This window comes from Tasmannia lanceolata, unplaced genomic scaffold, assembly GCF_043159265.1.
Source record: "Tasmannia lanceolata isolate RefF3 unplaced genomic scaffold, GAP_Taslan_0.1 ptg000008l, whole genome shotgun sequence".
NCBI lineage: Eukaryota > Viridiplantae > Streptophyta > Magnoliopsida > Canellales > Winteraceae > Tasmannia > Tasmannia lanceolata.
In genome coordinates this window covers 39,688,100-39,832,278 of record NW_027518685.1, presented here as the reverse complement: position 1 = coordinate 39,832,278, position 144,179 = coordinate 39,688,100, and the positions used below count along the sequence as shown (strand labels likewise).

General features: G+C 42.3%; 2 protein-coding genes across 5 annotated transcripts; both read left to right on the top strand.

Annotated features, from left to right (window-relative positions):
* The first annotated feature begins 8,940 nt into the window (after positions 1-8,940).
* On the top strand, positions 8,941-13,446 carry LOC143885322 (glucan endo-1,3-beta-glucosidase 11-like). Of its 2 annotated transcripts, XM_077389437.1 has the most exons (4): positions 8,941-9,260; positions 9,338-10,458; positions 12,670-12,798; positions 13,242-13,446. In XM_077389437.1, the coding sequence occupies exons 1-3, from the start codon at positions 9,209-9,211 to the stop codon at positions 12,748-12,750; spliced, it is 1,254 nt and encodes a 417-aa protein (XP_077245552.1). In that variant the 5' UTR covers positions 8,941-9,208; the 3' UTR covers positions 12,751-12,798; positions 13,242-13,446. The 2 variants fall into 2 exon arrangements, with proteins under 2 accessions (XP_077245552.1, XP_077245551.1); XM_077389436.1 differs by lacking the exon at positions 13,242-13,446 and having other exon boundaries at positions 8,942-9,260; positions 12,670-13,023.
* Positions 13,447-42,903: 29,457 nt separating this feature from the next.
* LOC143885321 (uncharacterized) lies at positions 42,904-105,309 on the top strand. Of its 3 annotated transcripts, XM_077389434.1 has the most exons (3): positions 42,904-44,035; positions 87,372-87,505; positions 102,933-105,309. In XM_077389434.1, the coding sequence occupies exon 3, from the start codon at positions 103,681-103,683 to the stop codon at positions 104,719-104,721; it is 1,041 nt and encodes a 346-aa protein (XP_077245549.1). In that variant the 5' UTR covers positions 42,904-44,035; positions 87,372-87,505; positions 102,933-103,680; the 3' UTR covers positions 104,722-105,309. The 3 variants fall into 3 exon arrangements, with proteins under 3 accessions (XP_077245549.1, XP_077245550.1, XP_077245548.1); XM_077389435.1 differs by lacking the exon at positions 87,372-87,505 and having other exon boundaries at positions 102,947-105,309; XM_077389433.1 differs by lacking the exon at positions 87,372-87,505.
* The last annotated feature ends 38,870 nt before the right edge of the window (positions 105,310-144,179 follow it).

Below are 144,179 nucleotides of genomic sequence, written 5' to 3'. Positions count from 1 at the left end.
ACATCTAATTTTTGGAGGAGTATACAAAAGCATTGGGGGACAAAGTTGAACTTCAGCACTGCCTTTCATCCTCAAACTGATGGTCAATCCGAACGGACAATTCAGACACTGGAGGATATGCTTAGAGCTTGCATAATAGACTTCCAAGGTAATTGGGACCAATACTTACCATTGGTTGAATTTTCTTATAATAACAGTTATCACTCTCGTATAGAGAGTGCACCCTATGAAGCTCTCTATGGTAAGAGGTGTAGAACACCGACGTGTTGGGATGAGGTCGGAGAAAGAAAACTTCTAGGCCCAGAGTTAGTATAAGAAACTACTGACAAAGTACGTATGATCCAACAACATATGAGGACGGCTCAAAGCAGACAGAAGAGCTACGCCGATCATCGACGTCGAGACCTAGAGTTTGCAGTGGGTGACCGTGTATTCTTAAAAGTATCACCTTGGAAGGGTGTGATAAGGTTCGGAAAGAAAGGGAAGCTCAGTCCCAGATATATTGGACCATACGAAATACTTGAACGAATTGGACCAATAGCATACCGTGTAGCTTTGCCACCAGCCTTGTCACATGTTCACAATGTGTTTCACGTCTCACTTTTAAGGTAATACTTGGCGGACCCATCACATGTACTGCAAACAGAACCAATGCAGTTGGAACAAGATTTGTCTTATGAAGAGCAACCAGTAGAAATCCTTGACCGAAAGGAACAAATTCTTTGGACAAAAAGAATATCACTGGTGAAGATTCTGTGGAGGAGCCAAGCCACCGAGGAAGTAACATGGGAACCGGAGGAGGAGATGAAACAAAAGTATCCTCATCTATTTACTTCTTAAGGTACGTAAAATTTCGAGGACGAAATTTTTTTTTAAGGGGGGTAGAATGTGATAACCGGTAAAATATATATATATATATATATATATATATATATACAAATAAATAAAAATGGCCTCATAGGTGGGTAATCATCGGCCATTACTCATTTTTCTCCGACTTAATTGGGCATGAGGACATCTGGCATAATGGGGAGTACGCGATTCGAACCCAACGCTGAGCGAGGATTGAACGGCTTCCTACCACTAAACCACCGCCCCAGATGTCAACTAAAAATGAGTAGATACTTACACATATTAAAAATTACCAATAGTCACTATTCATAATTACTATTCACAATAGTCACTATGCAAGATTACTATGCAGAAATACTATGTAAGATTACTATGCAGAAATACTATGTAAGATTACTATGCAGAAATACTATGCAAGTTCACTATTGAGATAAACTATTCAAAATTACTATTCACAGTAGGACCCACCGAGTACTATTCACAAGCGGGTCCCACCAACAGTGGGTCCCACATCAGCGGGCCCCACACAAGCGGGTCCTACCACCAGTGGGACCCACAACAAGCAGGACCCACAAATAGCGGGACCCAATTCCAGCGGGACCCATCACTAGTGGGAACCACTACTAGAAGGACACACCGCAACCACTTTCATTAACTCATTGGTTAAGCGGGTCACTCCACAACCACTATCATTAATGAGTAATTGCGCTTCACCGACGAAAATAATAATTAAATACTATTAATCATCCTGTTACTATTCAAGCAGCCTTTACTATTCATTTATTTATACCTTTACTATTCCTATATTTTTGTGAAAGCATTTAAAAGAGTAGTTGTGAATTTAAGACTGTAGTTGAAAAAAATACCTATAAATAGAGGAAGAGAAGAAGAAAAAATAAAAAAAAAAGAGAGAGAGAGAGAAAAGAGAACGAGAGAGAAGAAAGAGTAACAGAGAGAGGGAAAAAGAGAGATAGGAGAAGGAAAAGGAAATCCACTTCATCACTACTAAGGTAAGTCTTTCATATAGATAGTTAAAGTTAAAGTATTTATTATAGCTAATATGGTTGGTTCTACCACCTATGTAAATATTAGGATAAAGCATGCATAAGAGGCGATAACTCGCTATAGATTGTGCAAGTTTTATCATCTTATTTGAACGGTGAAATGCTAGCATAGTAACCGTAAAGTAAACTTTAATCAAAGAAAGGCGAACTGCTGAGCATAGTAGCCCATCTTATTTGAACGGTGAAATGCTAGCATAGTAACCGTAAAGTAAACTTTAATCAAAGAAAGGCGAACTGCTGAGCATAGTAGCCAAGAAATAAACTAAATTAAGGAATGGTGAACTGCTGAGCATAGTAACCTGTGGGGTCCACATGAATAGTAACATGTGGGGTCCATATGAATAGTGCATGTTGGGCCCCATGATCTTAAAAATTTAATAGAAAGAACACTGAACACATGGAACATTATTTTGGACATAGATGGACATTACCTGGACAGAAAGGACACTGCCTTAAAACATGAATTTGATAAAATTAGAATATATTTACAGGTTATCCACTCCAAGGTGTAAGCTCAAACAAACCTGTGACCGAAAAACTATATGTAAGGGTTTTCTTCCATTGATTCTCTTTTGCTATATGTAAGAGTTTTCTCCATTGATTCTCTTTTGATATACTGGATGTATTTCATATTCTTTGATTCTCTTTATACGCAATTGCTATAAGAGTTTCTATCCTTCTAAGATCCACAACTTATGAGAATCCAAGGGGGATCCTTTCTTTCAGACCCCATTCCTTTGAGATAAATGATTTTACTGATAAAGCTATAATTCTATTTTGTATCCTCGAAACTTGTTTCCGTGAGATATGTTTATGTTTAGAGTTTATCTTGTGATACCCTAATTCTGAATATGGACTGAGTTATGATATGATGACGGGTGGACGCATTATCGTCCTCCATGTGCACGTGGGTAAAGACGACTCTAGAGAGTGTAAATCTAGAGGATTATGAGCCGAGGTATGGCTATCAATGGGCTGAGATATGGCTATGAATGAAAGCATCTATGCTTAATGAAGTCTATATATATAATTCTATATATAATTCTTGATATCAAGTTCTGTAAGTTTTCTCTATACATTTGGAAAGTATGTTGTGCTTATTCTTTCTTCCCATGTTTATAATGTGAGATGTCCTATCTGCAAAATGTCATGTTCTTATGAGCTTGACAATTCTACATCACTTGTTGTTTATACCCTACTGGGCTATTTGAGCTCACCCCTTTTTCCTTGTTTTATTGTTCCAACCCCCAGGTGAAGTATAGATGAAAGATGAGGAATGCTAGAGTTGAATCCAGAACTGTTCTAAAGGACAAATATGTTTTAAATATGTATCAACTATGTCTTGAATTAAGATGTAATAAGTTAGACCTAATTTCTGTAAACCCTCTAAACGTAATTGTTGTATTTGAGATCTTGGGAATAATGAAAGTTTTTGAGAAAGATGATGTAATATTCTTCTACGCACCGAGTTGGTATTTCTAAAAATTCGGGGCGTTACAACGAGAATGGAAGGTATGGGGAGTTACCACCACATGCACCATTCCAGACCGATAATCGGTCTTCAATTGCAAAAGTTAACTCTTTTGAATATCTTTTAAATTGCTCATTTAACTCTATATTAATGTGCGAACTACATGACATGCATCCTAAGATCTAATTTCAATGTATTCCCTATGTGTATCTTGATTTTCTTAATTTGTTCGAATTCAATCTATGTGAATATTCTCCTAAAATGCTAATTTGAGGGAAATCCTATATATTTTAATTAATAATTTATAAAAAAAACTAATATACAAAACCCCACCATTTGTGTGTGGGGCCGACTCGGGCTTCGTATGCCACTCAAGTATCCAAGTTGCCTACGTATCACAGCCTCACTGGAATCAGAGTTGATCGTAGTTCGGTTTACCTAAACTAAGCTACTTATGCCTAACTCATCTAGAACACCGATCTAGACTAGAAGGACTGTTTCAACAATTTAAGAGAGATTATTTAGTTCAAGTTGAGTAGATTTTATTATCCTAGAACTCCATCTAAGATGTTATATGGTCCTATCTAAGTGCAAGACATCCCTTAGACTAATGCAGGTGAACCTACATCCTAGGTAACTAGGCTTGTTCTATGGAAAAAATGGGTAATTAGTGTAACTAGATCTATTACTCAATTGCTAATAATAGCAATCAGTTGTGATGAGGCTGAACTCCCTAACTCTAGGACACCCTAAAACCTAGGACACAACGCGAGGTAAGTATTCCTAATTAGTTCTAAAGGTCCTTACGAAAAGATACCGTTATCCAACGGTTCCAAAAGCATTGATCAAATGATCTTAATTTATTAAGTAAATAATTTTTAATTTTTCAAGGATTTTTGATTCCTAACATCTAAGGAATACCAAAGGCTCTATGGTTAGCAAATTTCAGCCGTGAGTTGCATCCATGGAAGGGCATCGTGATCTCAATCCTTGTATAATTTAACACATAAATTATAGTATATTATTGCCTGGCATGATTCTCAGGATTTTCGTGGATAGTGGACCTCGGAGCAAACAACATACTATAATTTACATACTCAAATTATACAGGAACGATCGCAATTAGTATACGATTATGAATGCGATCTCAGCAGTTAAACCGTCACAACATAGTTAATTTACAAAGAGAATCTATAACCTCTAGGGTTTCTGTTTCAAATAATTTTAAGGTTAAATATATGATGAAAAATTAGGATTTTCTGAAAGTTTTCACTGACTTTTTGTGTTGATTTGCTATTAAGTTGTGATTTATTAACATTAAGACCATATTGCTAAGATTACACAGTAACCCTGAGCAATCGAACTCCAAATTCATTGTAACTTTTTCAGTAATAAGATATGAATGATTTTAGACTACTGGAAGAGTTTTATGAATTTGGAATAAATTTTACTATCAATTTCCAAAATTTAGGTCAGATTGCAAATTAACAAATCAACTCATAGCATACGAATCTCAAATCAAGTAAATCTATTACAGTATAGATAGAATCATGGTATTAGACTACTGTAAAAATTTCAAAGGTGTTTATCAAGATTTGATGCCAATTAAAATTCACACACAATTCGGATAAAATCAATGAATCAATTAAAATGTAGATTAAATGATATCCTAAAATCATGTACAAATTCTAGTAGATATAAAATACGTTATATGATTTACTGTCAAAATTTCAAGACCTAATAATTAATGCTCCTCCATAAAATTGATTTTTGAATAAAAACAGAATTTCGTTTCCTAGGAATTAAAACCCGTTTTTGTAAAAGAAAATTGTGAAATCATGTTAAACCTTTGTAAAATCTTTTAAAAAATTTTCACTAACCTTCTAATGGCCTAAACTACTGGTTTGTAGGAAAAAGATTCGAAATTTCATTAATTTAATATAAAAAAGAATTACGACACGTAAAACGAAGAAGCGAATAGAAAACAGATTAAAAAAACTTTTTTTCTAAAAAACAATTTCTTGAGAAATTTAATTTATTATTGAACATTAATTCTGGAGAGTTTCATCAATTTTTAAAACATTTTGATATTTATTAAAAATGGCCGAAATTTATAATAATTTAAAACCGGATTAAAAAAATTCAAACAAATTCAAAAAAATTTGGATGGCCTGGAAATCAAAAAATTAGTTTGAAAACAAGAGTTCACAAATTTTGGACATGGTTTGATATACTTTTGGCTTCGTTCGTCAAAAAATAACCCCTTTCGGGGTTATTTTTTAAAAAATAGAATGAAAATTAAAACGGCGAAACCGCGATTGGAAATTAAGTTTCCAGTAGTATTTTATTTTATAGAAATCCCAAAAAATATCAGTTCTTAAATAAACCCACGTTTTCAAACACTTGCTTTGATAATCCGATTTAAATCCATATTGAATAAAAACGAAAGAAAATCATTATTAAATGGAGAAAAATTAATTTTTTGGTGAAATATTAGATTTTGAAAACTTATAATCTATATTATAAGATACTGGAATTTTAAAAAAAAATTCATTGATTTGATCTATCAAAAGTAAAACCCTAGCATGGTTTTCTACTTTTGATATTACAAAGATAAAGATCCTACCGTTGATTGCGCTCCTTGTCTCTAGGGTGCGTAGATCCGAGGTATACGCTTTGTCGCACCCTTTTATATGATGAAGAAGACCCAAAGAACACCCCAAAGATCCTTGATGTGTGATTTGTTGAAGAAGAAAAGAGAATTCAAGAATCCCTTTTGTGAAGAACCTTTGAGAGAAATGAACACACTTTAAGAGAGAAGAGGTTTTCTTTCTTCTTTTTTTTTTTTTTAACAAATATGATGTCACCATTTTGACATCATCAAGGTTGGGTGCTCAACTCATGTGGGTCAGCCATGTGAGGCTCCCACCATGGTGGTTGACCCATATGGGTGAACCCACATGAGCTCCATCTTTGCGAGCTTTAGCCCAATGGGCCATTTCACACGGGTTTCGGGTTTTTCCGTAAAAATTCAATAAAATCTTTCTAAATTCAACATTCTATATATGGACCCAACCCATTTATGGTACATCCCTCACACATGATCGGACCATCTTTTTTGGAAAACAACTTTCCGGACCAAAATGCCCCTATTTGACTGTTAGACATCCAAATGCGACCAAAATATCCTCAGATTGGTTCACTCCTAAAGAAAAAAATTAAAAATTGAAAGTCTCTGTGGTCAAACTTCAAAAATAAAAACTTTTAAAATTGGGTCCTTTCGGTGAGCAATATTAAACAGGATCATTTGGTATCCGCTGAAAATACCCAAAATGCCCTCAACACTTATAATTTCCAAATTAAGCGAAACCCCTGAGAAATTCTAAATTTAGCAGGTTTTCCAAAATTCAGGAAATTATTCATAATCTCTCAGACATATTTCGGGGATCAAAAGAATTACACAGGAAAAGACCAAATTACCCTGAGATGCTAGAATTTGGCGAGACTTGGGAAAACCCTGAGAAATTTCAAAGACAGCAGATTTTCGAAAATTTATTAACGGACTCAAGATTTCTTAGACACAACTTAGAGACCAAATATGATATGTTGGAAATGTCTAAAATACCCCCGAAGTGCAAGACTAAGAGAAAATCTTAAAAGATCTAAATTTAGCAGGTTCCCAAATCTTACGAAATTACTCCTAATCCATCAGCCGTACCCTCGAGATGGTTTTGGATATATGAGAAATGATTGAAATATCCATAAGATGGTGAAAATGTAGAGCCCCATGAGTTTATAAAAATAGCAGCTTTTTCAAAATTTGTAAAATCACTCAAGATTTCTCAAATATAACTCGGGGGTCAAACGAGACACATCGGGAATGACCAAAATACCCCTGTAGTGTAAAAATGGGCAAAAATGAGAGAAACCCCAAAAATTCTAAAAATAACAGGTTTTTTTTCAGTGTGTTGGAAAGTTGAATTTTCATCTTCTAGATACCATTAGAGCACCCTAGAAACCTTTAGGATCGCGAATCAATTTCAGATTTCCTTCAACGAGGCAAAATCTACCCTAAAATGCACAGATGCTTAATCCTAGGTGGAATACGGACTCGAAACTTGACAAACTACCAAATCTCTTACTTTTTAAAGTATAGCAAAATGGGGGTGTCTACAATCTTCTCCCTGAATCATAGGGAATCATATCTCTATAATCTTATCCTCCATCCAACTCACCCCATGTGGGCTATATCAAAGGCTTAATTGCCATCTTCAAGATCGAGGGTCTACGCACTCAAGCAAGTGCAATTCGAAATCAATTCTCCTTCTCCTACTTTGGTCTGGTAACATGTCTTGGCCCTCCCCATCATTCATCGTCCATTGTCTGTGATTGCCTATTTCTGACTTGAGTGTCGAAGTGGCCGTCCGGAACCACAACTCCAGGCACGCTGACGCTTTTTTTATGAGCGCAGGATTACAGGTTCTGCCAGGCTAGTACATGCAGTCAGATTTTTGGTGTCATCAGTACCCATTATTTACACCGGCATACTCCTGAATTCCGTCGGCGTACACTCTATTTTCGCTTACACCCTATTTCCGCCGGCGCACCCCTTGATATTCCGGCGGCGTTCTCGATATTCCGACGGCGTACTCGAAACGTTTGGAACACAAGTTTGAACTCAGAAAATCCGACAGCGTACTCGATATTCCGGTGGCGTACTCTAAAATCCGGCCGCGTACTTGATATCTTTGAACTATGGGTGTTTTTTGAATCTGGCGACGTACTTGATATTCCGGCGGCGTACTCAAGAATCCGGTGGCGTTCTAAGCCAAAAGAGACGTGGGAAATAATAAAATGTTCAATAACGTCGCCGTCATAAGCCAAAAGAGACGTGAGCCGTTATTATCCAAAATATACGCATGCGCTCTCTTATGACGTGATTTGCCATGAAAAGCGGGCAACTTTAACGCTTTTTGATGATATTTTTACTCACCCTGCATTGACGTTCTCATCCTTTAAAATTTTTAAACATAATGATTGACGTTCTCATCCATCCGGAAGGGCAACATGCGAAGACTCTGATCATGTCAGAAGGGTACTGGGGTCTTTTTTTCCACAGATTTTTGAAGAATCATCCGAGTTTGATGCTTGTTTTAAAATGTACCCATCCAACTATTACCCGCATTCCGTACTTATCTCAAGCTGCGGCGAAAACTTTTACCATGTGGTTCCCACTTTTATCTTTTCATTTCTGCCATTACTTTTTCTAAAAGCCCGCACTACAACTGAGCTACCCAGTCCTTATCGAGAGCTCACCAAGGTCAGGATTCAAAAGAGTGCAAAAAAGACGATCGAGAAAAAAACTATTTTGGGTTTGCTTTGGTAGCCATGTGAGACCAGCAAATTGAGCCAGATGATTGGAACACGTGTCTAACATCCAGAAGTGTTCAGATATGTCCATTTTAGATGGCGAAAATTTTGCCTGAAAAGTGGTATGGTAGGCATGGATAACCTCAGTGTAATGAGTGCTCTGGCGAAGGTGGGCCCGTTGTTGGGTCCCACTCAGATAAGACACCAACATGCGCTTTAAATTTCTACACCAGGAGTCGTCTTTTTTCTGATTTTATGGTTTCTGCTCTTTCTCGTAAATTTTAACGGCAGTTGACGGAATTATCTTCAAACGCGATCTGGACACTGCACATTGTGGCATATGCAACGGCGTTAACTTGACTAGACTGACGACATTTTTCTCTGAGCTTCGTTCTCCCTCTTTCTCACTTTGGACTGATTAATTTCTTGCTCCAGGGAGAAAGAGTAAGAAATGGCATTCCACACCAGCTACATCGCTTATATAGTCTTTCTTCTTTCTACAGGTACTAATCTTTCCTTCTTTTCTATTCTTTTTGTCGGTTCTCTTTCTCAGTACTAATTAATGAGCTTTTCCGGCCAGGTTCCCTAATTCCGGCATCCACTTCCCCCTTCGGAATCAACTACGGCCAAATCGCCGACAATCTTCCGTCACCGGCAAATGTAGTTCCGATCCTAAAATCCATCGGTGTCAGCAAAGTAAAACTCTACGATGCGGATTCTCGCGTTCTCCGAGCATTCGCCAACACCGGAGTCGAATTCATCGTCGGACTCCCCAACGAATGCCTCTCAAAAATGCAAGATACATCAAAAGCCGAAACCTGGGTAAAAGAAAATATCCAGGCCTACTTACCTGCGACCAAAATCACTTGCATTACCGTTGGTAACGAGATCCTTACCGGAAATGACACAACCCTAATCAACAACCTCCTCCCTGCAATGCAGAATGTTCATTCTGCTCTTACAATCCTAGGGTTAGACAAGCAGGTAAGCATCACAACAGCCCATTCAATGGCGATTTTAGAGACCTCGTACCCGCCCTCTAAGGGAGCTTTCCGGCGAGATCTAACGAAATACATTTCGCCGATCTTGTGTTTCCATTCAAAGACTGGATCCTCTTTTCTCATAAATGCATATCCCTATTTTGCTTACAAGGCCAATCCAAAACAGATCTCGCTTGATTTCGTACTCTTTGAATCTGATCAAGGGATTTTGGATCCTGCCACGAATCTCCGTTACGAAAACATGTTGTTCGCGCAAATCGACGCTATTTACACTGCGATTGCAGCTCAGGGGTATGAGAAAATTCCGGTACAGATCTCAGAGACAGGATGGCCGTCCAAAGGAGATGAAGATGAGGTGGGAGCAACGGCTGAGAATGCTCGGAAGTATAATGGGAATTTGATGAAGCTTGTTTCTCAGAAAAAGGGAACGCCTTTGAAGCCTAGCTGTAATTTGGATCTTTATGTATTTGCTCTTTTTAATGAGAATCTTAAGCCTGGGCCGAGTTCGGAGAGGAACTATGGGCTTTTTAAGCCGGACGGAACACCGGCGTATCAGCTTGGCTTCGTTACCGTTAATGGCAACAGCAGTAGTAACAGTAACGGCGGAGCGGGAGGTAACGGAAATGGTAACGGCGTTGCACTTATTCCGTCGCCAGGGGACAGTTCGACAACCGGTTTTCTTTCTATATCGTCTGCAACGGTAATTATGTTGGAATTTTTGTGCTGATATTGGCACTACATATTTTAACAATTGCACTAAGTCCTCTTGTCTGCTGTTATTTAAACCGCTCTCAGAGGTTACTACAGTTCCCTAAAAACTTTTAGAAGCTAATTAAAGCAAAAAAAAGGCATGCTAAGGTTGTGCAATTATTAAAATATAGTAGTGCCAATATCATTAGGCGCTGATATTCACCCCCCTTTAGGCTATTTCCCCTTGACGGCTGGCTAACGTTAAACGTTAGGATTTAACGCATATGTCACTTTCCCACCATTTGACCGGTTGCTCCCCTGCCCTCTCTCTCTCTCCACACACACACAAGAGGAACAGTTGGTGGGCCCAAAAGCCGTTTGTGGAATGGTGGGCCCATCTTTGAACAATGTAGGCCCCGCCCATACCACACCATACAATAATCCAAACCGTCCCATAAACGTAAATATGTTGCCTCCCAAAATATCATTTCCATAGGCTGATCCCAGCCCTCCAATCTAAATAGAAACTACATCTTATGCAATCTCTATAGATTGTAGGGTTGTGATCATCCTATGGAAATGATTTTTGGGGCACAACCTATTTACATTATGGCTCATCAAATGAATGGTTTGGATCATTCTATAGAGTTGGTCGTAAAGTAACATTAAGGCCCGTCCACAACATAGGACGATCCAAGCCGTCCATGGTTTGGATAATCCTATGGAGTTGGTCGTACAGTAACATTAAGTCCCAATCGTAGGCTCCACCGATATTTTTTCAAATTGAAGCGTACCATCCACAACATAGGATGTTCCAAGCCGTCCATGGTTTGGATCATCCTATGGTGTGGTTCGTACAGTAACATTAAGGCCCAATTCAGGCCCTACCCATATTTTTGAAAATGAAGTGTACCGTCCAGACGATAGGATGATCCGAGCCGTCCATTTGATGGGCCATAACGTAAATGGGTTGTGCCCCAGAAGGGTTGGCCCCATCAAATGAATGGTTTGGATCATCCTGTGGTCGTACAGTAACATTAAGGCCCGTCCACAACATAGGATGATCCAAGCCGTCTATGGTTTGGATAATCCTATGTAGTTGGTCGTACACTAACATTAAGGCCCAATCGTAGGCCCCACCGATATTTTTCAAATTGAAGCGTACCGTCCACAACATAGGATGATCCAAGCCGTCCATGGTTTGGATAATCCTATGTAGTTGGTCGTACACTAACATTAAGGCCCAATCGTAGGCCCCACCGATATTTTTCAAATTGAAGCATACCGTCCACAACATAGGATGATCCAAGCCGTCCATGGTTTGGATAATCCTATGTAGTTGGTCGTACACTAACATTAAGGCCCAATCGTAGGCCCCACCGATATTTTTCAAATTGAAGCGTACCGTCCACAACATAGGATGATCCAAGCCGTCCATGGTTTGGATCATCCTATGGTGTGGTTCGTACCAATTTAGGCCCCACCCATATTTTTGAAAATGAAGTATACCATCCAGACCATAGGATGATCCGAGCCGTCCATTTGATGGGCCACAATGTAAATAGGTTGTGCCCCAAAAATCATTTCCATAGGATGATCACAACCCTACAATCTATAGAGGTTGCATAAGATGTAGTTTCTATTTAGATTGGAGGGCTATGATCAGCCTATGAAAATAATATTTTGGGACGTAACATATGTACGTTTATAGCCCATCAAATGGACGGTTTGGATTATCCTATGGTATGGTATGGGCGGGGCCTATGTTGTTCAAAGATGAGCCCACCATTCCACCAACGGTTTCTGTTAGGCTCACCAACAGTTCCTGTTGTGTGTGTGTGGGGAGAGAGAGACCGGTCAAACGGTGGGAAAACGTTAGCCAGCCGTCGCGCGGGGTGCAATATCAACGCCCTACCATTATACTTTCTTTTATATTTTTGAATTAATGAAACTCACCAACAAATCTGAAGATGAGTGTAAAAACTAAAAAGGGCGATGATTTTTTCGCTTCTCCCGTGTAAAAACTTTTTTTCAACAAAGTCTGACAGATTGTCAGGCTAGAATTGCGGGCAATAGCTGTAATCCACTGCATATAAAGCAAAAGCGCATTGGAAAAATCTAAACTGGGCCATGGGACGAGGTATATTAACTTTTTAACCTCTGTGGTGGTCCCTTTTGTTTTAAATCTTTTGGTGTTTTTTTCTGTTGGTTTTGGTTGCAGGAGAAATTGCAATTTAGTGTTCTTGTGGTTTACATACAAGGACTGATTTTCGCGTGTCTGAGTTCGTTTTTACTATGGTAGGAGCCTCACAGACGCTCCATTCCATGGAAAAAGAAATCATGTGGAAAGGTAAAACCGTCAAAGTGACAACGAGATATTTTGTCTGTTTATGGAAATGGGTGAAAATGCCAAAACCAAATCGGTGGTATTACTCACTTTGTTTTAAACTTTTTAATTAACTTCACACGTTTTTTAATTGCTATCAGCATCCGAATAGAAAAGTGTGAATTGTGAAACATAGTGACTTGTCCCTTTATCAAAATATGGTTATGCGGATATCAGTCCGTTGCTCTATACTTTTTCTTTTCTTTGGCCCATCAAATTGCGGAATGCATGATTTGAATTTATTTTTTGAGGTATGATTTGAATTTATGAAGACTTTCATCATTAGTTTGGGCAGTAATACTGTTGTTGTTGCTGCTGTAATAATTGCTCTTATTTGTTCTAGTGGGATGTTTTCTTTCTTTTTGTAGTCATCAAAAAAATGTGTTCTTTCTTTTTTTATTCTTCAGGGGTTCGACGAGGAGACTGTCGTGCAGATAGATTAGTGAAAGAGACCTCATTTTAGATGCTGTAATCAGGTGACTTGGTAGTATTAATAGTCTTTTTATTAGTTCTGTTTCCATTGATGTCCCTTGGAGATTATATTCTTACTGGGAACTTGGAGTATTAATCAAATCAACCACCCCAGAGTGGCTCTATTTTTTTTGGTTCCAATTTTGCGGTCGCATAAACTTTCCTTTAAATGAATTCAAACAAAGTTAAAAATAATTAAAAAGAGACTTCCAAGCACTCTCAAAGAGGAAATAAACACATGCTGCTGCTAGGATCCGACTACGTGATCGGATGGGTCCCTCTCGATCTAACTGTTGCATAAGGGTGGTCGGCTCATTTTGGTGTCTTGCACTCACAGAATGTGGTAAAAAATGCCCGGAGTCTGAACTCAGGGGAAACCTCGATCTCAAGTTAGACGAGATAACAGATGAGAGCTGAACAAGAGAGGAAGAGCTCAGACTCGAGTGGTCGGCTTCGCATACATGGGCAGTTGCATTACCTTCGGATCAGAGTGGGGGTTGGGTTTCCCTTTAATAGGTGGAGGTTCCATGTCTCATAGGAGTCGACGATGGGATGACGATGGTATGGGTACGGTCGTCCAGGAATTGCAGGTCAACGGTATAATGGACAACAAGACATCATACGGTCCTCGAGGATTACGAGTCAGCAGTTTGGTGGGTGACATGACGTCGTACTCTGCTAGCACGGGGAAGAGGGATTTCTATTTGCCTTAAACCACTATGAGGACGAGACTCATAGCACAGACGATCCTTAACTCATAGCACAGATGAACCGTACCCGTGAAGGCAGAAGCAGTAACTATTGTTAGGGGTGTAAATGGATATTCGGAAATTCTATTACCGTCCGCATTCGAATCCGTTTAAAACGAATATTATCCGAATCCGTTTCAAGCGGATATTATCCGAATCCGTTTATGAGATATCCAGCTCTTAGAGGATGCGAATCTGGTAAATGGTATATCCGATCCGTTTAACATCCGAATCCGAGAAGTAAATCCTTTTTATTTATTATTAATAATATCATTAATATTTATTGTTAGTAATGACACACTATCTTTTGTTTCTATAAGAAAAGTGAATATTCTTTTTAGAAAAATAAAAATAAAAACAAAAATAGCCCAAACCCATTCCATCATATACAAAAAAAAAGGAAAAACCCAAAGACCACTACCAACACTATCATCCATCCCCATCGCCTCCCTCTCTCTCTCTCTGCCTTTGTTTTAAAAGGAAGAAGATGATCTCATATATTTTAGGGTTTGAGAGTTAATTTTGTGAAGAGAATGTAGAGGTCTAGTTTTAGGGTTTGGAAAATTCATTCGAGTAAGTAGGAGAAAAAAGATAAAGTGCTGCAATAAAATGTTCGAATTTACCGGATAAACGGATACGGATAATATCCGAATTCGAACAATATCCGACGGATACCAATTCGGTAATAGATATTAAATATCCGTCGAATCCGAATCCGAATCCGAATTCGGATAGTGTATACTGTAATCGAATTCGGATATAGCCGTATCCGCTCCGAATTCGATCCGTTTACACCCCTAACTATTGTTAACATAACGGAGTCTCAAAAGCCCATTTATTGCACTGGTCTAAAAAACCCATGGTCTTTGCAACCTAGTATCAATGCCACGCAACGAGGCTCGACCACCATTACCGGCCAACACGAGCAGTCATCAGTTGTGCCATATGACCCTGCGCCCATGGTCTGCGGCTGATGAGCTGTGGTGGGCCGCCTTGAAGCGTAATTGTTGGATTTTTTAAAGTTGAGAAAAAAAATCAAATTGTTGTTTTCCTTTTAACTTTAAAAGTACAGAGAAGATTCAAAATTCAATTTTCCCTCTTGTTTTCTATAGCTAGTTGATGGCGTCTTAATCTGGGTCTGCGATCGCGCGGTCGGTAGAGGGCCTCCGCGGGGTCTACAATCACAAACAAAGGGGGTCAGAGGTCCGGGGTGGGTCCCGGACGACCACTTCGATACCAAAGTCAGATCCTTCGACCAGTCAATATAAAGAACAGCGAGAGAGGGAAGGGAGTTTCGATCAGGGTTACCAGGGGCAGCACGCGGGCTCTTTTCTGGGTGTGTGAGTGAGTGGGTCGGAGGGGACTAGCAGGGAGAGTAGGATTGGGGTCCTAACCTCCTCTGTTGTTGCCTCACCTCTTTTTCCGGTGTCCGGAGTGGAGAATGGGTAAAGTCCTCTTTTCCGTCAAAAAGGTCCTCCGTCGTTCTTCCTTTTCCTCCCTTTTAAAGGGAGGCGCGCGGCCCCTCTCATCATTATGGAGAGAAAACCTTCTTTCACAGGATTGGGCTGTCCTCTTGCTTTGCCGGCGCGCATGGCTTTGGCGGCCATTTCCTTCCATAATTTGTGATGATGAGACCTGAGCGGCGAGAGTGCGACACGTGTCACGAATGTGTGGTCTTTGCCGTTTTCCAACGCCATTCTTCATGATGGTTGGGCTCTGCTCGTGCATGGATGACACGTGGCGATATCTGGGAGCGTAGCCGTATTTGTGCCCCATCATAACTCCCCCTTACTCCTTTGGTCCATTGAATGGGCCAAGGGAGTAACGTTTTGTTCGAGCGAAGTCATGATGAGGATATTTACGAGGGCTCCGGGGTACGAGGAGACGTGCCGTTTTATCCGGCGGCTGTCCCAGGGAAGCGACAGCGTCGTTAGGGAGGTTGCGTTGTCTCGAGGCACCAGGATTTCTTTCCCGAGAGAGAAGGGAATTATCCTGATGCCTTTTTATTGTGGCTCTTCGTCGTTCTTCTTCTCTCCTTCTCAGTAGGGGTTATTTTCGTATCTTCTTTAGCAACATGTCTGGTTCTTCTTCACGATTTAGGGGCAAGGCCCATTTCCTCCAGGAGTCGTCGAGTGACCCCGACTTGTCCTCCGATCCGGGGGAGGATCTCGTGGGTCGTCAGAAGAAGGCTAGGAGGGGCCCAGGTCCTTCCTCGGGCTTCCCCCCCTTCGCCTTTCCTCCTTGCCCAGGGAGGACAGATTGTCTCGGTCTCGCGTCGCCAGGGAGTGGTCGTTTTTCTCTCGAGTCTATCATCAGGGAACGGAACTGCGCGGCCGTGTTTCGAAGATGGGCAAGGAGATCGAGGACTTGAAGCGGGAGAACGAGGTTTTACAGAAAAAGGTTCACCTTCTCAACGAGCAGCTGTTGGAATATGAGGTGGATCCCCTGCTGGAGACCTCTTGGGAGGAGGAGGGGAACCCTTCGGGAGAGGAGTCGTTCTCCGATTAAGCTTTATGTTTCCTTGTTTCTCTGTGTGCCTATCCCTTTCTTTGTCGGGGATTTCTGAGGCCTGCGTGCCCTGTGTCACGTGGCCATTTCGTCCAGCGCTGTTCGCATGGCCTATGGCCCGTGACTTGGTCTATCAATGTAATATGTAAGACTCATGCCTATGTACATGTTGTAGTGAGGACGTGGTTGGTATTAAAATTCATCTCGTCTCGTCTCGTTGCGTCTTGGAAATGCGTTGTTTATAGCACCTTTGGTCGCCACTGGTGGTTAAGGGGGTTGGTAGCTAAAGCTCTTTACCCTGAGATCTTGGTTGGCCATCGAGTGGTGCATTGCTAGTGCATATCCTAGCAGGGACTCCATTCTAGTCAACGGGTGATCGGGGACCTTTAGGAGTTGTAGACCTTTTGGCATGATCCTATTGTAACTTGTTTTTGAATCATCAATAAAGCTTAACATTTGCCTACTCGCGTGCCCTATTGCTTTGTGTGTGTTTGGAAACTTAGCACTCCATTTGTGTTTGTTTTGTAGGTTTGATTCTCATAACCTTGCTAGGCTTACTTGCTTGTTGTGAGGCAACGCAAGTGCCGCGCGGACCTCAATCCCAAACCAAAGGTCCGTGACAGTTGGTATCAGAGCCGAAGTTCCTACCTACATTCAGAAATGGCGAAGAAGAATGCTACCCAAACACTTCCTCCGGAGTCAAGTCAGGTCCATGATGATCAAGACCCAATACCGGTGCGAAGTACAAGAGAATGGATTGCTGGTGTTGAGGAAAGGGTGACAGCGGTAGAGCAACAACAGTTCAATCTTGCCGAATTGACAGAAGGCCTTGGTGTGGAGACCAAGGGCATGATAGAAGAGGTGGAAGAGCGAGTCCATGCTTTTGCTGAGTTATTGAATCAGGCCGCGATGGAGGATCTTCGAAAGCAAGTTGAGACCCTCACTGGCCAGGTGAATTTACTCATGAGGACCGTCGGTAATGGCATAGGTGGTCACGGAGATGGACAGGGTAGCAGGGTACGAGTGCCTGAACCACGATGCTACGCCGGTGCCCGTGATGCTAAGGAGTTACAAAACTTCTTGTTGATATAGAACAATTTTTCCGTGCCACACATCTTGATGAGGAGGCCAAAGTCACTACGGCCAGCATGTATCTCAGTGATGATGCCAAATTGTGGTGGCGAACCCGTTATGAAGAGATTGAAGCGGGACGATGTATTATTGACAGTTGGGAAGACATGAAGCGAGAACTTAAGGCACAATTCATGCCTGAGAATGTGGAGTTCATTGCTCGAAAGAACCTACGGCGCCTTCAACAAACCGGGTTGATTCGAGAATATGTGAAGAAATTTTCGACTCTCATGCTTGATATAAAGAGCATGTCAGAGGAGGACAAGCTATTTCAATTTATGGAGGGACTAAAGCCTTGGTCTCAGACAGAGCTCCGAAGAAGAGGAGTTCAGAACCTTGCCACGGCAATGATCGAGGCAGAAAAGTTATTTGATCATGTGGGGGATGACGCAACAAACAAAAAGAAAGACTTCAACAACAAGCCATCTAGCAGCTTCAACAGGCCTCCCAGCAACATGAATACCTCTAGTCGGTCTTTTAGTAGCACAAGAGGAAGAATCCAGGGTTCAGGGGGCGATAGGAGAACCTATCACAGAGAGGGGTCCAGACAATACAATGAGGCACCAACTTCTGCGTCACAGGGGCCGTGCTTCATATGCACCGGTCCACATTATACTCGGTTTTGCCCGAAAAAGGGGACTGTCAATGCTTTGCTTGGTTCAACTTCCTCACCCCACGCTCGGAGCGAGGAGGAAGAAGATGAGGAGGAACCAAAGATGACAGCTCTAAGCCTGTGCAGTGCTATCAAGGGACAAGGTGCCAAGAAAATTCTTTCTAAAGGAGTCCCATCCAAAGGCTTGATGTACATTGAAGCATGCATCAATGGAAAGATGACTCGGGCTATGATCGATACAGGTGCTACACACAACTTTGTCTCGGAACAAGAGGCAAAACGTTTGGCATTGAAGCTCGAAAAAGATGACTGGAAAATGAAGGCAGTAAACTCAGAGGCCCGCCCCGTCACTGGAAAAGCAAGGAGTGTAGCAATCAAGATTGGGGCATGGTCTGGAACAACCAATCTCATGGCAGTACACTTAGATGATTTTCATATCATCTTGGGGATAGAATTCTTGAACCAGGCCAAAGCAGTCCCAATGCCCTACTTAAACTCCTTATGTATGTTTGGAGAAAAAGCACCTTGTATGATTCCTGCCACTAGACAAGAGAGGAAAGACGTCGAACACTTAACGGCCCTTCAGCTGAAGAAGGGTTTAAAGAAAGGGGAACCCACCTTTGTGGCAACCTTAAAAATGGGAGAGGCATTGGTGGGGGAGATCCTCATTCCCCCGAGCATCAAAGATGTTATAGAAGAATTTAAAGATGTCATGGCTGAGAAACTACCCAAGAAGCTGCCGCCAAGGAGGGCAGTGGACCATAAAATTGAGTTAGAGCCTAGCAGCATACCCCCAGCCCGTGCCCCCTACAGAATGGCCCCTCAAGAGTTAACAGAGCTTAGGAGACAACTCAATGAGCTACTAGAAGCAGGATTTCTTAGGCCTTCAAAGGCCCCCTTTGGTGCCCCAGTTCTATTCCAAAAGAAGCATGATGGGAGTCTACAATTGCGTATTGACTACAGGGCCCTTAACAAGCTGACTGTGAAGAATAAGTATCCTATCCCCCTAATTGCTGACTTGTTTGACCAACTGGGAGGAGCCAGATACTTCTCCAAGCTGGATTTGCGATCCGGCTATTACCAAGTGCGAATTGCAGAAGGAGATGAGGCCAAGACAACCTGTGTAACAAGGTATGGTGCCTTTGAATTCTTGGTGATGCCATTTGGCCTTACTAATGCCCCTGCAACCTTTTGTACTTTGATGAATGGTTTGTTTCATGAGTTTCTAGATAAGTTTGTAGTGGTCTACCTTGATGACATTGTAGTATATAGCAACACTCTCGAAGAACACGGCGATCATTTAAAGAAGGTCCTTGGGGTACTCAGAAACAACCAACTCTATGTGAAGCTAGAGAAGTGCTCTTTTGCTCAGGAGCGTATTATGTTCTTGGGTCACGAAGTGGGTGGAGGAGAAATTCGCATGGACAATGAGAAGGTCCGTGCCATCCAAGAGTGGCAAATTCCAACCAAGGTGGGAGAACTCTGGTCATTCGTCGGGCTTGTTAACTACTATCGGCGGTTCATATCAGGATACTCAAATCGAGCGGCTCCTTTGACAGACTTGTTGAAGAAAGATCGCCCGTGGTCATGGTCCGAAAAATGTAATACTGCCTTTCAGAATCTCAAGGATGTTGTTATGGTGGAGCCAGTGCTACAGCTGCCAAACCATTCGTTGGCATTTGAAGTTCAGACTAATGCCTCAGACTATGCTATTGGCGGTGTGCTTATGCAAGAAGGGCACCCGATCGCTTATGAGAGCCGCAAACTCAATGACACTGAACGAAAGTACACCGTGCAAGAAAAAGAGCTGACCGCAATAGTACACTGCTTACGAGTTTGGAGACATTACCTTCTTGGCTCCAGGTTTGTTGTCAAGACCGATAACGTAGCCACAAGTTATTTCCAAACCCAGAGGAAGTTGTCACCAAAACAAGCTCAGTGGCAAGATTTCCTTGCAGAATTTGACATGGTTCTAGAATACAAGCCGGGCCGATCAAACCATATAGCCGATGCACTTAGTCGAAAGGCTGAGTTGGCCACCTTGAAATTGGATGAACATGCCTCCATGTGTCAAATAAAGAGCAACCTACAAGACCGTATTCGTGACGGGCTTGAGAAAGATCCATTTGCCCAAACTATCATGCAGCTTGTGAAGGCGGGGAAATCACGGCGTTTTTGGGCCCAAAACGGTCTCCTACTGACCAAGCGGAGTCGAATATACATTCCGCGATCAGGTGACCTAAGGAAGGAACTTTTGAGAGAGTGCCATGATACTCTGTGGGCAGGGCACCCTGGGATTCATCATACTCTCGCCCTAGTTGAACGTAATTACTACTGGCCCCGAATGAGCGATGATGTGGAAGAGTATGTTCGGACGTGCCTCACTTGTCAGTAAGATAAAGTAGAAAGGGACAAGCCCTTGGGACTCTTAGACCCGTTGCCAGTGCCGAAGGGACCTTGGGAGAGTATCTCCCTAGACTTTATTGTGAGCTTACCCAAAGTTGGGGAGTTTGGCTCTATCATAGTGGTCGTGGACAGGTTTTCAAAGTATGCAACCTTCATACCAGCGCCATTATATTGCAGTGCAGAGGAGGCAGCTACACTATTCTTCCGCCATGTTGTGAAGTATTGGGGCGTTCCTCAGAATATTGTAAGTGACAGGGACCCAAGATTCACAGGCCGCCTGTGGACCGAAGTGTTTAAGTTGTTGGGCACAAAGTTAAACTTCTCCTCGAGCCTACACCCCCAAGCCGACGGACAGACAGAAAGGGTCAATGCCCTACTTGAAGAATACTTGAGGCACTTTGTCAGCGCCAACCAACGAAATTGGGTTCACCTGCTCGATATAGCGCAGTTTTGCTACAACTTACAGAAGAGCTCTGCATCTAATCAGAGCCCCTTCGAGCTAGCGATTGGCCGGCAACCTTCCACCCCCCATTCCATCGCTGCTGGTTATATCGGCAATAGCCCCCCTGCTTATCATATGACAAAAGAGTGGCACACAAATGTAGACATCGCCAGAGCGTATTTGGAGAAAGCTTCAAGGAGGATGAAGAAGTGGGCGGATCAGGATAGAAGACCAGATGACTTCAAAGTTGGTGACTTGGTGTTAGTCAAATTGAACTCTAGCCAGCTCAAGTTTACCCGCAAAGTGCATAAAGGCTTGGTTCGAAAGTATGAAGGACCCCTTCCCATCCTTGAACGTGTTGGTAACGTCTCCTTCCGGGTCCAACTCCCTTCATGGCTCAGAATCCATCCTGTCTTTCATGCAAGTTGTTTGAAGCCCTATCGAGCAGATAAGGAAGACAGCACCAGAAACACATCAGTTCGAGAGGAACCGCACGCAACTTCCTTCACACCTGAAGTTGAGGGTATCATGGCTGAACGCAGCAAGCCGCGAGGAACTTCTCGAAGATCGACACTAGAATACCTCATCAAGTGGAAAGGCCTACCAGACTCAGAAGCTAGCTGGGAACCAAGGGAAAAGCTCCACCTCACTGAAGATGAAATACGTACCTACACGGACGCAATGTCGACGAGGGCGTCGACATGATTGGGTGGGGGAGTGTCACGTGGCCATTTCGTCCAGCGCTGTTCGCATGGCCTATGGCCCGTGACTTGGTTTATCAATGTAATATGTAAGACTCATGCCTATGTACATATTGTAGTGAGGACGTGGTTGGTATTAAAATCCATCTCGTTTCGTCTCGTTGGGTCTTGGAAATGCGTTGTTTATAGCACCTTTGGTCGCCACTGGTGGTTAAGGGGGTTGGTAGCTAAAGCTCTTTACCCTGAGATCTTGGTTGGCCATCGAGTGGTGCATTGCTAGTGCATATCCTAGCAGGGACTCCATTCTAGTCAACGGGTGATCGGGGACCCTTAGGAGTTGTAGACCTTTTGGCATGATCCTATTGTAACTTGTTTTTGAATCATCAATAAAGCTTAACATTTGCCTACTCGCGTGCCCTATTGCTTTGTGTGTGTTTGGAAACTTAGCACTCCATTTGTGTTTGTTTTGTAGGTTTGATTCTCATAACCTTGCTAGGCTTACTTGCTTGTTGTGAGGCAACGCAAGTGCCGCACGGACCTCAATCCCAAACCAAAGGTCCGTGACACCCGTGCTGTGTTTTCTTGTTTTTCCTTTCTTTTTGTAGGCCTGTGGGCCGGGAGGATGTGAATGGATGATCTTTACGAATTGGTGCCGTGCCCTTTTATGCTTTTAATCTTGTTTGCCCATTGTGCTTGCGTACCGTGGCCTTCGCATCCGGGCTCCGGGCCTCGTCCTTTTCTCCCCTTTTTTTTGTGTAGGTCTGCGCTCCGGGCCCCGAACCTTCATGGGGTCGGGATAGCGGTGCTTGTCGACTTCGTACGGTCTTGCCGTTTCCCCTCGCCTTTCTTTATGGAGTTTAAGCTTTATATAGGTGTGGGGGGCGACACGCGGCGTGTTCTGGGAATAGCGCCGCCTTTATATCTCTTCATGATACTACTTTTAGTTGATTGATTGGCCTCGGGGAGCGGGCTTGCTTGCCTGACCAGAGAACATTGTGTCTAAGGCATTTATGGGAGCTTTGGGGTTCGAGAGGACGTGTTGTCTCGTCCGGCGGTTCCTTCCCTAGGAGTTGCCATTTCAGCGGCGCCGCTTGATCATTCAATAGGAAACGAGCACGCGGATGGCTACCGCTTCGTTTTCCTACCCCAGGGTTCCCCCTATGGTTTTATAAGGGGTGAGCTCTCCTGCCGAGTGTCTTTGTCCTCCGTTTTTTTTGCTTTCTTCCGGCCTTTCTTCGCCAGATATGTCATCGTCTTTCCAGGGTCTATCCATCAGTGGTGGGGGGAGAGTCGCTACCGAGGGGAGTCCTCCCAGCAGTCCCGAGGGTAATCCCGACGGATTGGGGCCCTTGCAGACGTTTCCTGAGAGGAACCCGCCTCCAGGGTTTTCCCCGCGTTTCCCCTTCTTCCGTTTCACGAGGGGGAGTCCCATGAAGCTTTTGTCCATCGCCACCGGTCTTTTTTCTCCCATGTCTATCGTAGGGAGATGGCGGTTTGCAGTCGGATGATTGACATGGAGCGGGAGATTGTGGCCTTGCGGGCGGAGAACGAGCTGTTGAGGAATCGGGTGCGCTGGTTAAATGACCAGGCCCGATTCGCTGAGAATCGTCGCTGGGGGAGCTCTTCGGAGGGGGAGCAGAGTGATAGGGAGCTCTCTGATGCGGAGAACTCTTTTAGCGACCAATCGCTCTGAGTAGGAGGTGGCGGGAGTAGTAGGGTTTCGGAGGGAATTTCTTCCTTTTTTTTTGTTAGGGGCCTTGGGAGTTCAGGCCTGCGTGCCTTTTGTCTTTATTCCCCCCCTCTCTTGTAGCCCGTGGGTCAGAAGGAAGTAGTTTATGAATGGCTCTCTTTATTTTTGTTTCCTTTGTCCGTTTGTTACAATCTTATATCTTATGTTTGCCTTCTTCTTGCGTGTTTTTATCATCGAACGTGGTTTTTTCCATCTTGTGGAGATGTATGCCGGACCATTGTGACGGGATCCGAGCCCTTTCCTTATGAACGTGGTTTTTTCCATCTTGTGGAGATGTATGCCGGACCCTTGTGACGGGTTCCGAGCCCTTTCCTTATGAACGTGGTTTTTTCCATCTTGTGGAGATGTATGCCGGACCCTTGTGACGGGTTCCGAGCCATTTCCTTATGAACGTGGTTTTTTCCATCTTGTGGAGATGTATGCCGGACCCTTGTGACGGGTTCCGAGCCCTTTCCTTATGAACGTGGTTTTTTCCATCTTGTGGAGATGTATGCCGGACCCTTGTGACGGGTTCCGAGCCCTTTCCTTATGAACGTGATGAGGGTCTATGGATAGCTTGCTGGGGAAGTTACTTCGTGGGTAGGGGTAGAGACGTCCTTTTCGTATGGCGCTTCGACTTATGGCGGTTCCCTTGGGTTTCCCAATCGGCGCCACGTGTTCGTGTCCCATCGGATTTAGAAAGGGCGGGAGTTGAAACGACGCGTGTCTTAACCCTAGCCCTTTTAAAGCCTTTTTGGGGATTTCATTCTTTACTTTATTGCTTCGTCTTCCTCGGGTGAACGGGTTTTCCTCCGCGGCGGTTTTTTCACTCGTTGCTTATTTACCAAACTTCTTCCGGTGAGTTCCGTATCTTTTATTTCATCCGCGATTTGATATTTTACGATGTCTGTTGCGACTGTGCCTCAGAGCCCTTCTTCTGAGTCGGTGGAGGTGGTGGAGAGGGCTCTGCCAAGAAAAAGGAGGCGGTTATCTTTAGAGGGTGGGGGCGTCGCCTCTGAGGATGTACAGCAGCCCACGGAGTTGAGAGATAGCTCCGGGGCCTCTGGGTCATCGGTGGGGGCCGCTCCCTCGGAATCTCTGGCTCGAGTTTTTTCTGCTCGTGAGGCGGAGGTCGGGGATAGTCGGTCTGGTGCCGTTATTTGCCCCGGTCGGGTGGCGTGTTTCAGGAACACTTTGGGAGAAGGGGCGGCGGAAAAAATCAGGAGGGAGTTCCACATTCCCGATGATTATGGGATTAGGGTTCCTTCCTTTGTAGAGAGTGTTTGTGGGGGTATCACTGAGGAAGAGGTGGCTTTCTACGTGGAGGCTTTTCGGGCGGGGGTTAGGTTCCCGCTCTTGGGTATTATAGTAGAGGCCCTTGAGTTTTACCGGGTGGCTCCCTCCCAACTGGCGCCCAATAGTTGGCGTACTCTCTTGGCCTTTGTGGCTAAGGCGGGCCTTCACAGGGTTCAACCTACCCTTCCGCTACTCCGGGCCTGTGTTGCCCTTAGCCCGTTGGTGAAGGGGGAGGACAGCTGGCTATATCTGACCCAGCGTCCTCGGGTGAAAATGGCGGCGAATTTGCCTTCCTCCATCAAAGGGTGGAAGGAGGAGTATGTGTTCATCACCCCTCCGTTGGACGCTGGCTGGGGCTTTCCTCGCTCCTGGAGGTGCTCCGTTGAGTGGCGAAGGAAGTCCCTCCCCGACGGGTCTGACTATAACAAGTTTGACTTGGGGAAGCTCGCCTCCGGGGAGGCTATCGATGTTTCCGAGTTCAAATGGGAGAGGAGCCTGAAGAGGCTTGGCTTGCTGGGAGCTGTGGAGAAGAGGGCCCGTTGTACGGGCGAGGGAATGGGGGAGAGTTTCGCCAGTCCTCGTGGTGAGCCCCTCCCCTCTTTCTCTCTCTCTCTGCTTCGCCATTTTTTTTTTTCGTTCTGAGCAGTTGTTGTTTTCCCGTTTTTTTTTTTTGGCAGGAGGTATGTCTTCTTCTGGTGACGCCGGGAAGGGAAAAGGGGTAGCGGTGGTGACGAAGGGTCTGGCGAGTCAGAAGAAGATCCCTTCTGATTTCATGGCCGAGGCCAGGTTGGGCCGGTCACAGGCAAAACTCGCGGCATCCATGCCTTCTAGCCCCCCTGTTCGAGCGGTCAGAGAAAAGGGGGCGGCTAGGCTTTTTCCTTCGGAGTCGGAGCCGTCCGCCAAGAGGGCGGCCTCTTTTGGCGCTCGACAGGGGGATGTCGTTCGTGTGGAGCGTCCTCCTGTCTTTGCGGAGGACGTGCCAAGTCAAATGGAGGGGGCGGTCATGACCAAACTTCTTCTGGAACGAGTGGTGCTTCCTCCGAGAGCTTTCAGGCGCGAGGGGAGCTGTTTAAGCCTGACTGGAAGATCGGTGTCGAGGATAGCGTTCTTGCGAATCCCCGGGTTGGGGTGGAGCTGGGGGTGACGACCGCCCTTCCTGGCGACGAGGCTGAGTTGGAAGGCTATGATCGCAGGACCCTTGGGGCTCAGTATTTTCAATCAACATCTTGCGTAAGTACTGGGCGGCCGGTTTTCTGTTTGTACGTTTCTCTTTTTGTTATTTGGAGAACGTACGTTGGAAGTTTTCTGATAGGTTGCTTTTGCAGTCCCAGAGCTATGCCAGGAGGATGGTGCAGTGCCTGCTCGAGGATGAGGCTGAGATAAGTGCATTTGCGGAGCGAAACCGGCGGCTAAGTGAGGACTTGGACAGGGCCCGGGCGGAGAGAGCGACCTTTGATGATACTGTCGCTCAACTTCGGGAAGACCTCTGGAAAACCATGGAGGGGAGAAGTCGTGCGTCGGACAAATTGGCGGTGGCCCGGCGAACGCACGCCCGGGAGCTGGCGAAGGCGCGGGAGGAGTGGCCCGGCTCAGAGGAGTTCCTTAAGGCTGCGGCTGCGTTCAGCGTGGATGTTGAGATCGATGCTTTTGCTGAATGCCGGCGGCGTGTCCACGAGGTTGATCCTTCCTTTCCCTTGGACAAACTGATGCACGAGGCTGAGGCCGATCCTCCGTCGGTACCAGCAGAAGCACCAGAGTTGGTCGATGAGGAGGTGGCTGCTCTGGTGGATCCTGTAGTTACCGAGACCTCTGAGGGGGCTTAGTGATGCTAGGATGTCTTTTGGATCTTATATTTTACCTTTTCTTGTGGGTCTGTAATAACTTTTGAATTCTCCTTCTTCTTCTCTTCTTTCCTGTTTTCTTCTATTTTCTTTATATACACGGTGCGCTCCGGGTTATTCGAGCCTTTTGAATTTTAATCTGATCGTCGAAAATGTTCCTGGTGCACCCCGTGGGGTGTCTTTTTTTGCGGAAGGACTATCTTCCCCTCGAGTGATCAGTTCGGGGTTAATGAGTCCCGCCTGCCCTTTTAGGGGGAGGTCTTTTCTTCATGGGGAGTGTTTTAGGGTATTCTCGGGGGGATCGGCCCCGATGCTACCTCTGTCTCGCTCCCTGGCTTCTTTCGGGTCCCTCGTTTATCATGGGCTAGAAAGTGGAGATACGTATGCCTTAAGTAGAAACGCTATTCCATTGATTCGTTTAAGGAGAAAAAAGATACATCTTTGCCTTTAAAGACACAAAAAGAAACAAACAAACATTCGTCATGCTTTTAAAGAAAAATGCGGAGCTTACCCTGTTCCTTTACTGGTAAAATTTTCGGAGGTTGTCCATGCTCCAACTTCGAGGGACTGAGGTCCCGTCGAGACGTTCTAGCTGGTAGGCCCCGGGGCGGAGTGCTCGAACGACTCTGTATGGTCCTTCCCATTTAGGTGTGAGTTTTCTGGTGTTGCGGGGATCGGATACCGCCGTACGCCGTAGTACGAGGTCTCCGGGTCTTACCGAGCGTTTTCTTACCCGGGCGTTGTAGTACCGCGCCACCTTTTGCTGGTAGGAGGCGGTTCGGAGAAGGGCTTGCTCTCTTTTTTCGAGCACGAGATCGAGGGTGTTCCGGACGAGCTCGGAATTTCCCTGTTCGTCATAATTCGCGGTGCGGAAGCTGGGGAGGCCAATTTCCAACGGAATGACCGCTTTGGCCCCGAAGGTTAAACTAAAAGGGGATTCTCCAGTCGCGGTCCACGGCGTTGTTCGATAGGCCCAGAGGACGCTAGGTAGCGCTTCTACCCAGTCTTTCCCACCTTCTCCTAATCGCTTCTTGAGGCTCTGAAGCAAGATCCTGTTAGTTACCTCTACCTGTCCATTGGCCTGCGGGTGTGCTACGGAGGCGAAACGGTGTTCGATGCTTAGGTTATCGCAGAATTTGCCAAATTCAGCGCTTGTGAACTGGGGACCGTTGTCCGTTACAAGTGTCTTTGGAATGCCGAAGCGGCAAACCACGTCGTGGTAGAAGAACTTCTCTGTTGCTTTCGAAGTGGGTTTTGCCACGGCTTTGACCTCGACCCATTTGGTGAAGTAGTCGATGGCGACGTACAACATGGTATGCCCCCCGAGGGCTTTCGGGAAGGGTTCGAGTAGATCCATGCCCCACATGGCGAAAGGCAGGGGTCCTGCTATCGCGGTGTATGGTGTGGCCGGTTGGTGGGGGGTGGTTGCGTATCTTTGGCATGGGCTGCATTTTTTTACGAACTCCTTGGCGTCCCTGAGGATCGTAGGCCAGAAGTAGCCGTGCCTTACGATTTTTTGAGCCAGGGTCCTTCCGCCCCCGTGGTCTCCGCAGATCCCTTCATGTACTTCTCGCAGGGCGTAGTCTGATTCGGAGGGCACCAGGCATCGGAGGTACGGCCATGTGTATGACCGTTTGTAGAGCCTGGGTCCGTGGACCACGTAGTGGGCGGCTCTTGCCGTTAGGCGCCGGGCTTCCAGCTTATCTGCGGGTAGTATACCATCTTTCAGGTATCGTATGATGGGGCCATCCAGTTTGGTCTAGGTGGGATTTCCAAGACTTGCACCTTGTCGATGCTGGGGTGGGGCAGTATTTCTGTGATCACGGTACCGAAGTCATGGGTTTCTTCGGCGGTCATCCTTGATAATGCATCTGCTCGGTTGTTCATGTCCCGTGGTACTTGGAGGATCTCTACCTCTCCCATTCCCTGCAGCTTTTCTTTTACCTTCTGGAGGTATCTCTTCATTCTGGGGCCCTTGGCTTCGTATACGCCGTTCACTTGGTTGACGACGAGCTGGGAGTCGCTATGGACTTTTAACTTTCCTACGTCGAGCTCCGCGGCTAGACTTAGTCCTGCCAGCAAGGCTTCGTATTCAGCCTCGTTGTTGGAGGCTTTGAAATTTAACCTGAGGGCGTATTCCAGTGTGAATCCTTTTGGGCCATGGAGGACCACCCCCGTCCCGTGCCCTTTTTGGCTTGCTGAGCCGTCAACGTGCAGGGTCCAATGAATCTCGTCGCTTTGTTCCGCCATGTTTTTGCTAGCCGTCTGTTTGGTGGGGCCGTCGCCGTTTTCCGTTGTCGCTGGTTCCTCGGCCAGGGTCGTGGATTCCACTATAAAGTCGGCGAGGGCCTGGGATTTAATGGCTGGTCTCGGGCGGACTTGTATGTCGAACTCTCCCAACTTGACGGCCCAACTGACCATCCTACCCGAGGTCTCCGGTTTCTGGAGAATTTTCCTCAGGGCTTGGTCGGTGAGAAGCACAATGGGGTGGGCCTGGAAGTAGGGGCGAAGCTTTCGAGCGGCGCTGACGACTGCGAGGGCGAATTTCTCTATGTTTAGGTACCGGATTTCTGCACCGTGGAGAGTCTTGCTCACGTAGTACACCGGGTGCTCCTTTTTGTCGCTTTGTTTGGCCAACACCGCACTCACTGCCGTGGGGCTGACGGCCAGGTATAAATATAGCTCTTCCCCCGTCTCGGGTTTGGCGAGTACGGGCGGTGTCTGAAGGTATTGCTTCAAAGAGTTGAAGGCTTCTTGGCAGGCCGGGGTCCATTCGAACTCCCGTATTTTTTTTAATTGCTTGAAGAAGGGTTGGCATTTTTCTGCCGATTTGGGCATGAATCGGCCGAGGGCCGTGATTCGGCCTGCGAGCCTCTGCACTTCTACCGCTGTTGTTGGGGGTTCCATGTCTAGGATGGCTTGGATCTTTTCGGGGTTGGCCTCGATCCCTCTCTGGCTGACCATGAACCCCAAGAATTTTCTGGAAGTTACCCCGAAGGCGCATTTTGCGGGGTTGAGCTTCATTCAGGCTCGTCGTAGGGTGCTGAAAGTTTCCTGAAGGTCGGAGATGTGTTTGGAGGCTTCGAGACTTTTTACCAGCATATCGTCGACATACACCTCTACGTTTCTTCCGATTTGCGCTTGGAACAGCTTATTGACGAGCCGCTGGTAGGTGGCGCCCACGTTTTTTAAACCGAAGGGCATAACAGTATAGCAGTAGACGCCCTGATCGGTGATAAACGCCGTTTTCGGGATGTCAGGCTCGTGCATTTTGACCTGATTGTAGCCTGAGAACGCATCCAAGAAGGTGAGACGTTCGTGTCCGGATGTGGCGTCGATGAGTTGGTCTATGCGCGGCAGGGGGTAGGGGTCCTTTGGGCAGGCCCTGTTTAGGTCTGTGAAGCTATACAGGCCCGCCAACCTCCGCTAGCTTTCTTGACTATGACGACGTTTGATAGCCACTCGGGGTACCGGATTTCTCTGATGAACCCGGCTTGTAGTAGTTTTTCCACTTCGGCCTTTATGTGAGTTTGACGCTTTATCGCGAAGTTCCTTTTTTTTCTGCCGGATGGGTTTAAGGGCTGGGTTCACATTTAACTTGTGAACGGCCAGTTCCTTGGGTATCCCGGGCATGTCCTTAGCGGACCATGCGAATATGTCTTTGTTTGTTATGAGGAAGTTGATCATTTGGTCTCGCAGGGGGCCTTTTAGCAGGGAGCTGATCCGGACTTGTCTCTCCGGCTGATCTATGGCTAGGGGGATGGAGTCTAGCTCCTCGGTGGGCTCTCCTCTGATTGTGCGGGCCCGCTGCCGGGGATCCTCACTACTGATCGTGAAATTTTCGGCCGGGGCATTGGTTCCTCTCAGGCTTGCGGTGTAGCACTGGCGTGCTATCATTTGTTGTCCCAGGACCTCTCCTACCCCGGTCGGAGTGGGAAATTTCATCTTGAGGTGGGGGGTGGAGACTACTGCTCCCAAATCTCTTAGAGCAGGGCGTCCAATGATGGCGCTGTAAGTGAATGGTATATCTACGACCAGGAAGTGGTCAGGATGGTTTTTTGGAGGGGGTACGTCCCGAAGGTTACGGGTAACTCGATCTTTCCGCCGACCCGTACGGACGCACCGGAGAACCCGTAGATAGAGTATTCCGCGGGTCCCAGCCTTTCTTTGCCCAGTTTCATTTCTTCGAAAGTCTCGAGGTGTAGCACGTTGACGGAGCTTCCTGTGTCCACCAGGATTTTTCCTATATCGAAGTTGGCGACGACCAGTCTGATGACCAGTGCGTCGTCGTGCGGGACTTGTAGCCCGTCGAGGTCTTCGTTGGAAAAAGTGATGATCTGGTTTTGTAGGGGTGGATCCGTTCGGGCCTTTTTGGAAGGCATATCCATGGAGAATATTCGTTCCGCGTATGCCCGCCGACCGGCGGTTGTCGGCCCTCCCGCTGCTGGCCCGCCCGTGATGATATTGATTTTCCCGATAATGGTGGGCGGCTGTTCGCGGACTCCTGAGATATTGATTTAGGTGTCCTTCTTCGGCCAACTTTTCCAGTTGGAGGCGGAGGTGGAAGCAATGGTCAGTTTCGTGGCCGTGGTCCCCGTGGAATTCGTAGAATTTTCGAGCGGACCTCTTCTTTGGGTCTGTGGCCATTCTCTTGGGGGGGGGGGGTCAGGAGACCCTGATCCCTGATGGCCAGTAGAACGTGGGAGAGGGGGAACTTTAGCGGGGCGGTTCCCAGTCTCTCGAAGACGGGGATGGGATTTCTGCCCGCCTGCCTCTCGTCGGTACGTGGCCTTAGGGCCCTTCGGCCATCGTTTTTCCTTTCATCGGGGCCGGGCTGATTCTGTTCTCGAGCGCAGGCTTCTTCTGCTTGTACGAACTTATCGGCCTTGGATTCAAGTTCCTGTAGGTCCCGTGGTGGCTTGAGGGTGAGGAGCAGCTTGAGATTCGGATCGGTGGTGGCATGCTTTAGTGTGGCGACCGCTATTTGGACGTCCATGTTAGAAAGTTGGGCTAATTCGGCGTTGAATTTCAACATTAAGTCTCTCAGGGTCTCGTTTCTTCCTTCCCGGAGGGCTAAGAGGGCATCTGCTGGATCATGGTGGAGGCGGTTGTTGGCGAACCTTGTGCTGAACTTCCTCCCAAATTCGTGGAAGGATGCGATGGAGTCAGGCTCCAATCTCATGTACCAGTCATTGGTGGTTTTTCTTAGTAGGGACACGAAGGCTCTGCACATGAATCCGTCTGACGCGCCTCGGAGCGTCATTACCCTTTTGACGGTTTGGAGGAACTCGAGGGGGTCTGTACTTCCATCGTACAGACCGAAGCGGGAGAGGTCTATGCCTGCTTCTGCTGGGGTTTTTAAGACCTCCGAGGTGAATGGGGATGCCGTCTCCCTTTCCCATTCATCGAGGATGCCGTGGGCGTAGGGTTTTTTCATTTCTAGTTTTACCTCCCAGATCTGTCTTTGTAGGTCAGCTATCGGGTTCACGCCGGGCGGTTGTGCTGAGGTTGCCACTTCTTCCGCCCGAGCCAGGGGCGGTTCCTGGAGGCGGGTAGCTTGGACAGGGGGAGCGCGGCTGTTTGTAGCCTGCCTCCCGCTGTCTCGTTGGTATCCCCTAGTTGAGGGGGGCAGAGGGCTATTTGCTGACAGGGACGGCGTCCGGCGAGTCGGTGCTCGCTTTCGCCGGGGATGGTGTTCCCCTGGTTGTTCCTCGTTGCCTTCGTCATAGGCCTCTGTCTGGTCCTGCGCTATCGGGGGCCTCTCCGAGGCCGGAGGAGGCAAGTGTTGGAGTAGTTCTCGGCGAAGTTCGTTGAACATCTCCATGGTGGGGACCATCTGCGGCGTACTAGAGGAGGGTTGGTGTCGGCCCGAGGGCGGTGAGTTGGGCTCTTGGGAGGTTGAGGTGCTGGTTTGTGCGCGTTGAGCCTGGCTTCGGGTCATTACCCCTATTTCTTGCTGTTGGGTGTGGTTTCTCATCGCCATAAGGCGTTCAGTACTCGACGTGTCCCACGGATGGCGCCAATATGATGGCATCTGAATCCGGGTCTGCGATCGCGCGGTCGGTAGAGGGCCTCCGCGGGGTCTGCAATCACAAACAAAGGGGGTCAGGGGGTCCGGGGTGGGTCCCGGACGACCACTTCGACACCCAAGTCAGATCCTTCGACCAGTCAATATAAAGAACAACGAGAGAGGGAAGGGAGATTCGATCAGGGTTACCAGGGGCAGCATGCGGGCTCTTTTCTGGGTGTGTGAGTGAGTGGGTCGGAGGGGACTAGTAGGGAGAGTAGGATTGGGGTCCTAGCCTCCTCTGTTGTTGCCTCGCATCTTTTTCCGGTGTCCGGAGTGGAGAATGGGTAAAGTCCTCTTTTCCGTCAAAAAGGTCCTCCGTCGTTCTTCCTTTTCTCCCTTTTAAAGGGAGGCGCACGGCCCCTCTCATCATTATGGAGAGAAAACCTTCTTTCGCAGGATTGGGCTGTCCTCCTGTTTTGCCGGCGCGCATGGCTTTGGCGGCCATTTCCTTCCATAATTTGTGATGATGAGACCTGAGTGGCGAGAGTGCGACACGTGTCACGAATGTGTGGTCTTTGCCGTTTTCCAACGCCATTCTTCATGATGGTTGGGCTCTGCTCGTGCATGGATGACACGTGGCGATATCTGGGAGCATAGCCGTATTTGTGCCCCATCACTAGTCACTTTTGTGCTGAATTCGTGTTGAGCTTCTACCTTAAAATCTGGTCGACTTTGGATTGATTTATATTCATTTTTTAGCAAAAGCTCGACCCGACCCGAGCCAAGTTGCACCCCTACTTTTGGGAGTGTGTGAAGAAAGGTTCTCAACTTCTATGCAAAATTAATAGTCCCACATCGGATCGGGAGAAGAAATCTCTCACCCTTACATATAGTGGGTTTGGCAGAAAGGCTTGAGCCTTTCAAGGGGCATATAATTCGTTGGGTTCCTAGCTTTTGCATGAGCACAATTTCATATTCAAAACACAAGCGCGCGCCTCCCTGGGCCTTGGCCAGTGGTCTGGGTTTGGGTAAAATTAAATTAGCTTTTTGGTGCTAATTAAAATCTCATTTTCCCATAAAAATTTAAAAGGGTTTTAATTTCCCCAACGGTCTTTTTACTAATGGCACCCATTAGAGAATCGGTTCAAATCCGAACAGTCACAAATATGACTGTTGGGTGTGAAATGTCTTCTTCACTTAATGGTGATTAAATTCATGATTAAAGTCTTTCCAACAGTCATATCTGTTCTTTATCTATAAAATGGAGAAGATAGCACTGGTTTTTAACACATCCCTTTAAACTAAGAAAGCACTAGTTTTCTGTTCATCTTCTTCCTTCCGTGTCTGAGCACTATTCCGAGGTGGTTCTAGGTGGATCAGTCAACAAATGCACATGGACTAGAGCCTTTCTAGCTGTTTTATCTTGGAGTGCCGATTTCTTGGAGCGTCGATTCGCGGATCCTGTTGCACCGTAGGAGACGAATACCTCCTTAAGGAGAGTGACCATGTGGCACGACTCAGCCTCTCTTCCTCAAATTTGATTTTCACTAGGTTTTCAACAAAAGAAATAAGTACAGATCTGTTTTTTATTTAAGTTCTGGAATTCTAAAACAGTAACCAGTTTTGGGGCTGAGTTGCACAATTTGGGACTGTGTCACTTATTTGGGTTCCAGTAACTTGCTTTGGGACCGAGTAAGAAATTGGGTCCAACCTACTTTATTTCTTGATTTGATTAAGCCATAGATTAGAACGTACTAGACATCTATGATTTCTCCAACATAATTCCTATCGAACGGTGGGCAGAATCCTTCGCAGGTGACTTAAGTCGCGACAAGGTATTGTAAGTGGCAGCGAGAACTCGGATTTCCATCGATGATCCCATTTTGCCGCGCCGCCTGGTGGCTTTCTACTGGGGGTTTTTGTGGGCCTCGAGCCATGCGTCAACACGCGAATGGAGCCATATTTTGACCCGAACAAGAGGGATTGGACCTCTAGCTCAATGATCAAGGCTTTGTTCTTCAACCTACTGGTCAGAGGTTCATTCCCAGCAACCTACCAAAAATTGAAGAAGAGGAAAGGCTCGCTAGTAGGGTAAAATGGCTTGCCATTCCAACTCATACATCAATATTAGCCCCCACATTACCCAAGGGACAAAAGACCCCCACCAAGGTGAGTCGGTTATCTTACGAAGAAACTTCTTGAGTAATAGGGAATACAGTAAAACTAGTGGGAAACCTGTGCGATGCACGGGGCGTCTGAAAGAAACTATGCTTTAAAATTGTTTTAATGAAATGTACGTTTTAAGCCATGTTTGGCAACTATGATTTTCTAATTATAAATTTAAATTCTCAAGTGGAGAGAGAAGGGTACTATGGGTAGGAGGAGAGATTTGAGTGGGGAGAGATTTGAGTGGGCAACGATGAGTAGAGGATGAGAAGATAAAAAAACCAATCATAGGTTCCTTGTTTATCATGAAAAAAAACATGGTTGCCAAACATGACCTTAATGAAACAGAAAAGTATGCATGGTAAACCTAAATCCTTTTGTTCATGATTAGAGAGCTACTTATTCTTCTTGTATAAGGAAAGAGATTCGTTAAGAGACTCTTTTGAAAAGGATATGCCATGTGGGATGGAGAATTGTGAGAAGTGCTGATTTTTTATTGCTTCTCACATGTTTAGGAAAAAAAAAAAGTAGCTCATTATTTGCCAAAATATTATAGGGGAATAGATAGTAACGTTTTGATATTGTGTAGGAAAAATATAGAAAAGTTGCTATTTTTTTGCCTAAATACTCTAGGAGATAAATAGAAACATTTTGATATTCTGTTTTGTATATACAAAATAAAAAACGGATGCAACGTGGTGCACCCGTCGTCTAGGATTCTATTTTACATATATATTATATGATGAGTAGCCATATATGCAATTTAGTAAGTAGGCAAACAAAAGTCTCGCTCATATCCATTTGTCAATTGGATGATCGTAGCCCAATATCAGTGAGGCATTGTTTAGAAGAAAGTGCATGTCCATAGTTGCTTCTGCCCGAACTTGCACTTGTTATTGGTGCAAGCGGGATAGAAAGCGTACTATAATTTGAACCTTTTCACCTCTATTTTTCTATGTCCGAGGCCATGTTTAGCTAGGAAATTTTTTTCATTATAAACCAATGTCTCTAAGTGGTGAGAGAGGTAGTGGGAGGAGGAGAGACATATGAGGCCAAGATTGAGATGAGCCTGACAAGTGGCTAAAAATCAGGAACAATCCTATTTGGAGTAGTGGCTTAAAAATCAGAAAAAATCTAGACTTTTTTGTTCCTGATTTTAGTCACTTCTCATCACTCGGAGACACTAGTTTCCTGATTTTTAGCTACTTCATTCTCATCTCCACTTGGAGACACCAATTTATCATGAAAAAAAAATCATGGTAGCCAAACGTGCCGTAAGTGTTTTGGAAATTATATCCACTAATGCCTGCTTTTATTTACATAAATCATAATAATGTACTTGATGAAAAGTTTTCATAACGTTTTGAATTGATAAAATAAGCTATTTGATCTACTTGTTTGGATGATCCAAGTCATTCAATGGGTGGGCCCAGTTACGGATCAGCCATGAAAAAAGACTCTGATCGTTATACTCTAATCCCTTTCGATCATTATACTGTAATCTAAGCCCTCAACGACTATGCGAAAAGTCACTTAAATCAATTGTAAAGAAAACGTATCTCATAGAGAAACATATATGTCAAATAAAGAGTTGATTTTTAGAATATCACTAGCATTCTCGGCCCATGCATAGCATGAGTTTAAAATATTGGCCCCACCACATTAAAATAATAAAATATAAGGGTGGGCCTCACCATCAAAACATGAGGTGTAGACTGGTGGTATGCATTAGTGTAAAATAGTGAGCCCCATCCCTTCCAAAAATGAGTTCTAAAATGGTAGCCACCAGATGCTATGCATACGTGTAAAATGGTGAGACAACTTCATCACAACATGGGGAAACTCTAGATCCCACTCGATGCGTGGGTTTGAGTGGAATGGGTTGAACAGAACTTGGCTCCGCAACGTCGCTGAGAACTTATTTATTTATTTATTTATGAGTAATCTGGGGGTTAGGCAGGACCCCTACCCAATTTCATTACTAGAATAAAATGTAAATACCTGAACTAACCCCATTAAAATTTTGCCCCCCTATAATAAAAAAGGGGCGTTTTTTGTGAGTTGGGAATTTGGCTTTAATTAGGGCTTCTTAAGAAATCCTATAAATATATCGTTCTAAGGCTAAAACAAAACATAAGCGTTTTGTTTAGCCGCGAAAGAGAAAGAGAAAGAAATCACAGAAAGAAATCACAGAAAGAGAAGAAGACCGAGAAGATCACGATTTCGAAGTAGAAGCCGCGAACCAAGGTAAGATTTATAAACTATGAACGATTTGGAATATTAGAAACCCTAAAACAATGGTTTGATAAGGAGAAAGAAAGAAGAATTGTGATTAGTATGGATTAGAAATAAGAAATCTTTGGATTAATCTTGAGTTCTTGGACCTAATATTATTTTACGGTTCCAACGAACTCAAAGTCGATTGTTAAGAATCTGAATTTAGAAATTTGAGTTTTTGAGATTCGAATAAGAATCTTTAGCGATTTTTCTTAAATCATACGTTTGAATTCGGAAAGTGAAATCTGGTTTGGTGGATTCCTCTCGTCGATACGAATCCATCGGATCCGACCTCGCGCAATTTGGAGTCCGAACGAAAAAGATATGATGTGTTTAAATTGTAAAAATCGGGTAAAAACTCGGAGAAAACCAGTTTTACTAGGGGTAGTCGACCAGTCGACTGGGTCACCCAAAACTGTGTTTTATATCGAAACAGTAATAGAGGGGTAGTGACTGGTCCGACCAGTCGACTGGATCGCCAAAATTGTGTTTTAAGATTAAAACAGTAGTTAAGGGGCAGTCGACTGGAGCGCTTGAAATTAGGAATCTGTTTTGAATTTAAACTTCGACCATTTGGCTTTTGGGTTACCTTTTTGGACCCTTATTTGTTACCTATGTTCTGTTCAGATTAGGATATTGATGCATAATCAGAATTAAGAAAGGAATCGAACATCTTTCAGGTATGTAATAATGTATTACTTTGGGTATTCGTAAACCCACTTCACTTTGAACCACTATTGACTTTGAAAACTTGTATTGATGCCTTTGAATCTCGAATTAGCTTTGAAGCGTAACATGCCAATTGTCTCATCCATTGCTACTTTAGGACTTTTGAAATAACTGTTATGAATATATGTTCTGAACTTTGAACCTTTGAACTATTGGAACTATTTGAATACTTTGAACTATTGGAACCATTTGAATACTTTGAACTATTTGAATATGAACCTTGGACACCAACTGAACACTTCAGTGAAGGCTTGGATAAATTCTGAAACCCTGCCATATGGGGGTCATACAATTGGCAAATTCTGAAACCCACCGTGGGGGTAGTACACTAGAACTTCTGGCCCGTCGGTGGGATAAAACGTTGGCCCTATCGACTTGTATCTGAACTTGAGGAACTAGTTCCAACACCATAAACTTTCGGTGTATAAGCAATAACATGTCTTCTGGACCCTGCTGATGACTTCAAGTGTTAATGAATTTTGAAAACCTTTGACTTTGATCATAACTTAGACAATGAATTGCTTTATTGCACCTATTATTCATAAGCTTATTTGTCATACACTATATTTACTTTGTGCATACTGTTCAGTTGAGAAATTCAGTATTCTGTTTTTGACTTTGTTATCTGACCCTATTGAACCCTGTTATACGTAGACTCTACTTAGAGTAGTGCTTTATTATGTACTAAGCTTTTCAGCTGACTATGGTTATATAACATTTTTCAGGTCTTGATCCTCGTGAGGTTAACGAGGAACAGGACGCTTAGCTTGGATTTGAAATTTGGCTCAGAGATTAGTTTAGTTCTTTCAGTTTATTAGGAAGTGAGTACTTTGAATAAGATGTAAAGGCTTTACTATTTTATTTTGCTTTGACTCTGGGGAGAGTTGAGATTTGATTTGACTTTGATGGGTCCGCATCAATTGAACTTTGATATAATTTAGTTACGACCCTGTATGGTCCTTCCCATTTAGGGGCGAGTATTCCGGTGTTGCGGGGGACGGATACCTCTGCGAGCCGTAGCACTAGGTCTCCGGGCTTTACCGAGCGCTTTTTTACCCGGGCGTTGTAGTACCGTGCCACCTTTTGCTGGTAGGAGGCAGTTCGGAGAAGAGCTTGCTCTCTTTTTTCGAGCACGAGATCGAGGGTGTTTCGGAGGAGCTCGGAATTTTCCTGTTCGTCATAATTCGCGGTGCGGAAGCTGGGGAGGCCAATTTCTAGCGGAATGACCGCTTCGGCCCCGAAGGTTAAGCTGAAAGGGGATTCTCCAGTCGCGGTCAGCGGCGTCATTCGATAGGCCCAGAGGACGCTAGGGAGCGCCTCTACCCAGTCGCTTCTTGAGGCTCTGAAGCAAAATCCTGTTAGTTACCTCCACCTGCTCGTTGGCCTGCGGGTGAGCTACGGAGGCGAAACGATGTTCGATGCTTAGGTTATCGCAGAATCTGCTGAATTCAGCACTAGTGAACTAGGGACCGTTGTCTGTTACCAGTGTCTTTGGAATGCCGAAACGGCACACCACGTTGTGATAGAAGAACTACTCCGTCGCCTTGGAATTGGGTTTTACCACGGCTTTGACCTCGACCCATTTGGTGAAGTAGTCGATGGTGACGTACAACATTGTATGCCCCCCGGGGGCTTTTGGGAAGGGTCCGAGTAGATCCATGCCCCACATGGCGAAAGGCAGGGGCCCTGCTATCGCGGTGTATGGGGTGGCCGGTTGGCGGGGGGTTGTCGCGTACCTTTGGCATGGGCTGCACTTCTTGACGAACTCCTTGGCGTCCCTGAGGATCGTAGGCCAGAAGTAGCCGTGCTTCACGATTTTCTGAGCGAGAGTCCTGCCGCCTCCGTGGTCTCCATAGATCCCTTCATGTACTTCTCGTAGCGCGTAGTCTGATTCGGAGGGCACCAGGCATCGAAGGTACGACCATGTGTATGACCGTTTGTAGAGCCTGAGCCCTTGGACCACGTAGTGGGCGGCTCTTGCAGTTAGGCGCCGGGCTTCCAGCTTATCTGTGGGCAGCATACCGTCTGTCAGGTATCGCATGATGGGGTCCATCCAGTTTGGTCCAGGTGGAATCTCCAAAACTTGCACCTCGTCGATGCTGGGGTGGGGCAATATTTCTGTGAGCACGGTGCCAAAGTCATGGGTCTCTTCGGCGGCCATTCTTGATAATGTATCCGCTCGATTGTTCATGTCTCGCGGTACCTGGAGGATCTCTACCTCTCCCATTTTTTGCAGTTTCTCTTGGACCTTCTGGAGGTATCTCTTTATCCTGAGGCTTTTGGCTTCGTATATTCCGTTCACTTGGTTGACGACGAGCTGGGAGTCGCTATGGACTTTTAACTTTCCCGCGCCGAGCTCCGCGGCTAGATTCAGTCCTGCCAGTAAGGCTTCGTATTCGGCTTCATTGTTGGAGGCTTTGAAATCTAACCTGAGGGCGTATTCCAGCGTAAATCCTTCTGGGCCGTGGAGGACCACTCCCGCCCCGTGCCCTTTTTTGCCAGTTGAGCCGTCGACGTGTAGGGTCCAGTGAACGTCGTCGCTTTGCCTGGCTGAGTCTGGTGCGACGTCGTCGTCGCAATCTCCCTTGTCGTCCTCCGTTGTTGCTGCTTCCGTGGCCAGGGCAGTGGATTCTACTATAAAGTCAGCGAGGGCTTGGGATTTGATAGCTGGCCTTGGGCGGACCTGTATGTCGAATTCTCTCAACTCGACGGCCCAACTGACCATTCTACCCGAGGTTTCTAGTTTTTGGAGAATCTTTCTCAGGGGTTGGTCGGTCAGAAGCACAATGGGGTGGGCCTGGAAGTAGGGGCGGAGTTTTCGGGCGGCGCTGACGACTGCGAGGGCGAACTTTTCTATGTTTAGGTACCAGATTTCTGCACCGTGGAGAGTCTTGCTCACGTAGTACACCGGGTGTTCCTTTTTGTCGCTTTGCTTGGCCAACACTGCGCTCACCACCGTGGGGCTGACGGCTAGGTATAAAAATAGCTCTTCCCTCGGCTTGGGTTTGGCGAGTACGGGTGGTGCTTGAAGGTATTGCTTCAAGGAGTCGAAAGCTGCTTGGCAGGCCAGGGTCCATTCGAATTCCCGCATGTTTTTAAATTGTTTGAAGAAGGGTTGACACTTTTCTGCCGATTTGGGCATGAATCAACCGAAGGTCGTGATTCGACCCGCGAGCCGCTGTACTTCTACCGTTGTTGTCGGGGGTTCCATGTCTAGGATGGCTTGGATCTTCTCGGGGTTGGCCTCGATCCCTCTCTGGCTGACCATGAACCCTAAGAACTTTCCGGAAGCTACCCCGAAGGTGCATTTTGCAGGGTTCAGCTTCATTCGGGCTCGTCGTAGGGTGCTGAAAGTTTCTTGAAGGTCGGAGATGTGCTTGGAGGCTTTGAGGCTTTTTACCAGCATATCGTCAACATACACCTCTACGTTCCTGCCGATCTGCGCCTGGAATAGCTTATTTACAAGCCGCTGGTAGGTGGCGCCCGCGTTTTTTAAACCGAAAGGCATAAGAGTATAACAGTAGACGCCCTGATCGGTGATAAACGCTGTTTTCGGGATGTCTGGCTCGTGCATTTTGACTTGATTGTAGCCTGAGAACGCATCCAAGAAGGTGAGAAGTTTGTACCTGGATGTGGCGTCGATGAGTTGGTCTATGCGCGGGAGGGGGTAGGGGTCCTTTGGGCAGGCCCGGTTTAGGTCTGTGAAGTCTATACAGGCCCGCCATCCTTCGCTAGCTTTCTTGACCATGACGACGTTTGACAGCCACTCGGGATACCGGATTTCTCTGATGAACCCGGCTTGCAGTAGTTTTTCCACTTCGGCCTTTATGTGAGTTTAACGCTCTATCGCGAAGTTCCTTTTTTTCTGCCGGACGGGTTTAAGGGCTGGGTTCACGTTTAACTTGTGAACGACCAGTTCCTTGGGTATCCCGGGCATGTCCTTAGTGGACCATGTGAACATGTCTTTGTTCGTTCTGAGGAAGTTGATCATCTGGTCTCGCAGGGGGCCTTCTAGTAGGGAACTGATCCGGACTTGTCTCTCCGGCTGATCTTGGTCTATGGGGATGGAGTCTAGCTTCTCGGCGGGCTCTCCTCTGATTGTACGGGCCCGCTGCCGGGGATCTTCGCTATCGATCGTGAATTGGTGGGGTTTTACTCAAACAAGGGAGGTTTAGGGTACGGTCAAAATGGGGTATCTACAATATGCTTTTGTCTCTTGGTGGCAAAGTTGCATTTTTTCTGTTTAGATGGTTCGGAGCTTGGGTCCACGTTCAGCTTATGAACTGCTACATTAGAGGGGATTCCCTGCATATCGGAGGCGGACCAGGCGAAGACATCCGAGTGAGTCTTTAGGAAATCAACAAGGTCAGCTCTTCTTTTGAAAAAGACATCAAATGTAAAGTGAGCCTGACAAGGGAGCGTGTAGACACCCCATTTTGACCGAACCCTAAATCATTTAGTTTGAATAAAAATCCTTTAAATAAGTATGTTAGTGACCCAAGTTTTGCCCTAAGCTAGATTAGGAGCCCTAGTAGGTCCTTACAAAATTTTGTAAAAATTGTGCCTAATATGTTGAGCCGAGTTTGTGTCATTATTGCATCTTTCCTACCATGAGAAGGGAAAGAATTATCCAAATAGGGGGTTGAAATATCCAAGATAGGAGTTATGCAAAAGGAAAAAATGAAGAGTACACTATTTCTATTATAGCACATGGAAATGGAGGGTAGTTTATCCTAAGCAAGGTTGTTTAAGGGAAGAGAAAGAGGTCTAATGGTATCATTTACAATAGAGAGTAGCTTATCAAAGTAAGGGGGGTGAAATAGCATGAGATGGGGGCTGCCCATGGAACAAAAGTGGTCGAATGTACCATTTCCATTTTTCCCACTCGAGACACCCCTGCTAATATAAAAGAGTAGTCATAAAATACACCACAGGGGCTGTCCAAGGAGCAAACGGGGGGTCGAGCATATCATTTCTCTTCAAAACCCATTGAATTAGGGTTGCAAGAGGAAGCCCTTTTTTTGGCAGCCAAAGGAGAGCACAGAGAGAGGGTTTGAGAGAGGAAAGAGAGGAGGGGAGCATGACCACAATCAACCCTACCCGATTCCCGCCTGCGGATCATCGACCACCATCAAGATCCACCCTCCTCTTCCCCATCACTTCTTCCAGCCACCACCCCATCTGCAACTTCCGATTGGATTTTCACCCAAACCATCTTTTTTCCTCCATCTACACCACAATCTTTCACCATTGCCTCCATCAAAATCTGCACATCTTTTTCCCCCTGCCTCCATTGCTATCTCCTACCTCCGATCAACTTCTCTATTGATATCTTTTTCTAATTCATTTTACCCTTGGCCATTACAAACCCTAACTCAAGTTTTTCATCTTCCCTTCTCTTCTATCGACCATTTTCTCCAGCCAAATTCCGGCTGTGTCCTACCGTTTTTGTCTGTTCTCTCACCTTATACTGATTCTATAGCTGCAAGGATCCACACAATCTCTTTTGTTAGAAGCCCTAGATCCATTACTTCTTTAGAAACCCTAACTTGAAGTCATCATCCATTCAAGCTCAGAACCTTAACTTTAGAACCTAATCCATCAGACCTAATGTAATTTGGTTTCAGATATGATTTTTGCCTTAAAAAATTGTGAATCCATCTTGTTTTAGTCCTTTCCTCAAACCTTAGCTCATTTTCTCCGATCAAGGACCTTCTTCTCTGGTTAAATCTCCGGTCAGATCCCGATCTGTTCGTTGCTATTTCAATTTCCATTGGATTAGATCAAGAGCCGGTATCATCTTCTTTAGACGGAATTTCATTGAGTTCTTGTTGATAATTTTCAGATCTGAACCTAACTTGAGAATCATTGTCCTAAGTTTTATAACCTGTGATAACAAAGATTGAGATTTGTTGAAGAGATCATCTTACCAAGGGAAGTTTCTAGAAGCTTTAGCCATGATTCGTTCCATTGAAGCTTATATTAACCAAGTTTATAGGCAAGATCAGTGGTTATTTGGAGGTTGATTAAGTGTTTATAACATTTTCAAGTGTAAGAGCTTCACCTTCTATACAACGCATTTCAAAGGAAAGTGAAGAAGAGGTTTGGAGGTTTGGATGTCTACTTCATCAGGTAATACACTAAACCCCTTTTTAGATATTTCTTTGTGATTGCTACTACTATATGTTTGAGCTAATGGAATCATACCAAATCAGTATGGTACAGTTGCAATTTACTTTTCTCTATTCATGGATCTGATTTTGGTTCCATATTGCTGCAATTCTAATTGAGATCCTAAAACATGATAATCTATGTTCTCAAAATGATTTGAAATGGTTAATTTTATGAATTTCATGATAACTGTCTGTAGGACCTGTGGATCCCGTCCCGAGGGGGGGTGGTCCCACGAGGGTGTGTGTTTTTATGATGATGATGATAGCGCCTTTGTCCATTGGATTTGAATATGATTGCTTTTTTCACAAATTTAGGATAAAAGTCCTAACTTCACGAAAGAAGCAACTGACCAGAGTCGCCACCTAGATTAGGGATCTAGGACCCATGATTAACTCTGTTAATTTGGTCTACGTTTTGAATTCTGGGTAAGTTACCTGATTACGAAGTCGGAAGGTGTACCGCACGAAGTGTACAGCACCGACCTTGCCTAACTTATTTAAAAGCTTTAATTATTCAGGTTTAACTAAGGGGGTGAATGCGAGTTTTATTTTAGAAATCTAAACATTACTAATGATTTGGCCGTTCACAGTTTAGACTCATGCGGGCCAGGAGTGCATCCTACATGCAACTACATGCCTATGTGCCTATGTGAGTGTTTTTGACATTTCATGAGATTACTACGATTCGGTTTGAGTTGAATTAGATTGATTGATTTGAGGTGGAGTGACCTATGCTATATGAACCTAGATTTAATGCAATGGACCTAAGTTACATTTTTAGTACATTTGTAAACTTTAGATTCTAAGAATTCTATTTTGAAAACCTAGAATGTGATCTCTAAGTTTAGAGCCTAGAACTTTATGTTTTGGAGATTGGGATTTTTCATCTTAGATGATTATGAGTTCTTAGATTCTTTACGATTTTTGAATTCTTTTTAGTTCCAAATTTAACAAACACAACTAATCATGCAAAGAAAGCAACTAACATACTAAAAAGCAAAACAACTAGCATGTGATTCTAAGCTTATGATAAGAACAATTAAAGAGATCTAAACATGCAACGAATCATGCAACTAAGCAAAAGAAAACATCTAACATGCAAAAAGGGTTTAAGGAAAAGGAAAGGGTGAATAGGGGAATGGAAGGGACGAAGAAGGGTGTAGGGGAATGAGAATGATGGAGAAATGTGCGACTGAACTTGGGAGTGCCAAATTGCCTATGTACCCCGTGATGGGGATCAAGCCACACGTAGTTCCATTGGGGTGGTTGAGATTAAGAATTGGAATCGGGATTCGGATTAGCTTTAGAAGCTAGAATAGGGAATTTGGATTTGAAGCATGAATTGAGTCACAAGGACTTCATTTTGGGAATTTGAAAGAGCTGGACTTGCGAAATTCGGCCAAAATAGATTCAGACATAGAGGTGTAACTCGATTGGGGTCCAGGGGTTCAACTAGCGGGGTCTACTTGGCTGGGGTGGCTCCACTCGATTAGGCATGGAGTGTAACTTGATAAGGAAAGGAGGTGCAACTTAGTTGGGTGAAGAGTTGCACTCGGGTTTGATCCGGGTTGACTCGGGTTGACTCGGTTTAGATCCGGATGAGGTCGATTGGATCGGGTAGTGGACTAGGCGGAGCCGAGTTGGGTTAGGGTTGAATCGGGTTGGGTTGAACTGGATTGGGACTGAAGTGGGTTGGGGTCGGGTTGTGGGTCGGAGTGGGGCTGAGTTGAACCGGGTTGGGTTGATTGGATTGGCTGGGTTGGGTTGGGTTGTGTTGCATGTGAGCCACACCCATTGTTTTGCATGTTTTAATTACTCACAGGTATACAACACCGTGTAAGCATTTTAATGTGCACAGCACACACATATGTACAGTGCATTGGTATAGTTAATCATGATTGGGACAGTGCATATCAAATTTGATTACATTGTACATGTGCATGCACGGCATAATGGATTCAATGGATGTGCACAACACGCATTCACAGACAAAGCACTCATGTACACCAAGGGTTTAGACACAATAGGTTCAAGGTTTAAGCATTTATGCACAGTGCATTGGTATGGGCAACTTGGCCTACTGGTTGGGGGATGTGAAATCGAAGGGTGTGGGGTGAGGCCAAATAGGTCTTGGGCCATGGGGGTTGGGCTGAATGTGTGTAGCCCATGACATGGCCGAATGATGCTTGGGGTTAAGGCCGATCGGACCGCGGGATTTGGGTCAACGTGATGGGGGTCCGGGCTGGACTAATTTGGGTTAGGTGATGGGCTGTTGGTGCGGGTTCCGGTTGTGGAGCTGATTGCGAGGCCGGGCTCACTTTCGGGTAAAGGTTAAGTTGCATTGGGCCTCGGTTGGGTTAGAACGGCTTGAGCCCGGGCTAGACCGAGTTAGTCCGGATTGGACCAGGGTTGGACCGGGTTAGCTTGGGCTTAACTCAGGTCGAGTCGGGTTAGGTCCAGGTTGGGCCGAGCTGAACCGGGTTGGACCGGGTGGGTCCAATTTGGGTTGAGTCAAGCCCCTGTTGAGTCGGGTGTGGCTGAATTGGACCGAGCGGGTCCGGATGGGTTTTACGGTGCAGATCCGGGTTGGACCGGTTTGGGTGAAACTTGGGGTCGGTTCAGTTGAACACAAATAAAATTAAGAAGGCTAGGGGTGGCGGTTCGGGTCCGGGGTGGCGGTTTGTTGTGGGTTTGTGTTGGGGCTGGATCGGGTTGCGGGTTTGTGTTCGTCTGTGTGGGGTGTGGATTTAGATTGGGTTGGGGCACGGATTGGGTTCGGTGTATGGGCGAGTTGGGGCTAGGTTAGGCTTGGGTTGACTGGAATTGCTTGGGTCGGGCCAAGTGGGTTGGGTTGAGAGGTTATGTGTGTACAGCACATATAAGAAATGAGTGAATATACGAGGGTATTTGATTATTTATAATGAGGGCAAGTGTATACACACAATGCATGGATTCAAGCATTCATGGCTGTTTCTGTGGATCTTGAATCATGGGTCCAAAATCATATTTTAATTACATGCATGCAGCACATAGAGGGTTTGATATATGCATATTACTCATACGTGCATTGCCTATGTGCACAATGCACACTCAGGAATAGATTTGGATAAGGGTGGTTTGGGTTCGGTCAGGGCATAGCTTGGGTTGAGCCTGACTTGGGCGTGGCTCAGATTGAAATGAGTTGAACCAGGTCAGACCCAGATTGGATTGGATTGGCTCGAGATGAACCCGTGCTGCCTTGAGTTAACTCGGGTTGAATCGAGGTTGGGACTAAATCGGGTTGGGTCGAGTCGGGTCCGGGTTGGACGGGGTTGAACCATGGGTTGGGGCTAAACCGGGTTGGGTCGAATTAGGTTTGGGTTGGACGGGGTTGAACTGGGGTTGACTCGGATTGGGTTAGATTGGACCGGATGGGTCGTGTTTGAATATGGGTTGGGTCCATGTTGAACCGGTTCGCTGGGTTAGGTTCCGGTGGGGTTCAAGCTTAAGGTTCGGGTTCAGGTTCGAGGTGCGAGTTTGGATTGGACTGCGGCTTGGGTGGAATGCGGCTGTGGTTGAGCAGCGACTTGGGTGGATGCGGCTTTTGGTGCGGGGTGCGGCTTGGGTTGGGCTTGACGTTTGGGTGCGGCTTAGGGGTGCGGGTTAGGGGGCGAGTTGCGGGGCTGATGTGGGGCGGGTTAGAGTGCGAGTTGTAGGGCTGATCGCGGGGCCGGGCCCACTTTTGGGTAAAGGTTAGGTGGGGTCCGAGTTGGACCGGTTAGATCGAGTTGGACCGGGTTGGTTGAGTCAAGTCTGGGTGGTGTGGTTCGGATTGAGCTTCGGGTTGATGGTTCTCGGCCATGTGACTTTGCCACAATGCACTGGATATTTCGTTCACATCCCCATTCTGGATTCTAATGGAATGCGTGGGGGCATGACTCATGGCCATCAAAAAGGGCATAATGGATTTCAACCGGGTGTATGATCATATGGGTTTAATTTTTCTAACAGAATACATGAGGGTATGGTCTATGGCCAATTGGATGACATGGCTCTACTAATGTGGGTTTTTGGATGGGGGACAGTGAAACTTATATGGATTTGGTTATGTTCCACACAGTACATGGGTCTTGGGTTTGGGTAAGGGTGGAAAATAGGTCCGGTTGAAATGGGTTGAGTTGGGTTTAGTTGGCTAAGCATGGGGTCTGTTGGGTTGGGTAAGCTGTTGGGGCTAGGATTGAGAGGGAAGCCATCATAAAAACTAAAGAATCACTCAGGTATGCAGACTAATCATGCAAACTAATATGGCTAAGATAATCACGATTAAAGTGATTCTACAAGTACCTACCTCGGCCGTGACGGTTGAAGTCGATCCACACGGTACCTTCGTACACACTTCTTTGGCTTTTACGCACACCGACCGTTAGTTGATGCCGCCTTGGATGGACGAATGCGAAAGAGTGTCGATGTGGTAGATTGGAAACAAATGCACAGTTGAGTGGGCTGCAAGAGTTGAGGGAGAGGAGGGCGAATTTCTTAGGGAGAAAGAGAGAGGGAGTCTTGAGTTGTCTTGGGATGGAGCAATGGAGGGGTATTTATAGGTGAATGGGTGACCAAGGTTACTAAGTTAGGAGGAGAGGGAAAGGTAGGGTGGAGATTAAAAATTGAAGGTGAGAGACAATTTGATGGTATGGATGAAAAGCTCCTAGAATATTCCAACCCAATCTTTTGGAAACACCCATATATGAAGGAAAGAACGTCCAATTTTGGTGGGCTTGTGAAGAATAGAAAGAGTTTTAAATAGTGAAGATTGATTGCATTATTTAAGAAACAATTCATTGCATGCCATGTGTCATTGCAAATTTAGAATGAGAAAAGAAACGTCCAAATTTTAGAATATTTGGTTTCCAATAAAGTGTGGACATGTCCCCTTCTCAATTTTGGGCAATTACTTGAACTAGTAATATCATGACACTTGTTCTATTCCTAATTTGCAAAGATTTTCACCAAATCTTAAGGTATCCACACAATATTCAAAAATAGGGGAGAGGAAAACAATATACGTTTTCCCAAGCTTGGGAAAACGTGTGGTGAGAGGAGAGAGAATGTGAGGAGAGAGAACACTCGCGGAAACAGAAAAATATCGTTTTCCGGAGATTTTGGCATCCGATTTCGATAATTTTTTCACCTTTGGAATCCTTGATTTTTACTCTTTCGTTGAAGCCCAATATTGCCATAGAAATATTGATTTCAAAATTTTGACAAATGAGAGCCATCGATTTTTATCGGCATATCGTTTTTTCAAAAATTGGGCAAATCGGTGATCCAAACGAACCAACCGACTTGATCAATTTTTGGATCAACGGTTAAAACTATTAAACCAATATATCAACACCAATTAAGACATTAAAAAGTTCTGTTATCGATGATTTAATGTGATAATTTCGACGGATCTCATTCATCATGCCTTGATCCGTGACTTTTCACTAGATTTTTTGCTTAATAAAAGTGACCCAATGTTTAATCCAAATTTGAGATCGACCTTGATTGATATTAATTTGAATAAATGATCACAAATTCTTAGTAGAGAAAGACACCCATGTTGAAAATCAGCCCTCGATCTGACAATTTACGGAAATCGGGTCTCATAATGGAATCAGGGTCCGGGCTGTGAGGTGACCCTAGCTTATTTTGTCCCGATTGATGATCTGTAAAGTCAGATCGAGATATTAATGCCTTAAAACATATAAATCCATGATAGAGGGACTCTTGCATGGATTTAACACTCTAAGTCACCAATGAGGGCATTTTCCCAATTTTTCGGATCTAATCGTTTTACCAGGTACATCTCTTTATTATTTTGGTTTTCAGGGAATGTGAGGATACATATTTTACCAGTGAAATTCGATGGATCAATATATTAGGTTATTGTTGGTTGAAGTGTAGCAAAATGAGGGTGTCTACAGGACCCGATCCCGCGAGAGGGTAATGAGCGCGTGAGGTGCTACACTATCTCTTGGTCTCTCGTACCCACGCAGTTGGCGTGTACTTTTAATTATTGATTTTAGTTATCCAACCAAGCAGGCAGCAACCAAGCCATAGGGTGCAAACAAACGTGCAACCCAGTACCCATAAGGGCAGGGGTAAGCCGCCGAGCCTAGCAAGGTGCGATTTAATTCATCTTTTTCGTGAACTTGGGATCACTAAGACAATCCGAATTCCACGCAAAAGAGAGTGACAAAGTCGCCACCTAGATGAGGGATCTAGGACCCATAATTGACCAGAAATCTAGACTCGTTACCTGGTTACGAGAATGGAAGGTATGGGGAGTTACCACTATATGCACCATTCCTGCCCGATAATCGGTCTTCAATTCTAAAAGTTAACTCTTTTGAATTTCTTTTAAATGGCTCATTTAACTCTATATTAATGTGCGAACTACTTGACATGCATCCTAAGATATAATTTCAATGTAATTCCTAAATGTGTATCTTGATTTTCTTAATTTGTTTGAATTCAATCGAAGTGAAAGTTCTCCTAAAATTCTAATTTCATGGAAAGTCCTAAGTGATTTAATTACTTTTAATTTAAGGATTAATATACAAAACCCCACCACTTGTGTGGAGCCGACTCGGGCTTGGTATGCCGCTCAAGTATCCAAGTTGCTTACGTATCCCAGCCTCACTAGAATCAGAGTCGATCGTAGTTCGTTGCACCTAAACTACGCTACTTATGCCTAACTCATCTAGGACATCGATCTAGATTGGATTGAATGTTTCAACAGTTTTAAGAGAAATTATTTCGTTCAAGTTGAAAATTTTATTATCCTAGGACTTCATCTAAGATGCTACATGGTCCTAGCTAAGTGCAAGACGTCCCTTTGACTAATGCAGGTTAACCTATATCTTAGGTAACTAGGCCCGTCTTATGGGAAAAAGGGGTAATTAGTGTAACTAGATCTATGACTCAATTGCTAATAATAGTAATCAGTTGTGATGAGGCTGAACTCCCTAACTCTAGGATACCCTAAAACCTAGGACACAATGCGAGGTAAGTGTTCCTAATTGGTTCTAAAGGTCCTTACGAAGAGATACCGTTATCCAACGGTTCCAAAAGCACTGATCAAATGATCTTAATTTATTAAGTAAATAATTTTTAATTTTCAAATATTTTTTATTCCTAACATCTAAGGAATACCAAAGGCTCTATGGTTGGCAAATTTCAGCCTTGAATTGCATCCATGGAAGGGCATCGTACTCTCAATCCTTGTATAATTTAACGCATAAATTATAGTATATTATTGCCTGGCATGATTCTCAGGATTTCGTTGGACAGTGGACCTCGGAGCCAACAACATACTATAATTTACATGCTCAAATTAAGCAGGAACGATCACAATTAGTATACGATTATGAATGCGATCTCAGCAGTTAAACCGTCACAACATAGTCAATTTACAAAGGGAATCTCTAACCTCTAGGGTTTCTGTTACAAAAAATTTTAAGGTTACATATCTGATAAACAATTAAGATTTTCTGGAAGTTTTCACTGACTTTTGTGTTGATTTGCTATTAAGTTGTGATTTATTAACATTAAGACCAGATTGCTAGGATTACACAGTAACCCTAAGCAATCGAACTCTAAATTTATTGTAACTTTTTTTGTAACAAGATATGAATGCGTTTAGACTACTAGAAAAGTTTCATGAATTTGGAATAAGTGTTGCTATCAATTTCTGAATTTCCAAACTTTAGGTCAGATTGCAAATTAACAAATCAATTCATAGCATATGAATCTCAAATCATGTAAATCTCTTATAGTATAGATAGAATCATGGTATTAGACTACTGTAAAAATTTTAAAGGTGTTTCTCAGGATTTGATGCCAATTAAAATTCACACAAAATTCGGATAAAATCAATTTATCAATTAAAAAGTAGATTAAATGGTATCCTAAAATCATGTAAAAATTCCAGTAGATATAAAATAGGTCATATGATTTACTTTCAAAATTTCAAGACCTAATAATTAATACTTCTCCACAAAATTGATTTTTGAATAAAAGGGGCTTTCGTTTCCTAAGAATTAAAACCCATTTTCTTAAAAGAAAATTGTGAAATCATATTAAACCTTTGTAAAATATTTTGAAACTTTTTCACTAACCTTCTAATGGCCTAAACTACCGGTTTGTAGGAAAAAGATTTGAAATTTTATTAATTTAATATAAAAAAGAATTACGACACGTAAAACGAAGAAGCGATTAGAAAACAAATAAAAAAACCTTTTTTAGAAAAAAAAATTTCATGAGATATTCAATTTATTATTGAACATTAATTCTGGAGAGTGTCATCAATTTTTAAAACCTTTTGATATTTATTAAAAATTGCCAAAATTTAAAATAATTTAAAACCGAATTAAAAAAATTCAAACAAATCCAAATCTTTTTGGGTCGTCTGAAAATCAAACAATCGGATTGGAAACAAGATTTCACAAATTTGGGATATGATTTGATATACTTTTGGTTTCATTCATCAAGAAATAACCCCTTTCTGGGTTATTTTTTGAAAAATAGAATGGAAATTAAAACGGCTAAACCGCGATTGGAAATTAAGTTTCCAGTAGTATTTTATTTTGTAGAAATCCCAAAAAATATCATTTTTTAAAGAAAACCACGTTTTCAAACACTTGCTTTGATAATCCGATTTAAATCCATATTGAATAAAAAACGAAAGAAATTCATTATTAAATGAAGAAAAATAAATTTTTTGGATTTTGAAAACTTATAATATATATTATAACATACTGGAATTTCAAGAAAAAATTCATTGATTTGATATATCAAAAGTAAAACCCTAACATGCTTTTCTACTTTTGATATTACAAAGATAAAGATCCTACCGTTGATCGCGCTCCTTGTCTTTAGGGTGCGTAGATCCGATGTATATGCTTTGTCGCACCCTTTTATATGATGAAGAAGATCCAAAGAACACCCCAAAGATCCTTGATGTGTGATTTGTTGAAGAAGAAAAGAAAATTCAAGAATCCCTTTTGTGAAGAACCCTTGAGAGAGATGAACACACTACAAGAGAGAAGAAGTTTTTTTTTTATTCGGGAGGAGAGAGAAAAAGGACGAATTTGAATTTTTTTTTTTGGATCCTTCCCAGGATTGTTTGCTTTGATGTTTTTACAAAAAAGCTAGGGTTAAGAGAGAAATAGTAGTTTCCAATGTGAGAGCTCCAATTTTTGGCTTTTTTCCAATTTTCCCTCTTTCTTTCTTGTTTCCAAATTGAATTTGATTCCAATCTTAATTTCTTGTCAATCAAGACATGCTATTCTCATTCCACATTGCTTCTTTGGAAGAAAACTTTTTTAAGCAATCATTCCCCTTTTCCTTCTTTCCTTCTTTTCTTTTTTTATTCTTTTTATTTTTCTTTTAACAAATATGATGTCACCATTGTGACATCATCAAGGTTGGATGCTCCACTCATGTGGGTCAGCCATGTGAGACGCCCACCATGGTGGTTGAACCATATGGGTGAACCGACATGAGCTCCATCTTTGCGGGCTTTAGCCCAACGGGCCATTTCACACGGGTTTCGAGTTTTTCTATAAAAATTGAATAAAATCTTTCTAAATTCAACATTCTATATATGGACCCAACCCATTTGACATTTATGGTTCATCCCTCACACATGATCGGACCATCTTTTTTGGAAAATAACTCTTCGGACCAAAATGCCCCTATTTGACTGTTAGACATCCAAATGCAACCAAAATACCCTCAGATTGGTTCACCCCTAAAGGGAAAAAATTAAAAATGGAAAATCTTTGCTGTCAAACTTCAAAAATAGAAACTTTTAAAATTGGGTCCTTTCGGTGAGCAATAATAAACAGGATCATTTGGTGTCCCCTGAAAATACCCAAAATGCCCTCAAATAGAATTTTCAAATTAAGCGAAACCCCTGAGAAATTCTAAATTTAGCAAGTTTTCCAAAATTCAGGAAATCATTCATAATCTCTCAGACATATTTCGGGGATCAAAAGAATTACACAGGAAAAGACCAAATTACCCTGAGGTGCTAGAATTTGGTGAGACTAGGGACCAAATATTATATATTGGAAATGTCTAAAATACCCCCGAAGTGCAAGACTAAGAGAAAATCTTGAGAGATCTAAATTTAGCAGGTTTTCCAAATCTTACGAAATTACTCCTAATCCATCAGCCGTACCCTCGAGATGGTTTTGGATATATGAGAAATGATTGAAATATCCATAAGATGATGAAAATGTGGAAGCCCCATGAGTTTATAAAAATAGCAACTTTTTCAAAATTTATAAAATCACTCAAGATACATCGGGAATGACCAAAATACCCCTGTAGTGTAAAAATGGGCAAAAATGACGAAAACCCAAAAAATTCTAAAAATAACAGGTTTTTTTTCAGTTGGTTGGAAACTTGAATTTTCATCTTCTAGATACCATTGGAACACCCTAAAAACCTTTAGGATTGCGAATCAACTTCAGAATTCCTACAACGAGGTAAAATCTACCCTAAAATGCACAGATGCTTAATCCTAGGTAGAATACGGACTTGAAACTTGACAAACTACCAAATCTTTTGCTTTTTAAAGTATAGCAAAATAGGGGTGTCTACACTGTCCATATAATGAAGAGGTTCTGAATTTATGCATTGGAATTATAAACATGTAGTATTATGACAAATTTGGGTAAGAATCAACAACTGATGGAACAGAAGTATTTATTTTATGTTTCATCCCATTTTGAAACTCTCATTGAGTGATATTCTATAGTTGTTTTGACTTTTGGGGTTAGTTTAAACTGCAACAGGGTAGTTCTTGATGGTAATAACTGGTATGTAAAGACATTGCGGATTTGAAAAAGTTTTTTTATTTATGAGGGTTCAAATTGCTACCTGTTTAGGGACTTCATGTTCTAGTGACCACTGTTGAGGATATCGGTTTTTTTTTATCATCTTCGGCATACCAGGAGCTGAAGTCTTTGTCATTCAAAGTTTTGTTGAGGAGTCAGCCATCCACAGTTTATCATTCCTATTGAAAAATAAAGTCTTTGTCTGTGTATTTGAATGAAACGAACCAGGAGCTGAATGTTTAATCTCATTTTGTCTATGACTTTGTTCTTGGGTGTATATATTGAGCAATGAAGAGATTGTGGATTTGAAGTTTTTGGGTGCGGGGGAACAATTTCTTGTTGCTGCAACCAATTTGGAACAGGGAGAACAATTATAATAATGGTAAGAAGGGAGAACAGTTTCTTGTGCCCATTAGATCCTTGTGCTCCAGGCGACTCACTCGAGATCCTTGTGCCCATTAGATCCTTTCACGGTTCATTGGCATAATAATAAGATCTTTTACGTCCTGTGATTTAGCTTTTGCTCTACACTTCTAGGAATCAGATACATTCACATCCTTCTTTTAAATCTTTGCCTTTGCATCTTACGATCTAAGAGATAGGCATTCCGGTACCCTTCATCTAACCATTGCATTTGTACTTCTCCTGATATACATTTGTGTCTCCATTTTTCCTTCTCCTAATTTCTTTTAAGGTACATGATTATTATTTCCTGGGGGTGTCTGGTCTTGGGCTTTATGATGTATATAAGATTAGGACGATATTGTCTTACTTCACTGAATAGATTAAAAAATATTTTTCTCAGCTAAGCGATTCTTGACTCATTGGCTTGACCTTTAATTCTTCTCATCCGACGTTGATTCTCATGTCATACTTTTGCGGGATGTCAACTCAATTCAAGTCTATGTCCTGCTCTCCAAAGTTGAATTTCAAACCTTTCGAGAATCACATCTTAGCCTCCTGATGAAAATGCTTCTTCGTTATTGTCATTGCTATGGCGATGAAGGAGTTATCCCAAGCCCATCCTTAGGGGACTTGCTAAATCCTAATAGCACTCCTCTCTTTTGTTCTAGTAGACTTGCATAGTCTTTTAGATACTCTTAGATGATAGTTTTCCCTTCTCATTGCTAAGGCGATGAAGGCGTTAGCCCAAGCCCATCCTTAGGGGACTTGCTCCGTCCTAGTAGCATTCCCCTCTTTTTCCTTTTTCATTTAGTAGTTTTTAGTCTTTTAGACGCTTACCTCTTAGATGGTAGTTCCTCATATTTCATTGCAAGGGCAATGAAAGAGTCATCTAGAGCCCCCATAGGAGACACACTTTGTCTCATTAAGGCAGTTATCCTTTGAAGAGTTTAGAGCCTATCCTTTAAAGAGTAAACATTGACTTTGGCATAGAATTAGCTTATAGGAGGCATGCCTTGCCTTGTTCATAAAAGCCTTCTCTAAGTTGTAGCCCCTACTAGTTGGAGACCAACTTGGTCTGTTAGTTGCCTTAGCTCTAGTTATTCATTGCAAGGGTAATGGTAATGATACTTGGAGCCCACCTCAGTCTCTAAGAGACTTGCCCAGTCTCACTATCACCCTTGCTTATTTGCCTTTGGCAGTGTTATTAGAGAGTCTTTGACTCATTTGTTCTCGCATTTTGGTAGCGTTAGTAGAGTTTTTGACTTATTTCCCCCTCATAGAGTGTTAGATGTGTTCCTATTTACATCCCCTCATAGAGTGTTAGATGTATTTTGACTTGCACCCCTTTTTGTATTGATTGTTTAGGAGTCTATCTCATAGGTGTTGTTTACCCTAAGGGTTTTGCCTTAGGGTGTTGCTTTATTTGTTCCCTTTGGCCTTTGACCAAAAGGGTTGTAAGCCCAATGGTTCTCACCTTGGCAATCTTCTATGTTTTGATGATTCCAAACACAAGTTGAATTGTGTTGTATTTCTAACGTGTTTGATGTTTAAAGTGCATGCATTGAAGATTCAAGCATTTCAAACACTTAGTTCTAGGAAAGCGGCATGGATCGAGGCTTGTACATCCTTGAACACCATTTGAAGCCAAAGGATGATGAAGGCTTAGAACATTCAAGGAGAGATCTTGAAGAGCCAAATAAATGGAGGTGATCCTTGCAAGAATTCAAGACTTGAAGATGTGCTTCAAAAGAAGAAGATTTGAAGGCTTAAGTCTTGTGTTAGATTGTAAATCTAATCCCTATTAGGTACCCCACCTAGAGGCATAATGGAGTAACCAAACAACTAACCTTAATTGAATAACAATCCCATCTATGTCAAATTTGGAAGCCCTTGACGCCCAAAAATGATCAGCATAAAAAATATGGAATATCGGCTGATTTAGGCTTTTCGGAACTCCGAGAAATTCCTCGGAGCTCCGAGAAATGGTCCAGTAGCTATTTTCCAAATTTTGTTTGTATTCCCGTAACTCCGAGAGAAATTCTCGAAACTCCGAGAAAATCTCTCGGAACTCCGAGACCACTGTGTCGGGAACAAAATTATGACCGTTTGGGATTTTGCCAGAATTACGACTATGCCCCTGTAACGGTCATATTTGGGTTTTCCCTATATATATGTGTTCTCTATGCCTTAGAACATATCTCTCTCATTACTAAACATGTTCTAAACATATTAGAGAGTGGTAATCACCCTTGTGCCTCAAATTGGGATATCTACAGGGATTAGATTTAGGCTTGAATTTGTACATCATTTCAAAGAGTGGAATTTGTGTGAGCTTGAGAGCTATCTACCCTTGAAGAGGGAAGTTGTATTTTCTATTTTCTTTGATTGTATTTGGGCGAGTGCGAAGGGACGCGGAGCCATCCCAAGGGCAAGTGTTCGGAGAAGCGGAGCCCTCTCTCCGTGGTGAGGATTGCCACCAAGGTTAAAGCAATTGTAATCGGCACCGATCTTCACCGTGGTTAAGAAGATCAAATAGTGAAGCCATCAACGGGTTTGGTTGGTGGAGTGGAGTAGGCCTTGTGTTTGAGGACCGAACCACTTTAAATCTCGGGTGCACTCTTTCTTGTCTCTTGCTCTATTTCTTGCATTGCACCTTTAGATTTAACTTGTGTGCTTGAATTTCATTGTTGATCTCTAATTTCCAAATTAGGTTTTGATGGGGCACAAATACGGCTACGCTCCCAAATATCACCACGTGTCATCCATGCACGAGCAGAGCCCAACCATCATGAAGAAGGGTGTTGGAAAACGGCAAAGACCACACATTCATGACACATGTCGCTCTCTCACCACCCAGGCCTCATCATCACAAATTAGGGAAGGAAATGGCCGCCAAAGCCACGCGCACCGGCGAGGCAGAGGGATGGCCCAATCCTGCAAAGGAAGTTCTTCTCACCACCCAGGCCTCATCATCACAAATTAGGGAAGAAAATGACCGCCAAAGCCACACGTGCCGGCGAGGCAGAGGGACGGCCCAATCCTGCAAAGGAAGTGTTTCCCTCCATAATGATGAAAAGGGCCGCACACCTTCCTTTAAAAGGGGAGGGAAAGGAAGAAGAGGGGGACCTTTTTTTTCTTTTGACCCCGAAAAAAGCAGGGAATTCACCCATCCTCCACCCCGCAACACCGGAAAAAGAGGCGAGGCAACAACAGAGGAGGCCAGGAATCCCATCCTGCCCTCCCTGCTAGTCCCCTCCGACTCACTCATTTACGCACCCAGAAATGTCCCCGCGCACCGGCCCTGGTAACCCTGGTCAAAACCCCCTCCCTTTCTAGCTGTTCTTTATATTGACTGGTCGAAGGATCTGACTTGGGTGTCAAAGTGGTCGTCCGGGACCCACCCCGGACCCCCTGACCCTCTTTTGTTTGTGATTGCAGACCCCGCGGAGGCCCTCTACCGACCGCGCGATCGCAGACCCGGATCCAGACGCCATCATATTGGCGCCATCCGTGGGACTCGTCGAGTAACTGAACGCCTTATGGCGATGAGAAACCACACCCAACAGCCAGAAACAGGGGTAATAACCAGGAGTCAGGCTCAGCGCGCACAAGCCCGCTCCTCAAGCTCCCAAGAGCGAAACTCACCGCCTTCGGACCAACCCCGACCCTCCTCCAGCACGCCGCAGATGGTCCCCACCATGGAGATGTTCAACGAACTTCGCAACGAACTACTCCAGCGTTTGCCTCTCCCGGCTTCGAAAAAGCCCGGGACGACACAGGACCGGACAGAAGCCTACGACAAAGGCAACGAGGAACAATCAGGGGAACGACATCCCCGGCGAAAGCGAGCACCGACTCGCAGAACGCCGTCCCCATCAACAAATAGCCCCTTGCCCCACGCAGCCGGGGGACATCAGCGAGGCAGCAGGGGACAGGTTACTAATAGCCGCCCCCCCCCTGTCCAAGATACCCGTCTCCGGGAACCGCCCTTGGCTCGGGCAGAAGAAGTTGCAACCTCGGCGCAACTGCCCAGCTTGGATCCAATAGCGGACCTGCAAAGGCAAATCCGAGAGGTAAAACTAGAAATGAAAAAACCCTACGCCCACGGCATCCTCGATGAGTGGGAAAGGGAAACGGCATCCCCGTTCACCTCAGCCCGCAGAAGCAGGCATAGACCTCTCCCGCTTCGGTCTATACGACGGGAGCACGGACCCCCTCGAGTTCCTCCAGACTTTCAAGAGAGTAATGACGCTTCGAGGCGCGTCGGATGGATTCATGTGCAGAGCCTTTGCATCCCTACTAAGAAAAACCGCCAACGACTGGTACATGAGATTGGAGCCCGACTCCATCGCATCCTTCCACGAATTCGGACGAAAGTTCAGCACGAGGTTCGCCAACAACCGCCTCCGCCATGATCCTGCGGACGCCCTCCTAGCCCTCCGCCAAGGCAGAAACGAGACCCTAAGAGACTTCATGTTGAAGTTCAACGCCGAATTGGCCCAACTCTCCAACATGGACGTCCAGATAGCGGTCGCCACACTAAAGCATGCCACCACCGATCCGAATCTTAAGCTGCACCTCACCCTCAAGCCCCCGCGGGACCTACAGGAGCTTGAATCAAAGGCTGATAAGTTCGTCCGAGCAGAGGAAGCCTGCGCTCGAGAACAGAATCGGCCCGGCCCCGACGAGAGAAAAAACGACGGCCGAAGGGCCATAAGGCCACGAACCGATGAAAGACAGACGGGCCGCAACCCCATCCCCGTCTTCGAAAGGCTGGGAACCGCCCCACTAAAGTTCCCCCTCTCCCACGTTCTATCGGCTATTAGGGATCAGGGTCTCCTGACCCCCCCCCAAGAAAATGGCCACAGATCCAAAGAAGAGGTCCGCCAGGAAATTCTGCGAATTCCACGGGGACCATGGCCACGAAACTGACCACTGCTTCCACCTCCGCCTCCAGCTGGAAAGGCTGGCCGAGGAAGGACACCTAAACCAATACCTCAGGAGTCCTGACAAAAGCCCATACGAGGCCCAGCGCCCGCTCGACGAACCCAGAGGTAGGCATCGGTCACCAAACCGCCGCCGGTCCACAAGCCGACACCGATCCCCCGGTAGGCATCACTCACGAAGCCGACGCCGATCCCGCAGCAGACACGACACGAGCCGCCACCAGCGCCCCCGAAAGGGCGAGCCCCCCGAACAGCCACAGGCTCGCGAGCAACCGCCTACCATCATAGGAAAAATCAACATCATCGCAGGCGGGCCCGCGGCGGGAGGGCCGACAACAGCTGGTCGGCGGACATACGCGGAACGGGTATTCTCCATGGATATACCTTCCAAGAAGGCCCGAACAAATCCACCCCATGAAAACCAGATCATCACTTTTTCCAACAAAGACCTTGACGGGCTACAAGTCCCGCATGACGATGCACTGGTCATCAGGCTAGTCATCGCCAACTTCGATATAGGAAAAATCTTGGTGGACACAGGAAGCTCCGTCAATGTGCTACACCTCGAAACTTTCGAAGAAATGAAGCTGGGCAGGGAAAGGCTGGGACCCGCGGAATACTCCATCTACGGTTTCTCCGGGGCATCCGTACAGGTAGACGGCAAGATCGACTTGCCCGTGACTTTCGGAGCGTACCCCTTGCAGAAAACCATCCTGACCACCTTCCTGGTCGTAGACATACCGTTCACCTACAGCGCCATCATTGGGCGCCCTGCTCTCAGAGACTTGGGAGCCGTAGTCTCCACCCCCCATCTCAAGATGAAATTCCCCACTCCGGACGGAGTGGGAGAGGTCAGGGGACAGCAAATGATAGCACGCCAGTGCTACGCGGCAAGCCTGAAGGGAACCAATGCCCCAGCCGAAAATTTCACCATCGGCAGTGAAGACCCTCGGCAGCGGGCTCGCGCAATCAGAGGAGAGCCCGCCGAGGAGCTAGACTCCATCCCCCTGACCCAAGATCAGCCGGAGAGACAAGTCCGGATAAGTTCCATGTTAACAGGCCCCCTGCGAGACCAGATGATCAACTTCCTCAGAATAAACAAAGACATGTTCGCATGGTCCGCCAAGGACATGCCCGGGATACCCAAGGAAATGGCCGTCCACAAGTTGAATGTGAACCCCGCCCTTAAACCCGTCTGGCAGAAAAAGAGGAACTTCGCAGTAGAGCGCCAAACTCACAGAAAGGCCGAAGTGGAAAAACTGCTACAAGCCGGATTCGTCAGGGAAATCCGGTATCCCGAGTGGCTGTCAAACGTCGTAATGGTCAAGAAAGCTAGCGGAGGATGGCGGGCCTGTATAGACTTCACCGACCTCAACCGGGCCTGCCCAAAAGACCCCTATCCCCTCCCGCGCATTGACCAACTCATCGACGCCACCTCCGGACACGAACTTCTCACCTTCTTAGACGCATTCTCAGGTTACAATCAGATCAAAATGCACGAGCCATACATCCCGAAAACAGCGTTCATCACCGATCAGGGCGTCTATTGCTACACTGTCATGCCCTTCGGGTTAAAAAACGCAGGCGCCACCTACCAGCGGCTCATGAATAAGCTATTCCAAACGCAAATTGGAAGGAACGTGGAGGTGTATGTCGACGATATGCTGGTAAAAAGCCTGGAAGCCGCCAGACACATCTCCGACCTTCAGGAAACTTTCGACACCTTACGACGAGCCCGAATGAAGCTGAACCCCGCGAAATGCGCCTTTGGGGTAACTTCCGGAAAGTTCTTGGGGTTCATGGTCAGCCAAAGAGGGATCGAGGCCAACCCAGAAAAAATCCAGGCCATCCTAGACATGGAACCCCCGACGACAGCAGTAGAAGTATAGAGGCTCGCAGGACGGATCACGGCCCTCGGCCGATTCATGCCCAAATCAGCAGAGAAGTGCCAACCCTTCTTCAAACAATTAAAAAACATACGGGAATTCGAATGGACCCCGGCCTGCCAAGAGGCCTTCGACTCTCTGAAGCAATACCTCCAGACACCGCCCGTACTCGCCAAACCCGAGCCGGGGGAAGAGCTATTTTTATATCTGGCCGTCAGCCCCACGGCAGTAAGCGCGGTGTTGGCCAAACAAAGCGACAAAAAGGAACACCCTGTGTACTACGTGAGCAAGACTCTCCACGGTGCGGAAATCCGATATTCGAACATAGAGAAATTCGCCCTCGCAGTCGTCAGTGCCGCTCGAAAGCTCCGCCCCTACTTCCAGGCCCACCCCATAGTCCTGCTAACCGACCAGCCCCTCAGGAAGATTCTCCAGAAACCAGAGACCTCGGGTAGGATGGTAAGTTGGGCCGTCGAGCTGGGCGAGTTCGACATACAAGTCCTTCCAAGGCCGGCTATCAAATCTCAAGCCCTCGCTGACTTTATAGTGGAATTCACGGCCCCGGCCGAAGAACCAGCAACAATGGGGAGCAGCGAGGGCCCCACTGCACACACGGTTTGCGACGACGGGATGCAGGACCCCTCGGAACAGAACAGCGAAACCCCTTGGATCCTGCACGTTGATGGCTCCGCCGGCAATAAAGGACACGGAGCGGGAGTGGTCCTCCACGGCCCAGAAGAGTTCACACTGGAATATGCCCTCAGGTTGGATTTCAAAGCCTCCAATAACGAGGCCGAATACGAAGCCTTACTAGCAGGACTAAGTCTAGCCGCGGAGCTCGGCGCAGGCAAGTTGAAAGTCCATAGCGACTCACAGCTTGTCGTTAACCAAGTAAACGGAATATACGAAGCCAAGGGCTTCAGAATGAAAAAATACCTCCACAAGGTAAAAGAGAAACTGCAGGGGATGGGAGAGGTAGAGATCCTCCAGGTGCCGCGAGACATGAACAACCGAGCGGATGCATTATCAAGAATGGCCGCCAAAGAGACCCATGACTTCGGCACCGTGCTCACAGAAATCTTGCCCCACCCCAGCATCGACGAGATATGAGTTCTGGAGATTCCACCGGGGCCAAACTGGATGGACCCCATCATACGATACCTGAAAGACCGTATACTACCCGCAGATAAGCTGGAAGCCCGGCGCCTAACCGCAAGAGCTGCCCATTACGTGGTCCACGGGCCCAGGCTCTACAAACGGTCGTACACATGGACGTACCTCCGATGCCTGGTGCCCTCCGAATCAGACTACGCGCTACGAGAAGTACATGAAGGGATCTGCAGAGACCATGGAGGCGGCAGGACCCTAGCCCAGAAAATCGTAAGGCACGGCTACTTCTGGCCCACAGTCCTTAGGGACGCCAAGGAATTCGTCAAAAAATGCAGCCCCTGCCAAAGGTACGCAACCACCCCCCACCAACCGGCTACACCGTACACCGCGATAGCAGGACCCCTGCCTTTCTTCATGTGGGGCATGGATCTACTCGGACCATTCCCCAAGGCCCCCGGGGGGCATACAATGTTATACGTCGCCATCGACTACTTCACCAAGTGGGTTGAGGTCAAAGCCGTGGTGAAACCCAATTCCAAAGCGACGGAGAAGTTCTTCTATCACGACGTCGTTTGCCGTTTCGGCATTCCAAAGACCCTTGTAACAGACAACGGTCCCCAGTTCGCAAGCGCCGAATTTGGCAGATTCTGTGATAGCCTAAGCATCGAACACCGTTTCGCCTCCGTAGCACACCCGCAGGCCAACGGGCAGGTCGAGGTAACCAACAGGATTTTGCTACAAAGTCTCAAGAAGAGATTGGGAGAAGCCGGAAAAAACTGGCTGGACGCACTCCCTAGCGTCCTCTGGGCCTATCGAACAACACCACGAACCGCAACTGGAGAATCCCCTTTTAGCTTAACCTTTGGGACCGAAGCGGTCATTCCGCTAGAAATTGGCCTCCCCAGCTTCCGCACCGCGAATTACGACGAGCAGGGAAATTCCGAACTCCTCCGGAACAACCTCGATCTCGTGCTCGAGAAAAGAGAGCAAGCCCTCCTCCGAACCGCCTCCTACCAGCAAAAGGTGGCACGATACCACAATGCCCGGGTTAAAAAGCGTTCGGTAAAGCCCGGAGATCTGGTGCTACGGCGTGCAGAGGTATCAGACCCCCGCAACACGGGTAAGCTCGCACCCAAATGGGAAGGACCGTACAAAGTCGTTCGAGCACTTCGACCCGGGGCCTACCAACTAGAACGCCTCGATGGGACCCCGGTCCCTCGCAGTTGGAGCATGGACAACCTCCGAAAGTTCTATCAGTAAAACGACAGGGTAAGTTCCGTGCCTTTCTTTTAAAAATATGACAAGTGTTCTGGTTTCCTTTTTGTGTCCTAGAAGCAAAGATGTATTCTTATCAACAAATTAATGGAAAAGCACTTCTACAAAAGCAGCGTACATCTCCACTTTCCGGCCCACAATAAATGAGGGACCCGAAAGAAAACAGGGAGTGAGACAAAGGTAACATCGGGGCCGATCCCCCCGAGAATACCCTAAAACGCTCCCCATGAAAAAAAAAAGACCTCCCCCTTTAAGGGCAGGCGGGACCCATTAACCCCGAACTGATCATTCGAGGGGAAGATAGTCCTCCCATAAACAGACGCCCTACGGGGTGCACTAAGAATACTCTCACCAACACAATTTGCAAAGGCCTGAGGACCTCGAAAACCTCGCGGCGCATCGTGTATATACAGAGATGTCAATACGGTTACACAACAAACAACAAAAAATAGGTAGTTCAAAAGTTATTACAGACCAAATAACCAGGAACATTGAAAGAAAAGAGCAAGCCCCCCGAGGCATTCACAACATCACTGGGCCCCCCTCGGAAGTCTCGGCAACTACGCGATCCACCGGGGCGGCCACCTCCTCTCCTACCGGCTCCACCACTTCCGCCGGTGCCGGCAAAGGATCGACCTCAGACTCATGCATCAGCTTATCGAGAGGGAAGGAGGGATCGACCTCTTGAACGCGCCGCCGGCATTCAGCAAACGCATCAATCTCAATATCCACGCTGAATGCAGCCGCAGCCTTAAAAAACTCCGCAGAGTCGCGCCATTCCTCCCGTGCCTTCGCCAATTCCCGGGCATGAGTTCGCCGGGCCAGCGCCAACTTGTCCGACGCACGACTCCTCCCCTCCACAGTTACCCGGAGATCTTCCCGGAGTTGAGCAACAGTGTCATCAAAGGTCACTCTCTCCGCCCGGGCTCTGCCCAATTCCTCGCGTAACTGCCGGTTTAGCTCCCCCACAGCACTTATCTCAGCCTCATCCTCAAGAAGGCACTGCACCATCCTCCTGGCATAACTTTGGGACTGCAAAAGGCAAGTTATCAGGAAAATTCCAACACACAATCTCGAAAACAGCGAGGAGAGAAAAATACCATCAGAAAGCCGGCCACCCATTACTTACGCAGGAAGTTGATTGAAAATACTGAGCCCCCAGGGCCCTACGATCATAGCCCTTCAGCTCAGCCTCGTCACAAGAAAGGGCAGTTGTCACCCCTAGCTCCACCCCAACCCGGGGATTCGCAAGAACGCTGTCCTCAACACCAATCCTCCAGCCAGGCTTAAACAATTCCCCTCGCATCTGGAAACTTTGCGGGGGAAGCTCCGCCCGCTCCAGAAGAAGCTTGGTCATTACCGCCCCTTCCATCCGACTTGGCACGTCCTCCGCAAAGATTGAAGGACGCGCCACGCGGCTGGCGACCCTCCTGGCAGGATGCTCAGACCCCGGGGGTGAGGAACTAACCGGCCCCTTCTCTCCAACCGCTCGACCAGAGGGGCTGGAAGGCATAGATGTTGCGAGCCTCGCTTGCGACCGACCCAGCCTGGCCGCGGCCATAAAGTCAGAAGGAATTTTCTTCCGGCTCGACAAGCCCGTTGTCACCGCCGCAACCTCCTTCCCCTTACCAACGTCACCAGAAGAAGACATCTCTCCTGCCACAAACAAGAGAATAACAATCGCTCAAAGCAAAGGAAAACCAAAATTAAAAAAAGAGAGAGGAAGAGGGGAGGGGCTCACCACGATAGCTGGCTGAACTCTCCCCCGTTCCCTCGCCCGTGCAACGGACCCTCCTCTCCACAGCTCCCACCAAGCCAAACCTCTTCAGGCTCCTCTCCCACCTAAACTCGGAGACGTCAATAGCCTCCCTAGAGGCGAGCTTCCCCAAGTCAAACTTGCTATACTCAGACTCGTCGGGAAGGGACTTCCTCCGCCACTCAACGGAGCGCCTCCAAGAACGAGGAAAATCCCAGCCAGCGTCCGATGGAGGGGTAACAAACACATACTCCTCCTTCCACTTCTTGATGGACGAAGGCAAGTTCGCTGCAATCTTCACCTGAGGACGCTGGGTCAGATAAAGCCAGCTGTCCTCCCCCTTCACCAACGGACTGAGGGCCACGCAGGCCCGGAGCAGCGGAAGGGTGGGCTGAACCTTATGAAGACCCGCCTTGGCCACAAAGGCCAGGAGTGTGCGCCAACTATTAGGCGCCAGTTGGGAAGGAGCCACCTGGTAGAACTCGAGGGCCTCTATTATAATGTCCAAGAGCGGAAACCTAACCCCCGCCCGGAAAGCTTCCACGTAGAAAGCTACCTCTTCCTCCGTGGTACCCCCACACACCCCTTCTACAAAGGAGGGGACTCTAATCCCATAATCGTCGGGGATATGGAACTCCCTCCTAATTTTCTCCGCCGCCCCTTTTTCCAAAGTATTCCCGAAACACGCCACCCGGCCGGGACGAATAACGGCGCCAGGCCGAATGTCCCCAATCTCCGCCCCACGAGCATAAGAAACTCGAGCCGGAGATTCGGAAGTAGCGGCCCCCACCGACGACCCGGAGGTCCCGGAACTATCCCTCAACTCCGTGGGCTGCCGCACATCCTCAGCGACGCCGCTCCCACCCTCTACGGACAACCGCCTCCTCTTTCTCACCGGAGCCCTCTCCACCACCTCTACCGACGCGGAAGAGGGGCTCTGAGGCACAGTCGCAACAGACATCTTAAGCTATGAAACAAAGACACAGAACTCACCGAGCGAAGCGTGGACGACAAGCAACACGTAGAAGAATCACCGCGGAGAAAAACTCGTTCTAATCGAGGAAGACGAAGGAATAAAGTAAAAAATGAAATCCCCAAAAAGGCTTTAAAAAGGGCTAGGGTTTTGACACCTGTCGTTTGAACTCCCGCCCTTTCTAAGTCGATGGGACGCGCACACGTGGCGCCGATTGAGAAACCCAAGGGAACCGCCATAAGTCAAAGCGCCATACGGAAAGGACGTCTCTACCCCTACCCACGACATAACTTCTCCAGCAAGCCATCCATACACCTCCACCAGATGGACAAAACTGCGTTCATAAAGAAAGGGCTCGGACCCCGTCACAAGGGCCCGACATACCCTTCCACAAGATGAAAAAAGGTACGACTAGATACCCCATACAAAATACCACCGGGCCGAAAATATCGAACGCAGCGACAAGGGCTCAGAAATGCGCGAGAAAGCAAGCATGCACAAGAAAAGCAAACACGAAAGGAGAAAACACACATCAGAAACAGGAAAAAGAAAGGCACCATTCATAAACCACTTCCTCCTGGCCCAAAGGCCTACAAAAAGGGGAGTCAGGACAATAGGCACGCAGGCCCGAAGCCCCCAAGATCCCTAAGACAAAAAAAAGAATGCGCAAAGACAAGAGGCTTCCTCCAAAAATTCCGAACTCCCATCATAATCAGCTCAGAGGGACTAGCCGCTGAAAGAGTTTTCCGCATCAGAAATCTCCCTATCACTCTGTTCCCCGTCCGAAGAGCTTCCCCAACGCCGATTCCCAGCCAAACGGGCCTGGTCATTTAACCAACGCACCCGGTTCCTCAGCAGATCGTTCTCGGCGCGCAAAGCAGCAATCTCCCGATCCATGTCCCTCATCCGGCTAAAAACCTCCATTCCCCTACGATGGACGCAGTAAAAGAAGGAACGGTTGCGGTGAATAAACGCTTCATGAGACTCCCTCTCGTGCAGGGAAGGAGGATGATCCACGTCCCCCTCGCTGAGGCCCCAGCCCGCCAGAATTTGCCTCGGGGTTATTCGGACGACTCCCGTCGCGATCAAACCTACGATCGCCGCCCGCAAAGGGACCCTGGAAAGGCGACGACATCTCGGACTAGCCTGAAGAAAGGCCGGAAGAAATCAAAGAGGCGAACAAGAGACAAAGGGCGATATTCGTGACTTCAGGAAAGCTCACCCCTTTATAGAACCCTTATAGGAAACCCCGGTGTGAAAAAATGAAGCACTTACTACCCGCGTGTCCGTTTCCTACTGAACAACCCGCCCGACGGAGCAGAATATCCGCTCGCATCCCAATGCTCCCATAAACGCCTTCACCACATTATCCTTTAACTATGCCAACGGGCCCGCTCCCCGAGGCCAATCAATGGACTAAAGGTCACATCACGATAACATGCAAAGACGACGCTATCACCGGAGCGCGCCACGTGTCGCCCCCAGATCTACGTAAAGCCTAACCTTCATAAAGGAAGTAGAGGGTAAAGGGCAAAATCACACGAATTCGACACGCCTCGCTATCCCGACTCCACGCAGGTTCGGGCCCCCCCCCCCAAAAAAAAAAAAAAAAAAAAAACAGAGATAGCGCCCGGAAGGGTCGGAGCATCGCAAATCCTTGCAAACACAGAGATTCTCCATCACAAGCCAAGAACAACATTAAGAGATATGGCCCAAATACACATAAACTACCCATTAACATCCTCCTGGCCCATAGGCCTACAAAAATAAAGGGAAACCAAAAAACAAGCACAGGGCACGCAGGCCTCAGAGATCCCCGCCAGAGAAGGGGATAGACACGCAGGAAAACATAGAAAGCCAAAGCTTAATCGGAGAACGACTCCTCCCCAGAGGAGCTCCCCTCCTCCTCCCAAGAGGTCTCCAGCAGGGGGTCCACCTCATATTCCAACAGCTGCTCGTTGAGAAGATGAACTTTCTTCTGTAGAACCTCGTTCTCCCGCTTCAAGTCCTCGATCTCCTGACCCATCTTCAAAACACGCCCACGCAGTTTCGTCCCCTGACGATAGGCTCGAGAGAAAAACGACCACTCCCGGGCAACGCGGGACCTGGACAATCTGTCCTTCCTAGGCAGGGAAGAAAGGCGAAGGGGGGGAAGCCCGACGAAGCGCCCGGGCCCCTCTTAGCCTTCTTCCGACGAGCCACGAGATCCTCCCCCGGATCGGAGGACAAGTTAGGGTCGCTCGACGACTCCTGGAGGAGACAGGCCTTGCCCCTAACTCGTGAAGAAGAGCCAGACATGTTGCTGGAGAATATACGAAAAGAACCCCTACCGCAAAAGAAGGAAGAAGAGCGACGAGGAGCCACAAAAAGACACCAGGGTAATTCCCCTCTTTTAAACTCGGGAAAGAAATCCTGGTGCCTCGAGACAACGCAGCCTCCCTAACGACGCCGCCGCTTCCCAAGGACAGCCGCCGGATAAAACGGCACGTCTCCACGCACCCTGGAGCCCTCGTAAATATCCTCATCATGACTTAGCTCGAACAAAACGTTACTCCCTTGGCCCATTCAATGGACCAAAGGAGTAAGGGGGAGTTATGATGGGGCACAAATACGGCTACGCTCCCAAATATCACCACGTGTCATCCATGCACGAGCAGAGCCCAACCATCATGAAGAAGGGTGTTGGAAGACGGCAAAGACCACACATTCATGACACATGTCGCTCTCTCACCACCTAGGCCTCATCATCACAAATTAGGGAAGGAAATGGCCGCCAAAGCCACGCGCGCCGGCGAGGCAGAGGGACGGCCCAATCCTGCAAAGGAAGTTCTTCTCACCACCCAGGCCTCATCATCACAAATTAGGGAAGGAAATGGCCGCCAAAGCCACGCGCGCCGGCGAGGCAGAGGGACGGCCCAATCCTGCAAAGGAAGTGTTTCCCTCCATAATGATGAAAAGGGCCGCACACCTTCCTTTAAAAGGGGAGGGAAAGGAAGAAGAGGGGGACCTTTTTTTTCTTTTGACCCCGGAAAAAGCAGGGAATTCACCCATCCTCCACCCCACAACACCGGAAAAAGAGGCGAGGCAACAACAGAGGAGGCCAGGAATCCCATCCTGCCCTCCCTGCTAGTCCCCTCCGACTCACTCATTTACGCACCCAGAAATGTCCCCGCACACCGGCCCTGGTAACCCTGGTCAAAACCCCCTCCCTTTCTAGCTGTTCTTTATATTGACTGGTCGAAGGATCTGACTTGGGTGTCGAAGTGGTCGTCCGGGACCCACCCGGGACCCCCTGACCCCCTTTTGATTGCAGACCCCGCGGAGGCCCTCTACCGACCGTGCGATCGCAGACCCGGATCCAGACGCCATCAGGTTTGAGTTTTTCAAAAGGCTAAAACTTGCTAGCAACCTAATAATTTTCACTCCTCATAGTTGCCGTACTTGGGACCTCCCATGGAATTTCACTTGGTATCAGAGCTAGGGCTCTTGTCAAAAGCCTTAACCGGTAAGAGTTAAAAGATCATTATTTGGCAAAATCCATGGATTTTAAAATTGGTCATGACATCTCTATCCCTCCATCCTTTGATGGAACCAACTATGGGCAATGGAAAACCCATATGAGGTTCTTTTTAGGATCTTTGGATTTAGAGATCTTAAATCTTGTAGAAAATGGTATTTCTAAAAAAGGGAAAATAGGATCCAAATTGCAAACATTAAATAGTAGAGCTTTGATTGCAATTTGTTGCTCGTTGTCTCCCCATGTTTTTGAGAAAATTTCATCATGTAAAGATGTACATGAGATTTGGATTAAACTTGAAGAAATCTTTAAAAATCATAGTTGTCATCTTTCATTAGAAGATTCTAATGTTTCTCATTTACATGATTGTGTTGTGAATCCTTGTTTAAACACTTTTGATATTAAAAAGGATTTCAACTCCTCAATTTCCAAACTACAAAAAGAGATTGATTCCTTGCACTTGGAAATTGATAATTTCTCGCTCAAGAATGATGCTTTGAATCAAATAAACAATGATTTGATTAATGTAAACAAAGACTTGATTCAAAGATGTAAATCATTTGCAAAAGAAAATGAGATATTGGTTTTTGAAAACCAAAATTTGCAAGAAGAGAAGAAATATGATGAAAATCTTAAATCTTCTTGTAATGTTACATGTCCATATACTTGTTGCACAAAATGTCATTTTTGTGGTAGATTAGGACATTTTAAAAATGAATGTGTGCTTAAATCTTTACCTAAGACTAAGATGATTTGGGTTGAAAAGAACACTTTAGGTAAATCTAAGCCATTTGGAACCAAATGGATGTGGGTTCCAAAGGCCCCTACCTAGTTTTCTATGCTTTTGCATTAGATTAGGGGCATATGCTTAATTTGAATATCTTTATGAATTTTGGTTCTTTGTGCCCAAGACTTTTACTTAGATTGTTATATCTTTATCTTGGGAATTTGATTTGGATGATCCCCATTTATTGATGATTGTATTTTGTTTAAAAGGGGACATTTGATTTAGGGGAGCTAGAAAATGAGTTATCTTTCAAAACCCCATATGAGTTTTCAAATTCCTCCTTGTTTTGAATTTTGCTTTTATTAAGGGGGAGTTTTGATTTGATTTATTCCTTGACAAAGTGGGAGCTACATATTGCATATTTTTTCCCTTATGTTTAAAACTTTCATCCCTTCTTTTTGTGATGACAAAGGGGGAGAAGTTTTATGTTTAGTGTGCATAAATGTAGCAATCACCTTGTGTGTTATCATCCTAAAAAAGGGGGACATTGTAAGCCCAATGGTTCTCACCTTGGCAATCTTCTATGTTTTGATGATTCCAAACACAAGTTGAATTGTGTTGTATTTCTAACGTGTTTGATGTTTAAAGTGCATGCATTGAAGATTCAAGCATTTCAAACACTTAGATCAAGGAAAACGGCATGGATCGAGGCTTGTACATCCTTGAACACCATTTGAAGCCAAAGGATGATGAAGGCTTAGAACATTCAAAGAGAGATCTTGAAGAGCCAAATAAATGGAGGTGATCCTTGCAAGAATTCAAGACTTGAAGATGTGCTTCAAAAGAAGAAGATTTGAAGGCTTAAGTCTTGTGTTAGATTGTAAATCTAATCCCTATTAGGTATCCCACCTAGAGGCATAATGGAGTCACCAAACAACTGACCTTAATTGAATAACAATCCCATCTATGTCAAATTTGGAAGCCCTTGAAGCCCAAAAATGATCAGCATAAAAAATATGGAATATCGGCTGATTTAGGCTTCTCAGAACTCCGAGAAATTCCTCGAAGCTCCGAGAAATGGTCAAGTAGCTATTTTCCAAATTTTGTTTGTATTCCCGGAACTCCGAGAGAAATTCTCGAAACTCCGAGAAAATCTCTCGGAACTCCGAGACCACTGTGTCGGGAACAAAATTATGACCGTTTGGAATTTTGCCAGAATTACGACTATGCCCATGTAACGGTCATATTTGGGTTTTTCCTATATATATGTGTTCTCTATGCCTTAGAACATATCTCTCTCATTACTAAACATGTTCTAAACATATTAGAGAGTGGTAATCACCCTTGTGCCTCAAATTGGAATATCTATAGGGATTAGATTTAGGCTTGAATTTGTACATCATTTCAAAGAGTGGAATTTGTGTGAGTTTGAGAGCTATCTACCCTTGAAGAGGGAAGTTGTATTTTCTATTTTCTTTGATTGTATTTGGGCGAGTGCGAAGGGATGCGGAGCCATCCCAAGGGCAAGTGTTCGGAGAAGCGGAGCCCTCTCTCCGTGGTGAGGATTGCTACCAAGGTTAAAGCAATTGTAATCGGCACCGATCTTCGCCGTGGTTAAGAAGATCAAATAGTGCAGCCATCAACGGGTTTGGTTGGTGGAGTGGAGTAGGCCTTGTGTTTGAGGACCGAACCACATTAAATCTCGGGTGCACTCTTTCTTGTCTCTTGCTCTATTTCTTGCATTGCAGCTTTAGATTTAACTTGTGTGTTTGAATTTCATTGTTGATCTCTTAATTTTCAAATTAGGTTTGAGTTTTTCAAAAGGCTAAAACTTGCTAGCAACCTAATAATTTTCACTCCTCATAGTTGCCGTACTCGGGACCACCCTTGGAATTTCAAGGGTTAAAACATTTTAAAAATCTAAAAAACATTGAAACATTAAAATTTTTTTTTTGAAATGTCAAAAAGTTAAATATTTTAGGAGCGTACTAGGAAAGTTTGTTTCCGAACTACGTTGGCTTGATCCTCTTTCACAAGGTACGTAGGCAGCTTGGGATTCACATCCCAAGTCCAGTCATATCTTTGTAAATAAAACTTTCAAACTTTGTAAATAGAACTTTGTAAATCTTTAAAAAAAAATCATCATTCAAACAACTTTAAAATATCTTTTCGAAATGCTCTTCCTTTAGAGTTAGGAGTTTATCCTAGATAGAGTGTTTTGGTTGTTGTGTGTTTGTTTTAGAGTTAGGAGTTTGTCCTAGCTAGGAACGCCTCCGTCCGGTCAGTTGGCGATCTACATCGCCGACTGATGACTAGAATAGGATGCGTTAGTCTGGCTATTATTTTTCTTAGGACATACAGCCTAGTTACACATATGATATAGGAATCACCTGCATTAGTTTAAGGCTAACTTGCATTTAGTTAGCGCATATAGGAAGTCCTAAAATTCACAATTCATTTTAATCTAAATAACGTTCCAAAAATCTTAAAAATCAATCTGGTCTTTTAGGTTGAGTCTAGTTTAGTGGTCTAGATGTCTTAGGCATCATAGTTTAGAATATGCACGAAAGAACTATGTGACTCTGATTCTCGTGGAGGCGAAGATACGTAGGCGGCTTGGATGAGCATCAGACCATCCAAGAGTCGAGGAATACTTTTAGAGTTTAGGGTCTGTTGTTAGTATTTTAGGAGTTGTGTTTGTTGTTCTCTACTGTTTATTGCATAAGATCATGCTAGTGTGCTTTCATTCTTTGATTGATAGTGATTTATCATTTGCAGTTTTTAGTTGTAGCCGTTATCTATTCACTATAGACGTGTTTAGTTGTAGTTTATCATGCTTAGCCTTAGCTCATTTGGTTCTTTAAAGTTTTCGTTACTGCTCATACTCTTGCTTAATTATAAGTTATTCACCGCTTTCTTTATTGTCTTAACTCATGTGTAGTTGTAGTTCTTTCATTTGTTCAACTTATCATATACATATATTCATTTTGCTGCATATACAGGATCTTATATTATATTAGGCGCTATGTGTTCGTCCTAATTAAAAGGCGCTATGTGTTCGTCCTAAGTTTCATTCCATTATTCTTTTATCTGTTTGTCATTTTGTTTATTCTTTATTTTGTTTACTGTATTCTTAATTCATTTCATGATTAACTGCTAGTTTTAGATTTCTTTTCCTGTACAGACCTCTTACCTTTAGCTGTAGTATGCATGTGCTTGTCGACCAAAACATAGACACCTATTAGGCATGATACTCATAACTTAGTTATGATTAGGTGACACTTATTTTATTTATTTTGTATGTGCTTATTATCCCCGGGTCATGCATGTTTAGGTAGATGTTTTTTCGGGGATATTTGTTCACATTTCACATGATTTTCGCCCAAAACTCTTCAAAGTTAATAAATAAATGGGATAAGAGACCAAGTGCCTACACTTGGATGGATTGAGATGCTCTTCAGACCTTCCTCATCAGTAATCAGGCACAAACCCATATATATTTCTTGTTATCCATTGCATAGAGGATTTGTTTTGGGGTTTCATGGCCTATCGATGGTTGGCGACTGAAATCCCAAAGGGTAACAACCAAGAGTGGGGTGAATTGGTGTTTTCAAATTTTTCTATTTGAAAGGCTAGGACAAGTGAGATTAGCCTAATTAGTTCTAACCCTTGTTCAAGTTATATTTAAAATAAAAGGGAAAGAGATTACCAACACCACAAGAAAGAGTAAGGAGACCACACAATGATTTATAGTGGTTCGGTCACAACTTGACCTACTCCACTACCCAAGTACTTCGTCTTTCCTTAGGATTTTTTCCACTATGATGAGATTCCTTGACGCCGCCTCACAAAGCGTATACAACATTCACCACCTCAATAAGGGGACACACCCTTGTATTACAAATCCACCACCAAGGACGTTCTTCTTTGTTGCACTCTGGCCTTGAAGCAAGAAACTCCTTTTTGGAATCTCAAATACAATAAACAAAGGAAGAAAAGTAATGAAAAACTCTCAAGCCTCTTGTAGGCATATACAACTCTCAAAGCTCATAAGACTCCCAATGATTAAAACTAAAAGCTTAGGGAGAACCTCTTGGCAAGAAATGAATGCAAGTTTTAATGCTCAAGAGATTTGAAGAAGGAACCTTTTGATTTCAAAGAGTAAAGCTCTAGGGTTTGATAAAATGCTCAAAAGGTATGAAATGAGATTTCTCTACATGTTTAAATTCCCATAGTTTGATTTAGAAACCCTCAATGGCAAAACCGTAATGAAACTAGGTAGGTGGGGTAGTTGCACCTACCACTGACAAAGCTCAAACGGCACTTTCGCCGAACCGGCGCGTCGACCGAGCCATTGCGGTCGGCCGACCTTATCGGGCGCCTCTTTTTTTATTTTCAAAATTTTTATCGTCACGGTCGACCAGGGTCACCGCGGTCGCCCGCCGACGGCTACCTGTTTGAAAAATATTTTGGCTCGAAAATAATATCGCGGTCGACCGAGGGGGTCGCGGTTGTCCGCTGAGACCAACCTGGATGATTTCTTTAAAATTGAGAAATCGTCCCGCAGTCGACCGAGTTGTCCTGGTCGACCGGCCCGATAAATTTCGTGATACCTTGGAATTTCAGGTAGCATCCCGCGGTCGCCCGGCCTACCCCGGTCGACCGGCCTTGTGTTAAAAACTTGATTTTAAAAGTTTGGTCTGAGGGACTTTCTGCCATGGTCTTTGGGCTTTACACGCGTGTTTTCAAATACATTTACGCACTTAGAAAAATGGTTTTAAAGATGATTTGAAAAACATGCAAACATTAAATGCCAAGAGGACTCCTATGCATTCTAAACATATGAACCTTGAGTCTTCTTGATTCTTCAATCTTGTTGGGCGCTTGCATGAGCTTCTCCTTATCTTGAGATAGTCTTCAAACACATTCTTGCACTTGTGGCTTCCTTGATTCTTCGATACACCATACAGCTTGAAGGATGACCACCAAGACTTGACTTTCTCCAAGAGTAGCCCGTGTTCTTCTAGCTTCAAATGTTGACATGAATGAAACATGTCTAAATCACAACACTAGAGAAGCCATTAGCAAACTACCATCAATTTGGGTTTATTGATCATCAAAAAAAGAGTGGGATGTACCCTTGGGCTTACATTCTTCCCCTTTTTGATGATGACAAACCTAAATTGATTATGGGGTTGGAGGCTCCCCCTTAATAACACATTTATGCAAATTCTGCCTCCCCCTTAATATATGCTTATTATAAATATGAATATTAAGATGTTTATGCAATCATTTAGAGCATATGACAATGAGCACAAGATAAGCATAGGTAGAGCTAACATGGTGACTAGGAAAATTATACATGGAACATGCCAATGAAACAAGAGAGCACACATGCATATATAATCAATTTACCATTCTTCTCCCCTTTCTTCACATAAAAAAGAATGGAAAAAGATAAAACAAGTGAAAATCCCCCCATTTTTTTAAATGTAAAACATTTTTCTCCCCCTGTTTTATAGAATACATGCTTAAGTAATTATAGTACTAATCAAGCAAATAAACATGTTCATGGTCGTGATGAGGCAATAAGCCAACTGATTAGATGTTTTAAGTAGAAAAATGAGTGTACACTCTCTATCTTACAAAGTAAGAGGACTAAGCGTACATATTGAGTAGATTTTAAAATTAAATTGACATCATGACCATGCACTCCATAACACACAACCATTAAAGTATATAGAATATATGTATATGCATGCCAGTTTAAAATTCTTTTACCTGTTGAAGTGACCACATATTCAAACCACTTCTAAGTTCACAAAATCTCTCTTCACTTAGAGGTTTGGTGAATATGTGAGCAAGTTGAGCATCGGTGTGAATATACTCAATTGATATGTCACCCTTTTGTGAATGATCTCTAAGAAAATGATGTCTTATTTCTATATGCTTTGTCCTAGAGTGTTGAATAGGGTTCTTGGTTAGATTGATCGCACTTGTGTTGTCACAATGAATTGGAACACAATCAAATTTGAGACTATAGTCTTCCAGGGTGTTCTTCATCCGAAGGACTTGTACGCAACAAGCTCCTGCCGCAATATATTCGGCCTCCGTAGTGGATAAGGCGACCGAATTTTGCTTTTTACTAAACCAAGAAACAAGGGATCTACCAAGGAACTGACAGGTGCCGCTTGTACTTTTTCTATCCACTCTACATCCGGCAAAGTCAGCATCTTAATATCCTACTAGGTTAAAATTATTGGAACTTTCATACCATAAACCTAGGCTAGGAGTCCCCTTGAGATATTTGAATATTCTTTTGACACCTTGCAAATGGGATTCCTTAGGGTCTGACTGAAATCTAGCACATAAACAAACACTAAACATAATTTCTGGTCGGCTAGCAGTCAAATACAGTAGACTCCCTATCATACCCCTATACTTCTTTTGATCAATAGATGGGCCGAGATCATCTATGCTTAGTTTGGTGGATGTACTCATAGGAGTAGGCTTTGTTGGAGAGCTATCCATCCCAAATTTTTAAAGCAATTCTCTTGTGTATTTTTCTTGATTAATGAATATGCCATTTTTCAATTGATGAATTTGGAGACAAAAGAAATATGTGAGTTCTCCCATCATGCTCATTTCAAATTCATCTTGCATGCATTGAGCAAACTCATTACACATACTCTCATTTGTTGATCCAAAGATGGTATCATCAACAATACTTGTACAATGAGTATGTTATTTCCTTAACGTTTGATGAAAAGGGTTTTATCCACCTTACCCATATCAAAGCCCTTGTCTAATATGAATGAACTAAGCCCATCATACCATGCTCTAGGAGCTTGCTTTAATCCATACAAGGCTTTGTCCAATTTATAGACATGGTTAGGAAATTTAAAATCTTCAAATCCTGGAGGTTGTTCAACATAAACTTCCTCCATTATGTATCCATTTAGGAATGCACTCTTGACATCCATTTGATATAGCTTGAATCCTCTATGGCAACCAAATGCAAGAAGCATCATAATGGCCTCTAATCCGACTACGGGTGCAAAGGTTTCATCATAGTCGATTCCTTCATCTTGATTGTAACCTTGGGGTACCAATCAACCATTGTTCCTTTGAATTTCCCCTTGTTCATCCAACTTATTTCTATAGACACATTTAGTGACAATCACGGGATGGTCTCTAGGTCTAAGAACTAATTTCCAAACTTTGTTTCTTTCGAATTGATTTAGTTCCTCTTGCATGGCAATAATCCAAAAATCATCTTTCTCCGTCTCATCTATACTCTTGGGCTCTATATGTGACAAAAATGCAGCAAACTCATACACATTTCTATAGTGAGACCTAGTTTTGACTCCTTGAGAGGTATCACCGACGATTTGGGTACTTGGGTGACCGGATAGAATCTGTTTCCCTTTCACTTGATCATCAACCTCTTTAGGAGGACTTTCTAGCTCTAGTATCTCTAAGGTTTCACTACTATTATCAACAGGCACTTCATTTTCAATTTCGTTTTGATTTGTGTTTCGGGGGGTAACTTCGTAATCTTCAAATATGTGATCTATTCATTTGTTTACTAAGTTCATCACATTTCACATGAATGACTTCTTCAACACATAGTGTTCTTCTAATGAATACTCTATATAATTTACTTATAGTAGAGTATCCAAGGAAAATTCTTTTATCGGATTTAGCATCAAATTTGTGAAGGTTGTCTTTGATATTTGAGACATAACACTTGCACCCAAACACCTTAAAGTATTTAATATTTGGCTTTCAATCATTCTAAAGCTCATAAGGTGTTTTGTGAGTCTGAGGCCTAATCATTACTCTATTTATGACGTAGCAAGCCGTATTAACGGCTTCCGCCCAAAAACTTCTAGGAACATTTTTCTGATGAAGCATAGACCTAGCCATTTTCTGAAGAACTCTATTTTTCCTCTCCACTACACCATTTTGTTGTGGGGTACTAGGTGTTGAGAAGTTGTGATCAATTCCATGTTCTTTGCAATATGAACTAAAGTGAATATTTTCAAATTCGGTTCCATGATCACTTCTAATTTTTAAAATCTTGCAACCTTTTTCAAGTTGTAATCTATTGCATAAAGTACAATTTTTTTTAAAAGTTTCATCTTTAGAAGCAAGAAAACAAACCCAAGTAAAACGAGAAAAATCATCAACAATTACAAACACATATCTTCTACCATTAAGACTACATGTTTTCATGGAACCAAATAAATCCATATGCAATAAATGTAATGGTCTAGAAGTAGATATGATATGCTTGGGTTTAAAAGAATCTTATGTTGTTTACCAACTTGACAACCTTTACAAACAAGATCATTTTTATATTTCAACTTCAGTAAACCTTTCACAATCTCTTTTGAGGCAAGCCTCGACATTAGATCCATACTCGCATGGCCTAGCCTTTTGTGCCAAATCCATGAATTATCTTCCACGGAGGAGAGATATTTCACGTCTTGGTCATCTAGCTCTTCTAGGACCAAAGAATATAGACTTCTGTCTCTAGCCGCTGCAAATTTGATTTTGCTTTCATTTTCTTTCTTAACTATGCATTTGTTATTTTCAAATAAAACTTCACAATTAACATCACATAGTTGGCTAATACTTAGCAGGTTTTGATGCAAGCCTTCAACAAGAAAAATATTTTTTATGCTAAGGTCTTTGAATTTAATAGTACCTTCCTCAATGATTTTTCCCTTGCCATTGTCTCCAACAGTGACGTTTCCTTTGTCTCCCATGATAATGCTTGAGAATTTTGTGCGGTCTCCCGTCATGTGTCTTGAGCATCCGCTATCTGCTATCCAAATGCCATTTGTCTGTTGTGGATCTTGAGCCCAAACACCCCTACAAGAGAGATTTAGGTCTTGCCCTTAGGTACCCAAGCTATGTTGGGTTTTCCAATGTTAGTATCAAAAGATCTCTCTTTTCTTACCCAAACAAGTTTAGATGATTTTCTCATTCTACATGCATAGTTGTAATGTCCAAGTTTTCCACAATAATAGCATGGAGGGGAATAAATGTTGAAATTCTTGTAAGGGGTTTTAGACTTGACAAACTTGCTTTTGTAAGCAACCTTCTTTTGAGGCTCTTGGTAGCCAAGACCTTGTTTCCCAAAAGAAACCTTGCCTGCTAAAATCTCATCATGTTTGTCTTTTCCACTTGCATGTCTAAGAACAAGTTTTTCATTTTCACTTTTAAGTTTCTTGTTCTCATCACATAGTTTTTCAGTATCAATATACAATTTTGCATTTTCTTCTTTTAAGTGATCAAATTTACACCTTAAATTTTCATGCTTTCCTTTAAGCAAGGTGTTTTCCATGAAAAGTTTTTAAGGAAGATTTTTCATCGCGTTCATTCTTCAAGTTTCCAAAGTTCTTGGTCATCATTTCAAGGGACTTCTTCAATTTTTTATTTTTGAAAACTTCAAGAAGTAGTGCTTTGTTGACTTTTTAACAAGTGTCTATTAATTCATTCATGGTAGGTTGTTCATTTTCATTATCACTTTCACTACCACTACTATTATTACTATCAATACTATGAACAATAGAGTCTAAGATTTGACTTACGTTGAGCTTGGAGGAATCACTTGCCATGTAGCATATATAGTTGGATTTCTCGTCTTCACTTGATTTGCTCTCTGATGTGTCACTTAGGCCATCCCAATTAGCACTAAAACTCTTCTTCTTTTTTGTCATCTTTTCCTTTTCTTCTATCTTCATTCTCTTCAATAACAGACAGTAAGTACGAATGTGACCCTCTTTGCCACACTCGAAGTATCAGATAGGATCATCATTACTTTCTCTTCTTCTTCTATCTTTATCTCCCTTTGGGGAGGTGCTCCTTCTTGAGCTCCTATTTTTATGATTGAATCTCTCAAACCTAGAGATCCTTTTGGAAAGGAGAGCCATTTCTGAAGTTAAGTTTTCCATACTTCATTCTCTCTCACTGTCTTCTTCTTCACTGTCAATCATGGTTATAAAAGCCACATCCTTCTTTCTTGATTCTTCCTTCTTTCCTTTTTGAAATACAGGTGTGACAATCCAAGAGGGGGGGTGAATTGGTCATTTAGAAATTTTAGGCTTAATTAAGGGAGATTAAAAATTAATCTTCTAATTAAGCACTAATTAGTCTAACCCTTGTTAAAATATGTATATCAATAAAAGCTAGGATTTAGACTTTCTAATCATGCATATTTACTAACCCTTGTTCAAATGGATATCATAATGCAATTAGGGTTTATAATATTTAACACAAGTGCATTTACTAACCCTTGCTCAATTAAGGCATAAACACAAGTAAGGTTAGAGGTTACCAGTCACCACGCGTGCAAGAGAAGAAAAGGAAGAGAGAGAGAGACACTGCACACCATAATGAGGACACCAAGATTTTATAGTGGTTCGGTCACAACTTGACCTACTCCACTCTTCCAAGTTGGCTCCTTGGGTACTCCACTATGGTGAGATTTCAAGCCTAATCTCGAAGCTCTTACAATAAGCTTTTTCATTCTCAAGGGCCAAAGAGAAGCCCGTGGCACGAAGCCTTAGCAAGGGTATCAAACCCTCACACATGATTCACCTTTCTTCACGAGCCGAATCGGAGACTCTTTTCTTCACCTTTCTTTGTGGGCCGAAGAGGAGAGACCCTCACATGAAGAACAAAGAAAAAAAAACTCTCTTGCCTCTTAATAGGCGAATTACAACATTGTAAGCTCACATTCACTCCAAGAAATAAACAAATAAAAGCCCTATGGAGTGCCTCTTGATAAGATGTAGAAATGGAAGATCAAAGAGGTTTTTAGTTTTTGAATTAAAAGGTTGAAGCTCAAAGAGAAATGGGATTTGATCTTTCTCAAATGTTCAAAAGCTTGTAGAGATAAGTTTTAATGATGTATATATAGTGTATTTGAAAATATGACCGTTTGGGGTAAAACTGTAAATAAACGGCTTGAAAAAGTCCAGTAGAAAATGTCCCAATGGCTAGTTTGCTCGACCGCGGAGGTCAACCGACCTACAGTGGTTGCCCGCCCCTATCAGGCACCCTATTCTATTTTCAAATTTCTTACCGTCGCGGTCGACCAGCCACATGACGGTCGCCCGGCGAGGGCTTACTGTTTGATAAAAAAATTTGGCTAAAAAACCTATCTCGATCGACCGACCCACGGCGGTCGCCCACCCTAGACAAAATTGGATTGTTCTGTTTGAAACAGAAGCGGATGCGGACGCCCGACTTAACCCGGTCGACCGGCCCGATAAAATTCGAGATGGCCTGCATTTCTAGGTTCCATCCCGCGGTCGCCCGACATAGCCCAGTCGACCGGCCCTGAGTGAAATTCCATTTTAACTTTAAAATCCAGGGCCTTTTGGGCAATGGTCTTTGGGCTTAAGTCCAAAGTTTTCAAACACATTTTTGGGTGTATTGATGGTTTTCAAAGATGTAAAATGTTTAGTATAAAAACCATTTGAAAACCTTCTGAAAGTGCATTTAAACATAAAATCAAGAGGATTCCAAATACATTATAAAAATAAGAACCTTGAGTCTTCTTGGAATGTCTTGGCTCCTTTGCACTTTCTTGGACTTCTTCGGCTTGAGTGAACATCTTGAACTTTGTCTTGGCTCTTGTGACATGTCCTACAATCTTCAATGCATTTTGAGGTATGTGAGGTGTCACCATGGCATGTTCAACTCCAAGCTCCTTCTTGACACTTGCTTAGGAACTTGTGGGATCTTCATGTTGAGCTTCTTCACTTGAGCATCTTCAAATGAGGATGACTCCAATGTAGGTGCAAGCTCTTGGTTCCTTTGATCCTTGATCCACAAGTTATATGTTGTGAAGAGTTGTGTAATGGCGATTATGACATGAAAATTCTGTATTCAGCACAACACCTCAAAGCAACACATCAATCCATAATTGCTAATCAATTTGGTTTGCTAGCATCAAAACAAGAAGGTAAGATGAATGATTAACCCATGGGAACCCTTGGGCTTACATTTCCCCCCTTTTTGATAATGGCAAACAAATTGATTAGGGAGGTAGGAGATATTAAATAAATATATGAATGAGCATTAATTAATATAAATAATAAAGCAATGCTCCCCCTCATTATATGCACAAGTGTAATATATGATGTAAAAGCATATGGTGCATATACAATATGGACTACCTAATCAATTCCCAAAAACTCTCCCCCTTTTGGCAAGAGCAAAAAGGTAGGGATATGCAAGTGTGAGTCCAAGTGGGGTGTCAAGATGAAGAATAACTCATAAGAGTTATTCAAAGTGTATATGATGTGTCAATGAAGCTCATATGATGCTTATCAAAATAGAAAACAAAGTAAAGAGCATGATAAGCTGATTTTTTTAAAAGATATGTAAGTTAAGCACAATTATGGGGGCAATAGACTATGTGAGCATATCACAATGGTCTATATAAACATGAAAAAACAACCATTTGGCTCTCCCCCCTTTTATTTGTCATTGGCCCTAGGTGAAACCTATGTGAAAGGGCATGACAAGACAGAATAGTTTAAAAGGTGAGTGATTTAAACACTTGGGCTTCATTTGGAACTTGCAAGAAAATGAGTCTCTAACTGAGCAAGAATATACTCAGATTGATGACATAATCTCTAACTGAGCAAGAATATGCTCAGATTGATGACATAACCATTTAGGTTCATAAGTTGCATGAATGGGGTTTTTTCTTGTCATAGGGCAGAGAAGTCTCTTCCTGAGCATGAACATGCTTAGAACTATAAAATAACTTTTGAGTTTCAGTTGCTTGCCCTTAGAGAATTGTATATTTGCAAGTGAAAGCTCCCCCTGACTATGTGCATCTAATTTAAATGTAATAGATCAAGGTACATAGATCCCATGATTTAATTAATCACCTTCAACCATTCAGATTGCTCCATTAATAAACCAATCACACTTTGAATATGAATGGATGATTATTAGATAGATAATATGAGTTTAAGGCAGATGGTCTAATAAACACATGGATAAGAGAATGAAATCAATGAGGTACATATCCATGGCAACCAAAAGATCATGTATACATATATACGAACTATAAAGCTCAATATACATGATCAAAATGGAAGATTAATACCACATTTCTTTTAACACTTCAAGAAATGATAAAAGTGGCATTTAGAAATCTCTCGAAAGAAGTAAAACTAAACTTCTTTTTCTTCTATCCGGCACTCTTCTAATGATGAATATTTAGAAGAGCTTAGATCAATGCTTGACCCTTTCTTCCATATAAGGGAGCATCTTTTGACAAATCATTCTGGATGAGAGATTGGGCACTTGTTTTAATTCTTCTCCTTCAACAAAGGGTCATCCTTGAGAGGATGATCATGAAGTGCACATGCCAGCCTTTAGACAGAGTCTTCAATTATCTTAGTCTCTGTTAATCCTTCACTGTAGAAGAATGTAGAGTTGGACAGAGAAAAATTGAGTACATCTACCATCTTATTACATCTGGCACAATGGAAGAAGACAAGTACCATAGACAAGTTGCGAATGACATATGATTTGAGTTGAGTCCTCCGAAGCTAAAATCTTGGAAGAGATGATGGGACATGACAAACTCAAAAATATTTTTAAATCATCCATCTTCCAAAAGATTGTCATTGGCCTTTGAAAATTCTTATAATGCAAGGCCTGACAATCTACAATGACTATAGATAAGAATGTAAAAGCACAGCCATTGGAACTTATCATGAAAAAAGATGTTCTTAGGATTAAGAGCACATGATAAGAGATTACTTCATAGAGAATGAGATGAACATCTCAAGCATTGTCCAGTGAAGAAGGGCTCTAGAGATTTTTCAAACTCTAGAACAAGATACTTATCATTGGCATAGATAGAAACATATAAGTCTATCCAAGATAAGTATAATGCCTGAGAAGATATGACACTGAGGCACAGGCAAATGGATCTTGTCAAAAGATGAGAGATGATCTCAAATTTAAAGAATAGGACAAGACCCAATTACAATACACATGGAGCAATGTCGCTCCACTTGAGTGTACTTATCATATGTGATGCACATCACACATCATATGATAGAGTGGATGGACAGACATTGAGCATGTATAGCTCTCCCTTTGTAAGTGACACATACAATGTATGAATCCAAAAGGCTATCCAACTGTAGACACCCCCATTTTGCTCCGCTTTAATCAATAAAGAAGTTAGTGTTTTTCAATCAAGTTTTTCAGTGCTTTCCATTTTCGTGTCCGTCTCTTATGTTTTTTCCATCTTTTTCGGTCATTTTTGCCATGTTTTGCATTTTTTCGCCAAGAGTGGAGAAGAGTTATTCATAAGAATTCAAAGAAGGGAGAATTTGGACCCATTTGGTGGGCCCACATTGAATATTTTGATTTGATTTGGGTCAAGCAAGTGTGCCCTACATTGTTTTTCATTAAAACATGAATTTTTAAACTTATTTGGATTTAATGAGCAAAATCGATTTTCATGGCGGGCATAGTGTATTTTGGCCAATCTTGCATGGGCCCATTATTGTTGTAATTCAAGATTAAGGTGGCGGCCCATTAGTGGAGTGCTTCGCATCAACCTATGTTAATGGTTTGGCGGGCACCGCCAATTTACATCAAAGCCCATCAATTGAGTGGTTCAAATTACCCCATTAAATGAACGGTTTAGATCATTCCATGGAGGTGACATTTGGAGGATACAACTTGTCTATGCTGAAGCTTTCTAAATGGACAGTTTGCATCAATTTATGTAAGAGGTTGGCGGGGCACGGCCTCCCGTGTTATGACCTACCAATAATGGTTTGGATTGCCCTATAAGGAATGATTTAATGAGCATATCCCATTTAAATTAATGACTCGCTAATCGGATGGTTTAGATTATCCAATGGAGTGGGCCCCACAAATTTTTACAAATAATGAGGCAAGATGTAGAATTTGGCCATACAACATGGGACCCACTTGGGGTGGATGCCGAATCCAAGGAAATGAATTCCCATTAAGTATTGGTTTCTATCTCTTGTTTTAAAGGGCGACATTATCATGAAAAGAAGGCATAAAAAGTAATGGCGAAAACAAGGCAAGCAGCTCTCTGGTTTTGTGGGAAAGAATGAATCGAATAAAGGTCTCATTTAGGCAAGTATCTAACGGTGGCCTCAATCTCTCCCTCTTATTTAGAAAAATTGCCGACATATCCAAAGCATTGCTAAATTGATTTGGGGGAAGCCGGTTTAGCAGGCAGAATATATATGTAGTTACTAAATGGGAGAAGCACCTAAAAAGAAAAATAAGGAAAGAAACTTTCTTTGAAAGTGACATCATCAAAATTCTATATAGGAAAGATGCCATACAAGCAGCTTGTAGTTAGTGTTATTTTGGACACAATCAAAACATGAGATATGGGAAAAAAATATATTTTATAAGATATTTTCTTTTACCTTCTTTTTTGAGAAAGACCACAAGTGGAAACTGGAGGAAGTTTATATTATTTAATTCTTGAGGTTTCTTTTTGGTACGAAGCAGCATAAGGAAGTTACAAGAAGTGTATATATGTAGTTGTTTGGTTTTTCTAAAAAAAAAAGGAGGGTTGAAAGGGAGGAACGTCCATCTTTTTTAGACTTCCCAATTACCCTCTCTCATCTTCCTCCAAATTCTACTACCCCACTCTCTCTCTCTCTCTCATTCTCTCCTCTTGAATCCTCTCATAAGTGCAACCTTCTCTATTATTTGGTGAATAAAAGAAAAAAGAGATTCACTCATTCTCTCTTGGTGGTGTTATCTCTTCATTGTGCCGAGTCAGCTATCTTTCTGTGGGTCGTCGCACATACTTCGGTTCGCAACTTCATCAAAAGGATTTTCTGGAGCGTATAAAAGGGTGCGACAAAGCGTATACCTTGGATTTACGCACCCTAGAGACAAGGAGCGCGATCAACGGTAAGTTCCTCCATTTTTATAATATCAAAGGTAGAAAAGCATGCTTAGGGCCGTTTCTTCTTTGTTTTTTTCATGATTTTCGTAAAAGCTACCATGCATGATTTTGGTGGGTCAGTTTATTTGATTATCAATTTTGGTAAAAAAAGTAATCTTTATATGAGAAAATTGGGTGTTTAACCGATTGGGATATCTAGTGGCTTTTGAATCGTTTTACAAAGTGGGTGTTTTCAAACCAAGGGTTTTTCGCGAACCTATATTTTCCGAGTCTTAATGAGGTTAAAAGAACACCAAAAATCTAAAACTTGCGTTAGATTTCATTTGTTTTGATGGCTCAAAAATTTGTTCAAAAAAATATCCGGAATTAGGATTTTAATGGTTCTAAAAATCGTTCATATAACAACACAATTCGAAACTGATTGAAATTAGGTCCTCAGAAGATTTTTAATGTTTGAATATCATACAAAAATTTTCAAAAGATTTGGAGTTTATTTATTATTTTTACTGGAATTATTTTGGTAAAATCATTGATTTTCTCGTATATGAAGGACATATCACTAAAAAAACTCCTTAAAATCTGACATTTGGTATAAAAATGAATTTACCAGTCAGATTCATATTGTGAATTTCTCGGGAATTTTGGGTACATTTTAATATTTGTTATTGATTTTTAATTGCTCTGACCAGAACATAAATATATCTGTTAAAAATTAAAAATTATGTCGGAAAGTTTTCTCATAATTTTCTATTCGTCCGAGAATATTGTAGTAAAAGTTTGGTTGGATTGGGAATTCGTTTGCTATATGTTTTAGTGTAATGTCATCAATCTGACCTGGAAGTGTAAAATCAATTAAAAATTGAATTTCAATCTCTAAAATCTTGAACAATTCAAGAAGGATATATTTTGAAAGAACACATCATATCTTAAATTTTTTGGAACAGATAACTCAATTAGCTATAGGATACTTTGTAAAATCATTAATCTGATCCAATTGTGATAAATTTATTTAAAAATCTAAATTAATTCAAAGCACCTTGAAAATTTTAAGAGATCTCTAACTTCCCATCATGTATTTCATTCCTTAAGCGGCTGAAACAGAAATCTTAGAAGTCATAGGTTTCCTTTGTAAAATGGTCATGCCAGGATAGTTTAAATGCCGAGACTACATTCATAATCGTATCCCAATTGCAATTGATCTTTGATAATTTGAGTATTTAAATTATAGTATGTTATTGGCTCCGAGGTCCACTTTCCATTAAAATCCTGAGAAACATGCCAGGCAATAACATACTATAACTTAAGTACTAAATTGTGCAAGGGAAGAGCACACAATTCCCTTCCATGGATGCAACTCAAGGCTGAAGCTTGCGAACCATAGAGCCTTTGGTATTCCTTAGATGTTTAGGAACCGAAAATTCTTGAAATCGAAAATCATCAAGTTCAACAAATTGAACTAGCTCACTCCATGTCTTTGGAACCGTTGGATTACGGCTTCCCATCGTAGGAACCTTTAGGGCTCCCTTAGGAACACTTACGTCACGTCGTGTCCTAGGTTTTAGGGAGTCCTAGAGTTAGGAGTCCAGCCTCATCACGGCCGTTTGCTACGGATAGGAACCGTGCCATAGATCGACTTACAATAGTTACCCCACTTTTCCATAGGCCGGGCCTGGTTACCTGGGATGTAGGTTAACTTGCATTAGTCTAAGGAACGTCGTGCACTTAGCTAGAACCATATAACATCTTAGATCTTCCTAGGATAATAAAATCTTCAACTTGAACTAAATAATTTCTCTTAAAATTGTTGAAACAGTCAATCCAGTCTAGATCGGTGTCCTAGATGAGTTAGGCATAAGTAGCTTAGTTTAGGTGCACCGAACTACGTCGACTCTGATCCCAGTGAGGCTTGGGTACGTTGGCAGCTTGGATGCTTGATGGCATACCAATCACGAGTCGGCTCCACACATAAGTGGTGGGGTTTTGTATATTAATCCTTAAATTAAAAGTAATTAAATCACTTGGGACTTTCCATGAAATTAGAATTTTAGGAGAACTTTCACTTAGATTGAATTCAAACAAATTAAGAAAATCAAGATATACATTTAGGAATTACATTGAAATTAGATCTTAGGATGCATGTCACGTATTTCGCACATTAATATAGAGTTAAATGAGCCATTTAAAAGAAATTCAAAAGAGTTAACTTTTGGAATTGAAGACCGATTATCGGGCAGGAATGATGCATGTGGTGGTAACTCCCTATACTTTCCATTCTCGTAACCAGGTAACGAGTCTAGGTGGTGACTTTGTCACTCTCTTTTGCGTGGAATTCGGATTGCCTTAGTGATCCCAAGTTCACGGTAAAGATGAATTAAATCACACCTTGCTAGGCTCGGCGGCTTACCCCTGCCCTTGTGGGTAGTGGGTTGCACGTTTGTTTGCACCCTATGGCTTGGTTGTTGCCGGCTTGGTTGGGTAATCAATAAAAAAAATGCACACGCCAATCGCGTGGGTATGAGTGTGTAAGCCCAAGGGTTCCCCATGGGTACATTCAATCATCTTGTTTTGATGATTAACAAACGCAAATTGATTAGTTGTTTATGGACTGATCATTTGCCTTGAGTGTTGTGCTTTAGACAGGTCCTACACAAGTCAAATCGTACTAGCACGCACCTTGTTGGCCTATGCTTGAAGATGAACCAAACACAATGGCAAATGAGCTTGGAACATACTTGGACCAATCACACCTTGGAAGTACCAAGGAGAAGCTCATCATCAACCATCTCAAAGCATTGAACAAACAAAGGAAGTTCATGAAGGCCAAAGGTCGAGGATCAAGAACCTAATGCAAAGGACCAAGGAGCTTGTACCACAACTTGAAGATGTCAAGCATGGAAGCTCAACCATAGAAGATCCCAGCTCAAAAGAAGAGTTCAAGAGAGTGATAGAAAGGGTAGAATGTATTCCTATCTCTCTTGCATTTCCTCTTGTCAAGGCACATTGTTTAAACCCCTAAAAAATATGTTTTTCAAAGAGACTAACACACCCTTTAAGGACTTAAATGGATAAGTGAATGGCCATGGTGGTGTACCAACATGTTGGGACCCATATGGCATTCAACACAAGAATAAACAAAACAGAGTTCCGAAGCAACAACCTGGACCAGCAACTAAATCCTATCAAAACTTATTTAAAACATTTTCAAATATTTTTGAAAATATTTTTAACAGATAGCTCTCATTTTTCTCATATCCGTAGAGTATAGAAACGTCAAAATCCGACGAGAAATGAGGGAGATATGAATTTTACAAGTTCGACACTGTTTGCTGGAAACCAGTCTCGGAACTCCGAGAAATGCACCAGGTTCCAAAATTAAAAGCTCTGTTTGAATTCTCGGAACTCCGAGAATTCTGCTCGGAACTCCGAGAAATGTTTTTCTTCAAAAAAATATAGCCGTTGGGGTGCAACGGCTAGTTGATTTTTTGACCCAGTTTTGACTGTTTTACCCCTCAAACGGTCACATGGAGTTGGAACTTTATATATACCCATTCAAGGGTCCAAAACACTAGAGGAACATTGTCCAACTTCAAGGAACCATAGAAAATCATTTGTGAACTATTTTTTGGTTAAATTCTCTCACCAACCAAACTCTTTGTGCCTTGATTTGAGAAAATCTTTTGAGATTGGTTTAGGCTTAAACTTGTTTATTCTTGAGAGCATCCTTGGAGCTTCAACTTGCATTGTAGATTAGTGACCAAGAAAGAGGAAGGCGGCTCACGGGCCATTATCTTCTAGCGGGATCGAGTCCCACAGTTTGGCGACTCTGCTAGGGACCACCTAACTTCATTAAAATTTCAAAAGATAACTCATTTGAATTTAGTTTAACTGGCTCATGAAAACTCTATCTCTTATATGCTTGGTAGATTAGTTTGTTTGCTTTACTTTCTCATCACATAATACTCAAACTTAATCTAACAAAACTTGAAGGCATCATAGATTACGCAAACATATTGCACACACTTACATCACTTGCATCTAAACCCTTGCATCTCACACGCACACACATCCTATTTTAGAAACCCGGAGTGTTATCTAGCATGGTTGACTGGGATTTCATCACCTGATGCCTCTGTGCTAGAAAAGCATTCCACTCTTAACCTAGTACCTTTATGGTGCGTAAACAGATCTCTTGTTCACGTACTGATACGCCGGACACTGGTACAGTATATTGAGCACGGATTCACGCTAAGGGAACTCTTGGCCTTACCCCTAGATTAACCCACACATGCATGTAGTATACGAAAACACGTGCATCACGTGTGTGAGCCTAGCTTAGGATATCCTACCCATTTGTGTCTAGATTAGGCCGTAGTCCATCTTCCAATGGCTACGATCGATCCTTAGGTACACAAACAAAGTCATGAGTCGAGATCCTCTCTCCACTCCGCTAGATTAGGATTATGATTGATGCCTTCAGGTAACCCTTGTTAAAATGTAAAAAGATTAAAAAACTTTTCCTTTGGCATTAGGATATAAATCTCATCTTTCCCAAGATCTCATAGGATTGGTCTATTCTTGATCTATCCGTTGAAAGCAATCTTATGCAATCTCATCTAATCTTGTGTATTTTATTCTTCTATCATACGATTCGATCATAACTTCATACCAATCTCACCATTCCCTAACTGGCAGGAACAGAATCTCACGATCTCTCAATTATACAATCTCAAGATCTGAACCTGGTCAAGATGATCCAACCTTGTTTATATCGTTTATATCATTGGTCTCTTCTTACTCTAGGGGAAATATGTTATAAGATTATTTCGATAAGTCCCTCAGAGTCCATTCCCATGATCCTTAAACTAGGGGCATTCTCTAATGCATTCGTGTCGCCAACATCATGTCTCAGTCCTTCCTTTAATGTAATAGCTTTTTTTAAATAAGACGTCAGTTCGAACGACTCTTTTGTGCTTATTTCTCCACATGCTTCTGATCTTGATAGCAATAAAAGCAAAATTCCCTTCTCATGATTTTATGATACTGTCGCATTTCCTCTAAACTAGCAATAACTTGTAATCTTGATCCTTCATTTTGATTTACAGGCATCATGTCTACCTGCAAAAATTTAGATTGGATCCGCGGTACATTAAAGGAATCACACATCTATGCTGTAAGTGAAGAGGAGAAAAATTTCCTCGGTTGCGTAGCCACCATCAAGCTCGATTGGGGGTTGCTCTTTGCCACTTCTGAGTGCTGGGACTCCGATCATCATGTCTTTCGTTTCGACGATCAGGAGATGTGTCCTACCTTTGAAGAATGGTGTGCCTTGTTAGAATACCCTCTAGGTGGCCCTCTGGTGAAGCCATCTTACGTACCTGATTATCGTCCTTTATTCCTACGCTTGATGAATAATCTAGATGGATCCATGGACTCTTTCATAAAAGGCCAACAAGTGTCCATGCAGCAACTGATCGACATTTACCCTCCTGTTGGACACTATGGCCAGGTCGATGTTCAAAAAGCCCGACATCGCGCTCTGAGATTCTGAACCATTTCCTAGTGTAGAAATGTCTACTACTTTGTTACAATTGGTACATAGTGATGTATGTGACTTACATGGAACTCCAACAAGTGGAGGCAAGAAGTATTTTGTGACATTCATTGATGATTTCTCAAAATACTGCTATGTATATCTGTTAGGCCATAAAGATTTTGGTTTAAATAAAGGTTTTTGGGGTGAAGCCTTACTAACGGCTTGTCACATTCTAAATAGAATTCCTAATAAAAAAACTCAAGCTACACCCTATAAACTTTGGAAAAAGAGAAAACCTAACTTAAATTATCTTAAAGTTAGGGGTTGTAGAGCCATTGTTCAAGGACCCAAACCTAAGAAAAGGAAGTTAGGTGAATGGGGCATTGAATGCATATTTCTTGGATATGCAAATCATAGTAAAGCCTGTAGGTTCTTAGTCATAGAACCTAATGACTTATTAGAAATGAATACCATTATTGTGTCTCGGGATGCTACCTTCTTTGAAAATAGGTTCTCCTTCATTCCTAGATTAATGGATTCAAACCACCTATAGAATCTTCATTAGAACCCCAAAAAGAAACTAATGAGGTACCTAATGAGATTAGAAGAAGTAAAAGAGATAGAAGAGATAAAACCTTTGGTCCTGACTTTGTAATTTATCTTGTAGAAGGATCAAGAGATAAGGTCAAATCTTCTACAATGATAGATCTAAAAGTAGAACCTGATCCTAAGACCTATGAAGAAGCGATTAAATCTCTAGAACCAGCCTTTTGGAAATAGGCTATCAATGATGAAATGGATTCCATTGTGGGAAATAAAACTTGAAAATCAGTTGACTTACCTCATGGATTAGAACCCATAGGTTGTAAGTGGATCTTCAAGAAGAAGATGAAAGTAGATGGGACCATAGAAAAATTTTAAGGCAAGATTGGTTGCTAAAGGCTTTACTCAAAAAGCCGGAATAGATTACTTTGATACATATGTTCCTGTTGCTAGGATCTCTACCATTAGAGTCCTGATTGCTCTTTCTTCTATATATAATCTTCACATTCACTAAATGGATGTTGTTAAAACATCATTTTTGAATGGTGAACTTGATGAAGAAGTATATATGAATCAACCTGAAGGTTTTATTATACTTGGTCAAGAGCATAAAGTAGGTAAGTTAGTTAAGTCATTGTATGGGCTTAAACAAGCTCCTAAACAATGGCATGAAAGATTTGACAAGGTTTTAGTGTCAAATGGTTTTAAGATACATGAATCAGACAAATATGTATATAGCAAATTCAAAGATGGAAAATGTATCATCATATGTTTATATGTAGATGATATGTTGATCTTTGGTAGTGATATAGATAGTATCACGAACCAAAGACTTTTTATCTTTAAATTTTGATAAGGGATTGTAAGAGAATTTTCAAAATGCAAAGTAGTATTTGGAAATTGAAATGTTTTTACAAGTTTTTAATTTTAAATATAAAAAGAATTTTAAGACAGTGCCGGTCGACCAGGGTTTCTCGGGCGACCGCGGATTGGTTACTGGAAATTTAATTGATTTCCAGGGAGGTGTCGGACGTTGACCGCGGTTCTTTGGATCGGAAAAAATAAAATGGACAGAAGTATGTCGGCGGCGACCGCAGTAGCCCAGTCGACCGCGGATGTTCGAAAAACTATCCGTTGGAAGAAAATAGACATGGCTTTTCACTTCCATTTTTCTTCCTTTCTTCATGTCTTTTCTTTCCCTAGAGTCATGGATGTTTTTCAAACACAAAGGACACTTTGTGGGTGATCCAAGACACTTAAATCACAAAGAGGTGTGATCGAATGGTCATTATTCAAACCAATCTAAGGGATGTCTTGAAGAGATGTTTCTCTTGAAGAAAAGACGTATTATGCTCTATAAAAAGAGCAGAAATCTGTCTTTTGAAATATAGAAAAAAAATTATTGCGGTATTTTCTTGTTTTCTCTCTCAAGCAATCTCTCAGTTAATAGTTTTTTCAAGTTATTTGTTCACAAAACAGAGCACTAAAATATGTTTTCTGGAGAAACAATTTTAGTGAGTTTCTCTAAGGTTTGCAGTTCTTGAAAGGTGTTTTGGGTTTGATTCCGCTTGTGCAAAGCGTCATCAAACATTTGTAGGATTGTCCTACAAGGCTGCATTATATCTTGGAGGCAATTCGCGGATCCCCTCTGCACACAACTCGTGGGGGTGAATATTGTCTTAAGGAAAGCAATTACGCATCTTGAAGCATTTTCTTCTTCTTTTCATATCCTTGGCTGATGGACATTTCCACCAACAATCTTAAGACAATATTCCGAGAAGATCTTCATGGCGCAATCAATGAAGCAAATGACAGAAGATTTTGTAAAGTTGGAACGATTCAACAAAGGGAACTTCAAAAGATGGTAGAAAAAGGTTCATTTCATTCTCACCACTCTCAAAGTGGTGTATGTACTTACTACACCAAAACGGGAGATTGTTGAAGATAAGACAATTGTTCAAGCACTTAAAAGAAGGAAGTGGGATCAAGATGACTACTTGTGCAAGAGACACATCTTTAATGCCATGATCGATGAACTGTTTGACATCTACCATAACATGGAGTCAGCGGGAGCACTTTGGACAGCTTCAGAGGCAAAGTATCTATCGGCAAACGCCAGAGCCAAAAAGTTTATAGTAAGTCATTTTTAAAATTTTAAGATGACTGATGATAAGTTAGTTGTTAATCAAATCCATGAGATCCAACATATCATTAGTCAAGCTCATCAAGAAGGGGTGAATCTTGATGATACCGTCGTCATACCCTCAATTATTGACAAATTGCCACCGTCTTGGAAAGACTTTAGAAAAAGTCTTAAACATAAAAATGAGGAGATGTCTCTTGAAGATTTGATTCAAACCCTCCAAGTTGAGGAAGAATCAAGGCTTCGAGATAAAAGAGAAGATATTGAATCACTATCTTCTAAAGTTCATGTGGTGGAGAATGTCAATATGACTGATACAAAATCCCCTAATCAACCTTGGAAAGGAAATCAGAAGAGGAAGCATAAAAATGGAAAGGATTCTGATAAGAACGAGAAGCGCAAAGGCGCTTGTTTCCAATGTGGCAAAATGGGCCACTACAAGGAGTGTCGATCTAAAAAGTCTAACACTCAAGGAAACAATGAAAAGTTTGTTGTCATGATATCCGAGGTAAATTACCTTGAAGAAGAAGATGCTTGGTGGATCTATTCGGGCGGTACAAAACATGTTTGCAAAGACAGGAGCGCATTTTTTACTTATGCACCAGTAGAAGATGGAGATGTTCTCTCTGTAGGGAACTCTTCAACAGCACAAGTTAAAGGGAAAGGCAAAGTGGAACTTGAATTCACTTCTGGAAAGATCCTCACTCTTACTGATGTATACTATGTCCCGGAAGTTAGAAGAAATCTTGTTTCTGGTAGCCTTCTTAATAAGAATTGCTCTAAACTTGTATTTGAATCAAACAAGTTTGTATTGTCCAAGGGAGGGACATTTGTAGGGAAGGGTTATATATATGAAGGCATGTTTAAGATGAATATTAATAAAGTTAATGTTTCTGTTTACTTGCTTGAATCTATATCTTTATGGCATAATAGACTAGGACATGTAAATGTTAGAAAAATGCAAGATATGGTAAAGTTAGAACTAATACCTAAATGTGCTGAAAATTTGGTAGATAAATGTAAGATGTGCATGCAAACTAAGATAACTACAAAACCATTTCCTAGTGTAGAAAGGTCTACTACTTTGTTACAATTGGTACATAGTGATATATGTGACTTACATGGAACTCCAACAAGAGGAGGCAAGAAGTATTTTGTGACATTCATTCATGATTTTTCAAAATACTGCTATGTATATTTGTTAGGCCATAAAGATGAAGTCTTAGATAAATTTAAGACTTATGAGACAGAAGTAGAAAACCAATGTGAATCTAAAATTAAGGGTATTAGATTTGATAGAGGTGGGGAATACCAATTTCCTAAATTTTGTGAAAATGAGGGAAATATACATGAATTTTCAGCCCCATATACACCACAACATAATGGTATTGCAAAAAGAAAAAATAGGACTATAATGGAAATGGTTAATTCCATGTTAGTCAATTCTGGTTTAAATAAAGGTTTTTGGGGTGAAGCCTTACTAACGGCTTGTCACATTCTAAATAGAATTCCTAATAAGAAAACTCATGTTACACCCTATGAACTTTGAAAAAAGAGAAAACCTAACTTAATTATCTTAAAGTTTGGGGTTGTAGAGCCATTGTTCAATGACCCAAATCTAAGAAAATGAAGTTAGGTGAATGGGGCATTGAATGCATATTTCTTGAATATGCAAATCATAGTAAAGCCTGTAGGTTATTAGTCATAGAACCTAATGACTTATTGGAAATGAATACCATTATTGTGTCTCGGGATGCCACCTTCTTTGAAAATAGGTTCTCCTTTATTCCTAGATTAATGAATTCAAACCCACCTATAGAATCTTCATTAGAACCTCAAAAAGAAATTGATGAGGTACCTAATGAGATTAGAAGAAGTGAAAGAGATAAAAGAGATAAAACCGTTGGTCCTGACTTTGTAGTTTATCTTGTAGAAGTATCAAGAGATAAGGTCCAATCTTCTACAATAATAGATCTAAAAGTAGAACCTGGTCCTAGGACCTATGAAGAAGCGATTAAATCTCATGATACAGCATTTTGGAAATAGGCTATCAATGATGAAATGGATTCCATTGTGGGAAATAAAAATTGAAAATTGGTTGACTTACTTCATGGATCAAAACCCATAAGTTGTAAGTGGATCTTCAAGAAGAAGATGAAAGTAGATGGGACCATAGAAAAATTTAAGGCAAGATTGGTTGCTAAATGCTTTACTCAAAAAGCCGGAATAGATTACTTTGATACATATGCTCCTGTTGCTAGGATCTCTACCATTAGAGTCTTAATTGCTCTTGCTTCTATATATAATCTTCACATTCACCAAATGGATGTTAAAACATCATTTTTGAATGGTGAACTTGATGAAGAAGTATATATGGATCAACCTGAAGGTTTTATTATACCTGGTCAAGAGCATAAAGTATGTAAGTTAGTTAAGTCATTGTATGGGCTTAAACAAGCCCCTAAACAATGGCATGAAAGATTTGATAAGGTTTTAGTGTCAAATGGTTATAAGATACATGAATTAGACAAATGTGTATATAGCAAATTCAAAGGTGGAAATGTGTCATCATATGTTTATATGTAGATGATATGTTGATCTTTGGTAGTGATATGGATAGTATCACAAGAACCAAAGACTTTTTATCTTTAAATTTTGATAAGGGATTGTTAGAGAATTTTCAAAATGCAAAGTAGTATTTGGAAATTGAAATGTTTTTACAAGTTTTTAATTTTAAATATAAAAAGAATTTTAAGACAGTGCCGGTCGACCAGGGTTTCTCGGGCGACCGCGGATTGGTTACTGGAAATTTAATTGATTTCCAGGGAGGTGTCGGAGGTTGACCGCGGTTCTTTGGATCGGAAAAAATAAAAATGGACATAAGTATGCCAGCGGGCGACCGCGGTAGCCCGGTCGACCGCGGATGTTCGAAAAACTATCCGTTGGGAGAAAATAGACATGGGTTTTCACTTCTATTTTTCTTCCTTTATTCATGTCTTTTCTTTCCCAAGAGTCATGGATGTTTTTCAAACACAAAGGACACTTTGTGGATGATCCAAGACACTTAAATCACAAAGAGCTCTGATCGAATGGTCATTATTCAAACCAATCAAAGGGATGTCTTGAAGAGATGTTTCTCTTGAAGAATAGACATATAGTGCTTTATAAAAAAAGCAGAAATCTGTCTTTTGAAATATAGAAAAATAGTTATTGCTGTATTTTCTTGTTTTCTCTCTCAAGCAATTTCTCAATTAATAGTTTTTTCAAGTTATTTGTTCACAAAACGGAGCACTAAAATCTATTTTCTGCAGAAACAGTTTTAGTGAGTTTCTTTAAGGTTTGAATTTCTTGAAAGGTGTTTTGGGTTTGATTCCACTTGTGCAAAGCGCCATCAAACATTTGTAGGATTGTCCTTGTATCTTGGAGGCAATTCGCGGATCCCCTTTGCACACAACTGGTGGGGCGAATATTGTCTTAAGGAAAGCAATTACACGCGTTGAAGCATTTTCTTCTTCTTTTCATATCCTTGACTGAAGGATATTTCCACCAACAGAACATTGTATTTGTTTTACATCTTAGATCAATAGAAAAGAAAAATTTTAGGGCGCTGATATTTTCACCCCCTTGCATTATGCATGCGCCCCCTTATAACATGATTCAACATCAAAAAGCGTTAAAGTTGCCCACTTTTCACGTCAAATCACATTGTAAGGGGAGCGTGCGCGTAATGCGGGGGGGGGGGGAGGGAGTGAAAATATCATCTCCCAAATTTTATGATTAAAAAGCTTACCATATATAAGTTTTACTCGGGAAATTGTCTTCTGATTGTTTTCCCACGAATGGAACTGACCCTTAGGATTTCTGCAAAAAAGCCATATGAGTGCAGGTCGGTCCCATTGCGATCAACAGCCTTGATTACATGAATGTCCTGGTATTAGGTGGGACCCAAAGGTTGATAGTTAGGATTGATCCGTAAGGCCCTTGCCTAGTCGGATTAAAATAGAAACAAGGTGCATATGATTTAAAGAGTTTTTGTATGGTGTAAGCCCATATAGTCCATTATTTTTCAAAAAGTATTGTACGGCTTATAGGATGATCCAAGCTGTCCATTTGATGGGCCATGATGTAAATAGGTTGTGCCCCAAAAAGTCATTTCCATTGGATGATCCCAACCCTCCGATCTATAGAGATTTGCTCTGTAGATCAGAGGGCTAAAATCATCCTATGGAAATTATTTTTGGGGGCACAACCTATTTACGTTATGGCCCATCAAACAAACGGTTAATCTTATTGTGTAAGCCGTACATTACTTTTTTTAAAATCTTGGACTATACTAGTTTACACCATATAAAATCTCAGATTTGAAAACCCCGTAGCTTTCTTTTTCGTTTGTGTGTGGTTTAGATAGCAAGAAAGAGGTGGAAATGAGGCCCCACACGGACGTAGAGCTACTAGACTTGGAGCTCGAAGTCAGACTGTTCGGCGTGCTAAGGCAGGGCTATTTTCGTCATGAGAGGTTGTTTCTACCATTTAATAAAGGAGGTGTTAGTCGCGTGGGATTTGAAATCCCCTTGGAATTTCCTGTACTTTGGGTAACTCTAGGGAAGTCCAGGGGATTGTAAGTTACTCTTACGAATTTTTGGGACTCCTCAAGCAAGGACTTCAGTAGGGATTTCAGAGTAATCGAGGATTTGAGGTACTGCGTTAGTCGTGAAGAATGGGGGATTCTAAAGCCCTAAAAAGTTTTACATACTAATTTTTCTCCATTGCCTTAGGGAGTTTGTGATTGCCTTAGGGAGTTTGTGGGCCCCAATTATGGGATCAAATTAATAAATGTTGTGGGCCCACTAAAATGGGATCAAAATATTTGCACTCCCATTTTATGCAATTAACATTTTTCGACATATGCAACATCCAATTTAGACCAAAATACATCGAAGCGTGAACAAAGTTATTTGAAATGCAAATAAGAAAGGTCATTAACAAAAGAAGAAAAATGTGAACAAAGGCACTTAAAAAATAGAAGGACCTAATCAGCTAAAGCCCAGTTGAGTTGTGAGATGTACTGAATCTTCCCACATATCCATGGCTATCTTATCTCGCATCGAAATAGCTAACTCAATTTGCTCAGCTTGAGCTTGTAATGACTCTCTACGAGGTGTCTCTTGATCTGACTCTGACTCTGACTTTGACTCTGTCACTGGCACTGGCATTGGCTCATCAGGTGTGAACTCATCCCTGCTACATTCCCTCCTCAAGTAGTTGTGCAAAATCGCACCCCACGAACTAGTGATTTAAAAGTTGCGGCTAAAAATCTGGCGCGGCTAAGACGGCATTCGGCAAGTGCAATGGAGTTCTCAAAATTCACTTGCGACTACCCCCCCCCCCTCTACTTTTGTAGGCAATCACATCTGGGTGTGCCTGTATGAAACATAGAATAAAATTTACTACACATGAGAAAAATTTATACAACATAATATACTAAAATAGTATAATATCATCTTCTTACTACAAGATAGGCATCCCATGCTTCAGTAGGGGCTGTTATTTTATGGATCAAAGGATCCCATCCAAATCCAGAATTTGAAGCCAACAGCTCTGCAATCGGCTTGTATTGTCACTTCCACACCTTCAACTTGCTCTTGAAATGGTCATATGTTTTATTGCATCCGAATTTAGCATTGAGAGCTGGGAGGACTATACTAATGATGAGATTCCTATCAAAAGACCCATTAGGTGCCCTAGCCCCAGCATGATCAACCAAAATCCTCAATAGCTCTAAAGACTCTTCTACGGTCCATTGCTCGTAATTTCTTTTCCTTTTTTTGATGTTTCCATCTACAAATAATTTGGAAGTAAATTGCAATGGATCTTTGAAAATGCGCCGATTTGTCATTGTATGAGATGCATAAACAATATGATGCAGGAGCATCCCCTTAGCAAAGCTACATCGGCTATTCATTGCTCTTTAGTATAGGAATTGGTTTTTTTTTTCTTTTATTTCAATGGATGTAGTCATGTGGGGGTAGAATAGAAAATTAGTACTTAATTGTCGTATTTTCCATTAAATAAGGGTATTTTAGGGATTCGGGGTTGTAATGGGCTATAAAAGCCAATGGGCTCTCATTTTGGCGGCAGTTTTTACGTTTTGGAAAAAAGAAGAAATTTCGGATGTGGTTCTCCGTTTGGGAGCTGCAAATTCGCAGCCACAGGAGCCCTAATTTCAGGAAATTACAGTGCATAGAAGGGGATTTGGAGTAATCGTCTCTTCTTGCTTGAGATTTTTTGTTGATCCTTGCTGCAAGCAAGGAACTATATGACTTTTTGAAGAAATTCAATTCCCCATAGTTGAACTACAACATTGGATTTCTTTCCTATCCATGTACACCTTTGAATTCTGGAAACTGTTTCATCAATAAAATCATCTTTGGCCTGAGTAGGGTTGTTAATCTTCTTACTACATTTTCTTTGTATAAAACCACTATAAAGCATTCTCTGAGTAGAACTGTGCGCAAGGAAATGATCTTGGATCTGAGGCAAGTAGGAAAATTGACCAAATCAGAGAGAGGCTTCTTGTTGTTTTGTGGATGAAACGTCCAAGAATGTTTCCAAATTTCTCCAATGTTATTTGAATCTGCAGTTGAATATTTTTGTGAATCTAAATGATCTGCATGCACATCCTTACATTTTCTTTGAATTTTCAGTTGTGTATTTGAATTGAAGAACCTGTTATACAAGCTCCTTAAAAAAAAAAGATAAGCATATTCCCTTGAATCTGTTCATGAAAAGGCCTCATACAATGTGTAATTTCCTAGAAGCATAGACAAAATTTAGGGGTTGAGGTGAGGTTGGTCATTGATCTACTAACCATTAGACAACTTGAAACCCTAGTTTCTAGCCTGCGTCAAAATGGTATCAAAGCAAGCTTACGAGGTTTTTTTAACCTTGTGGATCCAGGAAGCTTATTTGTATGTTATTTTGAGCAGATTTTAGCGGAGATTATTTTCAACTTGTGGATGCTTGTATGATTGCCATTGGCTGCTAGTATTGAGTTTGTCTATGTTTGAGGGCTGGGGTATTTGGCTTTGACTCCGACATGAGACTGCATTGAACATTACATTTCAGCTTGTGGTGTTATTGTTGGCTACTTAAGTTGGTTTTGGGACAGAGATTACTAATTTCAGTTGCTTGTTTTGGGTTGATATTCTCACAGGGTTCTTTTGACAGAGTTTCAGTGTGGACAGTTTGATGTGGCTGCAAAGACATCGGCGTTCATCGTAGTGAAAGCTACATTCTATATGTAGGAAGGATACCTCAGTACAAGGAACTGCTACCTGCTGTTTGCACAAGCACCATTAGTTTTAAGACCTAGAAAATCTTTTAGGCCATCAGAGGGTTTATCAAGAAGCTCAAGTTCCTGGACATTGGTTTCAATTGCGCTCAAGACTCTTATCCAAATGTGGACTTGCTGTGAGAGATCATCACTGTGTATATTCATTTGCACTTGACAGATTTATTCGTCTTCTCATTTCTCATTCCTCATTTTTATTGCGAACCAAAGCCCAAGTGTGTAAGTAACTAACGATTTGTGAGCACAAGTTGTTAAGGCCATGAGCTATTGTCCCTTAAACTGAGAAGACAGATTTTCAAATTGGACTAAATTGGAAGGAGGTCCAACATTGGCGGTTCAGTTCACTATAAAAAGAAAAAAGAAAAATTTGCCCAAGAACCATTCAACTTGAAGAAGGTTCATTTCATGAGCTGCACCATTTATTAGTGGCTGATGTGAATTGTGGTTGTCCTATAGTTCTGCACTAGAAATACTTTCAAGTGACAACAAAATTTTCAGGAATGGCTTCCATGACGTGGTTGATGGTTTGATCTACACATTGCTTCCATTGCATGTTCGCATATAGCATATCTTGTGTTGACTGCCTTTTTTGTGTTTGCATTTGTTTGGCATGGCTAAAATGACTTACAATCAGCTACTTGACCTATTGTTAGAGTATAGGAATGGACAAGATCGATTATTGGAGTGTGTAAAAAGACAAGATGCAATGTTTGAAGAAGTCTGTGACCTTAGCCAAAATCGAGATAAGACTAAAGCTCAACGACACCGGTATTCTTCAATGAAGAAGAAAAAATTTCAAGAAGGGGAGGGGGTTGGCAAGGGGTTGAAAGAGAAACCAAGGGATCATCCTCAATTGAAATCAAGCCCAAGAGTGAATCGACCTGCTTCTCCACCATCACGTTCAGCCAAGGTGAATTCCAAGCCTTTTCCTAGTGTTGCCTTTACTTTTCCTTGCTTTGCACACCATAAGGACAGCCAAGGCTACCAAGATATAATGCATATGCCTGAAAAGAATTCTAAAGTTGATGAAGTAGTTGAGGAAAGCAGCGCACATAACAGTCCTTCATTAGTGGAATTTCAAAAAGAGGCTAATGATATTATTATTTTGGAATCGGGTGTTGACGATGTCGAGTTGGATGATCCTAGAGGCTATGGCAATGAAATTCATGAGTTAGAAATGGATTCAACTCGTGAACACGAGGCAATTGGGCAACATGACAATTTAGGACAGCAAGTGCCCATGGATCCAAAGGATGTTGATTTCCAGGAAGCTTTCCTATTTGACCATGATGAAGAACTTTGTGAAGAAGCCAGTGAGAAAAACATTCTAGGGGAAGCTACAACTGGTGAAGCACTTAAAATCCTTAATAACGAAGAGAAACTTGAAGTTGTGCATGAAGAGTTGGGTGAGTATGCTTCTATGGATGAAATTCTTTCTTTTGAGGGCTATGACAGAGGCAATATAGTTAAAGCAAAATTTAAAGCTCCTACGTTTGACATGGACCTAGAGAGTCAACGTGAAAACTTTGAAGATGCTTATGGGGATGACCAAATGCTGCTACAAGAAGAGGAATTCATTCACATGGGGGACATATATGTGGGACAGCAAGAGGAAACTTTTAGACATGGCTTGCAGAATAAGCAATCTTAAATTTCAGAGTGTGAAGATTTCATGTTGCTACCCACATATACATGTGCATTTCGTGAAGATTTCTATGAGGTATATCCTATCACCTTGCACCATAAGCCTTTTACTTCACATGCATTCCACCATAGCATTGATTTGCAACCAAGGAGGTCTTTCTTAAATCATCTTTCACATGAAGAAGTTGATAAGGGGTTCACAAAATTAAAGGAGGGTGACTACAAAGGTTATAGTAGCAAAATCGAGAGAGGAGCATATATGTATTTGATCCCGGCGGAGTTTCTTTTCACATGGCCGATGGGAACTCGAGACGAGTTCTTTCAAGAAGGGGAGTTTGATGTAGGAGCACCCCCTTAGCAAAGCTACATCGGCTATTCATCGCTCTTTAGTATAGGATTTGGTTTTTTTTTTCTTTTATTTCAACGGATGTAGTCATGTGGGTGTAGAATAGAAAATTAGTCCAAACGTCTGAGTATATCCTTTGGCCACGAGACGTGCTTTGAGGTGCTCAATGGTCCCATCTAGAAGGTATTTAATAGCAACGACCCTTCAACATCCAACAGGATGTGCCTTAGTAGGTAGAGGAGCAAGTTGCCAAGTTCTATTTGAAATGAGAGCAGTCATCTCGGCATCCATTGCAGCCCGCCAACTAGGATGAGCAAGAGCATCTGAAACTGTCTTAGGCAAAGAAACAGAAGAAACACTCGAAACAAATGAACGAAATGAAGGCTAAAGACGCTCATAAGAAACAAAATTTGATATTGGATGTGCAGCAGTGTGAGATCGAGTGCGAAAAGCAATACCCGAATTAGAAGTATGAGGAGGATTACCTGATGTGGATGCATCCGACTGAGGGCGAGGATCAGTGAAGAGGAGAGAGAAAGACACATAGGGGTTCGATTTAAGATATCTGGGTCGATTTATCACTACCCTATTTTAAATGCATTGAATACTTCGGATCTATATTTCAACAAAAATAACCATGTAGTACGAGAATAGTCATCAACGAAGATAATAAAGTAGCGAAAGCCATATAAAGTAGTGCGAGCAGGGCCTCAAACATCTGAATGAACAAGCTCAAATGGGCGTTGATGGCCTATGACTACCATGCGAAGGAAAAGACACACGATGATGTTTTCCCAACACACAAGACTCAAAGGACAATGACTCAACATAACTAGTAAGAAAATGAGATTTGTGGAGCTTCTCTGCAGGAGTGTGACCCAACCAACAATGCCACTGATAGGCTTCGGTAGACATTCGAGGTGCAACACCAGCCTGGCTTGAATGAAGGTAATATAAGTCACCAACCTCACAGCCCAAGCCAATCCTTGTCACAATCTTTAGATCCTGAAATACACAATCAGATGGGAAGGAAACAGAACAATTCAGAGATTTGGTTAAGGGAATGAAGGAACATGTAAGACCGAAGATAAATGAATAGCATTAGGGATGGACACCATACCCACCCCATAGATGGGGGATTTGGTTCCATCTGCTAATGTAACAGTAGGAGGAGGCTAGATACATCTGACTGGAAAGATGAAAGAAGCCAGAAAGAAAATATGACGAGTTACCTGGTTGAGCGAAGTTAGCTATAGACTGCTTGCCTTTATCACGGATGCGCATAAGTTCCGCATAATCTGCACGACTAACAACCATGGAGTCACTGGATGTTGATGTAGCAGTAGTCGAAGGCGGGAGTAGAGCGTGGGCATCATCATATGCAACTACAAAAGCAGCAGTAGAACGACGGGGGCGAAGCTCCAGATGTAGATCATAACAATAGTCAACATTATGGCTATCCGTACGACAATGAGTACAATATCGAGACCCACGACCACGACCACGACCTCCTCTGGATTACGACCACAGCCACGCCAACACCACCATCACGGCCACAACCACGACCACCATTATCACGGCCACGACCAAATCGACCTAAAACACAACCCCGATCTCCACAAGTATAAGTAGCAAGCACAGATCCATCAGCACACTGATCACTAGGCGAAACAACCTCATACACTGTACACTAGAAAATGTATCTGCGAGAGATGTAAGGGTGGCAGAGCTGACGATCTGCTGACGAAGCTGAAGATAATCGGGACCCATGGAATCCAGATAGGTCAAGCTGTTGACAGATGGCAACATAAGAACTGTAATGATCAGAAATGGAAATTTCTTCACTCTGGAAGCCAAACCAGTCAGAGAAGAGATTACACACCTGTGACATTATCTGCCCCAGAATACAGAGTCGCAGCATAGTCCCAGGCCTCCTTTAAGGAATCAAGATACACCATATTTGCAGCCACTTGTGGTTCCATGCAACTCCACAAAAAAGATCTAATAACAACATCCTCCTATTCCCATCGCTCATAGGAGGGATCCGTGGTGGCTGGGTGTGAATGCTCTAGAAAACGAACTTTGCCCGAAGGTAAGAACGCACCGCCCTCTTCCAGGGAGGGTAATTCTTCCCATCTAGTCGTATGGAGTTCATTTGAAAAGGAGCTTCCACAGGAGTATAATGAGCACTAGATCAATGTGATAAAGAATAGTGGCTTCAACAACCGTCGGCTGTGATGAGGAATCTTCCGAAGCTATGATAAGCACCAATTACGACAATCCAAACAACCAGTAGTCAACAAGGACCAAAGAAAGGACCACCAACAAATCGTCCACAGATAATAACAGCTCCACCACCAAGCACAATCAACAATCATAAGTAACACCAACCATCAACTAACAAGTATCAATAATCCACCACGAATAAACACCAATAAAACCACCAATAATCATGAACACCAATAAACACCAAGAAGCATCTACTCAGCAACCAACAATAAAAAACACAATCATCACAGATGAATAACCACTAATATCGCGCAATCGAATGACACATCCACAGCAACAACCAATCACAGTTAGATCTACAACAACCACACCACAACAACAATTGTCACCAACAAGTCAGATCTCCAACAACCACACCACAACAACAATAGTCATCAACAAGCCACTCAACCACCACAATAACTAGAATAATCTCTCTTAGATCCACCAACATAAACATCAACCAACAATCAATACTACCAACAACTGGTTACCATCATGCCACAATGAAACTACCAACAGACCAAACAACAATTAAACCACCAATAAGGACACGCTAACATATGGTTCCAGGATGGAAAGTGGCGCAAGTACCTCCAACATACACTATCACCATACGAAACTGTCAAAACAAATTCCCGGAATGTTGGTAGGGATTGGGTGGAGGTTTAATATCTGGGAGCCGGATCTTCCTATCTTTCATCAACCTCTTGAATATCATCGTTATAGGATACGGAAGAGGATCAAACTTTCTGTCAAAGGTACCTCTCCTGGGTGCCCTTGCAGCTTCTGCAGTAACCCTAGCCACAGGCCTGGTGTAACTGACAGCGTGAACCTCCTTGGGCTGGATTACAGGTCTTTTACCCTCTCGGATCTCAGAAGAAACTTTTGCTCTCAGACCCTTTGCTATGGCATCCTCTGTCTGAGTACCAGTCTTTATCTGCTCAGATGATCAAAACTTGACTTTGGTGTTTGATTTCTTGATTTCCAATACATGCACTTTGAAACCCAAACACATTAGATAAACACAAGTAATGCCAAGGTGGGAACCATTGGGCTTACAACTACCTGGCCAGGTGGAATTAATAAATGTTTTATCTAATGATTTGACAAAAATATTTTGAATGGTTTTAGCAAATGCATTTGCGGGCCAAAACTGCCTGACTGAAAGGTATACCGAGAGTGGGCCCAGGGGGTAGTGTATGCCCACCCCTCATAGGACCCAACTCAGTAGATGAAGAATGGAGAAAGGACTTGCACATAATGGATGTGATTAGGGGTAAGATGATTTGATGGTTATCTTCAGGATTATGTCTCGATGGAGGCCACTGATCTAATGCGATTGTAATTTTGACTATGGAGCAAGATCGCAGTGGAGCCGACCACTGGGTTCTGCAGGATCGACCGTTGAATCCCTGCAGCGATCCCACTCACAACTCGATTGACCCGTTTGTATCTACTAGATACGGGTCCCACACTTATTAGATTGCACAGGCAAACTAGTTTCGTCACATTTTGAGGCAAAGGGAAAGGTCTAGTAGTGTATATGCACTATAGGACGCATTTGGAATACCAATTTAGTTAATTGTTAACTAAAGGGAATTTTGGGAATTAAATATTGTTTGGATGGGAATTATTTATTTTGAGTTTAACCCTGTTGGACAAAAATTTCATGTTGAGGGCAAGTGGGAGATTGTTAGACATAGTGCCCTAAAGATGGAATTTCGTCCATCTATTAAGGGTACGATAGGAAAGATATTATTATTATAATATCTTATTCAAATATCCTTTGAGAGAAAATAAGGAAACAAATAGTTGCATAAAGAAAGAAAGAAAAAAAGCTTGTATAAATGGAAAGAGAGAGAAAGGGAATCTTCGACCAAAAGTTTTGGAAACAAAAAATTAATATAAAATGGAAACCGAAGAGAGTTGAAAAATAAGCAACGTTCTTTTTGGATAGCCATATATTTAGCTTATATGCTTCGATTGTTGACTTTTCTAATATTGACTAGTTTTCAATTTTGGGTACTAGTGAAAGCAACTTTTGGGAATTGTAAAACAAGCAACACACAACATTATTTAAACCACAAAAGATGGACGAATTGGGTTGCCCAAGCTACTGAAATTAATATTGACACTCCCGAATCCGTCCATCTCTCTCTCTCTCTCTCTCTCTCTCTCTCTCTCTTTGTTTTTGGGTTTTTGAACTCAAAAGACATTCAAAAAGCAAAGATCCATCATATTAAAGGTAATTTCCCATATACATATTCTAATTTTGATCAGAATACAATCAAGGACAATTGTTGTTCTATCCTCTTTGTGCAAAACAAAGGATCCCATCGGATCAAATTGCGGGTTCGCGGTGTTTGGAACCTTCGCGAACGTTCGAGGAGTAGATCAAGCAGACGGTTTTTCTTCTCTACTCAAAGAAAGGTATTTTGTTTATTACATGTCTTTTATTTGATCACCATCAGAAAATCTATATCCTATAACTTCTGGGTTTAGGGCAAAGACGTTAAAAATTTTGTTCTACAGGATTTTATTCCGCTGCGCTTAGCGATTTTGCCCGGGGGTTACAACCCTTCTAACAAATCCTTCATACATACTCGGATAGCCCAATATTGACTTCCAAAAAAATCATTAAAAAACATATACACAGGCATCCCACCTAGCAAGAAACTACCCCGCATATCTCCTAAGATTACAACCATAAAAAAACTTAAGAGACTCCAATCCAAAAACAATTATAAAGGATCCGAAAAAGCCCCAACCAAAGCTATTTACAAAGAAAGAACCCCCTTCACTTCCTGGGAGCTTTGAGCTCTCTACTGCCTCGCCCAGGGGTTCTTCTTTTTTTCTCCTCCGCCTCCCTCTTCTCTATCTCAAAAAACATTTGTTTTGTTCCGTCTACATTCTCCTCATACCCTATTCCCAGGACATCCCCCATTTTTGCCATCAACTCATCAGAATAAGCCTTTTCTTCTTCCTCCAACAAAACCTTCTCTTCCTCCACTGACTCATCCTTTTCTACCTCCACTAAAACATGTTTGGCGCTACCAATGCAGGACTTGATCTTCCCACTTAGCTCTCCATCGAGTCTCTAGACATCTTAGATTCCTAATTAGGAATAGTTGTGTCCTTCTCCGTCTCCTCTTTTTGGCTTTTTTCCGCCGCAGCGGCCTCCATACGAGCCTTCCGTTCCTTCCATTCTTCTTCCAAGCATTTTCGAAAGTGTGGCAGTTTATATTCCGGGATACAAGCTTCTTTAACAGATCTCTTACATGTTGGAAGAACTCTTCCTCCTTTTCTTTAGCTCTTGAACTTTTTCCGCTGAACTTTCAAATATGCCATTGCAATCTCACTTTTAGTCGGGATCCTTGAAACGTTCTCTTTTTATCCTGTCCTCCTTTTTTGAATTACTTTTTTTCCCTAATTACCAATCCTTCATCCTTGCGGCGTTCCCTTTGTCTTTGACTTCCATTATTTTCTCCTCCTCCTCCTCAGAAGACGAAGAGTCCCCAGGTCTCTCAAAGCTTTCCAGCATCTGAAGAATATCAGACACAAACTGTTGCTTTTTTTATCTTATGCTTGAACATCGGCCCTCTAGCTTCTTCTTATAGGGGAAAGTACCACCTTTTTTGGCCTCGAGGAGAGAGGACTTGTAATGATGACCCTCAAGCTTATTAAAGCCGTGCATGAACGAGCCTTTTCCAACATGAAAACTTTCATTTTCTAATCAAAATTGACACATTTACCAGCCAAGTGGTGCCGCTCAGCTACTTTCTTGTTCGACCTCCAGAAATCCATTTTATAGCTAAAGTATGTGTTTTTCCGAGGCTATATCCAGCTTGTTGTCCTTTCTGCCACGATGTCCGGATTCCAGAGTAGATCTTTTCAAAAAATAATCACCTTTAAAGTTTTTATATGTATCCGTTCCTGCCGCCCTATCAAGTATCGGTACCCGGCGTGGGTTATTATCCTGACTTAACCCCCCTCGTTTTGAGGTATTCATTGAAAAGCCGCCATGTGTGGGAGCATTAAATTTGCCTTGCTTGACAATTCGACTAGCCTCAACACCCATCACCATTGGTCTTAGAGCACCATCAAGGGAGGTCTCAGCTATCGCCAGCGAAAATCAAATTTGAATTTGGGATCCAACAGATCTTTCTGGCTCTCTTGTAAGAGCTGCTTTTTTACCTGTATGGCCTCCTTCTCCGTCACCCTCTCTTCCGGCATCGGCGGGAAAAATCCCATGATGTTCTTTCCATCTTGACTAACCGACTAGGACGAATCATCTTCAGTTACAACCATACATCTAACTTGAATTAAATAAACCTTATTATCCACTTTTAAGTTAATGAATGGTGTCACAAATTTCCAATGTTGAGTAAGGACATTTACAGAGGCAAAGGCCAAGCAATAGTCGTGATCCCCTGATAGTTGGACCTGAAGTACTTGTCGAAAAAGCCTTCCCAGAGCTTCAATCGTTGATAAAGACCGTGCATGGAGAGGAATATTGTAAAATCTTAAGACACCGTCTTTGCCCCAGTGTGAAGGACCAGGTTCTAGGATTGCAGGGAGGCAATATAGTTACCTAGAGCATCTCCCCCTTTTCAGAGAACCCAGAGTGCTTGCTACTCCGAGTCAAACCTGAATAAGATTTCTAATCTATTAATTACAAGAGGTTTTGGCAATAATGGTATATCCCAAGCTTTAATGGCCCACGTAGGCAACTTGGATGCTTGGATGACATTCCAAGCTCAAGTCGGCCCCACACACAATTAGTGGAGTTTTTAGGAATTTTTTGTTTCTACTCTCATTTAAAACCCTAAATTAAATTGATTAAATCACTTAAGATTTTTCCCCAAATTAGAATTTTATGAGAATTTTCACATATATTGAATACCAACAAATTAAGAAAACCAAGATACACATTTAGGAATTACATTCAAATTATATTTTAAGATGCATGTCACATAGTTCGCACATCAAAAAAGTTCAAATGAGCTATTTAAAAGAAATTCAAGAGAGTTAACTTTGGAATTGAAGACCGGATTATCGGACAAGAATGGTGCATGTGGTGGTGATTCCCCATACCTTCCATTCTCGTAATCAGGTAACGAATCTAGACTTCTGGGACTGCAGATCATTGCAGTGTCACTAATGAGTCCTAAGTCTCTTACCTAGGTGGCGACTCTGATTATTCTCTTTTGTGTGAAATTCATATTGCTTTAGTGATCCCAAGTTCACAGAAAAGTTGACTTATATTAATAATAAAAAGTCACACACCATTCGCGTGGGTACGAGAGACCAAGAAGAGAGAGAGGTGGGTCGCGCCCCCCTCGAGGGATCGGGTCCCACACTCTACTTTCTCTCCTTTAAAGCAAGCAAACTAGGGTTTTTGTCTGATTTTCTGTATACAACAAGGAGGAGAAATACACCGAAAGAAGGTGTATACACCAAGGAGGAGAGAGAGAGAGAGAGAGAGAGAGAGAGGAGGGATGAAAAACACTTACCCCCTCCCCTATTTAAAATATCTGGGTCAAACCCAAATTCATCTCAAACGAATTTGAATTGTCTGAGATGAATTTGGGGGTGACATCACCCCCAAAAAGGTGGGTGATGTCACACTTCCCCCCTTGTATCTTCTTTTGCCTGTTTTGTTTTGCAGTGTTTTTGTCTCTTATCGGCAACTTCGATTTTCCATATCTCTTCCGATTGGGCTCTGATTCGCACTCGATTAGATCCGTTAGATTTCTTGTGTTCAGGGATTTCCAATGAACTAGAAATCAGGTGCTTTCGAGAGACAGGGTATCTTTTGGGCGCAAAAAGACAGTTTCGGACCCAAAGTTAACCTACCGATTGGGAATGCCGTGTGCAGATGGGCTTACTGGTTTATGCCGTAAATAGCAGGTGCTTTGTAGACAGACTTTGGGTTTGCTAAAAAAGGCATTTGTTGTGTTTAAACAGGCTTCTGGTCGTGGTGGCTTCTGTCTCTTATCGATAACTTCGATTGCCCATATCTCTTGTGATTGGACTCCGATTTGCACTCCGAAAGTACCATAAATTGGGTGTTTTCGGAAGACAGGGTACCTTTAGGGTGCCTAAAAGAGAGTTTCAGGCCCTAAGTTAACCTACCGATTGAATTGCTGTCTGCAGGCGGGCTTACCGGTTTGTGCCGTAAAAGGCGGGTGCTGTGTGGAAACAGGTTCGTCGGTAGTTTTCAAAATGGCTCTCAGAAATCGTTTGGTACCCTAAAGAGAGATTTGAGAGAAACACAACTGGTGCTCTGGAACTCGTCATAAGGTTCTTCTTCGCATCACCTATCACTAATACTTCCTTGACAAAATTGGGTGTCTACAGATGCTCCTCTTTGGTAGAGGGTGCATGGCAACTGAATGCCAAAGTAAGGAGACAGCAAAATTTTGTCAATGGAGACTAATGATAAGCTTGCAAGATTCACATCGGATCCTCAGGTGTACAACCTTCACCGAGGAGTCTTGCTGTCAGGTCATTGAGTGAAAACCTCTCGCCTACGGTTTTTGAAAATACAACTGTTAGAAATGAGCCCTGGGATGGACGTCATTTATTAACAGCCGGGAGGGTCACCGAGTGTCAGGTTAAGGACACCTGACTTGGGGAGGAACCTCTGGGTCAGGTTAAGGACACCTGTTTTGGGGAGGGACCTTAGGGAATGTCATTTTGACATCCAATGCGGACACTAATAACAGAAATGCCAAATTGACACCTGGCTGATTGATACGACGGATCGTACGTATGATTTTGATTTGATACTGTGTTTTAAACAGTGCTTGATTTTGACGAGATACCGTGCACAAACGGACTTGCTCGGGCTTCGATTTGATATGCAGGATCACTGCATGGATTTGATTTATCTTGATTTGGAGGGTTACCACGGTGAAATGGACTTACCCTGGAGAGCTAATACGTCGAAACGGGTTCACTCAGATTTAAATATCGTGTTCAAGACAGGTTTTTAGTCTGGTTTGGAGGGCTACCACATGATAACGGGTTGACCATGAAGAGCTAACGCGTCGAAACGGGTTCTCTCAGATTTAGATACCGTGTTCAAGAAGGGTTTAGTCTGTTTTGGAGGGCTACCGTGTGGTAACGGGTTGACCCTGGAGAGCTAACGCATCCAAACTGGTTCGCTCATAATTAGATAACGTGTTCAAGACGCTACCGTGTGGTAACGGGTTGACCCTGGAGAGCGAACGCGATGAAACAAGTTCGCTCAGATTTAGATACCGTGTTCAAGACGAGTTTAGTCTCGTTTGGAGGGCTACCGCGTAGTAACGGGTTGACCCTGGAAAGCTAATGCGTCGAAACGGGTTCACTCAGATTTAGATACCGTATTCAAGATGGGTTTAGTCTGGTTTGGAGGGCTACCGTGTGGTAACGGGTTGACCCTGGAGAGCAAATGCATCGAAAAGGGTTCGCTCAAATTTAGATACCGTGTTCAAGACAGGTTTAGTCTAGTTTTGAGGGCTACCGTGTAGTAACGGGCTGACCCTGGAGAGCTAACGCGTCGAAACAGGTTCACTCAGATTTAGATACCGTGTTCTAAACGGGTTGAGTCTGGTTTGGAGGGCTACCGTGTAGTAACGGGTTGACCCTAGAGAGCTAACGCGTCGAAACGGGTTCGCTCAGATTTAGATACCGTATTCAAGATGGGTTTAGTCTAGTTTGAAAGGGCTACCATGTTCAGACGGGTTTACCCTGGAGAGCTAACGTGTCGAAACGGGTTCGCTTAGATTTAGATACCATGTTCAAGACGGGTTTAGTCTAGTTTGGAGGGCTACCGTGTAGTAACGGGTTGACCCTGGAGAGCTAACGCGTCGAAACGGTTCGCTCAGATGTAGATACCGTGTTCAAGACGGGTTTAGTTTGGTTTGGAGGGCTACCGTGTAGTAACGGGTTGACCCTGGAGAGCTAACGCGTCGAAACAGGTTCGTTTAGATTTAGATATCGTGTTCAAGACGGGTTTAGTCTAGTTTGAATGGGCTACCGTGTTCAGATGGATTTACCCTGGAGAGCTAACGTGTCGAAACGGATTCGCTCAGAGTTAGATACAGTGTTCAAGATGGGTTTAGTCTGGTTTGGAGGGGTATCGTGTGGTAACGGGTTGACCCTAGAGAGCAAACGCGTCGAAACAGGTTCGCTCAGATTTAGATACCGTGTGGAGACAGATTTACACTGGTTTAAAAGGGTTACCGTGTTCAGACGGACTTACCCTGGAGAGCTAATGCGTCGTAACGGGTTAGCTTAGATTAGATACCATGTGGAAATGGATTTATTCTAGGTTTGAAAGATATTTCGAAAGATTCTTGCTGGGGATGATGCCTCATGAGGCTTTTACTAGTTTTGAATATCTGGTTTAGTCACAAACTCTGTTGTGGACGCAGGTACAAACTTTGCTAGGGATTTGGGTAAAAACTCCGCTGGGGATTTGGTTGTAAACGCCACTAGGGATTTGGGTACAAAGTCAGCTGGGGATTTGGTTGCAAATGCTGCTGAGGATTTGGGTACAAAGTCTGCTGGGGATTTGGTTGAAAACGCTGCTGGGGATTTGGGTACAAAGTCCGCTTGGGATTGGGTTGCAAACGCTGCTTGGGGGTTTGGGTACAAAGTCCGCTTGTGATTTGGTTGCAAATGCCGTTGGGGGTTTGGGTACAAAGTCCGCTGGGGATTTGGTTGCAAACGCTACTTGGGGGTTTGGGTACAAAGTCTGCTGGGTATATCATGTTGGAGAATCTAGGAACATACATCCTTTGTCAAAAGACTATGTTCGAACGACTCTCTGAAGATGTGGGGTGTTGGTGATAGTAGGATCTATGACAGCGTGTTGCCTCGACCCTAGTGAGGAAGACCGTTTGAGCTATCAGAGCTAGTAAGGTTCCTTGGATACCGTAAATTGGCTGAGAGTCAATCGGGATTGATTCTGATGATGGTGATCCTGACAATGTCGATGGAGCCGATGTTATACCGACTGATCGGAGAATTGATTCTGAAGGAGATGTAAACATCCATCAATCAGTGTCGGAATCAGTCGTGTTTGACCATGATTGGATGAATCCGTTGACAGACAGATTGTCCGAGCAAGGGCTTCTCATTCAGGGAGCACCTGACAAACGTTTGTTTATCTTGACTCTACTGGGGAGAAGGGTTTTGGATGGCAGACAATTGCCTTGGAATATTTCCAAATGGGGAGTGAATGCTGATACACTCAGCTGGGAGAAATCGGGACGATTTCGTGCCTTGGATTAGATTTTGACATTGTGTGAGACTCTCTTGGAGTGATTGTACTCTGCCACGGATGGTGCAAGATATATTGGATTGTCTCCAAGGATCTCGGAATCTCGATGAAAAAGATTTTTGGGAGGCTTGGTTTCCTTGAGCATGCTTTAGTACAGACCCTGCGGGTAAAGATGTACAAATCCTTGGTTATTCGAGAGCAAAAGCAACTCAACTCTACTTGGAGGACACCGAATAAATGTGCTTGGAAGACTCAGGTAGTGCCCAAAGAGTAGATTGATCTATCGTTGAAAGATTCCGGGAAACCACGGATGAAACATCAGCGAAATGAGCCGAAAATGACGGGAGTTCTAGGACTCCTTGATTTGATAGTGAGCTTGCTAGAGCACCACAATGGAGAGAGGCCAGTTGAGGGATCTCGAGAGTCAAGGAAGTCTTCGGTTTCCAAGCTGAGAGTAGACCCGTTGTATGCCTCAGATGTAGTCCAGGATCTTCAAGAGCAGGGTCTAACAGACCCTACTGATGAACAATGATTTTTTATTCCCCCAGTTGGGGATGAGATGTATTTTATTTTTTGGATTGATCAGACATACATTTGATATATGGATTAGTTTTTTTTTGTTTGCTTTTATCTGCAGTTGTTTGTGTTGTTTGTATTGAAATAAAAAGTATTTTTGTATAAATAAACATCTGTTCTAGATGGGTATTTATACAAAAACAACTTGAATTTTTGAGCATTTTGCATTATTAGCGAAGGCTAATCTTCAATTTGTGCATTTTGCATTATTAGCGAAGGCTAATAATGCAAAATGCCCCCGGCACGGTTTCCTTAATAATTTGATCATGCATTTTGGGTTATTAGTCATATTTCTATGACTTATAATATAAAATGCCCCTAGTGTATTTATTCCCATAGACAAGAGAAAGTCAATTACAAGTGTGGGACCCGATCCCGCGAGGGGGCATGAACCGCCTCCCCCTCTTGGTCTCTCGTACCACGCGAGTGGCGTGTGCTTTTAACTTCTAATATAAATCATCTTTTCTGTGAACTTGGGATCACTAAAGCAATCCGAATTTCACACAAAAGAGAATAATCAGAGTAGCCACCTAGGTAAGAGACCTGGGACCCATAAATGACACTCCAATGATCTGCGGTCCCAGAAGTCCAGATTCGTTACCTGATTACAAGAATGGAAGGTATGGGAAATTACCACCACATTCACCATTCTTGCCCGATAATCCGGTCTTCAATTCCAAAGGTTAACTCTCTTGAATTTCTTTTAAAATGCTCATTTAAACTCTCTTAATATGATATATGTGTAGACACCCCATTTTGACCGGACCCAAGTTTGCTGTGCTTGGGCGAAGCCCCATCTAATCACCAAGTTAGGATCCCGAATTGCACCCTAAGCTAGGTTAGGGTCCCCCATAGGTCCCCGTAAAATTTCATCAAGATCCGAGCTGATTTGTCAAATAAGACGAGCCGGGAGAGGGTGCATAGTACAAATCCAAAGGGGGGTGAATTATCTGAAGAATGGGATATCCAGTTGAAGAGGGGGGTGAGTTATCCTGTGATGGTCACGCCCAGGCCGAATAAGACAAAAATGGCGGGCGCGACTCATCCATTTTTGTGCGCCCATCAAATGGGGGTGCGGATATCAACAGGTTATTTTAACATATAAAAAAAATCAAAACGAAAGGGGAGAGAGGAGCTCATTGGTAAAAGACAAAAAAAGATAGAGAGAGAGAGAGAGGAAGAGGGGAGCTCATTTCTACAAAAAAAAAAAAAAAGATACAGAGAAAGGGAGAGAGAGAGCTTCTCCTCCAGCAACGGTGCCGGAGCTCCGATCGGATCGGCCACCACCTCATCTTTGCCTCCATCCTATTTCTGCAACCCAACTCCTCCGACCACATCCCACCGGAGCCGCCCATATTTTCCCTCATCACCACCTCCGATCGAGCTTTCACCCAATCACAACCACCAACAGCCACCACCTCCATTGATTCTGGCAAGCTTGCCGGAATCCGATCACCACCGTCGAACCATCTCCACCTTCTCCTTCATTTTCCCCTTTTCTCCTCTGCAAAACCCAAACCACCACTATTCGGCCATTTCCAGCCCTACCACCATCTCCTCCACCCCACTTCCAACTTCTTCTTCTTCATTTTATTTTATTTTTTTTATTTTTAAAAAAAGAAAAAAAAAAGAAAAGAAGGAGAGATCTGCAGAGAGAAAAGAGAGAGAGAGAGAAGGATCTTCTTCTCCGACAGAAATTTCGTCGGAGTCCGATCATCACCACCTCCGACCGGCTGTGCCGGAATCCGGCCCCAACTCCGGCCACCCTTACGCTCAGGTATTTTCATTTTTTATGTTTATTTATTTATTTATTTTTAATTTTTTTTGTCGTTTCATCATTGCATGTTTGACTGTTCGTTGATTATTAATATTAAATTATCGAGAATAGTAACAGCTGTTTGAATAGTAATAGGATTAAATTTTTATTTTCGTGAATAGTAAAGGTTGCGTGAACAGTACCAGGTCGATTAATATTATTAAATCATTATTTTCGTCGATTAATATTATTAAATTATTAATTTTGTCGGTGATTAATTATTGTTTTTTGACCGTAATGATTATTTTATTTAAATTATTATTTTTGTCGGTTATTAATATTATTAAATTATTAATTTTTTTGACCGCGATGATTACTATTAATTAAGTATTATTATTTTTCTTTCGGTGGAATATTTAATTGTTATTTCGTTTCCAATTACCGATGTGGGACCCGTTTGTGTGGGGCCCGCTGATGTGGGACCCGCGATGTGGGGCCCGCTGATGTGGGGCCCGCCGATGTGGGACCCGTTTGTGTGGGGCCCGCCGATGTATGAATAGTACTTGGTAGGTCCTACTGTGAATAGTACTTTTGAATAGTAGTTTTGAATAGTAGTTTTGAATAGTAACTGTGAATAGTAGTTTTGAATAGTAGTTTTGAATAGTAGTTTTGAATAGTAGTTTTGAATAGTAGTTGTGAATAGTAGTTGTGAATAGTAGTTTTGAATAGTAATCTTGTATAGTAATTATAAATAGTAGTTTGTATGCTTTATTTTCTCATCACATTTACTCAAACTTAATCTAACAAAACCTGAAGGCATCATAGATTGCGCGAACTTATTGCACACACTTACATCACTTTCATCTAAACCCCTGCATCTCACATGCACACACATCCTATTTTAGGAACCCGGAGTGTTATCTAGCATGGTTGACTGGGATTTCATCACCTGGTGCCTCTGTGCTAGAGAAGCATTCCACCCTTAGCCTAGTACCTTTATGGTACGTAAACGGATCTCTTGTTCACGTACTGATACGCCGGACACTGGTACAGTATATCGAACATGGATTCGCGCTAAGGGAACTCTTGGCCTTACCCCTAGATTAACCCACACATGCATGTAGTATACGAACACATGTGCATCACGTGTGTGAGCCTAGTTTAGGATATCCTACCCATTTGTGTCTAGATTAGGCCGTAGTCCATCTTCCAATGGCTACGATCGGTCCTAGGTACACAAACAAAGTCATGAGTCGAGATCCTCTCTCCACTCCGCTAGATTATGGTTAGGGTTGATGCCTTCAGGTAACACTGATAAAATGTGCGAAGATTAAAAAACTTTTCCTTTGGGGTTAGGATGTAAATCCCATTCATTTCCAAAGATCTCATAGGATTAGTCATTCATGATCCATCCGTTGAAAGCAATCTTATGCTATCTCATCTCATCTTGATCACAGATTTTCAATCTTATATTATCTGATTTGACTCGTGTTTTCATCTCTTTTAGAGAGTCTTTGACTCATTTATCCTTTAGTTGGTGTTAGTGGAGTCTTTGACTCGTGTTTCTTTTCCTTTAGAGAGTCTTTGACTCATATATCATTTAGTTGGTGTTAGTAGAGTCTTTGACTCGTGTTTTCATCTCTTTTAGAGAGTCTTTGACTCATTTATCCTTTAGTTGGTGTTAGTAGAGTTTTTGACTCATGTTTCTTTTCCTTTAGAGAGTCTTTGACTCATTTAGCCTTTAGTTGGTGTTAGTAGAGTCTTTGACTCGTGTTTCTTTTCCTTTAGAGAGTCTTTGACTCATATATCCTTTAGTTGGTGTTAGTGGAGTCTTTGACTCGTATTTTCATCTCTTTTAGAGAGTCTTTGACTCATTTATCCTTTAGTTGGTGTTAGTGGAGTCTTTGACTCGTATTTCTTTTCCTTTAGAGAGTCTTTGACTCATATATCCTTTAGTTGGTGTTAGTGGAGTCTTTGACTCGTATTTTCATCTCTTTTAGAGAGTCTTTGACTCATTTATCCTTTAGTTGGTGTTAGTGGAGTCTTTGACTCGTATTTCTTTTCCTTTAGAGAGTCTTTGACTCATATATCCTTTAGTTGGTGTTAGTGGAGTCTTTGACTCGTGTTTTTCATCTCTTTTAGAGAGTCTTTACTCATTAATCCTTTAGTTAATGTTAGTGGAGTCTTTGACTCGTGTTTCTTTTCCTTTAGAGAGTCTTTGACTCATTTATCTTTTAGTTGGTGTCATTGGAGTCTTTGACTCGTGTTTCCGTTTTTAGAGAGTCTTTGACTCATCTGTTTCATTTGCAGTATTATTAGAGAGTCTTTGACTTCGTTATCTCATTTCAGTGTTATCAGTTGCTCTTATTAGAGAGTCTTTGACTCGTTTATCCTTTAGTCGCTTTTATTAGAGAGTCTTTGACTCATTTATTCTCCAGTTACTGTCATTAGAGAGTCTTTGACTCATTTGCTCTTATAATAGTATTATTAGAGCATAGTTGATTCGCCGTAAGTGTTTGATAGGTAGAGAGTTCGTTTCGAACTACGTTGGCTTGATCCTCTTCCACGAGGTACGTAGTGCAGCTTGGGATCCACATCCCAAGTCCAGCCAAACCTTTAAAAATAAAAATTTTAAATCTTTCAAAGTTACAAAAATATTCAAACCATTTTCAAAAAGATCTTCCTCTAGAGTTAGGAGTATGTCCTAGCTGTTTAGGTTGTGTTCTAGAGTTAGGAGTTTGTCTTGATTTGTATTGATATGGTATGTCCTGTCGTGTGAGTGTCCCTAGAGTTAGGAGGCCTCGAGCCGATCGGTTGGACATTTAGTCGAACCGATGGCTAGACTAGGCATATAGTCAGCCCGTGGTTTTCATTAGGTTGCACAGCCTAGTTACACATAGGATTGTAGGAACCACCTGCATTAGCCTAAGGCTAATCAACTTGCATTAGTTAGGGCATATAGGGTGTCCTAAAATCCACAATTCACTGGAATTTTAATAATCATACAAGAAGCTTTAATAACTGGTTCGGTCTTTTAGATCGAGTCTAGGATAGAGGGCTAGATGTCTTAGGCATCATAATTTAGAATAGGGCATCGAACTACGTGGGCTCCGATTCTTCCCGAGGCCGGGATACGTAGCGCAGCTAGGATGGATGGCCATTCTGGTCCGAGTCCAGTCCTGCATTAGAGTTAGGACTTGTCTTGTCCCGTCATACATAGCATAGATTTGTGTCTCATGTTTTGATATGTTTTCTTACTTTCTTGTACTGATACTATACCTTTGGTTGTAGCTTGCATGTGCGTGTCCACCAGAAACTTAGACACCCATTAGGCATGTCACTCATAACCTAGCTTTGCTTAGGTGACACATTTTTCATTTCATTTTACGTGTTTATTTCTCCATTCTCAGGAAATGCATGCTTAGGTAGACGATTCCTGAGGATTGTTCCCATTTCACATGATTTTTACTCAAACTTCTTTGGAATTAATGAAAATGGCATAAGAGACCAAGTGCTTGCACTCGGGCGAATTGGGGGTGCTCTCAGACCTTCCCCATTCGTAACCAGGCACGAACCCATATATATTTCTGGTTATCCATTGCACAGAGGATTTGATTTTAGGGTTCCATGGCCTATCCATGGATGGCGACTCTGAGTTTATTTTGGGTATGTCTCGGTTTCGAACCTCGGTTCCGAATCAAGACATATCCCTTTCTTTTTATATCGCCACTCGTGCTATGCAATGAGGGTGGCATCCGTTTTGAGAGTTCCTTGGCAGAGCTCTCCTTCACACGTGGATGATCCAGAGAGAGGATGGTGTGGGGACCTGTCCCCTCACTTTCCGCACTCGTCCTCTCGGATCGGGGTCCACAGGCTGGCGACTCTGCTGGGGAGTTCTTGAAACATTGCCTAACTCTTTAAAAATGCCGTTTTTATTAACTTTGGAGAAATTTGAGCTAAAATCATTTTAAATGGGAACTCTATCGTTAGAATCCAGGGGCACCAGGTAGGTGCGTAATTAAAACAAAGGATTCACACACTGCACATCATGCATTGTCATATTTTTTATTTTTTTTATTATTTTTCATTGTTTTTCATTATTGGCTCCATGGGATAGATTCAATGCGTGCCTGACTGGGATGTTATTACATCCTGATGGTACTGTTGAATCTATTTCCAAGCTATGCGCCAGCGCTGCAGCATATTAAGTATGTTTCATACGCATAGTACCCATTAGATTGAGTCCGGAGCCCTACTTTGTTTTATATATATTATATATATACTTACTGACCTAGTGAAGCCCAACTAGGGAGTACCCGTGTGTATATTGCATTCATATAGGGTCGAACATCTGTTGCTTACACATGTGGAGCCTAGAGGAGCTTTGCCCCATTTGTAGACTAGGGTAGCTCATTTTTACATTGCTACAACACTGTCCTAGTACACTAACCAGTCTGTCTTGAGTCGAGACTTCCTTGACTCCGTTAGATTAGAATTAGGGCTGGTGCCCCTGGTTAGGATTTGTGTGTATGTGTATTTACTTATATATACTGATTATGTATATTATGGTTCTCCTCTTAGTCAGAGATTCCTTATTCCTTTCAGTCGGTTATATCCATTCCGAATTTAGATCTAGATCTAGTCAGTGGATTTTGACCGTCATTACCTTGGCCGAGTTTAGCCCTTGATCTGTTGATTATAGGGTTTGACCCATTGTTGTATATTCTCACCTTTGGTTAGTCCATCTGTTGATCACCCTTCTCTAGTAACCGTTATTCATACCTTTCGATTGAGCTAGGGTGATCCCTTGTATAGTCGTTATGCTGCCGGATTTTATCCAGAACATTTTGAGCATGACGGCTACTCTTTAGAGTCAGTTTACTTAGTCTGGACCTTGACCTCCTCGTATAGCCGTTATGCTGCTGGATTTTATCCAAAAGTATGTTAAGCATGATTGCTATCCTTTGGAGTCAGTCTGTCTTGTCTTGATTCTCATGTATACATCATTTAGTAGGATTAGATCCTTATTTGTCAACCTGTTTGTCTTGAGATCTGGCCGATAGCTCGTTTGCTGTCCTTATGACCATGGTCTATCATTTCATCTCATATTGATCGTACAGTTGTTGATATCCATCATTCAGATTTTAGATCTGGTCTTTGACCCTACTTTTGTCATTCTTATGGCCATGGTCTATTATCTGAGCCATTGATTTTTTGATCCATGTTTACCTATCATATATCTTTTACCCTTGGATCATATCGAAATCATTAATGGAAAAGTTTGATCTTACCTGTATTCTTTGAGTGCATGATCATTGCTGAGATCGAAATTTATTTCGATTATGGATGTTTATCGTTCCTGACTCTTTCATTCCCAAAAAGAAGAGCAGTTATACTCAAATGAGACTTCAAGGTGTGGATTGAGAATTCATTGAAACCCTGTTGATGTAGGTCATAATATCACTGTCTATTTCGCTTTGACCTTCATAGACAGTATTTCTTTGATTTTTAGAATAAAATACCCTTTGGTGTATTTCAAGATTACTCTTTTCTCTGTTTGTTCAGAATCTTTATCCCATGACTATTGATCTAGTGTGTGTGCTTCCAAGTCAAGAGTCTATGTTTAGCGAAAGACCATTTTTTCTAAAGACTGACTATTTCTAATCATACTTGATCCAGGCAGTCTATTGTTTTACCCACATTGTCAACATAAGCCTTTTGTTGCCCCATTTAACCTAGACCTTGTGGAGTTGCCTTTTCTGTGATTTCTACTCCGGGATTGAACTTTATAGTTATCATTATCATGAGGAAAGGTGTATCACCTATAAGCTTTCAGTGTCAGTTCACTACCTTTGAAGAAGTGTCCTGTATCTTTAGATTTGTCTTTCATTGAGTGTACATCAACTTTCTTCTCTCTAAGTTGAAAAAGTTCAGTTACGTAGATGTTAAAAAAAAAAAATGAAGTCATGTCTGTCAATCTTTCTTATACAGAGTCAGTATTCTGTTTTCTATCAGAACTGTTGAAGAGCCCATTGAGGTGTGTCAAAAATCATCAATGTACTTACAGTCTTCAATTAAATAAAATTGTTGATTTCGTATCTTTGATACTCTATGATTCACTCTTAGATCTAATGTTTAAACAACTAAAGACCCCCTTCTCGGATGAGAATGCAGACGAAATTCACCTCGAGATCTGAAAGATGGTCGAACGAGAGGAAGAGCGTCGAGCATAGCCACTTAAAGAAGAAATCAAAGCCATTGATAGTGGTATCGAAATCCGAAACTCGGGATGGATGGATTGGAAAAACTTTATCTCCTAAGGAGCGCAAAGAATTGATAAACCTGTTTAGAGGGGTTTGAGGTAGTTTTGCTTGATCCTATAAGGATAAACCAGGGGAATGCCCTGTCGTTGATCAAAGCAAGACTTCATCTGCTTTAGACATCCAGTTGAGGAATAAAATTTTAAAGAGATAAGCGTCAGGCATCCTGTGGAGCTGATGAGATATTGAGAGAAGATTTTCAGACAGAGTTGTGGAATCTTGAGCATAAATTCAAGATCTTTGAGACGGGAGTGGAGCACAGTGGTTGAAGTTTTGCCAGAAAACCACCAGACTCCTCAAAAAAAAAAAAAAATTTTCAAAGGCTTTGAACCTTAAACAAAAGGGCTTGTACATCAAATACATCAGGAGGCCATCCTTGATCGTTTGAGCTTTTATAGCCAAAATCCTAATGTTTTAAAATCCATTTGTAAACCCTTTGGGCCAAAAGCAAAATTAAAACAACTTCTTTTCAAACACATTATAAACCCGGGGCATTTATGCACCCGAACTACGTCGGACCTGATCCCCACCTCTTCAGGGGTACGTAGGCAACTTGATTAATTCAAGTTCGGTCAAACCTTGGGATAAAATCCCCTTTGAAAATTTTGAAGCTAAATGCTAAACCATTCTTTGAAAAATCCCAAAGCGAACTACGCGGATCTGATCCTCCATCTTTGGGGTACGTAGGTAGTCTGACTAGACCAGATTCGGTTCAAATCTTTAGAACCTTAGGTATTCAACCCTTTCGAACCCAAGCCCACCTAGAAAGTCCTTCTGGTGAAACAAGCAAAGGTTCGAGGCGAATGAAAAGAAAAACAGAAAGAAAAGAATGAGAGTCTGAAGACCCACTAGGTTGAAAACCCGAAAGGGCGGCCTAGAGATATACATTTGCTAAGTTAACAGCCAAAAGAGTTAGCTTATGCAAAAAGTCAGGGTAGTGGTCTGCTGGATTGAAAACTTGAAGAGGTAATCCAGTCAAGGGCAAAGACTTCCCATGAACAGTTGAGTTGAATAGAAGCAGAAGGAGTTCCTCAGTTACGTAGAATTCCCAAGTTTGAGTACAAGCAAAAGTTGAGATAAGTGGTCTTTCAGACTGAAAGCTTGGAAAGCAAAAGTTATGACTTCTTTTGAAGAGAGAAATCAGGGAGACGGAGAAGCCACCTCTGCACAGGGCAGAATCCTGGAATCCGAGTAGTGTCAGCGAGACTTATTTTGACACCTTTTTAAACTAGGGGCATTAAGACCGAGCAATCCGAAAGGGGTAACAACCATGACGGAGATCCCGATAGAGGAAATTAGGTCATCTTGACATAGTTTTTGAGAGTGCTCTAAGAGTGGCTAACCTTACCATAACAAAATAACACATTTTATCTAAGGGTGAATCAAAATTTAGCCAAGTCCCTTGAATATTGTAAGTCTTCTTGGAAAGAGTCATCAGAAGTCTGTTTCTGGTTTATCATTGTTTTTCTTTTAGAATCAAAAGTGTTTGGCACTGGAGAGAATGGGTGTATACCTTCCAAAGTGAAAAGAAAATTCAAAGTAGATCCTGGTTTAAGAATCAAAGAAGGGCAAGAGATTTGTTATTCAGACCTGCCTGAAACATCAAAGCCTCAAGCACTGAGCAAAATGAAGAATTCTTACATTCAGCCTTTGTGGAGATGGTTTTACCACTATACCAAAGAAAGAACCCATGCAAACTCAAATTTTTTCTACTTACCTTGCTTTTGCCTTCTTAAGACTTTGTCATGGAAGCACATCATACTAGGGGCATCTTTTATGACTTACGTCATAAAAGATATTACACAATGATAACTGGGATATCTATTCTTAGCAAATAGAAAGCAGAGAAGCTTGAACATGCTCTTTGAGTTGAATTCCTTGATCCAATTGTTTCTTTTGGAGTCAGTTTCAGAAACTTTAATTCCCAGCGGAGTATAAAATCTATTCCTGCATCCTTCAAACCTCATCAAAATGCTTCTCACCTGTTAAAGAGAGTCAGCACCTGAAAATCTCATCAATCTATTTGAGTTTTGCTTTCAGCAAAGATCATGCGCTCCTAGTTATTCTTGGTAAGAGATGACTGGCCCATTAGTGAAATCGATCAAAGATGGTAAATTCTTCATTCCTTTTGAAAGATTTTAACAGAGTTTGAAATTACCGAACTTGCGTTACGCGGTTTGGTCTTTTTGAAAGATTTTAACAGAGTTTGAAATTACCGAACCTGTGTTACACAGTTTGGTCGTTTTGAAAGTTTTTAACAGAGATAGAAATTACCGAACCTGTGTTACACGGTTTGGTCCTTTTGAAAGATTTTAATAGAGATGGAAATTATCGAACCTGTGTTACACGGTTTGGTCTTTTTGAAATGTTTTAATAAGGAAAATATTTCCGATCCTGTGTTACACGGATTGGTCTTTTCTTCCTTCTCCCGGGTATTTAGTGCCCCGATGATTAGTAGTGTAATGTCAAGTAGTGACTTACCTAATCATCGTTCCGCAATGTGCAGCTTCCTAACGTGTTAGGAGTCATGTGTATCTGCGAAGAGGTTTGTATGAGAATGTTTAGCAGGACATACAAATTTGGGTTTATGTGGAACTGTTTAGCAGAACCGCGTGATCCGGAGTGATTCGCTACCTTGAAAAAGAGGAGTCAGAGTTACTCGGATAGTTAAACAGATTTATTTTCAGTAATGATCTGTATAACTATCGCTAGGCTTGAGACTTAGTCTCGCCTCTGGTACTTAGTACCCAGATGATTAGTAGTGTAATGTCAAGTGGTGACTTACCTAATCATCGTCCCGCAATGTGCAGCTTCCTAACGTGTTAGGAGTCATGTGTATCTGCGAAGAGGTTTGTAGGGGACTGTTTAGCAGGACCTACGAATTTGGATTTACGTGGAACTGTTTAGCAGAACCGCATGATCCGGAGTGATTCGCTACCTTGAAAGAGAGGAGTCAGAGTTACTCGGATAGTTACACAGATTTATTTTCAGCAATGATCTGTATAACTATCGCTGGGCTTGAGACTTAGTCTCGCCTCGGGTATTAGAAGTTTGAGTTTAGCTTGAATATTCGATTACCCTAATAATTGGTCGAGTCTTTGACTGATCGGCATGATTTAAAAAAAAAAAAAAAAAACTCTTTGAGTGTTTGGTTTTGAACTTGTTTTGGACGAGTTTCAATACATTGGTCTTTGGCCTATTTTTGCAGGTTTCTAAAAAGAAAAAAACTCTTTGAGTGTTTGGTTTTGAACTTGTTTTGGACGAGTTTCAATACATTGGTCTTTGGCCTATTTTTGCAGGTTTCTAAAAAGGAAAAACTCTTTGAGTGTTTGGTTTTGAACTTGTTTTGGACGAGTTTCAATACATTGGTCTTTGGCCTATTTTTGCAGGTTTCTAAAAAGGAAAAACTCTTTGAGTGTTTGGTTTTGAACTTGTTTTGGACGAGTTTCAATACATTGGTCTTTGGCCTATTTTTGCAGGTTTCTAAAAAGGAAAAACTCTTTAAGTGTTTGAGTTTGTGCTTGTCTTAGACAAATTGCAACGTGGTTTCTAAGAAAAAAAAAATGGAAGCTCTTTAAGTGATTGAAGTGATTAATTTGTTTGTTTGGTTGGTGCTCTTGGAGCAATTGTTATGTTTACTTTGGCTTAGCCTGATATAAAAAAAAATGGAAACTCTTTGAGTAATTAAAATGATTATTTTGTTTGTTTGGTTGATGCTCTTTGAGCAATTGTTATGTTTACTTTGGCTTAGCCTGATAAAAAAAAAATGTGTGTTTGTGTTTTTTGCAATCGTTCGTTCGTCTTTTGTTAACTAGTTTAGATAGTTGAGTCATGAGTATTAGGGAGAGACTATCTCTTTGAGATGTCTTAGTTACAGAGTTAAGAGTCAGTGAGAGGCTATCTCCCTATTGTTGGTAGAGTTTTATCTTTGTGAATATCGTTTTAAAACTGAAAACCTAAAAATTGGCTTTGTTTTCGGGTCAGTCAAAATGTGTCGTCTATTCAGCTTTGCCATTCGCGTGTTGCACACGCTCTGCCAAAGAGGGGCATCTGTAGACACCCCATTTTGACCGGACCCAAGTTTGCTGTGCTTGGGCGAAGCCCCATCTAATCACCAAGTTAGGATCCCGAATTGCACCCTAAGCTAGGTTAGGGTCCCCCATAGGTCCCCGTAAAATTTCATCAAGATCCGAGCTGATTTGTCAAATAAGACGAGCCGGGAGAGGGTGCATAGTACAAATCCAAAGGGGGGTGAATTATCTGAAGAATGGGATATCCAGTTGAAGAGGGGGTGAGTTATCCTGTGATGGTCACGCCCAGGCCGAATAAGACAAAAATGGCGGGCGCGACTCATCCATTTTTGTGCGCCCATCAAATGGGGGTGCGGATATCAACAGGTTATTTTAACATATAAAAAAAATCAAAACGAAAGGGGAGAGAGGAGCTCATTGGTAAAAGACAAAAAAAGATAGAGAGAGAGAGAGGAAGAGGGGAGCTCATTTCTACAAAAAAAAAAAAAAAGATACAGAGAAAGGGAGAGAGAGAGCTTCTCCTCCAGCAACGGTGCCGGAGCTCCGATCGGATCGGCCACCACCTCATCTTTGCCTCCATCCTATTTCTGCAACCCAACTCCTCCGACCACATCCCACCGGAGCCGCCCATATTTTCCCTCATCACCACCTCCGATCGAGCTTTCACCCAATCACAACCACCAACAGCCACCACCTCCATTGATTCTGGCAAGCTTGCCGGAATCCGATCACCACCGTCGAACCATCTCCACCTTCTCCTTCATTTTCCCCTTTTCTCCTCTGCAAAACCCAAACCACCACTATTCGGCCATTTCCAGCCCTACCACCATCTCCTCCACCCCACTTCCAACTTCTTCTTCTTCATTTTATTTTATTTTTTTTATTTTTAAAAAAAGAAAAAAAAAAGAAAAGAAGGAGAGATCTGCAGAGAGAAAAGAGAGAGAGAGAGAAGGATCTTCTTCTCCGACAGAAATTTCGTCGGAGTCCGATCATCACCACCTCCGACCGGCTGTGCCGGAATCCGGCCCCAACTCCGGCCACCCTTACGCTCAGGTATTTTCATTTTTTATGTTTATTTATTTATTTATTTTTAATTTTTTTTGTCGTTTCATCATTGCATGTTTGACTGTTCGTTGATTATTAATATTAAATTATCGAGAATAGTAACAGCTGTTTGAATAGTAATAGGATTAAATTTTTATTTTCGTGAATAGTAAAGGTTGCGTGAACAGTACCAGGTCGATTAATATTATTAAATCATTATTTTCGTCGATTAATATTATTAAATTATTAATTTTGTCGGTGATTAATTATTGTTTTTTGACCGTAATGATTATTTTATTTAAATTATTATTTTTGTCGGTTATTAATATTATTAAATTATTAATTTTTTTGACCGCGATGATTACTATTAATTAAGTATTATTATTTTTCTTTCGGTGGAATATTTAATTGTTATTTCGTTTCCAATTACCGATGTGGGACCCGTTTGTGTGGGGCCCGCTGATGTGGGACCCGCGATGTGGGGCCCGCTGATGTGGGGCCCGCCGATGTGGGACCCGTTTGTGTGGGGCCCGCCGATGTATGAATAGTACTTGGTAGGTCCTACTGTGAATAGTACTTTTGAATAGTAGTTTTGAATAGTAGTTTTGAATAGTAACTGTGAATAGTAGTTTTGAATAGTAGTTTTGAATAGTAGTTTTGAATAGTAGTTTTGAATAGTAGTTGTGAATAGTAGTTGTGAATAGTAGTTGTGAATAGTAGTTTTGAATAGTAATCTTGTATAGTAATTATAAATAGTAGTTTGTATGCTTTATTTTCTCATCACATTTACTCAAACTTAATCTAACAAAACCTGAAGGCATCATAGATTGCGCGAACTTATTGCACACACTTACATCACTTTCATCTAAACCCCTGCATCTCACATGCACACACATCCTATTTTAGGAACCCGGAGTGTTATCTAGCATGGTTGACTGGGATTTCATCACCTGGTGCCTCTGTGCTAGAGAAGCATTCCACCCTTAGCCTAGTACCTTTATGGTACGTAAACGGATCTCTTGTTCACGTACTGATACGCCGGACACTGGTACAGTATATCGAACATGGATTCGCGCTAAGGGAACTCTTGGCCTTACCCCTAGATTAACCCACACATGCATGTAGTATACGAACACATGTGCATCACGTGTGTGAGCCTAGTTTAGGATATCCTACCCATTTGTGTCTAGATTAGGCCGTAGTCCATCTTCCAATGGCTACGATCGGTCCTAGGTACACAAACAAAGTCATGAGTCGAGATCCTCTCTCCACTCCGCTAGATTATGGTTAGGGTTGATGCCTTCAGGTAACACTGATAAAATGTGCGAAGATTAAAAAACTTTTCCTTTGGGGTTAGGATGTAAATCCCATTCATTTCCAAAGATCTCATAGGATTAGTCATTCATGATCCATCCGTTGAAAGCAATCTTATGCTATCTCATCTCATCTTGATCACAGATTTTCAATCTTATATTATCTGATTTGACTCGTGTTTTCATCTCTTTTAGAGAGTCTTTGACTCATTTATCCTTTAGTTGGTGTTAGTGGAGTCTTTGACTCGTGTTTCTTTTCCTTTAGAGAGTCTTTGACTCATATATCATTTAGTTGGTGTTAGTAGAGTCTTTGACTCGTGTTTTCATCTCTTTTAGAGAGTCTTTGACTCATTTATCCTTTAGTTGGTGTTAGTAGAGTTTTTGACTCATGTTTCTTTTCCTTTAGAGAGTCTTTGACTCATTTAGCCTTTAGTTGGTGTTAGTAGAGTCTTTGACTCGTGTTTCTTTTCCTTTAGAGAGTCTTTGACTCATATATCCTTTAATTGGTGTTAGTGGAGTCTTTGACTCGTATTTTCATCTCTTTTAGAGAGTCTTTGACTCATTTATCCTTTAGTTGGTGTTAGTGGAGTCTTTGACTCGTATTTCTTTTCCTTTAGAGAGTCTTTGACTCATATATCCTTTAGTTGGTGTTAGTGGAGTCTTTGACTCGTATTTTCATCTCTTTTAGAGAGTCTTTGACTCATTTATCCTTTAGTTGGTGTTAGTGGAGTCTTTGACTCGTATTTCTTTTCCTTTAGAGAGTCTTTGACTCATATATCCTTTAGTTGGTGTTAGTGGAGTCTTTGACTCGTGTTTTTCATCTCTTTTAGAGAGTCTTTACTCATTAATCCTTTAGTTAATGTTAGTGGAGTCTTTGACTCGTGTTTCTTTTCCTTTAGAGAGTCTTTGACTCATTTATCTTTTAGTTGGTGTCATTGGAGTCTTTGACTCGTGTTTCCGTTTTTAGAGAGTCTTTGACTCATCTGTTTCATTTGCAGTATTATTAGAGAGTCTTTGACTTCGTTATCTCATTTCAGTGTTATCAGTTGCTCTTATTAGAGAGTCTTTGACTCGTTTATCCTTTAGTCGCTTTTATTAGAGAGTCTTTGACTCATTTATTCTCCAGTTACTGTCATTAGAGAGTCTTTGACTCATTTGCTCTTATAATAGTATTATTAGAGCATAGTTGATTCGCCGTAAGTGTTTGATAGGTAGAGAGTTCGTTTCGAACTACGTTGGCTTGATCCTCTTCCACGAGGTACGTAGTGCAGCTTGGGATCCACATCCCAAGTCCAGCCAAACCTTTAAAAATAAAAATTTTAAATCTTTCAAAGTTACAAAAATATTCAAACCATTTTCAAAAAGATCTTCCTCTAGAGTTAGGAGTATGTCCTAGCTGTTTAGGTTGTGTTCTAGAGTTAGGAGTTTGTCTTGATTTGTATTGATATGGTATGTCCTGTCGTGTGAGTGTCCCTAGAGTTAGGAGGCCTCGAGCCGATCGGTTGGACATTTAGTCGAACCGATGGCTAGACTAGGCATATAGTCAGCCCGTGGTTTTCATTAGGTTGCACAGCCTAGTTACACATAGGATTGTAGGAACCACCTGCATTAGCCTAAGGCTAATCAACTTGCATTAGTTAGGGCATATAGGGTGTCCTAAAATCCACAATTCACTGGAATTTTAATAATCATACAAGAAGCTTTAATAACTGGTTCGGTCTTTTAGATCGAGTCTAGGATAGAGGGCTAGATGTCTTAGGCATCATAATTTAGAATAGGGCATCGAACTACGTGGGCTCCGATTCTTCCCGAGGCCGGGATACGTAGCGCAGCTAGGATGGATGGCCATTCTGGTCCGAGTCCAGTCCTGCATTAGAGTTAGGACTTGTCTTGTCCCGTCATACATAGCATAGATTTGTGTCTCATGTTTTGATATGTTTTCTTACTTTCTTGTACTGATACTATACCTTTGGTTGTAGCTTGCATGTGCGTGTCCACCAGAAACTTAGACACCCATTAGGCATGTCACTCATAACCTAGCTTTGCTTAGGTGACACATTTTTCATTTCATTTTACGTGTTTATTTCTCCATTCTCAGGAAATGCATGCTTAGGTAGACGATTCCTGAGGATTGTTCCCATTTCACATGATTTTTACTCAAACTTCTTTGGAATTAATGAAAATGGCATAAGAGACCAAGTGCTTGCACTCGGGCGAATTGGGGGTGCTCTCAGACCTTCCCCATTCGTAACCAGGCACGAACCCATATATATTTCTGGTTATCCATTGCACAGAGGATTTGATTTTAGGGTTCCATGGCCTATCCATGGATGGCGACTCTGAGTTTATTTTGGGTATGTCTCGGTTTCGAACCTCGGTTCCGAATCAAGACATATCCCTTTCTTTTTATATCGCCACTCGTGCTATGCAATGAGGGTGGCATCCGTTTTGAGAGTTCCTTGGCAGAGCTCTCCTTCACACGTGGATGATCCAGAGAGAGGATGGTGTGGGGACCTGTCCCCTCACTTTCCGCACTCGTCCTCTCGGATCGGGGTCCACAATATGTGACATGCATCCTAAAAATTTAGTTTCGATGTGGTTTCTAGATGTGTCTTTTGATTCTCTTGATTTGTTGGGATTCAGTCTATGTGAAAGTTCTCCTAAAATTCTAATTTGGGAAAAATCATAAGTGATTTAATCAATTTAATTTAGGGTTTTAAATAAGAAGAAATAGAAAACTACCCTAAAAACCCACTGATTGTGTGTGGGGCCGACTCGTGCTAGGTATGCCATCTAAGCATCCAAGCTGCCTACGTACCCAAGCCTCACTGGGATCAGAGTCGACGCAGTTCGGTGACCTAAACTAAGCTACATGCCTAAGATATCTAGGACACCGATCTAGACTGGACTGACTGTTTTAACAGTTTTCAAGAGATTATTTAATTCAAGTTGTTTAAGTTTTATTATCTTAGGACTTAATCTAAGATGCTATATGGTCATATCTAAGTGCAAAACAACCCTTAGACTAATGCAGGTGGGCCCTACATCCTAGGTTAACTAGGTTTGTCCTATAGGAAAAAAGAGTTAACTAAATCTATGGTACAATTGCTATCAATAACAATCGGCCGTGATGAGGCTGGACTCCTAACTCTAGAACACCCTAAAACCTAGATCGTGACTTAAGGATTCCTAAAGAGGAATATAAAGGTTCCTATGAGATGATACTGTAATCCAACGGTTCCGAAACGACTTAAACATTGATTAATCCAACTCAATTTGTTAAGTTACTGATTTTTGGTTCTCTTAAGAGTTCCTAATGTCTAAAATTTAAGAAAAACCTAAGGCTCTAAGGGTTAACAAGTTTCTTGCTTAGGTTGGACTCATGGAAGGAAATCATGCTTTCTACACTTATACAATTTGGCATATAAGTTATAATATCTTATTGACTGGTATGTTCTCAGGATTTCCGTGGACAACGACCTCGGAGCCAACAAAATATTATAACTTAGATACTTAAACCGTACAAGATAGATCGCAATTGGTAAACGATTATGAGTACAACCCATACACCTAAAAGACCTAGAAAAGCAAATTCTCAAAAAAAGTTGTAGACTTTTAAGGTTTCTGTTTAAGGACCTTAAGGATTAGATGCATATTGAGAAATTAAGATGTTCTGAAAATTGTTGTGACTTTTGGAATTAAATTGGATTTTTAATGGATTTATTAATTTCAGACCAAATTGTAATTTTACAAAGCAACACATATCAATTCTATTCCAATTCGACTAAAACTTTAACAGAAATTCAATAATGATAAAATATGACATTCAGAAAATTTTCATAATTTTTGGAATTAAAATAAATCTTTTATAAGGTTGTTTCGAAATCCGACCAGGTGGTAAATTTAGAAAGCAACATATATAAATACTATTCCAATTCGATCGAAACTTTTAAAGTAACAAGATATTAATATTATAAGCCTACGGTAAAAAATTTATCAATTTTTATTATGATTTACCACCAATTACAAATCAGACAAAATCTGATAATTTTGAAAGAAAAACCAAAAACACATATCAATTCTAATCCTAAAATATGAAAAATTCACAAAAGATCAAATATGAATCATTTAATATTTATTCGAATTAATATTCATTCGAATTTTTCAAACTCATTTAATATTTATTCGAATTAAAACAGACCTTAAATCAATTAAAAATCATATTAAATAAATTCGAAGAATAATGAAAATTTTTGACTGATCTGGAAATAGTAAAAACTACTGGAGCCAAAATTTCAGCCAATTCCAACATTTTTTGTTATAGATTTAATTTTTTCATCGAAAAATCACTCTTTTCTAGCCAATCACTCGAAAAGCGATATCGGCATCAAAAGGAGCCAATCTGGTCTGAAAATTTAGGTTTTCAGAAATTTTTAATTATGTTTTAATCTTAGAAAGAATCAGATTTGAAGAAAACTTTTGATTCAAACCACTTGCTTTGAAAATCAGATTTAAACCCATATCGAAAGAGCTTTGAAAGAAAATTGATTTTTAAATCATAGAAAATTAATTTTCCAGCAAAAATCTGGATTTGAAAAGAATATGATTCATATTAGATCATGTCAAAATTTCATCGAAAAATACATTCATATGCATCATCTATGAAAGAAAACCCAAAAACCTAATCTAGCATGTTTTTTCTAGTTCCTAGTTTTCAAGGGAGACGAATACTAACCGTTAATCGCTTTTCCTTGTCTCTAGGGCTAGTAATCTAAGATATACGCTTTGACGAGCCCTTAATACACCTTAGAAAATCTCAAAGATCGATTGAATAATCTCTAATATGTTGTGTGTTAAAGAAGAAGATGAGAAATCCAATAGCACTTTGTGTAGAACACTTGGGAAAGAAGAACCAAAGCACTCACAAAAGGAGGAAACGAATTTTCTTTGGAGAGAGAAGAGTAGGATGAATTTTCAAGAGCCTCTCCAAGGGTTGGATTGGTTGTTTATATAGAAAAAGTTAGTTTTGGAAAAGGAATAGTAATTTTCAATGTGAGAGCTCTTACCTTTAGCTAGTTTCTAATTTTCTTCTTTTGCTTTCTTTCTCTTTAGTTACTAAATTAGATTAGCTTCTAATTAGGATTACTTGCAAAGCAAGGCATGCCATTTTTCATAAGGTAAATCTTCAAAGACTCTTCTAGAAGCTCTCACACAATGGACATAACATATATATGAAAGATTCCCGTCCAAAAAGGACTGTCCAACGTTGGAGCTTATTTTCGACCTATTTAGGGGCAGAATCAGGAAAAGTCATAAACTAGAAAGTTGTAGATCTTTTCGAGACGTTCGAAAAAAGTATAAGCGTAAATTTTTTTGATGAGAAGGTTAAACGTTATGGCCGTTTTACTAATCTGACCATATTAGCCCTTTCTTTTATTTTTAGTAACCAAATATGATGTCATCATCCATCTCACCTCATCAAGGTTGGGCGCCCAAGCATATGGGGCTCCCACTTCTGTGGCCGACCCACACGGGTGGGTCCACATGGACCCCCACCTTGTCAGCTTTAGCCCAATGGGCCTTATGACATGTATGTTGGGTTTTTTTCAATGAAAATTCAATAAAATCCTTTAAATTCAAAATTTTTATTGATGAACCCAACCCATATGACATTTATGGTGGACCCGTCGAACCATCCCCTTTAGAAAAAATATTTTTTCGGTCCAAAATGCCCATGTTTGATCATTACGTACCCAAAGGCGACTAAAATGACCTTAAATTGGATTGCCCCCAAAGGGGAAAGTTAAAAATAGAAAGTCTTCATGGTCAAATCTAAAAAATAGATATTTTTTAAGTTTGCTTCTTTTAGTGGGTGATATCAAACATGGTCACTTGGAATTCCCTAAAAAAGCCCAAAATGCCCTCGACACACGAATTTCCAAATCAAGTGAAATCCTTGAGAAATTCTAAATTTAGCAGGTTTTCCAAAATTCATGGAATTACTCAAGATTTCTCAGACACAACTTGGGGTTCAAATGGGACATATTAGAAATGACCAAAATACCCCTATATAGTGTAAAAATAGGCAAAAATGAGGAAAACCCTAAGAAACCCAAAAATAGCAGTTTTTCCTACTTGATTGAAAACTTGATTTTTCATCTTTCGGAGGCCAATGAAACTCCCCAAAGACTTAGGATTTGCAAATCAACTTCAAAACTCTTTAAAATGCAAGAATACTTAATCTAATGCGGAAGACCGACTCAAGACGTGATGAAACTTCTGAATCTCTTGCTTTTCAAAGCGTGGCGAAATTGGGGTGTCTACAGATGCCCCTCTTTGGTAGAGATGACGTAGTCATCAAATACCAAAGCAAAAGTGACAGAGCCATTTTGCGCAGCTTTAATCAACAAAGGACCTTCTAGACAAAATGCAACCTAGACGCTAAATGCTTCCTAATGCAAAAACCCTAGGCGAAGGCCTATAACATATTCAAGATCTTTTATTCCTACTACCATGAGTTGATAGTTCAGAATAATGGAGAACAAGATTCAATCTGGGTGTAAAAAATTGTGCAACCGAGAACGAAAGATTAACATGTCTGCAAGCGAGACATGAGGCTAAAGAATGGCTGCGAGCGAGCCCGAAGGTCGAGAAGATCGATCTGTCTGCGAGCGAGACGGGAGATCAGAAGAAATTTGCCTGTCTGCAAGCGAGGCGGAAAGCTAAGGGATTGACCTGGCTGCGAGCGAGTCTGGGTCACGATGATTGACCTGTCTGCGAATGAAACGGAAAGCTAATGGATTAACCCGGCTGCGAGCGAGCTTGGGGTCAAGATGATTGACCTATCTGCGAATGAGACGGGAGGTCAGAAGGAATTAGCTGGTCTGCGAACGAGACGGAAAGCTAAGGGATTGACCTGGCTGCGAGCCAGCCTGGGTTAAGATGATTGACCTGTCTGTGATTGAGACTGGAGGTCAGAAGGAATTAGCTTGTCTGTGAAAGAGACGGAAAGCTAAGGGATTGACCTGACTGCGAGCGAGCCTGGGTCAAGATGATTGACATGTCTGCGAATGAGACGAGAGGTCCGAATGAATTAGCTTGTCTGGGAATGAGAATGAATTAGCTTATCTATGAATGAGACGAAAAGCTAACGGATTGACCTGGCTACGAGCGAGCCTGGGTCAAGATGATTGACCTGTCTGCGAATGAGATGAGAGGTCAGAAGGAATTATCTTGTCTGCGAATAAGACGAAAAGCTAAAGGATTGCCACGGCTGCGAGCGAGCCTGGGGTCAAGTTGATTGACCTGTCTGTGAGCGAGACCGAAGATCGGACGGAATTAGCTTGTCTGCGAATGAGACGGAAACCTAAAGGATTGACCCGGCTGCGAGCGAGCCTGGGGTCAAGATGATTGACCTGTCTGCGAGCGAGACGGAAGGTCAGAAGGAATTAGCTTGTCTGCGAATGAGATGGAAAGCTAAGGGGTTGACCTGGCTGTGAACGAGCCTGGATCAAGATGATTGATCTGTCTGCGAATGAGACGGGAGGTCAGAAGGAATTAGCTTATCTGCGAATGAGACGGGAGGTCAGAAGGAATTAGCTTATCTGCGAATGAGACGGAAAGCTAAGGGATTGACCTGGCTGAGAACGAGCCTGGATCAAGATGATTGACCTGTCTCCGAATGAGACGGGAGGTCGAGATTCAGATTGCTTGATTGATCAATTGTTGATTGATTGAGATGACTTTGATTAAACGAATTGATGACTCTGGCGATGGAGCTTTTGGAGATTTTTTATGAACTTGAATTCGAGGTAAACTTGAATTTGATGAATTTTAGATGCTTGAAATTGGTGATCGATGTAATCGGGGACAATAGAGATTGTGCCCGATGAAGATATTGGAAACTAAGACTTTGACGAATGACAAGACGACAAACCTTAGGAACAATGAAGTATAACTAGTAGGAATGGTTTAGGAACACTTTCATGAAGCTTCAACAAGATTTTTTTGCAAAGAGACTGTTGGTCTTTTTTGCTGGAGATTTTGATAACTGAAACCTTGATCTAAATACCTGGAACTAGTAATCTAGAACAACGGCTCTCTTGGATACTGAAATTGGAAAGTGTGATTTTTCTCTTGATAGGTGTTTAGACAAAATGTTTCTTGACCAGGATAGTATTCAACTGTCTGGTAGGAAATTATGAATTTCAATAGTCAATCTTTCTGAGAAACTGGCCCAACCATCATCACATAAGAGACTCTCCCAAGCCTTAGTTGCCTTTCTGGGGCATGGTCTTCTTATGGAAACTGCCCTTTCAGATGTTTCTACTTTTGAATGCTTCTGAGCTGATCTTCTTTGGAATGAAGCTCTATGACTAGATTCTCGAGATCTTTCCTTCAGGATTAACTTGGCTCTGGTACAAATGTAGGGAGCTGACGACGCCAGACCTCTTTCACCGAAACAGTTGCATCATTTGGACACAAGGGCGGATATATACTCTTTTTAAAGAGGAAACTTTGGGTAAAAGACACTTTTCAAAGGATTGAAGAACTTTGAAAGGATGACTTTAGAATAAGAAGAATAACTGCTGACTCTTCTTAAAGAGGAAACCAATAAAAGACCCTTTTTTCAAAGGACTGAGGAACTCTTTGAAAGGATAACCTTAGAATAATAAGGATTGACTGACTACGCTGACAAATAAAGTGATGATTCCGACTTGGTTAACATTTTATTTAGTTAGTCTAGCCTTTCAAAGAGTAGTTTCTCAATTGATCAATATTGAACTTCTTCCTTAAAACGGTAATGCCTCAAAGAATTTGATCTCAATGCCCACAGTTTTTAGGATGACACTTGAACTCTCTTGGACTTCTTTTCTATCTTTAGTCTTGATCCCGGCTATAGCCTTCTTATAATGATTCTCTTACCGTGACCAAGTCACCTCTTCAGGGTTTTTAACTTGGCGGACCGTGTTAGCCTTAACTTTTGCCTGAGTCACCCTTTCGAGTTTTCAACTCAGCAGGCTATCCTCTTAACTTTTGCCTAAGCCGCTCTTTTGGGTTTTCAACTTAGCAGGGGAATGATCTTAAATTTTGCCTAGACCGCCCTTTCAGGTCTTCAGTCTAGCAGATCTTCAAACTCGGTTCTTTTCTTTATTTCTTCTTCACTTTTGGATCTAGATCCTTGATTCTGAACACCAGAATGACTTTATAGGTGGGGTATGTCTTTTCAAAGAAAAGGCTTAAGGCTTTGCAAAGATTTTGACCTAACCTGTGAACAGGTTGCCTACGTATCCCAGTGTAGGAATCAGGTCACGCGTAGTTCAGGGCGAATGCCCCTAGTTCAAAGGTAAATTGATCTTCTTTTTATTCTTTCTCTCTTTTTTTGTTTCTTTTTGTCTTTTTTTTTCATTGACTTCCTTTTTTTCTTGAACGATTGAATTTCTTTTTCTTTTTCTTTTTTCTGAATCGACCGAACTCGGTTTGACCGAGCTGCCTACGTACCCCAGTGTGGGGATCAGGTCTTGCGTAGTTCAGGGCAGATGCCCCTAGTTTGATGGGTTTTCAAAGATATTTTATTCAGGCTCAAAGGGTTTGCAAACAGATATTCTTTTGCCAATGGGTTATGATTCTGGGATTTGTTCGGCCAAAGGAGGCCTTCCGATGTTCAGGTTTGAGGTTGATCTAGGTTGATAAATTCTCTTTGTTTTTTTTTTGTTTTTTTACAGAGTTTGACGGCATTTCTAGGTAAGAGATAATGGGTCTTCTTCTTTCAAGATTCTGATACGTGCTTTTGATTGAGGGTGCAGACTGGTCTCTATCATCTTTCGTCTATGAATAAGTAACTCTTGATACTTGATGAACGCTTCTTGATGCTTGCTTTTAACCTTTCTTATATTGAATGTCTTTAGTTTAACACTGACAAACATGGAAACCAAGGCCAATGAGTGGAAATATAAGAGGTGATTTCCAATCCATGCCCCTAGTATAATATGTGTGCTTCATGTTGTTACTCTTTGATCTTCTTCCCGGGGCTTGCCTCTAGTGTCGGTTGTAGTGCCTCTAGAAAATTCTCTTATCCTCAAAATGGGTTTATCAATTCTTCGCACTCTTTTGAAGGATAATGTATTTATAATTAGCATTTACTGGATTAAAGTTTCAGTGCCAATGTTTATCATTTCAATTTCTTCCTCGAAAGGTTGGCTCGACACTCCAGCTCTTGTTTAACCATTTGCTGCAATCCAAGGGGAGTTTCGTCGATCTCTTCCTCATTTGACGAGGGAGTGTTATTTTTATTGTTATTAAGATCAGAAGCATACTTGAGAAACAAACACATATGGGCTATCAGAACTGAAATTTTCATTTAAAAGACTATCACATCAAATGAAAAGAAAAGATAACATGCTCAGGATTTACAACTTTTAAAATGAAAAGAAAAGATAACTTGCCTGGACTAGGCATTGACTCTGAAATGTAAGACCTGACTTAATAACTAGACTAACCATAATGACTTGACTCAATAAAAAATAGTAAAGGACTAAAACTGTAACTGTTGCAACCGTCTGGCTTTGGAGGCTCGGCGAAGGTTGGTTCATGTCTGGTGCTTTCAATTTCTGATTTTTCTTCACTGCAACTGGACCTATGCATTTCAAACATAGGGCCTTCCAAGCATTGAGACTGGCAGGCGGTACGGCATGGTTCTGCATGGGATTATCAACAATATTTGGCGGTTATTGGAATTCCAGCTTACGGTCATCAATAAATTTCTGGATTGTATGCCTCAAAATTATGCACTATCAGTGCCATGCCCTTGTCCTCGGTGAAAATCACAGTGATCCTGCGCCCTCCATGTCTTGGGGAGTGGATTAGGAGGAGGTTTAATATGAGGTCAATAGATATTGCCTAAAGCCAATTCTTGTTGCAATATGACAGATGATGGAAATGGGAAAGGGTAAATTCCTTATTAGGCTTTTGCTGAGATGCAACCATTGTTTGATCATGTCCGAATACCACAGAATATCGTAACTGGCTAGTCCGTGATGCATTACTTATTTTGGGAATCTAAGCAGGTGTAGGCTCCTTGATATCTTTTGAATCAAAATTGCCCTAGTTATAAGCCCCCTGTGCCACGGCCTCTTTGATTTCTTGACTCGTGGAGATCAGGCTCGCAGTATTCTGACCCATCATAGTGCATTGCCGGTCCTGATTATTGTAAGACTTCCTCTTCATTTTCTCAACTGGCTCAAACCATAGTTCATGGTCATTAGGAAGGAATGGAGTTCCGCGGCTTGACAAAAGATTCTGAGGGTCAAGGAGCTTCATGTCTATGAGGTCTTGAATGTCATATTTCAAATTGAGGGATTCACCAGTAGCATGACCAGGACGTAAATGGTAATCATAAAATTCTTTCATTTGGAAGGACCTGGGAAGAGGAGTGGGAATAGGCTCCGGTCCCAATAGTATTATCATTCTCTCTTTGAGCAACCATTTTAGAGCATCAGATCACGAGATCGGCAAGTCGGTGAATTCTCTTCCTGGAGTCTCAGATGGTGGGTCTTGGTCATATTCAAGAATTAAAGGCCCAAAAGAGTCCTGATGATTCTGAAAGACAGAGTTCCTTGCAACAACATCCTGGACTTAGATATTTTTGTTAACGAAATGTTCAGAATAACAGGTTTGCATTTGTTGCTTCATTTGATGAACTTCTTGTGTTAGCACAACCATTTGTCTATAGAGATTCACAATCAGTTCTTCAGAACCCATAACCATTAAATTCTGAGAACACTCATTCACCAAGGGGAAGCTAGGGGCTTTGCCCTTAGAAGCAACAGTGGTTGGACCAAATTTCTCAATCAGTTGAGCTTTGATAGATCGATTTTCTTCCTTCAGTTCCTTCATCTGCTGGACAAGTAGGGCTAAGGCTTCCATGATGTAAGAGAACTGGGAATTTTTCATAGAGTCTGCCATGAGTATGGAAAGAGGGGATTGGAGATGCTTCCAAAGAAAATGGGAAATTAGCTTCCTTACTAATAGCGAATAGATTCAAACCCAAGAAGCTTTCCTGGATTTTCAGTGGTGAACAGTCCTGACTTGGTAACAATGAAAATGGTATATGAGCTTGACATTCAAGGAGTGTTTTTTCTACTGAATGACTGAAAAATGATTATGGGCTTCAAGCATGTCATGAGAATGATATGATGAATCCTAAAATGACTGAGGCGTGCTAATGATGACACGACAATGCAAAAAAATGCCCTTAGTTTAAGGATCATGAGAATGAACTCTGAGGGGCTTAGCAAAGTAATCTTGAAAAATATTACCCCTAGAGTAAGAAGAGATCAGGCATACAAGTATGATTAGATCATCAGGATCAGGATTGCATAATCAAATGATTGAGACTCTGTTCCTGCCAATTAAGAGAAGATATGAAGACATGATCGAATCACACAAGAGGAGAATGATAGACACATTATCGAAAGATTAGATAAGATCGCACAAGGTTGCTTTGAAGGATAAATCAAGAATAGACTAATCCTA

Bases quoted from the DNA above. Each gene is read 5' to 3' on its own strand.
- LOC143885322 (XM_077389437.1), top strand. From the start codon at position 9,209: ATGGCATTCCACACCAGCTACATCGCTTATATAGTCTTTCTTCTTTCT. The intron at 9,261-9,337 runs GTACTAATCTTT...TTTTCCGGCCAG, and splicing joins AGTCTTTCTTCTTTCTACAG to GTTCCCTAATTCCGGCATCC. The intron at 10,459-12,669 runs GTAATTATGTTG...TTTTGGTTGCAG, and splicing joins TTTCTATATCGTCTGCAACG to GAGAAATTGCAATTTAGTGT.
- LOC143885321 (XM_077389435.1), top strand. From the start codon at position 103,681: ATGGCTAAAATGACTTACAATCAGCTACTTGACCTATTGTTAGAGTAT.